General features: G+C 52.2%; 9 protein-coding genes across 22 annotated transcripts in view; 4 read left to right on the top strand and 5 right to left on the bottom strand.

The window, feature by feature from the left end:
• The window catches only part of PALM3 (paralemmin 3), a 9,170-nt gene extending 5,580 nt beyond the window's left edge, over nucleotides 1–3,590 (top strand). Inside the window, exons 6-7 of the mRNA XM_084757505.1 lie at nucleotides 716–761; nucleotides 898–3,590. Of these exons, the coding sequence (XP_084613631.1) occupies nucleotides 716–761; nucleotides 898–2,900 (2,049 nt within the window). The 3' untranslated portion in view covers nucleotides 2,901–3,590. The remainder of the gene's footprint in view (nucleotides 1–715; nucleotides 762–897) is intronic.
• Nucleotides 3,591–3,695: 105 nt separating this feature from the next.
• IL27RA (interleukin 27 receptor subunit alpha) lies at nucleotides 3,696–18,558 on the bottom strand. The gene is made up of 14 exons (XM_084757506.1): nucleotides 18,412–18,558; nucleotides 17,994–18,111; nucleotides 16,449–16,606; nucleotides 16,187–16,344; nucleotides 14,307–14,463; nucleotides 14,130–14,203; nucleotides 12,409–12,589; nucleotides 12,123–12,311; nucleotides 7,632–7,733; nucleotides 7,395–7,547; nucleotides 4,818–4,943; nucleotides 4,371–4,461; nucleotides 4,154–4,247; nucleotides 3,696–4,065 (listed from the first exon to the last, which is right to left on the bottom strand). Exons 1-14 carry the CDS (start codon nucleotides 18,497–18,499, stop codon nucleotides 3,886–3,888), a joined length of 1,869 nt encoding a protein of 622 aa, XP_084613632.1. The 5' UTR covers nucleotides 18,500–18,558; the 3' UTR covers nucleotides 3,696–3,885.
• Nucleotides 18,559–18,769: 211 nt separating this feature from the next.
• Nucleotides 18,770–20,321, bottom strand: RLN3 (relaxin 3; the record flags this gene model as incomplete). Its single annotated transcript, XM_084756431.1, has 3 exons — nucleotides 18,770–18,817; nucleotides 19,072–19,235; nucleotides 20,120–20,321. 3 exons carry the CDS (start codon nucleotides 20,319–20,321, stop codon nucleotides 18,770–18,772), a joined length of 414 nt encoding a protein of 137 aa, XP_084612557.1.
• Nucleotides 20,322–39,971: 19,650 nt separating this feature from the next.
• On the top strand, nucleotides 39,972–69,989 carry RFX1 (regulatory factor X1). Of its 7 annotated transcripts, none has more exons than XM_084757007.1 (23): nucleotides 39,972–41,725; nucleotides 41,913–42,297; nucleotides 49,112–49,450; nucleotides 54,960–55,069; nucleotides 55,198–55,281; nucleotides 56,038–56,127; nucleotides 56,513–56,626; nucleotides 58,486–58,578; nucleotides 58,964–59,287; nucleotides 59,982–60,076; nucleotides 61,162–61,528; nucleotides 63,039–63,220; nucleotides 63,991–64,110; nucleotides 64,428–64,540; nucleotides 65,627–65,745; nucleotides 65,876–65,985; nucleotides 66,071–66,222; nucleotides 66,296–66,393; nucleotides 67,730–67,879; nucleotides 67,953–68,161; nucleotides 68,389–68,542; nucleotides 68,622–68,667; nucleotides 68,772–69,989. In XM_084757007.1, the coding sequence occupies exons 3-23, from the start codon at nucleotides 49,153–49,155 to the stop codon at nucleotides 68,939–68,941; spliced, it is 3,198 nt and encodes a 1,065-aa protein (XP_084613133.1). In that variant the 5' UTR covers nucleotides 39,972–41,725; nucleotides 41,913–42,297; nucleotides 49,112–49,152; the 3' UTR covers nucleotides 68,942–69,989. The 7 variants fall into 7 exon arrangements, with proteins under 7 accessions (XP_084613133.1, XP_084613132.1, XP_084613134.1 ...); XM_084757006.1 differs by having other exon boundaries at nucleotides 41,871–42,297; XM_084757008.1 differs by adding an exon at nucleotides 48,803–48,846 and having other exon boundaries at nucleotides 39,972–42,297.
• Nucleotides 69,990–70,063: 74 nt separating this feature from the next.
• DCAF15 (DDB1 and CUL4 associated factor 15) lies at nucleotides 70,064–77,692 on the bottom strand. 2 transcript variants are annotated; one of them, XM_084757013.1, is made up of 13 exons: nucleotides 77,414–77,692; nucleotides 75,705–75,802; nucleotides 75,491–75,626; nucleotides 74,879–74,985; nucleotides 74,649–74,785; nucleotides 74,393–74,563; nucleotides 71,669–72,103; nucleotides 71,491–71,582; nucleotides 71,275–71,403; nucleotides 71,113–71,198; nucleotides 70,862–70,966; nucleotides 70,671–70,786; nucleotides 70,064–70,497 (listed from the first exon to the last, which is right to left on the bottom strand). In XM_084757013.1, the coding sequence occupies exons 1-13, from the start codon at nucleotides 77,543–77,545 to the stop codon at nucleotides 70,442–70,444; spliced, it is 1,800 nt and encodes a 599-aa protein (XP_084613139.1). In that variant the 5' UTR covers nucleotides 77,546–77,692; the 3' UTR covers nucleotides 70,064–70,441. The 2 variants fall into 2 exon arrangements, with proteins under 2 accessions (XP_084613139.1, XP_084613140.1); XM_084757014.1 differs by lacking the exon at nucleotides 77,414–77,692 and adding an exon at nucleotides 76,243–76,371.
• A 10,314-nt stretch (nucleotides 77,693–88,006) lies between these two features.
• PODNL1 (podocan like 1) lies at nucleotides 88,007–94,970 on the top strand. 4 transcript variants are annotated; one of them, XM_084757016.1, is made up of 10 exons: nucleotides 88,007–88,114; nucleotides 88,224–88,476; nucleotides 89,290–89,383; nucleotides 89,707–89,771; nucleotides 89,890–89,999; nucleotides 90,762–90,918; nucleotides 91,347–91,462; nucleotides 93,093–93,750; nucleotides 94,423–94,571; nucleotides 94,647–94,970. In XM_084757016.1, exons 2-10 carry the CDS (start codon nucleotides 88,399–88,401, stop codon nucleotides 94,777–94,779), a joined length of 1,560 nt encoding a protein of 519 aa, XP_084613142.1. In that variant the 5' UTR covers nucleotides 88,007–88,114; nucleotides 88,224–88,398; the 3' UTR covers nucleotides 94,780–94,970. The 4 variants fall into 4 exon arrangements, with proteins under 4 accessions (XP_084613142.1, XP_084613141.1, XP_084613143.1 ...); XM_084757015.1 differs by having other exon boundaries at nucleotides 88,008–88,114; nucleotides 88,228–88,476; XM_084757017.1 differs by having other exon boundaries at nucleotides 88,014–88,119; nucleotides 88,255–88,476.
• A 366-nt stretch (nucleotides 94,971–95,336) lies between these two features.
• On the bottom strand, nucleotides 95,337–110,523 carry CC2D1A (coiled-coil and C2 domain containing 1A). 3 transcript variants are annotated; one of them, XM_084756323.1, is made up of 29 exons: nucleotides 110,268–110,523; nucleotides 108,725–108,860; nucleotides 106,544–106,656; nucleotides 106,387–106,452; nucleotides 106,035–106,169; nucleotides 105,721–105,943; nucleotides 103,340–103,458; nucleotides 103,072–103,144; nucleotides 102,897–102,968; nucleotides 102,675–102,805; nucleotides 102,534–102,606; nucleotides 101,746–101,879; nucleotides 101,256–101,367; nucleotides 100,998–101,170; nucleotides 99,518–99,640; nucleotides 99,374–99,432; nucleotides 99,183–99,299; nucleotides 98,382–98,455; nucleotides 98,253–98,311; nucleotides 98,115–98,166; nucleotides 97,567–97,666; nucleotides 97,402–97,492; nucleotides 97,137–97,274; nucleotides 96,988–97,049; nucleotides 96,435–96,525; nucleotides 96,226–96,352; nucleotides 95,956–96,032; nucleotides 95,828–95,875; nucleotides 95,337–95,755 (listed from the first exon to the last, which is right to left on the bottom strand). In XM_084756323.1, exons 1-29 carry the CDS (start codon nucleotides 110,325–110,327, stop codon nucleotides 95,735–95,737), a joined length of 2,859 nt encoding a protein of 952 aa, XP_084612449.1. In that variant the 5' UTR covers nucleotides 110,328–110,523; the 3' UTR covers nucleotides 95,337–95,734. The 3 variants fall into 3 exon arrangements, with proteins under 3 accessions (XP_084612449.1, XP_084612451.1, XP_084612450.1); XM_084756325.1 differs by having other exon boundaries at nucleotides 96,435–96,498; nucleotides 110,268–110,522; XM_084756324.1 differs by lacking the exon at nucleotides 110,268–110,523 and adding an exon at nucleotides 109,822–109,942.
• A 123-nt stretch (nucleotides 110,524–110,646) lies between these two features.
• BRME1 (break repair meiotic recombinase recruitment factor 1) lies at nucleotides 110,647–131,135 on the top strand. Of its 2 annotated transcripts, XM_084756328.1 has the most exons (10): nucleotides 110,647–110,768; nucleotides 110,940–110,999; nucleotides 111,442–111,492; nucleotides 120,799–120,973; nucleotides 122,297–122,375; nucleotides 123,343–123,447; nucleotides 125,369–126,520; nucleotides 129,152–129,249; nucleotides 130,328–130,420; nucleotides 130,721–131,135. In XM_084756328.1, the coding sequence occupies exons 3-10, from the start codon at nucleotides 111,462–111,464 to the stop codon at nucleotides 130,845–130,847; spliced, it is 1,860 nt and encodes a 619-aa protein (XP_084612454.1). In that variant the 5' UTR covers nucleotides 110,647–110,768; nucleotides 110,940–110,999; nucleotides 111,442–111,461; the 3' UTR covers nucleotides 130,848–131,135. The 2 variants fall into 2 exon arrangements, with proteins under 2 accessions (XP_084612454.1, XP_084612455.1); XM_084756329.1 differs by lacking the exon at nucleotides 130,328–130,420 and having other exon boundaries at nucleotides 110,647–110,999.
• A 1,021-nt stretch (nucleotides 131,136–132,156) lies between these two features.
• On the bottom strand, nucleotides 132,157–135,602 carry NANOS3 (nanos C2HC-type zinc finger 3). Its single transcript, XM_084756330.1, has 2 exons — nucleotides 135,003–135,602; nucleotides 132,157–132,360 (listed from the first exon to the last, which is right to left on the bottom strand). Exons 1-2 carry the CDS (start codon nucleotides 135,457–135,459, stop codon nucleotides 132,293–132,295), a joined length of 525 nt encoding a protein of 174 aa, XP_084612456.1. The 5' UTR covers nucleotides 135,460–135,602; the 3' UTR covers nucleotides 132,157–132,292.
• Between the last annotated feature and the right edge of the window lie 829 nt (nucleotides 135,603–136,431).

The raw sequence follows: 136,431 nt of genomic DNA, 5'->3' as shown, positions 1-136,431 counted from the left end.
TTGTTTTGTCTAGACCCTAGTTTTCCCCTCCCTAAAATGAGAATACCAACTCAGAAGTGCCATTGGGCGGGGGGAGGGGTGGGGGATGGGGGGAACAGGGCAGTGAAATTATCATTTGAAACTACTAGCCGGGTCTGACCTTGAACTGATGAGCTTCCCGGCTTCCGCTTTCCCAAGTGGTAGGATTGTACAGGCTTCTGCCGCCATGCCTTGAGCACAAGGGAATCTGTGCGTGTGCAGGTGTGTGCCGCTGCCCGCCTTCTTTTCCTTCATACCTCTCCTTCGCTCCACGCTGGTCGCACAGCCTCTTGACCGTCTAGCTCACCTGGGCCGTGAGGTTTCCTTAGCCTGTACAACCTACCCCACCTCAGCACTCTGGACAGGGCACACCCACGCTGCTCACCCCCCAGAAGCCCCGCCCAGAGACCTCTCCCGACTTATTTGTGGCTATGCTTATTACTTTCCGTCTTCCCATTGGAACTTGGGGTCTGATTGTATGCAGTCTTGTGTTCAGCCTTGGAGATGTAGCTCAGCAGTACTGCGCTGGCCTAGTGTTCCAGCTCAGCCCTTCCTCCCTCCCTGTAACTCGTTTGTTTATAGTGACCTCAGAAGCTGGCCAATGATAGTGACATGATATTGATTAAGCAGGTGGGGCACAAACATACCTGAGAGGTAGAAACAAGGGCCAATTGGTCCTTGCCTCTTCTCCTTGTAGGGTCCTCGTCCTCTCTCTCAGCCCACCATGGAGGCAGGCCCTGCAGGTAAGTATTGGAGTGCTGATGTCTAGGGTACAGTCCCCACTAGATTACTTGACCCAAAAGAATTGGGGGTGAGGGTCCTCTTTGTCCCCCATCGTCCTGACCTCCCTGTCCCTTCCTCCCCCCCTTGACTCCTCAGGCCTCATGGATGCGGACAAGAGAACTTCCCTGCCAGCTGGTCCAGTGGGCATGTCCCCTGAGTCCCCCTCTGATCCCAGGGAGGAGTCCATTGGGGTTCCACCAGCCTTGAGGCCATCCCCTGAGGCCATAGGAGACTCTTCAGAAGCCAACGGCCCTTGCTCTGGCCACAGCCCTGTTCCTGAGCAGCTGAGCCCAGGGGCGTCAAGTGTCACTAAGGCCAAAGGAGATGGTGTGGTGGAGGTGGTTTGGGCTGGCCTTAGAGCCACCGAGAACAGTGCCACAGGCCCCACGGACGTGGAGCTGGAGGCTAAGGTGGAAGAAGTGGTGCTGGAGGCCATTGGGGCTAGGCAGGACACCAGCAGCCCTGAGCTCCCCGCTTGGGTGAAGGAGGGCAGGGGTGTGGTGGAGGTGGTCTGGGAAGGGCTGGGAGGCAGTGATCCGGATATCACAGGGGAGTCAGGCAGGGGTCCAGAGGCCACACACAGCAGGTCTCCAAAGCTCCAGGAGCAATCTGAGGCTGAAACGTCCAGAAAAGAGGAAGATGCTTCCAGAGATAGTCCTGAGGGTGTTGGTCAGGGGGGCCCTGGAGGAGAGGAAGGGTCCTTCATTTGGGTGGAGAGAGTGGCCCTCAGTGAAGACTGGGAGGAGCTCTTGATGGAGGGCTTAGAAGCGCCCCCAGGGGCGGAATGTGCAGGAGGACCTGCGGCTCTGATGGGAGCACAGTCCAGAGAGGGTGGAGCATCCTGGGAGGAGGAGAGGAGAGAAGTGGAAAAATCAGAGGACATAGAAGAGAGGGGAAAGATGGAAAAGCTAAGAGCAGAGAAGGACGGGGCAGCTGTGCTGCCAGATGCAACCCAGGGAAGAGAGGAAAGCCAGGCAGAAAAGGAAGAGAGAAAAGACGGTGGGGACCTCCTTCCCGCAGAGGTAGCAACAGACGAAGAAAAGTGGGAGGTGAAAAGGAAGGAAGAGGAAGAGCCGCTGGAAGTAGAAAAGGGAGGTGAGGAAGAGCCAGCCACCACAGAGAAGGTCTTGGTGGTAGAAAAAAAACCAGAGGGCTCACCAGAGCCAGAGAGAAAAGGAAGTGAGAAGCCATTGGACCAGGAGAGAGATGGTGAAAGCTCATTGGACAGAGAGCCAAAAACAACTGAGATACTATTGGATGGAGAGACAGGAGGTGAGGGCTCATTGGATGAAGAAACTAAAGGAAGTAAACTATTGGACGAGAGGACAGGGGGTGAGGGCTCATTGGATGAAGAAACTAAAGGAAGTAAGAAACTATTGGACGAGGGGACAGGAGGTGAGGGTTCATTGGATGAAGAAACTAAAGGAAGTAAGAAACTATTGGACGAGGGGACAGGAGGTGAGGGCTCATTGGATGAAGAAACTAAAGGAAGTAAACTATTGGACGAGGGGACAGAAGGTGAGGGCTCATTGGATGAAGAAACTAAAGGAAGTAAGAAACTATTGGACGAGGGGACAGGAAGTGAGAGCTCATTGGATGAAGAAACTAAAGGAAGTAAACTATTGGCTAAGGAGGCAGGGGGTACTGAGCCATCATCAGAGGTGGAGAAAACCTCAGGCTCCAAGGAGGAGGCGAGTCCAGAAGAGCCAGGGAAATCCAACAAGGGGGCAGAACTTCCGGTGGAGGATTCCAGCCAGCCAGGAGCTGCTCTTCGGGTCCAGGAGGAGCCCACAACAGAGAAGGAAGGACTGCAAGGCCCGGAAGAGCAAGAAGGACCGACGGAAGAGGCAGCCAGGAAACCTCAGCCCACCGCTGAGAGTGAGGAACCTCCAGGGGATGCCACGCCCCTCCTGGCAGCGACCCCAGCCCCGGAGCAGCCAGCGGAGGGCCAGCCACTGCTCCGTGAGGAGGTGTCCGGCACCAACCTTGGTGACCACCCTGCCCCGACCTATGCACCTGCCAGGCAGCTTGAGCTAGCTGAGGCCAAAGAAGACGGTGGCCCTAAACAAAAGACGTGCCAGTGTTGTGTGGTCATGTGAGCCTACGCCTGCCGCCAGCACCCTACTCTTCCTCTTACAGCTACCTCGCTGCCTGGCATCGAGCAGAAGGTCCCAGGCACAGACAGGGTACCATAGGACTGGTGGTTGCACCCAGGAGCTGCTAGGCCCCTGTGTTTACTTTCACCTGGGCTTTTAGAATCCCTGCCCACTGCCTGTGGCCCTGAATCCCTTCTGCAATGAAGCCTTTATACTTGAAAATTAAATGATAAGGCACTCTGGCTTTAAAAAAAAAAAAGATGTATTATTTGTTTATTATTTTCCTTGTTTTATGTGTGTTTGTTTTTGTTTGTGCGGAACCATGGGCATGCAGTGCTCTTGGCAGCCAGAAGAGGGCGTTGGATCACCTGACTATGGTGGTTCTGAGCTGCCCTTTGGATGCCGGAAACTGTGAACCTGGCTCCTCTGCAAGGGCAGGAAACCAAATCTGGTCTTAAGCAAGCAAACAAGGCCTCGGAACTGCTTCAGACCCTTGACCATGTCTTTTGACATGGAATCACCCTCCTCAGATCCTGCTTGGAATTTGACCTTACTAGAATCGAAAGGTTGTGACTGGGTGAGGTGACACACGTGTAATCCAAGCACTAGGCGTGCAGCAGGAGGGTCACCAGTTTGAGACCAGCCTTGGTCGCACATCAAGACTCTGACACAATAAAGAAAACAACAACAAAAGGATTGGGCTAGCGAGAGCATTGATTCTGTAGTCACAAAAAGATGTCAAAGATACAGATTTTTAAAAAAAACCCAAAAGTTGGTTGGGCATGGTGGCACACGTTTTTAATTTTTTAATTTCAGTCCTTGGGAGGCAGAACCAGGTAATCTGTGTGAAGTCCAGACCAGCCTGGTTTATATATTGAGTTTTAGCCATAATGAGATCCTGTCTCAAAAAACTAAAAAACAAACAAACAAACAAACAAAAAGTCTAATCCAAGATGGTGATACAGCCTCTAGCCTGAGGCAGAGCAGGCTAGAACCTGGGGGCCGGAGGCCTCAGAAGGCCCAGCTCCTCTGGTGTGGGCAGGAAGTGTTTCTCATACCCAGAGTGAAATGGGGCCGAGGCTCTCGGGGACTCTGTAACCCTCTGTAGCTCCATTTCCTCCACTTCCAGAATGGGCCCATCCTTGGGTGGCTGGGGCAGGCTGACCTCCTTGAGAGATAGAAACTTGAAACGCTGGTCCTCCCTTCCCACTTGCCCCAGTTGGAGGTTGGTGCTCCCACAGTTGGCATTTTCTCACCTTTATGTAAGGTTGCCCAGACTTGCTGTTGGCAGGGTCAGGGACCCTCTCCCAGAGCCATTGAGGAAGCAGCTTGCGTCCCTGCTGGAAGCACCTGGCCAGCGGGGACCCGGTGGCAAACATGTTGCTAGAATCCGTGAACTTCCTGATGCTACCCAGTCAAGCCTTAGCTGCTGAACCCCTACCAGGGCAGAGTCCCAGGTCTTGACAGCCTTACCTGGTAATGGCCAGGCTCAGGCCACCGCCCATCAGGAGCAAGCCCCACAGGGACAGGACCCAGGGCAGAACTTTCCACCTGATCCCACTATCTGTGGATGAGGAGAATAGATGACACTAAGTGGGTGGAGCTAAGAGTGGCTTTTCAGTGGGTGGGGCCAAGGGTGCAGGTATCAGGAAGAAGGGGTGAGATTTAGGGGTACAGGGGTGTGCTGACAGGTAAAGTCAGGGCTGGGAGTGCTGCTGGATAACACAACAGCATTTACAGGAGCAAAATGCCCTGAGGCAGACTTGGGGTGTGGTCCTCCATTCCATCCTCACCCCCTCTTCTACACGGAATTCCCTCCTTCATCAGGAGGCTACCCATCCACCACATGAAAGTCAAGTTATGACTTCAAGACAGCCCTAGCCAGAAATGGGTAGACACCTCCCCAACCCCACCTCATACCTTGTAGATGAAGCCAAAGGCTGGGACCAGGTGGGCCCTGTCCTGCAGTGGTGGACACTGTCACCCACAGCTTGAAGGAACCCGAGTGAAGGTTAGGCAGAGTGACAGTCTGGGTGTTACTGCTCACTGAAGGACACAACCGGAAAAAAAAAAAAAAAAAAAGATAGGGAAAGTAGTGAAACCATGTCCCGGGGCCTTGGCACTATTCTATGTTCTTTCCTCTGTTTGCAACTTTGCACACAGCTCTCCCCTAATTGTCTTTATTTACTTATATGGCATTTTTCGGGGGGGGGGGGACTTTCCCCATAGGCATGCCATGGCACACATGCAGACGTCAGAGGACATCAGTCTTTGCCACTTGGGGAGTCATCCAATATCCCCTGATCCCCAGTAAATTTTGTTCAGTGTCACTTCCTTAACAAATCATCTTCTGACCACCCCCACCCCACCCCCCAATTTAAAACACACCCCTGATTTGTACAGGGCTCTAAGCAGCATGTGGCAATGCCAATTTGAAGTTATCTCCTTCGTCTGCATCTGTGAAGCCTCCATTGGGAAGGCTGAGTCTGACCCCCACCCCTGAAGAGGGAAGATGACTCAGAGGAAGGCAACAGGCAAGGGCACAGGAGCAAGTGCCTGTCCTTCCAGCTCCTCAGAAGGCAATTTCCAGGTCCGGTTGAGATACTGTGAGACCCTGTGTGGGGAATTTAGTAAGCTGTGAGAGGAGGACGCTGGAGTTCCTGAAATGTCTCTCCATGGTGAATCACTTTTTGTTACTTTATTACTGTTTCACTGTGAGTCAGTAATAAACAGTTACTTTATTACCGTTTACTTTCTCTGCCTGTGTGTTGGCGTAAGTGTGGAGGACGACTTGTGGGTTTCAGGGATTCACTTCAGGCCTTCAGGCTCAAGGGCACACATGGGTTAATCTGGTGAGCCGTTTCACAGGCCAGTGAGTCAGCTGGGTAGCATGGTCAGATAACTGTTATCGTTAGGAAGACAAGAATACTGATTTTGGGGGGCTGGAGAGATGGCTCAGCGGTTAAGAGCACTGTCTGCTCTTCCAGAGTTCAATTCCCAGCAACCACATGGTGGCTCCCGACCATCTATAATGAGATCTGATGCCCTCTTCTGGTGTGCAGACATACATGCAGGCAGAACATTGTATACATAATAAATAAATAAATAAATCTTTTTTAAAAAGAATGATTTTGTTTCTTAAGTGGTGGGCATGAAACCCAAGGCCTAGTACACCCTGGACACTTGCTCTCCTGCCGAGCCACGCCCAGCCCCTCCCTGGGGGATTCTAGACAGGAAGTCATTGCTGAGGGGCCATCCAAACACTTTTTTAAAATTCTGTTCTTTTTTTTTTTTTTTTTTTTTTTTTGGTCTTTTGAGACAGGGTTTCTCTGTGTAGCCTTGGCTGTCCTGGACTCGCTTTGCAGACCAGGCTGGCCTCAAACTCACAACGATCCGCCTGCCTCTGCCTCCCGAGTGCGGAGATTAAAGGCATGCGCCACCACGCCCGGCTAAAATTCTGTTCTTTTAGAGTGTTTTTTATGGGTGTGGGTGTCTTGACTGACTGTGTCAGTCACATGGTGCCTGTGGCGACCTGAAGACACTGACAGGTACCAGAACTGAAAGTACTGGTGGCTGTGTTGCTGCCATGTGGGTGCTGGGAACTGAACCCAGGGCCTCTGGAAGAGCAGTCAGTGCTCTTAACTGCTGGCCCTCTCTCCAGCCCCAGGGTTTTTTGTGTTTTTTGTGTTTTGTTTTGTTTTGTTTTTTTTTTTGTGGAGGGGGTTGAGACAGGGTTTCTCTGTGTAGCCTTGGCTGGTGGCCTGGACTCACTTTGTAGACCAGCCTGGCCTCGAACTCACAGCAATCCGCCTGCCTCTGCCTCCCAAGTACTGGGATTAAAGGCGTGCGCCACCACGCCCGGCCGGGGATTTGATCTTTTAGTAAAACATCAGCCTATCTCAAGGCTAACAGAAGGAAATAAAAATCATATGTAAGCCAGGCAGTGGTGGTGCGCACCTGTAATCCCAGCACTCGGGAGGCAGAGGCAGGTGGGGCTCTGTGAGTTCGAGGCCAGCCTGGTCTACAAAGCGAGTCCAGGACAGCCAAGTCTACACAGAGAAACCCTGTCTCGAAATCACGGCTCTCCCCCCACCCCCCCAAAAAAAATCGCATGTAATCCTACAACCTGTGTGAACAGCGAGAGACGTTTCCTTTCATGTCTGAGCCTTACCCAATATGGAGACAGCTCAATACTGAGGGTTGGGGGGGGGGGGATTCTTTTTATGAAAAACAAGGCCATCTAAGAAGCTTTAATCCTTTTTATATTTTTCCCTTGTGAAGTGTCACAGGGGTTTCTCACTGTCAACGCGTATAGAGTATAGACTCTCGCTTTCGTCTTTGCTTTATCAGGAGGCCCATTTCAGTGGTAGCCAAGGCTGTCATTGCCCTCTGAGGACTTGGTAACACAGAATTCCCTGGCGCTGGGAATGTAGGGGCAGGGCTGATGATAGGTGGGCCTTTGGCGAGGGGGGAGGGGCCAGGAGGCCAGGAGCTCACCATTCACGCAGACCTTGCCTCTGCCCTCCATGCACAGGGTGTAGTGAGTAGCGTGGCCCCGGAGCTGGTGTCTTGGTACCTCTCCCCAGGCTACAGCCGGTGTCCCTGGGGGGTCATCGTGGAGTCTCCAAACCGCTGGCCCGGCAAGGGGTACTGTGAAGAAACCATGAGCATCAGTACCCACTGCAGTTCCATGGGGTTCCCCCCCCCACTTCATGCTCCAAGCCCAGTACTCACCTGATTCCTCTATGAATCCCCAAACTGAGGGTGCAGCTGCTAGTCCCCCTGAGTAGACTGCAGTCACTGTAATTCGATAGGGGACCCCTCCTTCAAAATCCCCTGGGAGGAATAGGGAGAAAGGAGCATTTACAGCTGGTTCTCCCTGCCCAGTGCAGTGCAGTGCAGTGCAGTGCAGTGCAGTGCAGTGCCTACTTGTAGGAACTGACATTTGGGCCCCTCGGGGAGGCTACTCCACACAGCGACAATGAGACCTGAAACTGCAGGGAAAGATCAGCAAGCTGTAAACAGTGCAGGAAGGGACAAGTCCCAGTCATGTGCAGTGACTTGTGCCTGTGGAGGCTGAGGCTAGGCCACACAGAGAGACCCTGGCTCCTCAAACTAAAGCCAAGGCTAAGGCTGTAGCTCAGGTGGTGGAGTGTGTGCCTAGCATGCAGGAAGCCCTAGTTAGGTCCCCAAGCAATGTGTTCTTTTGATCACTGAGACATTTCTCTAGACATTTGTTTTATTTTATTTTTTTTAAAGATTTATTTATTAATTATGTATCCAGTGCTCTGCCTGCATGACAGAAGAGGGCATTAGATCACATTACAGATGGTTCTGAGCTACCATGTGGTTGCTGGGAATTGAACTCAGGACCTTTGGAAGAACAGCTAGTGCTCTTAACCTTTGAGCCATCTCTCCAGCCCCCTATTTATTTTATTTTTGAGACTGGGTTTATCTGTGTTACTTTGGCTGTCCTGGACTCTCTTTGTAGACCAGGCTGGCCTCTAACTCACATTGATCCACCTGCCTCTGCCTCCCGAGTGCTGGGATTAAAGGCGTGTGCCACCAAGCCTGCCACCTGTCCAGAGTGCTGAGACTAAAGGAAATTGTAGAAAAAAACTAACTGGAAAACAAAACACAGTTGTAACAGTGGGGTTGGTGACACATGTGTGTAATCCAGTGCCACCACTCCCGGCCATTTATTTTATCTCTGATACAGGGTCTTGAACTTACAGATCTCTCTCTCTCTCTCTCTCTCTCTCTCTCTCTCTCTCTCTCTGCCTCCTGAGTGCTAGGATTAAAAGCACAAGGCGGCACATGCTAGGAATCCCATTATTTGAAGGGTGGAGGCAGAAGGATTAGAAGTTTAAAGTCATCCTTGGCAGGTGGATTCAAAGCCAGCTGGAATACATAAGACCACGGTGGGGGTAGATAGGGTAACCAAACAGTATCTGGGCTATCTGGGGCTGGCAGTTTACACCTTTAACCCAAGTCAGCCTGCTCTGCACAGGAAATTCCAGCCAGGCGGAACTGTCCTCTTTCTTTCTCTCTTTTCCCTCAGTGCTGAGATTACAGGTGTGTGCCACTGCACCTGGCTCAGGACTGTACTGTTTTAAAGGTGGGGGGGGGGGGAGGATTAAGGGGCTGGAGAGATGGCTCTGTGGCTAAGAGCACCGGCTGCTCAGTTCCCAGCACCCACATGGCAGCTCACAACTGTCTGTAACTCCAGTTCCAGAAGATCTAGAACCCTGTCTGGTTTCACGGGTACTGTATGCACTGGGCACACATACATACATTCAAGCAAATCACACACACACACACACACACACACACACACACACACACCACACATGAGCTCCTGGTAGCTCATGAGTGAGTTCCAGGACAGTCAGAAATACACAGTGAGACCCTGTCTCAAAAATAAAACAGAATAAGGGGCCAGCTGTGGTGGCACACACCTTTGATCCCAGCACTCAGGAGGCAGAGGCAGACGGGTCACTAAGTTCGAGGCCAGCCTGGTCTACAGAGTGAGTTCCAGGGCAGCCAGGGCTACATGGAGAAACTCTGTCTTGAAAAACCAGAAAGGAAGGCTGGAGAGATGGCTCAGAGGTTAAGAGCACTGGCTGCTCTTCCAAAGGTCCTGAGTTCAATTCCCAGCAACCACATGGTGGCTCACAACCATCTATAATGACATCTGGTGCCCTCTTCTGGCACGCAGGCACAAATGTAAGCAAGACGCTATATAATAAATAAATAGATCTTTTAAAAAAAAAGAAAGAAAGAAAAAGAAAAAACAGAAAGGAAAAAAAAAAAAAGAAAATGAAGCTGGGTGTAGTGGCACATACCTTTAATCCCAGCACTTAGGAGGCAGAGGCAAGCTGTGAGTCTAAGGCCAGCCTGGTCTACAAAGTGAGTCCTGGACAGCCAGGATTGTTACACAGAGAAACCCTGTCTTGAAAAACCAAAATAATAATGATAATAATAATGATGATGATGATGATGATGATAATAATAATAATAATAATAATAATAATAATAAAAACAAGGGTCTGAAAAAATGGCTCAGTGGTTAAGAGTGTATTGCTTTTACAGAAGGCACCATGTATGGAACTCTGGCTCCAGGGGCTACTTCAGCCATGCAATTAGAATATTTAAAAATCTTAAAATCACCAGGCGTGGTGGCACAGGCCTTTAATCCCAGCAGTCGGGAGACAGAGGCAGGTGGATCGCTGTGAGTTTGAGGCCAGCACGGTCTACAAAGCAAGTCTAGGACAGCCAAGGCTACACAGAGACACCCCGTCTCGAAAAACAAACAAACAAACACAAATCTTAAAATCAGACAAAATGTGGAGATGTGGAGTTCTAAATGGATGCATCTACAAAACACTCCTGGCCATCGGGCTCAGGGAACATCGAGGAAGAGGAGGCAGAAAGACGGTAAGAGCCAGAGGACCAGGAGTTTGCTGTGAGACTGTGTCTTCCAGCACAGCCAAAAGCTGCCCCTGTGAAGTGTCCCCAGTATGACTACCTAAACGTGAGTCGAACAAGGATGCCACCAACAGGCATGCCACCAAAGCACATGGGGAGAAGTGCATGGGGACCCAGTCCTACGCAAAGAGCTCCAGGCCACCAAGGCACGCTCAGCGCCGGAGAAAGTCTTCCTCAGGGAAGAGCAAAGCGTTACTGTTGTCCAATAGCTCATGGTCATCTCTGAGAACATTCAAGTAACATTGTTCAGGCTGAGCAAGTCGTATTTAGGACTGTATGTGTATACATATATATATGTATGTATGTGTGTGTATATATATGTATACACATACATGCGTGCAATAGCAATTAATGAAAAAGAAGAGGTCATGAAGGCAGAGGCAGGCGGATCGCTGTGAGTTCGAGGCCAGCCTGGTCTACAAAGTGAGTCCAGGATGGCCAAAGCTACACAGAGAAACCCTGTCTCAAAAAACCAAAAAAAAAAAAAAAAAAAAAAAAAAAAAAGAAGAGGTCATGAGTTTCAAGGACAGGAAGGAGGAATATGTGGGAAGGTTTCAGGGGGAGGGACAGGAAAGAAGTGCAATTATATTATAATCTCAAAAAAAATTAAAAATAAAATAAGTAGGCCTCCAAAGCAGGGAAGTGAGGCTCCGCAGCTCAGTCTGGGGAAGCAGGGAGCACAGTTTGCCAGCCTTCCTCATCGCTGTACCGGGGGCTGGTCCTCAAACGGCCTTTATTCGCCAGCAATTCTGCTCAGGGAGGCACTAGTCAGTGACCTTAGTGTAATTTTCCCCCAAGGCCAGGAAATAAAAGTGCAGGCCGCTGAGAGGCTTGGACACAGACCTGCCTGTGAGCGCATGCTCCTCTCAAAGGAGGCAGGCTTCGGAAAGCCCGCTTCTAAGCCTACTCTGCCAATGACATGGGCCAAGGGAGGATGCTCCAGAGTCACTAGTTTTCTATCTGTGTCTGCCTGCCTGCCTGCCTGCCTGCCTGTCTGTCAGTCTGTCTGCTTGCCTGCCTGCCTGCCTGTCAGTCTGTCTGCCAGCCTGCCTGCCTGTCTGTCTGCTTGTCTGCTTGCCTGCCTGTCTCTCTCTGCCTCTGTCCCTCCCTCCTCTCCCCCCTCCCCTCCTGTCCTCCCTGCCCCTCCTGTCCTCCCTCTCCCCTCTTTCCCTCCTTCTATTCCTTCTCCCTCCCACTCTTTTCCTTCCCCCGTCTCCCCCTCTACCAAACTCCCCCACTCCTCCTCTCCACCCTCCTTCTTTCTCGCTCTCTCTCACTCTCACCTTCTCTCCCCTCACCCAGGCTGTGATCCTCCTGCCTCAGCCTCCTGAGTCCAGGTGTAGCCACAACAAGCTTTTCATTCAGTGCACGAGTAAAGCCTCGGTCCTACATTCTCCCAGCACCTCACTGCCCTCCTCTGTACCCGAGGCAGACATGCAAACATCAAGCCTCAGCCTTGAAGCCTGGGATGGCCTCTGCTGCAGCCTTTTCCTCATCAAGTTCCTGTGTCAACAGGCGAGCTGCCTCTGGCCCAGACTCCCACCACAACACAACAACCAGCAATCGCCAGAAAGCAGCCGCGATGATAGTCAGCAGATGCAGACACTATGTGCTCTTGGTCCTCCAAAACTGTGAGCAAAACCAACTCTCTTTGTAACTGTCCAGCCCAGGGTATTTTGTTATAGCGACGGCACAGGTCGCAGTGAAGATGAGATCCCAGGTGTCCCAGGGCCTAACCTGGTAACAAGGTGCTGAGGTTGTCAGCGGGGAGACGGGTCCAGTTGACCTTGTCCAGGCTGTCACCATCTGGAGCCCAGTCCACCACGTACTCCCACGGTTTCCTGGTCCCTTCTTTCCAAGTCACCCTTAGCCCTGGCCTTCCATCAGTGTTACCGACTACCACGTCACGGGGGGCAGATTCTGGGCCTGGAAGTGGGAAGAAACAGCCTTGATTGTTCATTCGGAAAGCCTCTTGTCCCCCCCCCCCCAAGTTACAGGACAGAAGAACTCCACGTTGTTTTACCCAAGCACACCAAAGACATGTTGGTGAGAGGCGCCCGGCTGCTGCTGTTGCCAGTGGACACCGCAGCCCACTCCATCAGCGCAGGGATGGGGGACTTGCAGCACGGGACCTCTTGAGTCCTGGTGGTATTTCCATCCCCAAACCAGATTCTGTAAGTCACCTGCACGAAGGGTCCTGGGTCCTGAAGGGGAGGAGATGTTGTGGTTAGTGCACCCCCCACCCCGTTTTGTTGGGTGCCCACTAGTTATGATGGCAAGGCTCCTCCTGTTAAGTTGGGCAGCGTGCAAGGCCCAGCTGATGGATGTTAGACGCTGAGTCTCAGAGGAGGAGGAGGAGGAGGAGGAAGAGGAGTTTACAGAGCAGGGCTAGAGAGAGTGAGAGTGAACTTTAAGAAGAGCCTGGCTCAGATCCTATCATCTCAGTACTAGATTATACTCCTACAGAGGAGGGAGGGCTTGCCACTCATTTAAGGCCAGCGCGGGCTACATGTGACCCTGTCTTGGGGGGGCGGCGGGAAGTAAATCTAAAGCATGCCGATGACCAACTTTATATAGACAGCTTTGACCCTGCACCTCTAATCCCAGCCTAAGGAAACAGCCAATGGGGAATCAGACTCCCCATTGCTGGAACGACAGATGCACGCAGTCACATCTGGCTCAGGCAGGGCTGTGGATAGACTCCACGACCTCGGGCATCCTAGGGAGGTTCTGCTTCTGGGCTGCGTTCCAGCAGGACCTAAGAGCTCTGAAACAGTCATTAAAGGCTCCCGGCCTGCCGCACACCTCCGGCTCCCTCCCTTGTGGCTTTGTAACTTCCTCCCCAGTGGAAACTTACAAGGATGAGAATGTGTGATCACTTAAGTGACTCCAGCAAACTCTAGCAGGGCACCGTGTTTAACACCTTCAATACCACCACTTAGGAGACAGAGGCAGGTGGATCTCTGTGAGTTACAGAGCATAAATGTACACACACGTATGCTTTTTTCTTGCATACATACACACATCCACACATGCAGGTATGTATGTATGTATGTATGTACACATACATACATTCACATGCACGCATCCACACACGCATGTATACATACATAAACACTTGTGGAACTAAGTGGGTGACGTGTAATTGTGTGGCTCAAGGGTGTTGTATTCCTTGCAGAGCTCAGCCATGCCCAGCATGTGGTAAATGGTTAACAGGATTTTCTTTTTTTTCAGTGCTGAGCATAGAGCCTGGGACCTCACACACTCCTATCAAGTATTCTGTCACTGAGCCCGTCTTTAAAATTTTTTGTTTCTTAGGCTAAGATGCCATAACCTTGAACTCACTCTAGCTGGTCTCGAACATGCAATATTTCTGCCTTGACCTCTTGAGCAGTGGAGATCACAGGTGTGGGGTCACCCTGAGTCAGAAGGACCAGGGCACCGGTTTGATGACAGCACGGGAGCTTCCAGCACATGTGTTCCATCTTGCCAAGCTGCACCGATTCCTGCCTGAGCCTAGAGCTTCATCTCTGCTGTCTCCTGCCCGGGGCACTGGATCGCACTCAACACACCTCGATCTCTCACAGGTAGGTGGGAGACACACACCTCCTCCCCACTCTCACCAAGCGCTGCAAGAGAGCGTTGCAATCCAGAAAAAAACCTCCAGGGGGCAGCAGAGGAAGCCATTGCCTCCTTGGGCGTTCCCGGGCCCTGCAGAGAACTTGCTTTGGATTTGCTGCTCACCTTCCAGTGAAGCAGGGCTGTCCGGTTGGCAGACGTGTCACAGACGGCCCCCGATACCCACACGTCTTCAGGAGCTGATGAGGACGAGGAAAGGCAGGTTCGGTTAGATGGACAAGACTGTCCGGCCCATGGTGGGGCCGAGGTCCAGAAATGCAAGACAAATAGAGCCGCTCTCACCCAAGAGTGGTGTCTGGAAGGACAGGTCCCGGCTCCACTCTCCCCATGGATAGCCGTTCTCCACTCGGCAGCGGCCGGACACCTGGTAGCTGGTGCCAGGTGCCAGGTTCTGCATCTCAACAGGAGTCAGCAGGTCTGTCTTCAGCTGTGGCTCCAGCTGGGGAAAGCGATGGGGGTCACCCTATGTGTTAAGGAGACTTTCTTTTTCCAGCGCTGTGGCCCTGAGTCTGAGACAGGCTAGACAAGCCCTCTAGCACCGAGTTACACTAAGCCTTCAGGGGTGTGTGTGCCTGTGTGTTCACGCTTGCATGCGTGTATGTGTGTGTACCCAGGTGTTGGTGTCAAGAGCCTGCCTCTGTTGCTAACATCTTATTATACTTTTGTAAAAAAATATTTATTATTATGAATACAATGCTCTGCCTGCATGTACACCTGCAGTCCAGAAGAGGGCACCAGATCTCATTATAGATGGTTGTGAACCACCATGTGGTTGCTGGGAATTGAACTCAGGACCTCTGGAAGAGCAGACAGTGCTCTTAACCCCTGAGCCATCTCTCCAGCCCCATCTTATTATACTTAAGCTTTACTTATTATTGTGTGTACGAGTGTGTACATCGTGCCTGTCTTATTGACATGGGTCATACTCAGGACCTCATGCCCGTGCGTCAAATACTTTGATTGCTGAGTGATCTTCCAAGCCCCAGTCTGTGGTTTGTTTGCTTGTTTTATTTATTTATTTATTTATTTATTTATTTAGCTGGGGTTATAGACAGTTGTGAGCTGCCATGTGGGTGCTAGGAATTGAACCTGGGTCCTTTGGAAGAACAGCCAGTGCTCTTAACCTCTGAGCCATCTCTCCAGCCCCCTATTTGGTTTTTTTTTTTTTTAAGAATTTATTTTATTTTATTTTATGTGCATTGCTGTGAGGATGTCAGGTCCTCTAGGAATGGAGCCACAGACAATTGTGAGCTGCCATGTAGGTGCTGTGGATTGAACCTGGGTCCATCTGGAAGAGCGGCCAGGGCTCTAATCACTGAGCCATCTCTCCAGCCTCCCCCCTTCCCTTTTTTGAGATAAATTTTAACTGGTTAAGAGGCCCACACAAGCCAGGTATGGTGGTACACACTTTGTTTTGTTTTGTTTTGTTTTGTTTTCTGAGACAGGGTTTCTCTGTGTTATCTTGGCTGTCCTGGAGTCGCTTTGTAGACCAGGCTGGCCTAGAACTCACAGTGATCCACCTGCCTCTGCCTCCCAAGTGCTGGGATTACAGGCATGCGCCACCACAGCCGGCTCCTGGTACACACTTTTAATCAAAGCAGGAGAGGCAGAGTTTCAGGCCAACCAGGATCACACAGAGAAACATTGTTTCACGGCCTCCACACCAAGATACCCAGGGCACATCTATGGACAGCGATGCAACCCTGCTGTCCCAGCGCTCAGGTGACTGGCTGAAGCCAGAGGACCATGGATTTGGGGCCAGCCTGGCTCCATAGGCACACTCTATCTCAAAAACCAAGAAACAAGGGCTGGAGAGATGGCTCAGAGGTTAAGAACACTATCTTTTCTTCCAAAGGTCACAAGTTCAATTCCCAGCTACCACATGGTGGCTCCCAAGCATCTATAGTGAGATCTGGTGTCCCCTTCTGGTGTGAAGGCTCACATGTGGGCAGAAAACTGTATAAATAACAAATAAATATTATTTTTTAAAAAAACAAGAAACAAATTAACAAAGTTGCTTGTGAGGCCTTCTACCTGGGATTTGGGGTGGCTCCATGACCGGTGTCAGGTGAGCCTGTGCTCTCTAGGATTTGGGGTGCTATCCCATCTCCTGGAGATAACGTGAGAAGGAGCCCCCCCCCCCCCCCCCCCCCGGCACTCACCTGGGTCCACTCCTGGCCCTGGCGTCTTTTGTACCGGAATTGACAGATGAGAACCTTGTGAGGTGGCCACAAGGGCGGAGCCCAGGGCACAGTGGCTTCCAGAGGCATTTCCTCAGAAAAGTCCACATCAGGAAAGAGCTGCGGGCTGTCTGGCTTCACTGCAAATAGGAGGCCAGAGGGCACTCAGCTAGGGCCTCCAGCCGCCCCACCCTTTCTATGGAGCACTATGCCTCACCCCCCCCCCCCACCACCACTGTGTTACTTTGGGTCTCCAGGTTCACAAAGATAGGGGACCAGAGAGGTTTTCCTCCTTGTGTTCCCCAGATGAGGAGTTGGTCGGCCATGGTGAACTGTTCCCGGGGAATGGTCACCCAGCTCTGCCTGGAAGGCACCTTCACCTCATGGGTTCTATCGGAATGGCTGTGAGGAGAGAAGAGATGGAGGCTGTCGCAGCCTGAGCCACAGGCCAAGCTGAGATCCTTGCGTGGACTTCTTGTCCTCAGCCTGCTCTGCTGGGGTCTGAAGGCCTGCTCTTAGGTCAAAACTGTGTGGCCTCAGGCCAGCGACTCAGCCTCTCTACTCTATTACTCTTCTTCAAGTGTATGCAATTTCTGTACATTCTGGCCAGGCGGTGGTGGTGCACGCCTGTAATCCCAGCACTCAGGAGGCAGAGGCAGGAGAATCTCTGAGTTTGAGCCAGCCTGGTCAACTCAGTGAGTTCCAGGACAGCCCGGATTACACAGAGAAACCCTGTCTCCAAATATCAAGAAAACAAAACAAATACATATACATTATTTTTGTTGCTGTTTTTTCCGAGACCGAGTTTCTCTGTGTAACAGCCCTGGCTATTCTGGACTCACTTTGTAAACCAGGCTGGCCTCAGTCTAACCCACAGAGATTGCTACATTGTTTTATTCTGTGAGTTCGAGGCCATCCTGGCCTACAAAGGGAATCTAGGACAGCCAAGGCTACACAGAGAAACCCTGTCTGGAAAAAAACCAAAACAGCTCCACATAAACATTCTGAAAGAGCTCAGCAGTGGGCCGGGGGACAGATAGTTCACACCTGTCATCCCAGCACAGGAGAGACAGAGACAGAAACAGGAGGACCATTAGAGGCCAGCTTCACACAGAAAGAGCCTGTCTCAAAACACGTCCTCCTCTACCCCTCTTTCCAAAGTCCTTTCCGCTGCCCTTTACTTAGCCCAGTTGAAATGAAGTGTCCATACCCTGCATTCTAAAACCCCACCAGGACCAGCTTTCAATGTTGTGATTCCAAGCTAGACAGGTTTTGGCTTTTGTTTTTGTTCTGAGACAGTTCATGGATTGAGGCCCACATTGGCCTCAAACTGGTTCTGAAGCTTCGGGTAGCTTTGAACTCCTGATCTTACCTCCATCTACCAGTTGCTGTGGTTGCAGGTGTCTGTCACCATGCTGGCTTAGACTGGTGTGTTCATAGAGTGAACTTAAACTGCTCAAAAAAGTCAAGTTATCTGCCTGATGGCATATAGAGCGATTTAAACCTGCTTCCCTAGTGCTACGTGTTTTCTTTGCCATGTGCCTACCGCATTGATGGGCTGCATCAACCCTGGGAGGCACGTGCAGTCATTACAGCCACGGAGGGGGGTGGGGTGCGGGGTGCGGTACTTAGGGAAAGTGACTGCGTTACGCAGTAAGGAAAGGAATGGGTTGGTTTGAGGGTCTTGTGAGTGTGGAAGGGATTCCCCAGTAGCTGGACTCGTCGTCCTCTTAACCCGTTGAAATCCGAGTGGCCACTTCCCGTGCCCAGACCATTCCAGAGTACTCACTATTTCTCACTCTGGTGATACAGCACAGGCGGAGTCTCTAAGTTGCCCAGAGGTTCCCAGGAGCAGTTCAGGATTCCCAAGGGACCGACGCTGTAGCACTGCAGTGGGCTGGGACTGCCTGCAGGGGCGCAGAGAGCCGGGAGGACCATTATCAAGTTCCTCCGACCTGAACTTGCTGGGTTGTGGATGTGTCCATCCTCCGGTAGCGCGGGGGGGGGGGGGGGGGGGGGCCGGAGAGGGGAGGAGAGGGGGGGATTGCGGAGTGGGGATGGTGCAGTAAGGTAACCCAGGGCCAGGCACGTGTTGGGACGGTGTAGAGGTAGTCCGAGCCCCTCTCTGTCCTGTTATATCCTGTTGCCGCCCAATCCCCGCCGCCATACTTGTGACCCCCGAGCAGGCCATTTCAGAAGCCGCTCACCTTGGGGCTGCGTCCCGAGGAGCAGCGGCAGCAGCAGCGGCAGCAGCACTTCCAACGGCATAAGGCGCACAACCCAGGGGCCGCTCATGGTTCACAGGGACAAGTGACATCGCCTGCGGGAAGGAAACCACCCCGCCCCTGGCGGGAAGTCCCCAAATCCGCCCACCCCCAGCAATAACACGCAAATGCTCAGAAGTCAACCTTTATTTTGGGGTGGGAAAGTCGGCTCCTGCCGTCAGCCCCTCAGGTGCAGTGGTTTGGGCACTGAAGGAAGAAGAGCAGGGGGCAGGTTACACTGGCGTGGCCAGGGGACAGGGGCTGCAATTAGGCTCGGATAGGAGACAGGAGTTCAGTGTGGCTAGTTTTGGCAGGTGAGTGTCTGGTTGCAGCTGGGCTCGGTGAAGGCCTGAGGGGAAAACTCAGCCACAAAGATCAAGTTTCAGTTTTTGCTTAATGAAGAGTATGGCCCGGAGCAAGGTGGGAATAGGTTGCACCTAGTGTCGTGAGAGGCAGAGTGACGAAACAGTGGAGCCCTCAGTGCCTTGCCGGTAGGAATGCTCATGAACTTCACGCAGCCAACAGCAGACAGGACGGACAGGTCCGCTTCACCCAACTGAGCGCCTAGCAGAAACGGGCGATTTGACTATCCGTACATCCCACCCTGCAGCAGAATCTGGAAATGCTGCCTGGCAAATCCCTTCTGCGCCGAATCACTCCAGGTTGACCACTGTAGAAGGCCTGGGGGGATGTGGTCAGGGCCATCTGCTCGCTGGAGCCCAGAACTTTGTCCAGTTCGGGGGCTTCTCCATCACTGAAGAAGTCTCCTGCAAAAGCAACGAGGAAGAAATCAGGGCTCAGAGCTCAGCCACTGTCACCTCAGACTCCTCCTGTCTGGCCCAGTTACATCTCTGGTCTGGAGGATCAAAGTCGCTGTTCTAAGTTTGATTTTATTCAGTTATGGGTTCAAATGCTGGCTCTGCTGTCAATTTCAATGCTAAGCCTGATTTTCCTGTCATGGCTTTTATGCCATTTTTTATTTAATGTGGACCAGGTAGATGAAAGTATGCATTTGGGAGGTAGGCTCCCTAAGTTAAAATTGTGAATGAAATTACTTACACCTCTGATGATCAGGGTTTTTTTTTTGTTTTCTTTTCCACAAAGTAGTAGCGGTGGTGGTGGTGGAGAATAACTTCTATTTTATTTGGTTTTGCCGGGAGTGGGAAACTGAATAACAGTAAAAGCACAGTAATATTTGGAACACCATGAGCACTCAGGTGAACACTGACGTTTCTTGACTGCCTTGATTGCTTTACTACATTCATTTCTTCTGCCCTCTAAAGGGATAGCTACTGAAGTGCCCCTATTGCTGCCCGCGGTCTAAATGAGACAGTCGCTCCTCAGCAAGCTTGCATGAGGACACAGCCATTCGGCCACAGAGGCAACCCCAGGATGCCTGGCTTCCAGCCACCTCAACTCTACCTCCTGGTCCTAGGGAAGCTTAGAGGGCAGGCAGAGGTGTTCCCACTTCCCATGGATAGACAGGCATCCTACACCCCCCCCCCCACACCACCACCACCACCTTCTTTTTAATTTTTAAGACTAGGTCTTCCCCTATAGCTCTGGCCTGGACTATACAATCCCTCTTCTGTTCTGGCTGTGTCCGACCTGGCCACCTGTTCCAGGTGGATTGCCTTCCCTCAGCACTCACCCAGAGAGTTGTCGGCGGCCGAGCTGTGCTGTTCTTTCCAGGGCCTTTTAGGACTCCCACAGACGTAGATGGCCCTACGGACAAATGAGCGACCACAGGTCTTCGTTGGTTTGTCTTCATATGTCTTGTCCGGCAGATACCCGTGGACTGCCCAAGAAGCCAGCTGCAGTAGCAGCAGAAGCAGCAGCCCGTGAGTTGCCATGCTCAGCTGAGATGCCTGCGACCCAGGTGGCTCTGTCTGCACCAACGCCGCACATCATTTATAACAGGCTGGCTCCCACCCAGTGACCTTGGGTTATCTTCCAAGCAGAGGGAAGTCAGTGGCAATTTGACCCTTACCATTTCTTGGCCAAAAGATAACCTTTCACGAAGACAGGGTGACAAGGCTCATCTCTCTGTCATCTTCCACAGCTGAGCAATTCTCTTGCTTCAGGCTCATCATATTAAGTGCCGGGATTATAGGAGTAAACCGCTGCCCCTCTTTCTTTCTTTTTTTCAGACAGATTCTCCTAGCTAGCCTGGCTAGCCTCAAACTCTTCACTGGAGCTGGAAAGAAGCCATCTTCCAGATGGCCTGAGTTTGGTTCCCAGCACCCAAAACAGACAGCTCACAATTGTCAGTAACTCCAGCTCCAGGGGATTCATTGCCCCCATCTGGAACCTGCATGCACATGCACACACATATGTGCACATATACAGACATAGATAACAGTTCGAAAAAGCCATATCTTTTCAATTAATTAATTATTTATTTTACATCCCAAGCACAGGTTCCCCCTCCTTCCTCTTCTCCCAGTCCTGAGTTCTAGGCCAGCCAGAGCTATATTGTGAGATCCTGTCTCAAAAAGCCCAATTTAGGGGTTGGAGAGATGGCTCAGAGGTTAAGAGCACTGGCTGCTCTTCCAGAGGTCCTGAGTTCAATTCCCAGCACCCACATGGTGACTCACAACCATCTATAATGTGATCTGGTGCCCTCTTCTGGTGTGCATAAAGTCAGTGTACTCATATACATAAAAATAAATAAATCGGGGCTGGAGAGATGGCTCAGCGGTTAAGAGCACTGACTGTTCTTCCAGAGGTCCTGAGTTCAATTCCCAGCAACCACATGGTCGCTCACAGCCATCTATAACATGATCTGATGCCCTCTTCTGGCCTGCAGGTGTACATGCAGGCAGAGCTCTGTATACATAATAAATAATAAATCTTTAAAAATAAATAAATAAGTAAATAAATAAATAAATAAATCTTTTTTTAAAAGCCCAATTTAAATATGTATATATTTTTATTTGTCTTTGTGTGTGTGTATGTGCCACATTTATGTGGGTTCTTTTTTTTTTTTTAAGATTTATTTATTTATTATTTATACAATGTTCTGCCTTCACATACACCTGTATGTGCCAGAAAAGGTACTAGCTCTCATTACAGATGGCTGTGAGCCACTACATGGTTGCTGGGAATTGAACTCAGGACCTTTGGAAGAGCAGTCAGTGCTTCTAACCTCTGAGCCATCTCTCCAGCCCTTATGGGTTCTTTTTTCTTTCTTTCTTTCTTTCTTTCTTTCTTTCTTTCTTTTTTTTGAGACAGGATTTCTCTGTGTAACAGCCCTGGCTATCCTGGAACTCTCTTTGTAGATCAGGCTGGCCTCGAACTCAGAGATCCGTCTGCCTCTGCCTCCTGAGTGCTGGGATTAAAGGTGTAAGCCACCACACCTGGCCTTTTTTTGTTTTCAAGTCAGGGTTTTTCTTTATAATAGGCTTGGCTGTCCTGGACTAGCTTTGTAGACCAGGCTGACCTTGAACTCACAGAAATCCTCCTGCCTTTGGCCCACCCCACCCAGCACAGTCCTACCCCCACCTCCCCCCCCCAGTATTAGGATTAAGGCAATGCACCACCACATCTGGGCCTTTCTGTGAGTTCTTGTAGAGGTCAGAGAGTTCCTCAAACCCCTGGAGCCGGTGTTAAAGGTTGTGCTGCTGGGAACAAAACTTGGATCCTTCTCACAAAAAGAAAATGCTCTTAGCCACCAAGCTTTCAGCCTTTGTGCAGTTCCGGTGGCCTGGAATCTGACACATGCGCAGGAAAGGCCTTAGGGCTGCATGGACGTCTCCGTCTGTATCATCATGACTAAGCATGTGGATTCTAGGGCTAAAGAAACGTTTTATGTCACTTTCACCTTAACCTAAAAACTAAGAACAAGGTTGCTAGGGTAGAGTGCTTGCTGAGTTCTATTCAGGAAACCTTTTGATTTCTTACTTTATTTGTGTTGATCTTTTACCTGCATGTATGTATGTGAGAGGGTGTCAGATACTCTGGAACTGGAGTTTCTTCAGACAGTTGTGAGCTGCCATGTGAGTTCTGGGAATTGAACTCAGGACCTCTGGAATTGCAGCTCTTACCCACCGAGCCATCCAGGAAGCCTTTTATATATTTTTTTAAATTTATTTTTGTTGTTGTTGTTGTTGTTGTTGTTTGAGACAGGGTTTCTCTGTGTAGCACTGACTGTCCTGAACTTGCTTTGTGGACCAAGCTGGCCTTGAACTCATAGTGTTCCGCCTGCCTCAGCCTCCCAAATGCTGGGATTAAAGGCGTGTGCCACCACTGCCCAGCTTCAGGAAGCCTTTTAAAAGCCAGGTTTGTAGTATTGTCTGATTCCTAGCAATGTGGGGCAGGGGTGGGTGAGGGATAAACAGGCAGAATCCTGGAGCACATGAGCTGGCTAAAAGGATGTGATCCAGCTCAGTGAAAGGGCCCAGCATGGTGGTGCATGCCTATAATCCCAGCACTTGGGAGGCAGAGGCAGATGGATCATTGAGAGTTCAAGGCCGGCCTGGTCTACAAAGCGAGTCCAGGACAGCCAAGGCTATACAGAGAAACCCTGTCTCAAAAAGATTAAAATTAAGTTAAAAAAAATAATTAAAAGTATGAGTAGTGGTCACCTCCCTAATTCCAGCACTCAGGGAACTGAGACAGGAGGATTGCCGTCACTTCCAATCAGCCCAGGCTCCATAGTGAGTTCCCAGCCAGTCTGGGACACAGAGTGAAACTCTCTCTAAAAAGTAAAATAAGCGTGTTGACCAGGCCTCTGATGGTGGGCAGGTCTAGGTTTGCATCTCCTCTCTGCCACCTTTCTAGCTGTGTGATCTCTCTGTGCCCCAGTTTCTCATGCACATAACAGGGAGGCTTGGATGAGTGTATCAAATTTTTTCATTTTCACTCTCCTCGGTCAGCACTGTGCACCTTTGTCCTTTCCCCCATGAAGGTCTCAAGGTCCAAATTGCTCAGGTGGGTGGTCCAGGAGTCACATCCTGAAACGCTCTCTGGAAAGGGTCTGGTCCTTTGCATAGAGCACAGCCTTTGCCCTTTTCTCTCCCACATCCTGACGCCTGGTTAGGAGCCTGTTGCCAGACAGGAACAGGTCACAGGTCCCTTGGGGCCTGACTGACTGGCTGATGCAGCCAAGACACTCTTTTGTGCTTTAGACAGAATCTGAAATCTGAGCCCACCCAGCTAAGATAAAATCCTGGCCCTTGCATGCTGAAAAGGTACAGGCAGAGCGTGTGTGTGTGTGTGTGTGTGTGTGTGTGTGTGTGTGTTTGTGTGTGTGTGTTTGTGTGTGTGTTTATGTGTGTGTATGTTTGTGTGTGTGTGTGTGTGTTTATGTGTGTGTATGTTTGTGTGTGTGTGTGTGTGTGTTTATGTGTGTGTATGTTTGTGTGTGTGTGTGTGTGTGTGTTTGTGTGTGTGTGTATGTTTGTGTGTGTGTGTGTGTGTTTATGTGTGTGTATGTTTGTGTGTGTGTGTGTGTGTGTGTGTGTGTGTGTGTGTGTGTGTGTGTTTGCTTTACAGGCCGCTGGGGGCGTGAGGGTGTATGTGATGAAGTGCTCAGCATCCAGAAAGAAACATGCTTGGTCCTGGTGCCTGGGACCAGGGATGGGATCTTATTTGGGAATAAACTTTGTAGATGTTTCAAGGACCTTGAAGTGACTTCAGGGCCAGGAGTCCAAGGTCATCTTCAGCTACCCAGTGAGTTTAAGGGCCAACCTGGGCTGTATGAGACCAAAAAGCTAGGGGCTGTGGAGAGGGCTCTGTGGGCAAAGCCAAGTGCAGAGCATCACTCTGCAGATTCATAAAAACAGTGGTGTTCACCTGTAATCCCAACACTAGGGAAACAGAGACCGAAGAACCCATGTGGCCCATGGATAGCCAGTCTAGCCAATCAGGAGCTATGGCTTCAGTCAGCGTCCCTTTAAAAGAAAAAAGATGGAGGGCTGGGCCCTGGGTTGTTCTTGTTAATTTACCAGTATGGCCTAATAATGTTTATTATCAGGCCTATAATTATTATTATGGCAGTATAACCCGATATCAATCAATCAAGACACAGACACTTGTTATGTTTTAGTATAGCTTTAAGTTAACCTGGAGCAGGGCAGATACTAATCCCCTAGACTACTTCCTAATCTCATGCCATCTGCTTCTAATAATTTCTATCAAGCTACCTCCCTCCCATCCATTGATGGGGGCGCTTTCAGCAAATATGGTCATTTGGACCCCTTGTGTTCTACTTCACAAAAAAAAAACCTCTCCTGTTCCCTCCCTTTCGGTGACCTCTCGGAGAACTCTCCAGGAAACCTCCTGTCTTTAGCTTCCTCAATAACCAGATATAGATCCGTTTCACCTAGGTTAGCTCCAGTCCGTTTGCGCAGGGCTACCTGACTATGAAGGGAACATTGCAGTGTGCAGCAGCAGGGCGCTGACCTCGCTCTCACCCTAGCTCCCCCTCTGCCCCCCACCCCACATCCTGCCTTGTGCTTATAAGCAGCCTGAGAAAAATAAAATTCTGTCAGCTTGATCAGACTCTTTGACTTGCTTCCGTTCCTTGAGTCTCTTGTCCCCCCATTCTCTCCCTAGGGGGTCCATGGGTCTCAGTGGACTGTCCGGCGGGTCTGGACAATCCAGAATCCCAAATACTTGCTAATGTTCTTCATCTGGGCCAAGTCTCTACTCAGGCCATGTGCTTCTCCTCCACTTAACCTATGATGGCACAACCTTCTCCTCCTCTCCTCTGGTCTCTCTCCTTCCAAAGATTCTCTCTGTCTCCCCAAGCCTGGGACCCTTAGCCACACCTGTCCCATTTGCCCTGCCCAGATGTGAAGGCCTTTTATTGGTTAGGTGCTCAGGCAAAATAGAGGTGGAGCAGAGAGACAGCAAGCAGCAATTAGCATCAAAATACACCAGACCAACGCTGGGTCAGTGACGAAAGTGCTTGTCATTCAACTGGGTCTTCAGGAACTATGTAAAAGTTGGGTGTAGAAGTGCACCTGTAACCCCAGTGATCTCACAGCAAGATGGAAAGTAGGTCCAGGAGCATCCCTGGAATCTTGGGAAGCTAGCCTGCCTCAAGCACTAGGGAAAGGGAAAACCCACACCCAAGCCTGGTTTCTGACCCAGAGACCTGTAGTCACACAGACATATGAATACACAGACACAAAGAGACGCACAAATGGGGCTGGAGGTTAAGAGCCGTGACTGCTCTTCCAGAGGTCCTGAGTTCAATTCTCAGCCACCACGTGATGGCTTACAGCCATCTATAATGTGATCCGATGCCCTCTTCTGCAGATGTACACGCAGGCAGAGAACTGTATACATAATAATAAATAAATAAATCTTTTAAAAAGTCACACAGACACAGAGACACATAAAGCCACACAGATATACACACAGAGACACATATGTAGCTAGCCATACACACACACACACACAAATTCACAGACACACATACATAGACACTGAAACATGAAAAATACGCATACACAAAATTTAAAAATATATCTCTAGCTGGGTGTGGTGGCACACACACCTTTAATCCCAGAACTTGGGAGGCAGAGGCAGGATAGCTGTGAGTTCGAGGCCAGCCAGGTCTACAAAGGGAGTCTAGGACAGCCAAGGCTACAATAAACACTGTCTTTAAAAAAACAAAACAAACAAGCAAACAAAACATACATACATACATACATATATTTATGTATATACATACATACATAAATATATATATATATATATATATATTTAAAGCAAAATTTTTGGTTTGGTTGTTTTTTTGGTTTTTGGTTTTTGGTTTTCAAGACAGGGTCTCTCTGTGTACCCTTAGCTGTCATGGACGTGCTTTGTAAACCAGGCTGGCCTCAAACTCACAGCGATCCACCAGCCTCTGCCTCCCGAGTGCTGGGATTAAAGGCGTGCACCACCATGTCCAGCTAAAACAAAAAAAAAATTTAACAATACCTTTTAAAAAGATTATTTAATTATTTAATTAATGTGAGTGCTCTGAATGTTCACTTGCATGTGAACCACCATGTGGTTGCTGGGAATTGAACTCAGGACTTCTGGAAGAGCAGCCAGTGCTTTTAACCTCTGAGCCACCTCCCCAGCACCTCTCCCTAGGCCCCTTAAAACAAAACATTTTTTACAGTAAAGATGGCTGGGGTCAGGGCTGGGTGGCAGAGCGGCAGCCTGGCGTGATACAGTTGTAGTATCCACGCCTATGGCTTCGGAAATGCACAACCGAAGGGAGCGCCCGGAGCAGCTCGATCTGTCTCTGCACTTGCTTCCTTTATTTGCCTCTCATTGTTCAGGGCTGTAGCGTGTTTCCACATGGAGGATTTCAGTTAAAAATCAGTCCCAGAAACTGGGCATGGTGGCACACACCTTTAATCCCAGTACTTGGAAGGCAGTGGCAGGCAGAGCTATGTAAGTTTGATGCCAGCCTGGTCTACAAAGTGAATCCAAGACAGCCAAGGCTACACAGAGAAATTGAAAGACCAGAGGAATTAAAAATTGTATTTCAGGGTCACTGGAGCAAAGTGTAAGAGACAGGCCTCTAGGCCTGAGCAAAAAACAGACAAGATGAGGCAGGTATATCTGGCCAGTTGTGGGGAGGAAACCAGCCTGGAGGGCCCCTAGCTTGTTACTGAAGTCACATGGCTGTGTTCCTTTCTGCCCCAGGAGATAGGGTTGCTAGGAAACCAGGAGAAGGGGGGAGGGGGGAGAGAGGGGGGAGTAGGGAGGAAGGGAGAAGACAACAAAAACAAAATAAACAAACAACCCAGAATCGTTTGTGACTTTGGCGCCCTCTCATGACCATTTTAAAGCACAATATCCCCTTTCGTTTCTCAACCAATAGGCGCTTGCCAGCCTGGGCGTGCTGGGAGGGAAGGGGACCTATAAATTACCCTCAGCCCAGAGCTCAAGGTTCTTCTACGGATACCACTGCATTGGTGGCAGTTGGGGGCCCAGCTCAAGCCGCAAATAAAGATCCTCTCACGTTTGCATCGGTTTTGTCTCCTGGTGGTCTTTTGGGGGAAGGTCTCGAGAAATGGGTACAGCGAAACCCTGTCTCGAAAAAACAAAATGTGATTCCCAGAGAGAGCTGTGTCCATCCATTTTCTGCTCATAAAGTTTTGCTGAAATCATCCTGTTACACAACCCTTGTGCGGTGCTTTGAATACGTTTGGCCGCCATAGATTCATGTGTTTGAATGCCTGGCCATAGGGAGTGGCGCCGTTAGGAGGTGTGGCCTTGTTGGAGGAAGTGAGTCACTGTGTAGGTGGGCTTTGAGGTTTCCTGTGCTCACGCTCCTCCCTGTGTGGAATGAGAGGCTCCCCATGACTGCCTTTGGATCAAGAGGTAGCACTCTTGGCTCCTCCAGCACCATGTCTGCCTGCACCCTGCCATGCTTCCTGCCATGATGATAATGGACTAAACCTCTGAAGCTGTGAGGCAGCACCAATGAGATGTGTCCTTTAGTAAGAGTTGTCTTGGAGCCAGGCGTGGTGGCGCAGGCCTTTAATGCCAGCATTGGGGCAAGCAGAGGCAGGCAGATCGCTGTGAGTTCAAGGCCAGCCCTGTGTACAACATGCGCCCAGGACAGCCAATGCTACACGGAGAAACCCTGTCTCGAATAACCAGAAAGGAAGAAAGAAGAGAAAAAAGAAAAGATGGTGTCTCTTCACACCTACGACACCATGTAACACCATTTTACACAAACACAAACACATCTGTGCATGAGTTTCCCAGAGGTTTCTGGCATCCATAATTTGGACTGTCAGATCTTCTTCTTTCAGAGCTAAATAACCACACACGCACACACATGGATTAAAATTGTTTGCTTATAGGCTTATCAGAGGAGCGCGTATAAAATGTTGGGGGTTGGCCAGCGTGAGAGGTCCCATGGGCCCTGAGGAGAGAGCTTGGGCTACCGTGAGCCACATCCAGGCGGCGCAGCGCTGCTCACCGGGTCTCTCCTCACTACCCACCTCCCCTCTGATCTTTTCTTTCTTGGTTTCCTGGCATTTGTGTTCACAAGGCTTGCCATCTGCCTAGGAAACGAGTTACAGATATTTCCTTTCAGTTTGTGATTTCTCCAAATTCCCTATGATGTTTTGTCCTAGTCTTGCTGTGACTCCCAGAGTGACCCAAAATTCATCCTCCTCCTTGCCCAGAGTCTATTGTTCTTGGATTATGTGTGCATGCCACCAAGCCTGGTTCATTTTTTTTTTCATGATTTGTTTTTTGTTTGTTTTTCGAGACAGTGTTTCTCTGTGTAGCTTTGGCTGTCCTGGATTCGCTTTGTAGACCAGGCTGGCCTCGAACTCACAGCGATCCACCTGCCTCTGCCTCCCAAATGCTGAGACTAAAGGCGTGCGCCACCACGCCCCGGCCTTCATGATTTTAAAAAAATATATGTATAGCTGTTTTGCCCGAATGTATTTTTGGTTGTGAGCCTACCTTTTTATGACTGAGGTCATTTTGAGGTCATTTCACCAGGGCTTGCATGTATCTATGTCTGTGCACATGTGTGTGCAGTACCTGAAGAGGCCAGAAAATACCATCAAGTCCCCTGGAAGTTACAGAACGTTGTTAGTCACCATCTGGGTGCTGGGAGCCAAACCCACGTCCTCTGCAAAAGCAACAAATGCTCATAACCTCTCAGCCATTTCTTGGACTCCATAAATATTTATTTTGAGATAGGGTCTCACTATGTAGCCCTGGCTGGTTCTTGAACTCAAAGCATCCGGCCCACCTCCTCTCCTAGATATTGAGATTAAAAGCACATAGCCTGGGCGTGGTGGCGCACGCCTTTGATCCTGGCACTCGGGAGGAAGAGGCAGGGAGATTGCTGTTAGTTCAAGGCCAGCCTGGTCTACAAAGCAAGTCCAGGACAGCCAACAGCCAAGGCTAACACAGAGAGACCCTGTCTCAAAAAACAAAAAACAAACAAAAAAAAAGAAAGAAAGAAAGAAAGAAGAGAATAAAAGCATACATCATCAATGCAGGCTCTAAAGAGTTTTGATTTTTTATTTATTTTTTTAAAGAAATTATTTATTTAATTTTAGTTTATTTGCATTGGTGTAAGGATGTCAGATCTCTTGGAACTGTAGTTACAGACAGTTGTGAGCTGCCATGTAGGCACTGGGAATTGAACCTGGGTCCCTTGGAAGAGCAGACAGTGCTCTTAACCACTGAGCCATCTCTCCAGCCCTGAGTTTTGATTTTTTAAAAAAGATTCATTTTACGTTTTACTTATGTGTATGTATGTGTAGGGGGTTGTTGTACAAGTGAGTGCCCTTAGAAGCCAAAAGAATGTTAGATTCCCCGGAGCTGGAGTTCTGGGTGGCTGTGACTCACCTGATGCAGGAACTGAGAACTGAGCTCTTCACTCTCTTTTTCACTTTTTTTTTTTAAAGATTTATTTATTTATTTATTTTTTATACAGTGCTTTGGCTGCATGTACACCTGCAGGCCAGAAGAAAGCATCAGATCACATTATAGATGGTTGTGAGCCATCATGTGGGTGCTGGGAATTGAACTCATGACCTCTGGATGAGCAGTCAGTGCCCTTAACCTCTGAGCCATCTCTCTAGCTCCCTCTCTTTCACTTTTTTTTTTTTTGGAACAGCTTTTTACCCTGTAACCCATAGTAGCCTGGAGGCAGGCTGCTTCAGCTTCCCAGGTGCTGGGAGGGGAGGGAGTTTGAGCTCCTTTCTTTCTTTCTTTCTTTCTTTCTTTCAAGATTAATTTATTATGTATACAGTGATCTGGCTACATATACACCTGCAGGCCAGAAGAGGGCATCAGCTCTCATTATAGATGGTTATGAGCCACCATGTGGTTGCTGGGAATTGAACTCAGGACCTTTGGAAGAGCAGTCAGCACCCTTAACCTCTGAGCCATCTCTCCAGCCCCCTCATTTCTTTTTTTTTACAGGTGTCTCGTCGTGTTGGACAGAAACAGAGCCTGCACTGAGCTGGCCTGGGCACTGGGCTTGCTTCTGTCGGCCATGTGCTGTCAACCTACTAAACCACAAGGCACAGCTTCAGAAGCTGGCTTCGCCCCTGCGCCCAGGGTCTTTCGTGGCCCAGGCTGGCCTAGAACTCACTACGTAGCTGAGGATGAGCTGGAACCCCTGATCCTCCCGACCCAGACTGCAGGTGTGCCCTACTCCTCCCAGACGGAATCTTGTTTTCTGACCCATAGACCTCTCATCAAAGCTGTCTCTGCTCGTCAGTTCCCACTTGGTCTCCAGGCTCTCCCAGTCTTTTTCCCTAACAGTAGGAGAGCTTTGTTCTTTGTTCCAAAGATGCAAATGCCCCCCTGCACCCAGCACCAGTGCAGATGCATGACTTTGTAGGTCCCCATGTCTACTTGTAGATACATGTTGTAACTTGGACCAAGCATTGTATGATTAAATACTGTCTGTATCCTTTTAGGTTGGTGCTATGCCGTTTCTTTGTTTGCTCGTTTGTTTGTTTGTTTGTTTCCGAGACAGGGTTTCTTTGTGTAGCCTTTGCTGTCTGGACGCACTTTGGAGACCAGTCTGGTCTCGAACTCACATCAATCTGCCTGCCTCTGGTCTCTGGAGTGCTGGGATTAAAGGCGTGCACCACCACTGCCCGGCTCTGTTTCTTTCGTTCTTTCTTTTTTTTTTTTTTTTAAGAGAGAGCAACACTAGTTCACTTTCTTGTTCTCTCCCAGCATAGGCTGGCCTTTCTGCAATGAAAGCAGACATAGCTGACACATAGCTGCACCTCCCACTGTCCAAACCTAGCTTTGCCTTTGTTTGTTTGGAGTTCTGATGATTGGGTTTTTTTATTTTTTATTTTTTGAGAGTCTTTCTGTATAGCTCAGGCTAGCCTTAAACCTTTGATCCCTCTGCCTCAGCCTTCCAACTGCTAAAAGTTCAGGCCTAGCACACTCTTAGAGGTCAGAGGAAGGCGCCAGGGGTCCTAGTACACTCTAAGAGGTGAGAGCAAGGCGCCAGGGGCCCTGCTCTTTAACATGTTACCTTGTCCCCTTATAATAAGGTCTCTCACTGAACCTGGAGCTAGGCTGGCTGTTTTCAAACTTCTGCAATCCTTCATTCTCTGTCCCTAACGGTGCTGAAGTTACAGGCCTGCACATATGATATATTTCTATTACATGTGTGGGGTGTGTGTGGGGTGCATGCGTGTAGAGGCATCTCATATGTGGATGCACATGTGGGGGCACAAGCCTGTGAAGGCCTAAGGTTGGCCTGAGGGGTCTTCCACAATTGCTCTCCATCTCACCATCTTATTCCTTGGTGAAGGATCTCTCAGTATTTTTTTTTTTAAGATTTATTTATTATTATGTTCACAGTGCTCTGCCTGCATGTTCACCTGCAGGCCAGAAGAGGGCATCAGATTACATTATAGACGGTTGTGAGCCACCATGTGGGTGCTGGGAATTGAACTCTGGACCTCTGGAAGGGCAGTCAGTGTCCTTAACCTCTGTGCCAGCCTGAGCTCACCAGTATTACTAGTCTTGCTAGCCAGCTCACTCTGACAATCGGGGCTCCAGTTCCTCAGTACTGGTATCATAGGTGGCCATCATGCCCCCTGGTGTTTCCATGGGTTCAGGAGACCAGAACTCTGGTCCTTATGCTTGCACAGTTTTACCTGCCAAGCCAACATCCTAGTCTTCTGTTGGGTTTAATTCTAGCTCGCCCTCTCTTTGCAACCCCTCCTGTGAGGTGATGATAGTCATGTAGTGCTTCTCACTGTATGGTCCATGCGCCTTCCTAACTCCTCAGCTCCGGGGATAGTGTCGTGTCCCTGCCCCCCCCACCCCCACCCCCACCCCCCGGCTCAGCTCCCATGTGCTACAAGCGTAGGTACTGGGACAGTCTTGTCATTCAGCTTTTGTGACAAGATCTTAACCCTGGACTATCTTGAGTCTACACAAAGAACACATTTGCAGTGATGGGATGTAACCCAGGTTGAACAGGTGCTGAGCCAAACTCACCCCCAGCCCCAATCCTTGTTTTGTCCCAGTCTGTGATATTTGTTTTAGGAACCAGCCTGTCCATCAGTCTTGGGCCAGAAGCTCTGACTTCTGTGATGGATTATCATGTGGAAAGACTGTCTTGTTTACATTCCTTGCCTCTTTATAGGGCCTCACATAAGCCCAGGCTGGTCTTGAACTGCTAATCTTTCTTCCTGCACCTCCCCAAGGCTGGATCACAGGATGTACCTCTAGGCCTGGTTTCTCAGATGCTGACACTAGAACCTTTGGGTTCATGTGAGGCCCGAACCTTACCCCCTAAGCCATGCCACTGAGCCTCAGTGCACCAGGAGCTGCCCTTGCCCCCAGAACTCCATGACTTATCTGCACAGGAGGGGATGGGTTTTAAACTCTTTCCAGAGCAAGTGTGAAGATGCATGCTTGTTACATAGTAGTCAGGAGCCTGAATTGTGAGTTCCATGGCCACCTAGGGCTACATAATATGAAACCTTGTTGCTCAATCCTCAATCAGTTTCTTTTTGTCTCAATTTCAGTGGAGCCCAGCTCCCTCTTCTACTTACCTCAGGGAATACAGTTGCCTTTCGTGAAGGGCTGCAAGCTTTCCCTAACCAGGAGGCTTAATCACTTGCTACTTTGTAGCTTCCACCAACAGCTTGGTGTTGTCAAGAGGACTTCATATTTCCTCTTTTAAAAAGTTTTTAAGTTTGGAGAGATGGCTCAGTGGTTAAGAGCGCCCCCCTGCTCTTCCAAAGGTCCTGAGTTCAATTTCCAGCAACCACATGGTGGCTCATAACCATCTGTAATGTAATAGGGCGCCCTCTTCTGGCTTGCAGGAGTACATGCAAGCAGAGCACTGTATACATAATAATAAATAAATTTTTAAAAAAGTTTTTAAAAGTTTGTATGGAGCTGGGCATGGTGGCACACACCTTTAATCCCAGCACTCAGGAGGCAGAGGCAGGCAGATCTCTGTGAGTTCCAGGCCAGCCTGGTCTACAAAGTGAGTCCAGGACAGCCAAGGCTACACAGAGAAACCCTGTCTTGAAAAACCAACGAAACAAACAAAAGATTTGTGTACAAAAGGGTGTACTGTGGGACACACTGTGACACATTACAGTGTCCACAACAAGATTTTTTTATATTAATTTATATTTGTAATTAAAATTTTTTTCATTTGTGAGGGAGGTTGCAAGAGAGGAAAGCAGGCCGGGCGTGGTGGCGCACGCCTTTAATCCCAGCACTCGGGAGGCAGAGGCGGGCGGATCGCTGTGAGTTCGAGGCCAGCCTGGTCTACAAAGTGAGTCCAGGGCAGCCAAGGCTACACAGAGAGACCCTGTCTCAAAAAAAACCAAAAAAAAAAAAAAAAGAGAGGAAAGCAGATATAAAGAAACAGGGAGATGAGAGGAATTGGGGCACATGAGGTGAAAATCACAAAGAATGAACAAAAAGTTGAAAAAAAAATCATGATACAATGGATTAAGGTACTTGCTGCCGAGCCTGTCAACCTCAGTTCACTCCCTGTGGCAGGTGTGTGCCTGTACCTACACAAACAATAAATGTAACAAACATTTTCTTTTCTTGGAGAGTGGGTGCAAACGTGCACATGTGTGGAGGTCAAAGGCAACTTGTTAGTCCCTCTTCTGCTGTATGGATCCAGGGAATTGAACTCAGGGAGTCAGGCTTGGCGGAAAGTACCCTCACCCACTGAGCCACCTCCTTAGCCCCATACAATTTTGTTGTGGTGGTTGTTTCAAGACAGGGTTTCTCTGTGTAACCTTGGATGTCCTGGACTCACCCTATTTGTTTATGGAGGTTTTTTTTTTGTTTTTTTTTTTTGTTGTTTGGCGGATTGCTGTGAGTTCAAGGCCAGCCTCTGCCTCTCGGGTGCTGGGATTAAAGGCATGTGCCCAAGGCCGGCAAAGGCCGGCAAATCTTTACTTGCAAATTTTCATCTCAATTAGTCAATGGTCTGGTTCGAAGCCTTTGCCTTCTGCTATATTGTTGGCATAAAGTTACTACATAATTCAAATGTTGAGTTTTGTACCCACCCCCATATCTATTTATAAGACTTGCTCTGAGAATCTCCTGTATCAATGTTGTGTAAACACTGCTCCCCAATTGTCCCCCGTATATATATTAAATAAAGCAGTTTACAGCCAGTTGCTGAGCAGGGGAGAGAACAGGGCTGGACTTCCTGCCAGGTTAGAGGAGGAGGAGTTAGGAGAGGAAGGAGGGGGGTGCAGGGTGGGGGTGGGGCATGGATGGGATTAGGACTCCGCCACAGGAGAGATGAAGATTCAGCTGGAGCAAAGACAGAACTACAAAGCAAGTGTAGTGGATGTAAACATGTTTTTGTTTTAATTCCAAGTCTGGGATATGAAACAGACTTGCGTGAGGGTGTGCGGTGTTTGTCCGATGAAAACACACACCACACACACAGACAGGAACCGAAAACAGGAGGCTTGGCTTTTTTGGTCTTGGCTGTTCACCGCTCCACTATGAGATGCTCCTAGAGAGAAACGCTCCAGAAAACGCTTCGAGGTTCCAGGTTCTGGCTGCTGCTCTGGATTCTGGCTGCTGCACTTGCAGCCACATTTGCTGAATTGCTGGTTTGCTGTTTAACGGGTCTGCTGAAATCCTGATTACGAAGAGTGGAATCGCTCCAAGAAACTGAGTCTAAAAAGGTCTACTTCTCCTGTTCCTATTAACCTGTTTTCTCTTCTATCTAGGGTAGGTGGGTTGGAAGGGAGGTATAAGCATTAAGGAGCTTATGCTCCTTAAAGTAGGTTTAAGAACGTTCAAAGCCTGCAAGCAAGTAATTTGGAGATTGCGCCAAAGATGGAGTCAGGACAGCACAGAGGGATAAGAACAGACTTAAACTGCTCAAGATTGTGTTGTGAAGCTTATTTTTATTTTTATTTTATTTTTTGGTTTTTTGAGACATGGTTTCTCAGTATAGCCTTGGCTATTCTGGACTTTGTAGACCAGGCTGGCCTCGAACTCACAGCGATCCGCCTGCCTCTGCCTCAAGAGTGCTGGGATTAAAGGCGTGCGCCACCACGCTCGGCGTGAAGCTTATTTTTAAACAAATATAAAAGAGTCTCAATTATTTGTATGATAGCTGGGTTAAGAGAGAAACTAAGAGAAACAAACACTTTTTATAAAAATAACGTCAACACTACATCATCAATACTGGATCTTTGCCTGGGGCTCCTTCCACATATCCTGTTATTGCCTGTTGTCATGGAGACCCTGCAGCTTTGGATCTGCAGGACCAGCCTCTTCACATGCTCCACCAGTTCATATATGGGGTAGGCCAACTAGGTGGTAGCTGAGTTGGTCAGCCTGCCAGCTCTCCTGCACCTGCACATCAAGGGAGCTCTCTAGTATTGCCCAGGCTAGCTCATCCAACCTTTCAGCCTCCAAGGGGCAGGGCCCTTATGCCCTCGGGCCACCCTCCCCTTCCTCCTGAGCCTTGAGGGCCATGAGGGCCAGTTTCACTGTGCCACCCAGACAAGGTGCAGGACCTGCTCTTTTGAGTGCTGCCACCAGCTCTCTGGAGTGACCCAGGTAGTGAGGGACAGGGCTAGCTCTGCACAACCCATGGACATCAACATGGTCCAGGGCAGTATTCCAGATCAGGGCCAGGCCTAGGCTTCACCATGGCCGCAGGCAGCAGGGCAGACTGCTCACATTAGCTTGTTTCCCTCCACTTAACCTCTCTGGCTCTGCCTCTCTTCAAAGGCTTTAAACCATTCCGTTTCTCTCTCTCTTTCTCTCTCTCTCTCTCCCTCCCTCTCCCAACCCCCATTGCATATCTGCACATCATAGCGGCTCCCACTTTGGGTGGGGCACAAGGCAGACCACCTCCGTTGTATCATGGTAATGGCCTCTGTCTGTCTGTCTTGCTCTTGAGATTTTTGTTTTGTTTAGTTTTGTTTACAGCCAGACCCATACCTTTAGTCGCAGCACTCAAGCAGAGGCAGGTGGATCTATGATTTTAAGGCCAGCCTGGTCTATAGAAAGTGTTTTCCAAAATGGCCAGGGCTACAGAGAGAAATCCTGTCTCGAAAAAAAATGTTTTAAAAGAAGAAAAAAGAGAGTCGTTAGTCTTTGATGGCCTAAAATTTACTATGTAGATAAGGCTAGCCTCAAATTCAGAGAGATCTGACTGGCTCTACCTCCCGAGGATAAAACCTGTGCCCCATGACCAGCCTTTTGTTTTGTCTTAGTTATTGTCCCAAGAGCCTCTTACTCTAGAAGTGAGCTCACTCTTTTAAATAAATTATTTTTTTCTGTGTGTAGTGTGTATGTATATGTACGGCTGTGGGTAAATACCATGGGTATGACTCTAGGCCTTAAGAGGGTGCTGGATCCCCAGGAGCTGGAGCCACAGGTCATCATGGGTCATCTTGCACCAAGTTCCAATACACTGGGGTTACTCACAGAAGCAGAAATCACTTGAGGGTGCTGCATCATCGAATGCCCATCCCAGCATGAATTACAGCTCACAAAAGCTGGGAACCTGGAGCGCGCTGCAGTCTGTAGAAGTTGCAGTCCGTTGGAGAGCATCCTTTCCAGACAGGGTTTCTCTGTGTAGCCCTGGCTATTCTGGGCTACGTACAACAGGCTAGCCTGGAACCCAGAGACCCTCCTGCCTCTGAATCCCAAGTGCTGGGACTAAGGGTGTGCGCCACCCTGCCCAGCTGATAGTCTTTAATTTTGTGTGTGTCTAAGTGCATGCATAGGCACTGTTGGTTGCAGGAGCTCATGGAAGTTACAGGCCTTCTGTAAGCTGCCATGTAATGCTAGGAACCAAAAGCATGTCCTCTTAGCTGCTGAGCCATCTTCCCAGCTCCTTTAGCCTGGTAGTATCTCTTAGCTGTTCTTATATATAAGTTTGGGGACGGGAGAATCTGGTCAGTTTCAGGGACTTCCTGAAGCCTTTGAGTTGCTTACTTCCTAAAAGATGGAATGTTTCTTTTTCTTTTTCTTTTTTTCCTTTCAAGACAGTTTCTCTGTCCTGGACTCACTTTGTAGACCTGGCTGGCCTCGAACTCACAGTGATCTGCCTGCCTCTGCTTCCCGAGTGCTGGGATTAAAGGCGTGTGCCACCATGCCTAGCTCTAAGATGACCCACTTTTAATCCAATATTCTGAGGTGGGAATATACATTTAAAAAATATTCATAACATATATAGCCTTCTGCCTACATGTAGGCCTGTACACCAGAAGAGGGCACCAGATCTCATTATAGTTGGTCATGAGCCACCATGTGGTTGCTGGGAAATGAACTCAGGACCTCTGGAAGAGCAGACAGTGCTATTAACAGCTGAGCCATCTCTCCAGCCCCTGGGAATATACACCTTTAATCCAGATCTTTTAAGGTGGAAAGATCCACCTGGGCCACACCTTCTGGTGGCAACCTATAATGAAGGACATGGAAGGAAGCTCTTGCTCTGCCTGTTTGCTTCCCCTCACACTGGCAAGTCTATTCCTTCATTGGCAGTGTCTCCACCTCAGGAACCTGATGTATACTGACAACTAGTAGATTCTTGGACCTTTCATTGGCAGACAGACATTGTTGGTCTATTTGGACCACAGCCTGTAAACCATTCTAAAAAACCCCATTTATTATAATATATTATATATGCATTGTATATGTTAATTCTACAAATTCTGTTCCACTAGAGAATCCTAATACAGACAGGGTCTCACTATCCTGTAACTCCCTAATTAGACCAGGCTGGCCTCAAACTCACAGAGATCTGCCTGCCTCTGACTCTCAAGTGCTGGGATTATAGGCATGCATCACCATACCAGACTAGAACACTTCTCTCTCTCTTTTTTTTAATGTTTTAGATTTATTATGATGATGGTGATGATGATGTATAGTGCTCTGCTTACATGTGCACCTGCAGGCCAGAAGAGGGCATCAGATCACATTATAGATGGTTGTGAGCGACCATGTGGTTGCTGGGAATTGAACTCAGGACCTCTGGAGGAGCAGTCAGTGCCTTTAACCTCTGAGCCATCTCTCCAGCCCCCGGACACTTCTCTTTTAACATCTGTGTCTTAAAAAGATTTCCTCTAGGCTGGGCATGGTAGCGCACACCTGTAATCCCAGCTCTTGGGAGGCAGGGGCAGGCAGATCGATATGAGTTCGAGGCCAGCCTGGTCTACAAAGTGAGACCAGGACAGCCAAGATAACACAGAGAGACCCTGTCTCGAAGAAAAGAAACAACAAAAAAAAAAAAACCTAAAAAAGATTTCCTCCAAGATGCAAGGTTGTAATTGGCTACACAACAGCTTGCAGGTGCAGGAGCACGTGTGCGTGCAAATGGAGGGCAGAGGGCAACCCTGGCTGTCAGTCCCCAGGCATGCCTGTCAGTGGTATGGAGCTCACTGGCTGGCCATCAACCCTTGCGAACCCCCTCTCCGCCTTCCTAGTGCTGGGGTTACAGTTATGCAACCTTATGCCGAGTTTTATGTAGGTTCTGGGAGCCACACACAGCAAGCAGCATACCCACTGTGACTTCCCCCAAGACCCCCCCCTTTTTTTTAAGCTGGAGATAAACCCAGGCCTTGAGTGTGCCAAGCAAGCACTCTGCCTCTGAGTCAAGCTCCAGCTCTGTGGCTTCTTGTTGATCTGTAATTTGTGCCTCCGCCCCTTCCACATCCTGTGAAGTGGTACACCAGCTGCGTGGGCGAGAGACTTGAACGAGGCCGGTGTCCTGGCCAGGTGTGTCCCCAGAAAGCGGCTGTGAACTTCCTTTTTCAGTTGAAGACATTCTTTCTGGCTTTGGCTCTGCTGACAGTGCAGGGTCCTCTGGGAGTTGGGGAATGGTGGGAAGTGCAAGTGAGGTTTCTGGTGCCTCCACACAAGGGGTGCTCTTCCTCTAGTGTGGAAACGTCATCTTCACAGGAATGGCAGTGGGGGCACGGGTGATGCTCCTCTGCCAGCTGGAGTTTGCTTCTGTGCCCTCCGGCCTGGATGCCCTTCAGTCTTGGAGGGGGGCGGGGCTCTCAGGGCTGGGTACAGCTGTTGTTTGTAGGTAGGCTGGAGGAGCCGTGTTTCTTTCTACTGAAGTTCACACTTGGGACATGGGAGAGCCCTGAGCAGGGATGTGGGCAGCTGGCTGCTGCATCTGTAGGCGCAGGGGGAGCAACCCTATTCCTTGGAGCCACTATGTATTGATCTGTCACCAGGGATGCCTGGGATGTCGCATCTCTGTAAAATCACGTGGCAGCCAGGTGCATCAGCCAGGTGTGTGCATCCTCTTTTGTCTCTGCAATTCCATCTCTTCTTGTTTTGTGGTATGAGATGGAACTCGTGGCCTCAGTTACGCCTTTGGCAGCTCCAGCCCCTCAGTGGGGTATTTGGAGAGAGCTACAGCTGAACCACAGCTAGACTCGTTACTGGTGGACTTCAGGCAGGTGCTCTATTGGTGAGCTACATGTGCTCTCACCTCTTTTTTAACTTTTAAAAACACTTGAAGAGCAATTAGTTTTGTTTTTTATTTTATTTTTATTTATTTATTTATTTATTTGTTTGTTTGTTTTTCGAGACAGGGTCTCTCTGTGTAGCCTTGGCTGTCCTGGACTCACTTTGTAGACCAGACTGGCCTCGAACTCACATTGATCCACCAGCCTCTGCCTCCCAAGTGCTGAGATTAAAGGCATCCGCCACCATGCAACAATTACACTTTTTTATGTGTATGGGAACTCTGCACTTCTGTCTGTGCAATATGTCTATGTCTGGTGCCCACAGAGGCCAGAAGAGGGCGTCAGAGTCCCTGAAACTGAAGCTACAGGTGGTTGTGAGGCCACATTGCCTTGCCGGGGCTGGAAGAGAAGCCAGCGCTCTCAACTGTTTGAGATATCGCTCCAGCCCTTCTTTTATTTTGTCACCTGGTCTCACAGAGTTGCTTAGGCTGGCCTCATACGCTTGATCGTCCTGCCTTAGACTGCAGAACGGCCCAGGCCTCCCCTCTACTAGGTTTTGTGGTGCTTGTCCCACACCCCCTCAGGCGGAGGGATTCTTCTCAGAGAATGCCGCCACGGAAGCCTGCTCTCCTCCCTTCCACAGCTGGAGCAACCACAGGGCCTGCCGTATATGAGCGACTGTTTATTGAGGGTCTGCTGTTACAAACAAGACAAGAGACTTGTTTCCACACTTAGAATTCAGGACCTCGCATAGGAGAAGCACGGGAAACAGAGGCTGGAATGAAAGCCCCGAGCTCTGAGCCTTCCCCCCACCCCAAGTCCATGGGCACGAGGTAGCAAAACGTAAGGTGCGGTGGTGCACCCCTATAATCTCAGCATTAGGAGGTTGGGGGAGGAGAGGGAAGGCAGGAGGATCAGTTCAAGGTCACTCTTGCTTCAGAGGTGATTCTGAAGCCGGCCCTAAACTTGAGACCCTGTCAAAAGCAAAGCAAAGTCAAGCAAAACAGAAACATTTTTTGAGCTGGGACTTGCTTTATAGCTCAGCTCAAGCAATCTAACTGCCTCAGCCTGTAAAGTAGCTGTGTCTACTACAAGGCCACGCTACCCAATTTGGACAATACTATAAAAGAACTAATTAACATATTCATCATTTCTCTCACGGTCCCCTGTGTAAAGAGCAGCTAGAATCTCATTTAGAAAAGAATCCTGACTCAATAAACAAAAACATTTGAGCACAAGATCTAACTCTGAGCTTGCAAGACTCGCGTCACCCTATTCTCAGTGCCAGCAGAGTGACTGCATTTAGCATTTGACATTTTGTTCATCGTGGATCTACTTTTTCCCATTAATTGATATTTTGAAATACTGCATTAGAATATTATCTTGATGATTAATTTCTGAGCTCAAGGCACTCACTCCCGTCGGGGCTGTTTCTGTTTCACCTTTTCTGGCTGCAGCTGACCTATCTCTTGGGGGAAACTGAGGCCCGGAGCGGCGGGGAGCTCTGGGGGACAGAACGCCGCTGACCTTTGCTTATTGTCCTCTCATTAGGTCCCCGCCTGCCAGAGACCTTTTCGGTGACTGAGTGGCCGAGATAGCGGCGCGGCCAGGCTGTGACCTTTCCAGGGATCCGACCAGCACCGTTAAAGCCGATGCCTCGCCACCCTCTTGGACCGAGAGAACGCGCCTATGAAGTCACCGAACTCCGAGTCCGGCCTCCGCCGCTGACGTCACAGAGGGTAGCATTGAGTCGCAGCGTTCCCTGCGGGGGTGGGGGGACGGAATCTGAACGCGAGAGGCCAGAAAGTGGCCCTGCAAGGGAGGAGGTCTTGAGGTTCCCTTCGGTACGTAGGGGCGAACTACAACTCCCGACGCTCCGTGCACCTGGGCAAGAGAGAGCGCGACAAACTTTTGGACGAGACTGACATCTCGTCAGTCCAACCAGAAAGCCGACTTTAGGGCGGCGTCCCACCCTTTTGTAATTCTCAGGGCTGCTTCCTCGCGCGAGTGACGGGCTTCGCTGCCTTCTAGGGTTCAGCTTCCTCTGACGGACGTCCGAACCGAGGAATCGGAGCTCGGAGAAGTCGAGAGGGCGCTGAAAAGCGTGGACGGCACCCAATAGCATGCTGGAAGCATCCGGCGCCGTCCAATCGCTGCCCCGGAGCCCCGCCCTGGAGTGTGACGTAGCAGGGTGGGTAGCAACAGTTGCCCCGGTGAGGGAAACGGAGGCGCCATAGCCACGGTAGTCGTGGCGACCAAGCAACCCAGCAACGCCAGTCAACAACAACAACCGCGGCCGCCCCCCGCCCCCACGCCCCCGGCCCGGCTTGGGGACCCCGGCGCGCTCGGTCCCCTCTGCACAGCGCCCACGCACCTCCTCAAAGCCTTCCGCGGACACGAGCGCGGAGAAGCCGAGGTAACCGGGGCAGCGCCCGGAGAGCTGGGCGGCGCGCCGGGGAGGGCGGCGGGGCCCGCGCGGTGCCAGTCGCTTGAGTACAGTCCTGAGGGAAGGGGCGGGCGGTCAAGATGGCGGCGGCGACTGTCGGGACTGTGGGGGAGGGGGGCCGAGGTTCGGCCGGGGCGACACCACCCGCCCCCGGACCCGCAGCCCGGCCCCCGCGAGGGGCGGGTGCTCGCAAGCCGCGGGCTAGTGGAGGTCGGGCGGCTGGGGCGGGGGGCGCTTTTATGTGCCGGGAGGTGCGGCGGGGCGGGCCTGCGGAGGCTGGACCAATGACGGCGCGCGGAGGCGGGGCGTGCCGGGAGGTGGGCGTGGCCTGGCGTCTCGCCGCCCTGGGAGTCGGGTGCGGTCTCCGCCGACACTGGGACTGTCCGGGTATTCCGGACGAGGAGTAGCAGCTTGGGGTGCATACCTGCCTGAGATTTAGAACTTGAACGTGCTGCGACTATTCTATTTCGGGCCTTTGTTTTCCTTCCTATAAAATGGGGAGAATTGTCGCCACCTCTTCAGTACAGTAACTCTTAATTCCTTCCGGGAACTTCCCAAGGGCTCATCCTTGCATCTTTCACACCGCACACGCACGCGCGCGCGCGCGCGCACACACACACACACACACACACACACACAAACGCACGCGCGCACACACACACACACACACACACACACACACACACACACACGAGATTTGATACACTGTTAGTATTGATTGCAAAGTGATTCCCCGAAGAGATGGCCAAGTTTCCGTCAGACCTGGCTTCATCCTGGGGGATTTAGTTGTTAGAAGTTGAAGCTCCTGTTGGAGTGATCCAAAAATTTAGAGGATCCGAAATTGTTGTCTGGGGTGCTGTCTCAGACCTAGGGTGGTGCCGGTGTGGGGCGCTTGTTCCTGGAGATTGGGCGTGTCCCTGTAGCCACTAAGGTCTCCACTTGTGGAAGCGGCAAGCTACTGGAGTTGGAAGAGCGGTCTTAGCTTCCTTAAACTACATTTCTTGGTCTGCGACATGTTTATGTGAAGTCAGTATCAAGAGGGTCACGTGTCTTAAGGTGGTACCAGCTCCACGTGGGCAGGCACGGGTGTTAGCATCAGAGGCCAGGAGAGACACTTTTGTTAGTGCCAAGACCTTTGTGACTGCTTTTGGGGGAAGCAGAGAACTCAGCCAGCCATGGCAAGTTCTTATTGGTTGCGGCCAGCCGGGCCAAGACATTGGCACACTGGCATACACTGCAGCCCTCCTAAGAGGAGTTTTCTATCGGAAATTAAACAGGGAATTTGGGGGGGGGGGCTCCCATTTGTAGGGACTTTTCCTTTTCTCTTCAAAGGGTCTTCAAAGTTAGGACTGTGGAGACTAACTTTTAGGAGGATGCTGGAGTAAGCTAGGTTGCTTTAAAAAAAAAAAGTTTCCGGCTTCTATCAGGGAAGGCTGACTTTGAGCAGAAAGTGATGGTGTTGATTCTCCGGTTTAACTGTCCACTTCAAGGTCCTCCTTCCGGGTGATTCTCACAGCTGAAGGGCCCGCCAGGGTTATTTGGCTGGGGCAGCTTGGTACTGCTTCAGTTTCTTTTTACCTAAAACCAGAACTCTCTCTGTTCTTGGGTGAACTGCGTCACTCTTTCGGGCCTCCGTGTGTACACACCTAGGGGCACAAATCATTTTAACTTGAGATTATTACTGTGTATGGATCCCATAAATGATATCATATGGGGCATCGAATACACAGTAGTGCTCAAGCGGTGCCAGCTGCCGTTATTAAGATGACTGTCACTTCCTGTCCAGCCCTCGGAATTAGCTTGGGTGTTTTATTTTTATCATTTTGTAAGAGAGAGGAGCCTGTTGCAGGCAGGAAGCTGGATACTAAGGAGTAGCACTTCTTTTTTCTCTTTTCTCTTCTGGGGATTGAACGTAAGACACCCCAGACTAGGCAAGTGCTCTGCACTGACCTATGCACCTAGCCTCTTTTTTACTTTTTAAAAAGTTTATAAGGTGTTTATATTTTATTTCACGTGTGTACATGATCACCCATGTGTGCCACAGCAGGCATGTGGAAGTCAGAGGACAATTAGTGGGGGTTGGTTCTGTCCCACTACCGTGTAGGGCCATAGGTTTTAACTTGAGTCTTACTCAGTAGCAGGTGCCTTTGCATGCTAAGTCACCTTAATGGCTCCTTATGCTTTTTGTTTAGAGACTCGGTCCTGTTAAGTTGTCCGGGCAGGCCTTGGGGCTTGTGAGCCCCCTTGCTTCGCTTCCCAAGTAGCCAGACTTAGAGCTATACTTTCTATGGAGAAGTGTCGGCCACTCTGCTTGCCCCTGAGTGGCCTTTGTTTCCTGACGGTAGCCAGAAAGAAAAGCGCCATCTGGGTAGAGACCTTGAGTGGGGTGCCAGCCCTGGAGGACTGACTGAACAGCGCTGTGGGGAAGTGTTTGTCGAACAAGGACTTCCCTCTTCCTTGACAGCCCTGCACTAGGCAGGGTCGCTTGTGCACAGGTCCTGTTGTACACCAAGAGGATGACAGTCCCCCCAGGGCCAGCAAGCACCAGCTCCTGCCTGCAGAGGCTGTGGTCTGCTCCTGCAGCCTGAGCAGTCAGATTCCAACCAGCCTTCCTCCCGCGCTCGCTGGCATGCGTCTTTCTTCAGCTGTGTGCCCAATGCACTGAGAGAGTTGAGTGCCGGGGGGGGGGGGGGGGGGGCAGGGGAGAGTTTTGGAGTTCAATGTAAAACACCTGCCTAGTGTGTGAAAGTCCCAGGGTTCTGTCCCTAGCCCTGCAAAAAAAAGAAAAAACAAAGGGTTGAACTTCCAGTGTATGACCCTCATTGTTCTGGGGGCGGGGATAAAGAGGACCCTTATGGTAGCCTCCAGTTCAGGAGGAAAGAGAAACAGCAAGGGCTAAATGATCCCGTGGCAAGGACATTAGAGTGTGCTCCAGGGGCGAGGCTGGGCACAGGGCTAGAAGCAATCAGTAGTCAGGGGGGAGAAAGAAGGTACAAAGGCCCCGAGGCAGGGGGATGGAGTATTATTAGACTGAGAGCCAGTGTGGCTAAACCATCCAGAGCAAGAAACACAGGGTCTGAAGGGACAGGTCCTGCAGGCCCTCCAGTCAAGAGAAGAAGTATTGTGAGTGTCATGTGTCCTCCGATGGGACATAAGACAGTCCAGGCACTCAAGGGACCCTATAGGCTGTGGCGGCATCTCAGAGGGCACGTGCTTCAGGGCCCAAGTGAAGATGGAGAAGCAAATGCCTTAAGGAGTAGTCAGCCCAGAATATGTGTCTGAATGACTGACAAAAATGAGTCAGACCAGGGCAGGGCAGGGTGCACCACTGCACCAACTTCCCGTTTCCCTCGGCATCCATTTCCAACGCTGTCCTACAGATGAGCCGGGTAGATTTCCTCTTTCTTCCTGGAACTATTTGGTTCTAGAATCTGACCTCTGTGGTGTGTGGGTCTGCCAGCTGTAGCCTGCTGCCTGTGTTTGGTGATAGGACCGACCTCACCTTTACATAGGCTGGCCGGGACTCTGCTGCCTGCCACCTCTAGCCCTGCTGTCTGGGCATGGAAGAGAGCTAAGCATGCTTTTGTACAGTTTGAGATGATTGGAAAAGATCGAAAGAATATTTTATAACATGCATATTTTACAGATTTCATGTCATGTAGAAAAAAATCATAAAATTCACAATCGGTGTGGCGTTGGCTTTCTCACCCCGTCTCCACGCCTGCTTGTCTGTTGCTCTGTCACACTGCAGTGGCAGGGTCAGGTGGGTACCAACAGATACTGTCTGCCTGTAGACCCACAGTTGCTCTCATCTCAAACCTTCCCCAGAAACAAGGAGACCATGTCACCTTGGTTGTGGGTTCAGCAGATGTTGACAGAGAGCTCGCAGGCTGCCTGCGGGGTTCTTTCTCCTTGTACTTCCTACTATGAAACGGGGGTCTCATGCCCAAGTGCACGGGAAGTATTCGGGCCACCTCTCCATGTACGGTTCATTCCCCTGCAGAGAGCCCCAGCTTGACCTTGCTTGTTTTGGGGGGTGGGTGAGAAGGCACCCATGGGCAGAGGGCCTTTGCTGCCCTTTCCCGCCAAAGAGCAGCTGGCTCTAAGGCAGCCCAGGCTAGGGCAGGTGCTCCTGGGACTTCTGGGGGTGTTACAGAGGCGTAGCTAAAATGTATCTGGAGCCACTGCAGACTTGAGCCGCAGAATGCAGGGACCTGGATGTTAGCCGCCTCCCCGGGGCTGCCTATAAAGGTCGTCAGAGTTGTGACTGAAGGGTCCTAACAGTCCCAATATCCATGGTAACTCACTGGCTGCCAAGGTGATCACATTGGATTTTACAGTAGTTCTGTGGATCCAGGTCACAGATGGGTAAACTGAGGCACGGAAGATAGTAACATATGCAGATGCTGCTAGACACAAACCCTGAGCCAGGTTGGCTCAGATGCAGCCCCTTAACACTGGCAGGGGTCAGTGGAAGATGTGTGCCCTTGGTGTGGTGGACTGTGGCCTCTTACCTCTCTGATCCCAAGTCCTTGGCAGGCATGGCATGGGGTGGCATTGAGGCTAGCTGCTGCTTCGTGTGCTACTTGGGCCCTGTAGTCTGAATCTCCGCTCATCCTCTGGGCTCTCAGTTGGCCTAGCCCCATGTGATTCTATGGCTGCGGTCTCCCCCCACCCCTCTCTCTCTCTCACTCATACACACATGCTCACACACACTCTTACACATAGGAACACACACATACACACTCACATACATACACTCACACACGTGCATGCATACACAGCACAGACGCATGCACACACACAGTACATGTGTACACACAGAGGTGCAGAAGTGTTCCTCACTGCTTTGGCCAGCTTACCTTTCTTTCCTTCCCTTTTTCTGTGGGGGCAGGGATGCTGTTAAGGGTGGGTCCCAGGGCCTTGTACATGCTGGGCAAACAGCTCCACAGGTCAGCATGGGTGTGTGTGTGGGGGCGGCCGCTGCTCGCCACTCAGCTGGGGGGTGGTTAAATTCAAGCTGTGCATCTGCTCCGTACAGGGCTTGTACCATCCAAGGGTGAAGCCTAGCTTCCTGGAGAGGCAGGGAAGCGGGGAGCATGTTGAGGCAGCGCTGTCAATGCGTCCCTCGTGGCTGCTTGGGTTGACATCCTGGCCTGCTGCCCTAATTAAGGTAGTAGGACCTCTGGTGGGAAGGACAGGAAGGTGTTGCCTACTGTTACATGTAATTACAGTCCAGGCTGGTGTTCCAGCCTCACCGGTGCTGAGAGCACCCGGGGTCAGCCATGGGGTCAGCCAGGTCTCGGGGCTTAGTCAAGCTCATGATGGATGGGACTCAAGGGTGAAAAGGCTGGGCCGCCAGGTGATGCTGCAGTGTCTGCTGAGCAGTAGCCATTGCTTGGCTCCCAGCCTTCCCTGGGAGATCTCACTCTAGGTTGCCCTGCACTAGAGGTCAGCCTACTGACATGGTGTGGCCGTGGTGCCAGAGGGTCAGCGCCGAAGAGCCTCCCAGTTGCTAGGCTCCCAGCCTGGGTGCCGTGCGGCTCAGGATGACAGCCACTCAACCTCTAGGGGACAGGACGGGACAAAGACAGAAGCTTGAGGTGCTGGGAATGGGCACCCTTCAAAGCTATCACCATCTCATGCTAAGATAGGCTGAGTCCCAATCAGACAAGCCACCCCTAGCCTCAGGAGCACCCCACATGCTAAGCTGGCAGACCCACTGCTGCCTCAGCGTGTGTGAGTGGCGCCCTGCCGTGAGGACAGGGAGATAACACTTGCATGGAGCTCTGAGAGACAGCTTTCTCTGTAACTTGCCTCAGGATGTCCGGGGCCCAGACAGGTCTGTCGCTTCCTGGCTGTGTAGCCTGGGGCCAGCCCCTTACCCTCTCTGAGCCTCGGTGTCTCATCTGCCAAAGTCAATCGAGATCCACCATGGTGTCGCAAAGTCTTAAAATGGAGTAGTGTGCAATGGTTGGTCTTGGTTATCTGCTTGGCTGGATCTGGAACGTGCATGTCCCACAGCAGGAGGCCTAAGAGATGCCCACTTGAAGGTAGCATAGTGGCATATGCCATTCCAGAGGCAGGGGCAGAAGGATCACAATTCATGGTTGGCTTGGACTGTTCAGGGAGGCCCTGCTTTAGAAGATCAAGTGCTAAGGATCTCAGTGGTAGTGTGCTTGCTAGCATGTGCATGGCTCCGAGTCCCACCCCCAGAGCACCAAAAGAACAGAGAGCCCAGCACTCGGGAGGCAGAGACGGGGGGGGGGGGCCGGGGGGGGAGGCTCAGTGAGTTCCAGGACAGCCTGGTCTACAGAGTAAGTTCCAGGACAGCCAGGGCCACACAGTGAGACCCTGTCTCAGCGGGGAGGAGGTATTCATGGGGCTAGTTGGTGAGAGGAATGACTCAGGTGCTCTAGAGGCCTCTGTCATTCCTAAACCTGTCCCAAGTGATAACCATACCATTTGTGGATAGGAACGCAGAGCCACGTGCAGTCGAGTTGTCCCAGACATAACGAGGCACTGTGGGCATGTTCAGGGGCTGGGGTGGGGTCCAGAGCAGCTCAGGATGAGGGTGGGGAATCTACTCCCAGATACCGGGTCCATTGTATCCAGCCTAGAATTTAATCAAGTTAGCCATGCCCAAAGACATCTCCAGGGAGCTGGGAGCTGGCCCTGTTTTCTTCTGCTGGTAGATTAATTCTTCTTCTTCTTCTTCTTCTTCTTTTTTCTTCTTCTTCTTCTTTGTTTTTTTGTTTCTCTCTCCCCCGCTTTTCTTCTCAAGGAAGAGGAAAACCGCCTTATTTATTATCATTCACTGTTGGCATGGCAACACAGTCCTATGTTACTGAGCTACAGGCAGCCCCACAAGCATCCCAGCCACCACAGGCCCCGCCCCAGGCCCTGCCCCAGCCACCACCCCCAGCAGCACCCCAGCCTCCTGCTGCAGCGACCCCCCAGCCCCAGTATGTCACCGAGCTTCAGAGCCCCCAGCCCCAGACGCAGCCTCCAGGCAGCCAGAAGCAGTATGTGGCAGAGCTCCCAGCTGCCCCTGCGCCCTCACAGCCTGCCACGCCTGCTCCATCCCCCGTGGCTCAGCAGTATATCGTGGTCACCGTCTCAGGTAAGTTCACACCTACACTTGTGGCCAAAATGCTTGGAGCATCTCTGGGAGGGTTTTGGGGGAGCTTAGCACCCAAGGATCTTGTCCAGGGCTACCTGTGGATTTTGGGGCATCTTTGGTGTAAAGGGAGTCAGACCAAGCAGAAAAGCTTCTGTATTTCCCAGGATGCTCCTGTTTTTGTCTGTTCCCAAGTAAAATGTTCCCAGAAAAGAGGATGGGATGGTAAAATTCAGTTTGCACACACCTGCAAGAGTCCCAGCTCTGGGTGTCTCTGCATAGGTCTGATAGGGACCATTGTGGCTTTTCTATATGGGGACATGTGAGACACACTTAGAGTAGGCTGGCCTGGAGGGGTCCTTGGGAGAGACTGCTTAGATGGCTGGGATGTGTCCCCTCCCCTCCTGGTCCTTAAGCAGGCTCCTGAGCCCATGGCTACCCTTGTACCTGGAGAAAGTCAGGGCTTACTGTCACAGCCTGACAGTGGGGAAAGGGAAGGTCAGAGCCAAGAGATAAACCCAGCCACAGCTGGTGGCGGCGGGTTCTGACTCAGAGCCCTAGATCTGCATTGTCCCCTTCCTGTCCCTCTTCCCCCTCCCCTTCTTGGGAAGCAGCAGGGAGGAGGCAGATACTGCACACACCACACCCAGTGTGACACCTCCTCCTTGCCCTGCGCTCTCTTCCTGCGCCACCTGAGCCTGCAGCTGACCTTAGTGGGACTCGGGATTCGCCTGGCTGCACCTACCACTCCTCAGAGGTGGAGTAGGCGTACCTGCCCCAGCCTCTTCTGTGGGGTCCTGCAGCTCCTGGCAGACCCGGTCCCCCTGAGCCTGGCCCTCTGCCTACCTCTGCAGCCCCTGATGTCTTGGTTTCTTTTAAAGTCAGATAGTCTCAACCTCCTGGCCTTTTCATTACTGTTTGCTCCTGCCACCTTGCTCCTGCCAGCTCCCATCAGGGTCCCCTTCATCTCTTCATGTCAGACTCATCGGTTGCTCTGGAGCATTGTTATCCTTGGCCTGGCAGTTTCCCTCCTACCTCAGCTCTGCACCCCCGCCCAGATTTCACCCACTTCTGCCAGCTCTTTAATCGCCTCCTGCCTCTCTCCTGCCTCACCTGTCTGACCCATGGCAGCAAAGGGCAAGTCTCAGGCTCCCGCTGGGCCCTTCTCTGCTTCAGGAATCATCTCCCCATGGGGGTCTCCTGAAGTGTCATGACTCCGATCCCCACCTTTCTTCCCAGTACTGGGGTTCAAACCCAGAGCCTCACACACTCTCGGCCAGTGCTCTGCTACACCCCTAGCCCCCTTTGTATTTGGGACAGGGGCTCACTAAGTGGCCCACAGTGGTCCTGAGCTTACTCTGTAGCCCTGCTGGCCTTCCGCCTCCTCAGAAGCTGATGACACCAGAGTCAACAGTGTCAAAGCTTAGCGTGCTTCTGTTACAGAGGTGACCCCAGCATCCTGTGACTAGTCCTTCTAGGTAAGGCTACCGAAAGTCAAGCTGCTCTTGAAGCCAGCTTCACAGTTTTCAGAATCCTACCTTCTCCCTACAGCCCGCTCCTGAGATGTCTCCTTCCACCCAGGCCCCGCTCAGCCTCTGCTCCTGTCCTGCTCATCCGGGCATTGCTGTTCCAGCCCACCCTCTGCTTCCTAAGCCCATCCAGGTCTTCCCCCTTTACAGTGTCCATGGTCAGCCCTGATTAGCCTCCGATGCCTTGCTCTCACAGTAGCCACAAGCCGCCTTTCTGTCCCTAGCTGTCACTTAGGCCCCTTCACATCCTGTCTCAACCCAGGTTCTAGAGAGGGGTACGAGGGCATGGGAGTTTGCAGTATTGGAAGGCTGGCCCCTACCCCCTCAGAAAAGGGCTTTAAAAGTAGCGCGTAAGCCAGGAGGGGTAGTAAGCACCTCTAATCGTATCGGGGAGGTTGCAGCCAGAGGACTCAGAGTTCCAGGCTAGCCTGAGCTGTAGGTCAGGATCCTGCCTCATGGTTTTCTTTTCTATGTCACGGGCTTCCTGATAAACACTGAGTGTCTGTCTGGCCCAGCAACTTTCAGCCCTGTGCCCTGGCATGACTGCCCCAGCCTCCTGCACCCATGCCAGCTCACCAGCTTAGCCTGCTCCCTCCCCTTTTTACTCTGGCACCTGTTACCTCAGGCATACCCAGCCTAGCCCTCCTGCCACTTGTCATCATCTCCAGATCTCCCCCAGAGCCACTTCCCCTGCCCAGCGTTCCCAGTCGTCGGCTTCACATTTCTTGACTTATTATCATTGATGTTTCTGATGACGGGTTATGTCTCTGGGTCTTTGTGCAGTGACCGGTGGATACAGCACTGGCCAAGCACAGCTAGTTGAGGCCATCTAGCCTAACATCCCATTGCCCTTGGGTGACCCACCGCAGGCTCCCACTGCAGGCATCTGGTGTAGGCACACTGAGCAGGGTCTGGAATAGGCACACCGCCTCAGGCCTGAGAACACCTTACATCCTTCCTGTCTGCCTCAGCTTCTCCTGGCTCTTCATGGCATCCTGGGGGAGACCCTGGTATTCAAAGGCCGGGGCTGCTTTTAGGTTAGACAGAGCTAGGCCAGCCTCACTAGCTGCCGGGCGGGTGGGGGAAAAAAAAATAGCACATCCTGCAGCTCTTGTCTGCAGTGTCTCTCTGCCAGGCTCACACACAGCTCTGGCTGGACAGTAACTTGTTGCCTGCTGCTCCTCACAGTGGCCCTGGGGAACTTAATCCCATTGGTTCAGTTCTGGCAGGAGTGAGCCCATCCCTGCTAGAGTCCCTGTTGCCCCATGAGTCCTGAAGGAAGAGGAGGGAGGCTGCTACCCTCCCAGCTTCTGTGTCGGTGTCTTCCTCCTTCCTCTCCCAAGCTGCCCATGTGAGCCAGTCCTTTGAGGAAGGAGAGGCTGACACCAGAGAGAGTGAACAGGGAGCCGCCTAGGCCAGCTCCTGAGCAATCTGAGCTCACCAGGAACCCTTTAAGATCACTGCAGGGGGAGGGCTGCCCCTGGGCCCTGGAGGCCAGACAGCAGAAGTAAGCTGAGACCTCCAGCCTGGGAAAGGCAGGTTTCCCTGTCAGACAGTACAGAGCCATAATCCCTGCTCCCCTGAGAGGCCTCAGGGACTCAAGGTGGAAGGAAGTAGGCATAGGCTGGGAGGGTGAAGCCTAAAGCAGACAGGGAACCTGCAGGAGACGCCTCAGCCACATAGGCTTCCCTGCTTCCTGTCAGCTTGTGGTGCTCCAGAGTTCAAGAGGGCTGTGCCCACAAGAGGAAAGTGGGAGCTGCTTGTCAGCATCTCCAATGGTGATGGGGAAATTGAAGTCCAAGAAGACATAAGTCCTTGGGACAGCAGGGGCCCAGAGCCTTGTCCTGAACTTTCTCTTTCCTACCCTCCCCGGGAGCAAGTAGAGAGGGGCAGTTAGATCTCTATCTACCCTTGGAGAAGAGGGGCCTGCCTGGTGAAGATGCCACAATTCAGCCTCTTGAAGCTGAGGGGTGAACAGGTGTATGTGGGAGAGCCAGGTACCTGAAGGAAGTGGTGGCCACATGGAGAGCCGCTGGCTCCCCAGGAAATTGGCTGTTTCCTAAGTAGCTTCAGGGGCCTCCTGCTCACGAGCATGCCCAGAGGAGAGATTGCCAACAGACACAGCGCCCCTAGACTCCACACTCCCCCCCCCCCCCCCCCCCCCGCTTTCCTTCCAGTTCCCCTTCTAAAACACAGCTAGGAAGCTCTTGGCCCATTCACCTTGCTGGCTGTGCTGGGTAGGGAAGAGCCCAGCCTTAAGGGCCACCCCTAGGCAGCTGATGGCAGGATTGCTTCTGGGATGCCTGATTGGAACTGATCCCCAGACCCTCCAGCTGCAGGGATCTGCCTCAAGTTCTTACCCCTGGATATTGTAGGTGTCTAGGGCCTATGCCTTGTGTGGCCTCCCGTCCTGAGCCACAGCAAGTGCCCCGTGAGTCTCCTCAGTCTAGCACCTGACCTTGGGCCCAGCCTGACTCCCTGTATTCCAGAGCCCAGGTGTGGGTGTGTTGGGGAGGGGGGCGTGGAGACCAAGACCTGTGACTCCAGGCCAGCTTGGACCTTCTCGGGACCCACAGAAGCCTAAGGCAGTTTTGAGGGAGGATTCCAGCAAAACCTATCACTGCTTAGAATTGGTGTAACTCCCCAAACGGCCTGGGAAGGGCCCTAGGAAGTGTCACCTGATAACTCTGCCACATCTATCCATTTCTGGGGCATATACATGCCTCCAGGTAGACTGGACCGGCCTCCTGGCCTACCCGGGTCCCTCTCCTGTGTCTCTTTTGGAAGCTGAACCCTGTAGTGGAAACCTCAACCATGAAGTGTCACTGTGTGACCCTGCCTACTGAGACCAGAACCTTGAGAATGGTGTGTGGGGATGGGCAATGTGGGTATGCTGGGATACCTGGGACCGAGGCCAGGCTCCCTAGCTAGATGACACAAGGGCTCTGTCACCTGAAAATGACCGAGAAAGGCAAATACTGGCTCCAGAGGCCCAGAACCCACTAAAGTAGCACTCGGTATGATGCGGTAAACAGTGTCAGTGTCCACTGTCCCCTTCCCCCTTTGATGGCCCTTGTCTCCATGTGGCCCTTCAGCCCTTTGGGAGATCAGACAACCCCTCCTGATCCCGAGGCCCTGAGGAACAAGTTAGGCTACATGGGCCAGATGACATCCCACCTTGGGCAAGAATCTCCTGGCCAGTGTGGCTCCCAGTCCCTGTCCCCCTCCACTTCCCTCCTGCCCCATGAATCACTTAGCAGTATGTGTATGAAATGTGACCTGCCTCTGACTGATAGCATCTCTGGGTGCCAGCCTTCCTCCTGTCCTGGCCCCAACCCCCTCAGCAGCCCACATGAAGCCGGTTGTTTACCTAAGGGCATGGAGGAGTTCTGAGCCCATGGCAGGGATTAGCTCCCCAAGGTTGTGGCTATAAAGCCACCTGCACACGCTGCTGCTCCCATATGCTAGGCACCTGGGACAGCTGGGCAGCAGGGGTGGGAGCAGGCAGGGCCACCATGTTCTATGACTGTCTCTTCTTGGCTGCCTGCCAACGTAAGTACCTGCACCCTGGGCTCTGAGCCCCTTTGCTGCCTCCACTCAGGTAGGGGAGGAAGGCTCAAGAACTTTTGAGCAGCTGTGTTTCCTAAGAAGCCAGGAGAAGCTCAGTGCCTTTGGCCCCCTTGAGCTGCCAGGACTTGAGTGGGTCCAGTATACTGTCTGTCATATTCATAATTCTGCTTTCGTGGGAAAGAGGCTCCTCTGACATACAGTTTCAGAACAAAGACGGATGGGGGTGGGGTGTAATGCCAGGTGCCAGGGATCCTGGGTCATTGCCCCATCCTGCCATGGACCACTGATGGATGCTAGAAAAGGCCAGGTCTCATTGAGGGTGAACTGTAGGCTGCATGCCCCCTGCTGATGGGCTCTCTTGGAACAGAGGCAGAGGCAGCAGGTGGAGCTGACCTGCCACCCTCTTCCCACAGAAGGTGCCATGCGGGCTAGTGAGACGGTGTCAGAGGCCAGCCCCAGTTCCACAGCAAGCCAGACCGGCGTCCCTACGCAGGTTGTGCAGCAGGTGCAGGGCACCCAGCAGGTAGGACATGGCCTTCACTGGGGGGGGGGGCAGGGAGGCTCTCCCCACCTTTGCCAGGAACATCTGTTTGTCTTATTAAGATATGCCAGCAGCCACCTCCACTCACCCCTTTCTTCTTGCCTCCACAGCGGCTGCTGGTCCAGGCAAGCGTGCAGGCCAAGCCAGGCCATGTGTCCCCCCTGCAGCTTACCAACATCCAGGTGCCGCAGCAGGTAAGGCTCCTGGCTCAAGCCTCCCAAGGGACAGAGAACCACTTCCCTATTGCTTGCTTGTCTCTGTCCTTGCCAGGGTTTCAGGTGAAGGTCTCATCCGCAGGCTGTGCCCGCTCTTGGCTTTGGGCAGTGGCCTCTACAGGCATGACCAAAGTCTAGGGGCGGATGGCCAAGCAGCCTTAGCATTCATTCCTTGTACTGATTGATGGCTGGGGAGGAGCAATATCTGGAAGCCTGTGGGCCCAGCCTTACCATCTTATGGTGGAGTCCAAGAAGGCCACAGTCTGGTACAAGGACTCTTGACCATTTCTAGTTTGTCAGTTTATATTTGGACTGTGCTGAAATGCTGGGGCTGCAATCCAGCACTGCGGATATTAAACGTGTTCTACCACTAAGCCACATCCCAACCTAGTACTAGTACTAGCAGACTGGAAGGATGTTTGAGGTTGGGTTTCATATGGCCTGTGACTCCATACATAGTGGAGTATGACCTTGAACTCCTGATCTTAGGATTACAGGCATGCACCCACACTGGGCTCTCCTTTTGAGTCAGGAGCCACCTCTTGCTTTGCTACTTCTTGGCTTTGGGGCTTAGCAAGCCCTTCATCAACCTGGAGCTTTGGCGCTACCTGCTATGGAGTAAAGCCATGACTGTGCCGTGTTGGGGCGTAGGGCAGTCCCTGAGCTGACAGGCATGGAGTGCATGGCTGTGGCTGGTGATGCTGGTGACCACTGTCCTTTTCCTTTTGACTCCAGGCTCTCCCCACACAGCACCTGGTGGTGCAGAGCACAGCGCCGGGCACTAAGGGTGGCCAGGTCTCCCTTACAGTGCACTCTGCCCCCGAGGTAAGTGGCACCTCACGACACCCTCCCAGCTTCCCTCCCTGCTCCAGGCATGGGCCCCAACATCAGGTTTGCCCACCCCGTATCATCTTTTTTTTGAATACAGGGTCTCACAGTGTCATTCGGGCTAGCACCAAACTCCTATGTAGAGTAGGCTGGTCCAAACATGCAATCCTCCTGTCTGGGTGGCAGGTGTGTACCACTATGTATGGCTTCACCTGACGCTGTCATGCCCTGCAGCTCCTCTGGGTAAAGGCCTGCCAGGCAGCGCCTGTGACTGCTGTGGGCTAGTACACTCTCTCCGCAGTCCTTCTGAGTTGTTAGGACCTAGCTGCCCCATATACAATCACAGCTGGCTCTGACATTGTCCCTATTTGTTCTCTTATAGAGGTCACCAGTGCAGGCCACCAGCGCCACCAGCAAGACAGCTGGGGCTCCTGCAAGCACTGTGCAGCAACTACAGGTTCACAGCGTCCAGCAGAATGTCCCTGTCACCCAAGAGGTGCCTGGCCAGGGCGGGTAGTAGCTAGGGTCAGGGGTCACCCATGTCTGGGTTCTTGGCCTGTTAGAGCCAAGCTGATAGGGTCCAGCTCCAGCCTGCCACATGGGCATTTAACAAACGCCTCTACCTTTATCTACAGTCAGTGTCCCTGATTATGACACTTGCAAAGGTACCTCATAGTGCACATTCTGGGTTTGAAAACCCACGCTGGTGCTGGGCATGGTGGCACATTCCTGAAAGCACAGCACTTGGGAGGCAGAGGCAGACAGATCTCTGTGAGTTCAAGGCCAGCCTGGTCTACAAAGCAAGTCCAGGACAACCAAGGCTACACAGAGAAACCTTGTCTCAACCCCACCCCCCACCCCAAAAAAGGAAAAGAAGGGCTGAAGAGATGGCTCAGAGGTTAAGAGCACTGGCTGTTCTTCCAGAGGTCCTGAGTTCAATTCCCAGCAACCACATGGTGGCTCACAACCATCTATAATGTGATCTGGTGCCGTGTTCTGATGTCCAGGCATACATGTCGTTAGGACAATATATACATAGTAAATAAATAAATCTTAAAAGAGAAAAGAAAAGAAAACCCACCTTGGTAGGGCAGGAAGATTGCTCAGTGGGTAAAAGACACTTGCCACCAAGCCTGATAACCTGAGCTCTGTCCTGAGCCCTGCATGACAGCCAACTCCTACAAGTTGTGCTCTGACTTCTACACGGATGCCACACACAGAGTAAAGGAAAAGAAAGAAAGAAAGCCCACGTTGGGAAGGCTGGGGTGTGTTGAGTGGAGCACTTGCATCATGCACAGGCCCTGGGTTCCATCTTGGTTCTGCAAAACCAAAAACGTAAGAATACACATTGGCCTTTTGGGCCAGTTTACTGGGGAGAGGAAGTACCAAGGCCGAGTCATTGCTTAGTCCCGAAGTGTCAGGGAGAGGCCTCCAGTTTTTTGGTTTTTTTTGTTGTTGTTGTTTGTTTGTTTTTTGGGGGGGTTCTTTCTTTCTTTCTATTCTTTGTTTTGTTCTCTCTGTGTAGCCCTGGCTGTCCTGAGCTCACTTTGTAGACCAGGCTGGCCTCGAACTCACAGCGAGCCTCCCAAGTGCTGGGATCACCACGCCTGGCTTATGCTTTTTTTTTTTAATGAGCAAATTTGCTTGCATGTATGTCTGTGCATCATGTGTGTGCCTAGAAGTGGAGTTACAGACAGTTGTGAGCTGCCATGTGGGTGCTAGGAATTGAACCCAGGTCATCTGGAAGAGCAGCCAGTTAACCACTGAGCCATCTCCTAAGTCTTTCATTCTCAGGATGTGTTTAACCTTCTGGAGGAGGCCAAGTGCCCCAGTGCCAGCCACAGTGGCCTGAGCAGGCCAAGAGGCAAGGGTGATCTTGTATCTCCTTATTTTGTTAACTGCTTAACTTTTGGGGCTCAGGATGAGTCAGGCTTTGTGTGCCCTCATAGTCTCAGCTACTTGAGAGGCTCGGCCCAGGAGATCTCAACTTCAAGGCCAGCCTGAGCAACGTAGTGAGACCCTGATTCAGAGTAAAAATTGAAAAAATACTGGCAGCGTAGCTTAGTGGTAGAGAGCTTGCCTAACATGGCCCAAAGCAGGTGAGTCTAACCTGGGGCAAACAGAAACCATCCAATCCACGGGGTTCACAGGTATTTCCCATCTTGGGCTGGAATCACTCTGAACGGCCAGAGGGACAGCAGTCAGGCAGTAAGAAACCTGTGTTGCTGGACCCCACATGGAAAAGATGCCCTTTATCTGGGGAAAGGCAGCTGTGCTGAGCATGCATGGGACTTGGTACCCTAGTTGCCATGGTTACCATAACAGGACTTGCCTCTCCCTTCCCATCTTTCCCAGAGGTCAGTAGTCCAGGCCACTCCACAGACCAAAGCTGGCCCGGTGCAGCAGCTGACCGTGCAGGGACTACAGCCAGTTCACGTTGCTCAAGAGGTGCGAGTCTTCTCTGTGTTGGGGGCAGTCATCCTGGTCCTGGGCTGTGTGCTGGGGTACAGGCACCTAATCCTGAGGGAGGAATGGAGCCACCTGGGGCCCCTCAAGGGTGGAGACAGTGGGAGCCCTTGAGGTTTGAAGCCCTGCGTAAGTCAAGCTTCACTCTGGCCCTGGGCTGTAGACGCCATCCTGAATCCTCCCACATCCCGGCACCTGAGCACTCAGGACACGGGTCTTGTTGAGGGGGCTGGATTCGAGTCCTGCTTTCGGATAGGGCTGGGTCTGTTCCTCTCATCCCTAACGAGACACCAGGTGGGAAGTCTTCATCCGGGTAGCCGTGTGTGCACAGCCCGGTGACCCCCCAGTGTCTCTGTTTGTCCTCCAGAGATCAGGCAGTCAGTTTCCCGCTAGGAAGGCAGAGCAGCGAGAAACCCGGCCCACGCCGCCGCCGGAGCCGCCGCCCCGGCCTCCCGGGCCCGGGCCAGCGTGCTGTGGCGAGGCCTCGCAGCTAGGCAGCGAGCAGCAGCATTACGAACCCGGTGTGGAGCAGTGGGTGGAGCTGGTGGGCGTGCTGCCCCCACACCTGCTCCTGCCGCAGCAGAGGGTAGTCTTCGAGCCACTGCCAGGGCTCTCGGCCCGTGCCAGCCCCGACCTGAGGGTCAGGATCCACAGAATTCCCCAGGTGCTAGTGTTCGGCACCGCCCTCAAAGTAGGTGGCGGTGGACAGCGGACGCTCGGCGGCGGGCGGGGGGCGGGCGGGGGCGGGGCGTCCAGCGCGCCGGGCCGCTTCGGCCCCACCCACAAGCCAAGTCCCGGCCCCTCCAGGCTCCGCCCCTGCAGCCCAAGGTGGGTGGGGTGAGATTTCTATGCCCTGTCCCCGCCAAGTGCTGCAGATCTTTCAAGATTCTGCCTCAGGAGCTGAGTCCCAGTCTCAGCCCCTGCAAACCAGAGTTAGGGGTGGAGGTGGGCCATCCAGTACCCGCCCCTAAGGTGGTGTCAGTCATTTCTGGTTCTGTTCTATCAACTGACCCTTCTTCAGGCTCCACCCCTAACTTCCTGCTTGGGAAACCGATCAGGTTTCTGGATGCCCCTCATGCCCGGTTCTTTAATTACAAACCAGGTGCGCTGGCACCTGTGTTTCCCACCCTCCACGCCCACTGTAGAAGTCTGTTTGCTGTCCCCTCCTTTGCCCAGCAGCATCCACAATCTTTTTTCTGTTCCCAGCCAAAGCAGAGAATCCCAGCACCTGTTTCTCAGCCCCTGCAGAGGCTTCCGCCTTCAATCTTCCAATCTCTGGCCTGTGTTGCGCAGAGAGCCCCGATGTGTACCGTTCCAGCGGGGGATTTACCTAGGCGTCAGGGAGACCGTGGCCAGCTCTGACTCTGCGTTCTCTCCTGTTTCAGGTCCAGCAGCTCCAGCAGGTGCCTGTCTCACATGTGTACTCCAGCCAGGTGCAGTACGTGGAGGGCGGCGACGCCAGCTACACGGCCAGCGCCATGTAAGTGAGCACAAGGGTGGAGGGAGGGCTCAGGTCTGTTTAGGGCACCGCGCCGCCCTTCTGCCTCCCAAGTGACCTCCTGTGGGAACTTCGCAGAGCCAGCCACCAGGAATATAGGCAGCTGGTAGCAGAAGAGACAGAAGGCACCTCCACAAATTAGGGGGTGTGCAGTTAGTTAGATCTCGGTTTTTAGGGGGGAAAAGAGAAAGGAAAAAAACATATGTGTGTGTTCATGTGATATATACATACACGTATGTATTCATACATACATTTTTGCAACAAAATTTTCTTTTTAAACATTTTTTTATTTTTTACATATCCATTTATATTATTACACATATATGCAATAAACTACCTATAGCAAGAAGAACCATGACACAATCAGGAATTATATAAATGTTACATTCTTAGTGTTTTGGCTCTGTGTATTTCTTGTTTCTGGTTTTTTCAAGACAGGGTGTCTCTGTGTAGCCCTGGCTGTCCTGGAGCTCACTCTGTAGACCCGGCTGGCTTTGAACTCAGAGATCTGCCTGCCTCTGCCTCCCGAGTGCTGGGATTACAGGTGTGCGCCACCACACGCAGCCATTTATTCTATCTTCCCTTCTGGATTTTCCTTCCCTGGACCCAGAACTTATTTTTTGTTGCTGAGGGGGTGTGTCTCATACATACATTGAGTTCTGCGCCCCTCCCTTGTTCCCTCCTCTCCTGCAGTAAGGAAAGTGATTCCTGTGCCAGAGCGCTACACACTTCAGTGAAGGTTCCCTGGCAAAGGCCAGGAAGAGGGCTCAGCAGCAGCTCTGCTGCCAAACTTTACAGCCTGAGTTCAGTCTCCGGGACCTGCATAGTAGAAGGGAGAGATCCAACCCCCACAGGTTACCTCTGACCTCTCCTCGTATGCCATGGCACATGTGTGCCCCCCCTAAAAAAAGACCAAGAAAGTGGTTTGCCCACCCAGTGCTTAGGCCACCCCACTGCCCCTTATGTGTGAAGGGTGGGCCACACTGGTGTTTCTGTAGCGTCTCTGGTTCTCTCCAGGACCCCTGTCTCCTTGCACTGACCATTGCCCCGCGTCTGTGTCTCGGCAGCCGCTCTAGCGCCTACCCCTACCCAGAGACGCCAATCTACACACAGCCAGCAGGCACCAGCTACTATGAGGCTTCAGGCACAGCCGCCCAGGTCAGCACGCCAGCGACGTCCCAGACTGTGGCCAGCAGCGGCTCAGTGCCCATGTATGTGTCCGGCAGCCCAATTGTCGCCAGCTCCTCCAGCAGCGAGGCTGGGGCCAGCAACAGCAGCGTGGGTGCAGGGGGCAACGGGGGAGGTGGCAGCAGTGGCGGCGGCAGCGGCAACGGCAGCAGCAGCGGAGCAGGCACCTACGTGATCCAAGGTGGCTACATGCTAGGCAACGCCAGCCAATCTTACTCGCACACCACCCGTGCCTCACCAGCCACAGTAAGTGTGCCAGCCTTTTCCAGAGGAGATGGGAGGTGAGGACAAGTTTTCAGGGGAGAACATAATCAGGGACCAGAAGTTTGGCCCAAGGTATAGCTCAGTGGTACAGCGCTCACCCTGCCCAGGGCCTGTGCTGTGAGCTTAGGCGTTGCTCAGCTGCTCTGCACCTCAGCTGCTGTGGGAAGTTCTGAGGACAGTTGCACAAATGTCCTTAATCAGAACTGGTGGTGGTCTGAGAAGACGTGAGAGATGTGAACTCGGGGAGTCATGATGGTGGTGCTGAGTTCCAGCCCCTTATTAATAGAGACTGTGGGTTTGGTCAGAACACCTTGTTCCCCCTGCAGCCTCCCCATATACCAGTGCACCCCGGTTGCTGGTCTTCACTAATTTATTTAGTCTATTTTTTTAAAAAAAAGTGTGATTGAAAAAACAAAACAAACAAACAAAAAAACTATGTGATTTCGCAACCTGGGGGTCCTCAGATGCTGCTTAAAAACACACACACCATGCCAGGAGAATGAGGCGGTCTGTTGAGAGGGTCTGATGAGGGTGTGGAAGTCCTTTGTGCATGGAGCAGACGGCTCTTGGCCGGGGTTGCTTGCGAGCCAAGGTGGCTGCAGTCCTTGAGGAACAGTGTTGTGTGGTTTTTTTTCTTTTTCAATTATCTGAAAGATGCTATAAAGATGGTACCAAGCCCCGACTGGGTGGCACATGCCTGTGATCCCAGCATGGGAGGCTGTGAATGTGAGGCCAGTCTGGGCTACATAGTTCCCAGTTGGCCAGGGAAACGCAGTGTGGACTTGTTTCAGAAATAGACCACCCAGGCTGCTGAGGTGGCTCAGCTGGTTAAAGGCTCTTGCCACTAATCCTGACTACATGAAATCGATCCCTGGCACCTACACGGTAGGACAGAACCAGCTCCTCTGACCCTCACATGCACACCCTCCTCACAAAAAATAAACAAACAAGGTAATAAGAACAGTTAACAGAAAGCGGCTAAGGAAATGGCCCAGTTAATAAGTGCTTGCTATGAAAACAAGAGGGTCTGAGTTTGGGTCCCAGCAGCGGAGACAGGTGAGCTTGAAGTTCACTTACAGCCAGCCAGACTGAGCTCTGGGGTCAGTGAGAGAGCCTGCCTCAAAGGAACAAGATGGAGGTGAGCTGGGTGAGAGAGGCTGCTCAGTGGTTAGGAACACTGGCTGTTTTTCTAGAGGACCCAGGTTCAATTCCCGGCACCCACATGGCAGCTCACAACTGTCTGTAACTCCAGATCTAGGGACTCTGACATCCTCTTCTGGCCTTTGTGGGGACTAGCATGCAGGTGGCTAGTAGCAAGTGTGTTGGTCAGTGCTGTTCTAGGACCTTTGAAGGACTGTAGTTCCCAGGAATACTGTGACAGGATGTGTGCCTTCCAGCTGGCCAGGGTGGCTGTCAGAACCGCAGTGGAAAGCAGTTGCAGAGCACGCAGCCAGGGACTGTCAGCACTGCCCAGACCTCTCATGTGCTCCAGGTCCAGTGGCTCCTGGATAATTATGAGACCGCCGAGGGCGTGAGCCTGCCACGGAGCACCCTCTACTGCCACTACTTGCTGCACTGCCAGGAGCAGAAGCTGGAGCCGGTTAATGCCGCCTCTTTCGGCAAGCTCATCCGCTCGGTATTCATGGGTCTGCGCACGCGTCGCCTGGGCACCAGGTTTGCCCCGCCCCCTCCGCCTTCAGACGCCCGGGGCCCCAAAGGGCGTCTGCTCTCTGCCCACATGACCCACCTCAAATCCAGTAGTCTCAAACCATCGGACAAGAACCCTCTTGTCCCTTGCTCACCCCACTCAGCCCTTCTTCCTGTGCCAACCCCTGAGCCACGCTCAGCTTGTGCCCCACCCCCCTTTCCTGGACTTTACCCCATCTCCTTACTCATCTCTTGGTCGATGCTCATCTCTTTTTCAGATAGCAGCTCAGGCATCGTTGCATGCATTTGTTCATTCATGCATTCATATTACCTTTGGGTGATGTACTTGCTCTGCGTGTCTCCTGTTCTCATATCTGAGACGCTCAGGAGCTCTCCTCATGGGGTGGAGATAAAGTGGAGTGGGGTTAAACGGTCAGTGTAGGCACAGCTGACGACCACCAGTGCTACCAGGCCTAGCAGGTACTGTGGACAACAAGCTGGACATTTGCCCAGTGGTTAGAACACCACACCAGCCAAGTGCCTGCCTGGAATCAGAGCTAGCAGTGACTCATCCTGCCCTGTCCTCACTCCTGGCACCTATCGTCCTGTTGTTCCGCTCAGCTGGGTGGTTTTCTCTGTCCAGAGACCCTAAGTATCCTGCCCAGCTGGTAAAGCACCTCACCCCTCCTTCTGCCCAGCTGGTAAAGCACCTCACCCTTCCTTCTGCCCAGCTGGTAAAGCACCTCACCCCTCCTTCTGCCCAGCTGGTAAAGCACCTCTCCCCTCCTTCTTCCCAGGGGCAACTCTAAGTACCACTATTATGGCCTGCGGATCAAAGCTAGCTCACCCCTGCTTCGCCTGATGGAGGACCAGCAGCACATGGCCATGCGAGGCCAGCCCTTCTCCCAGAAACAGAGGTAGGGGGCCCTGCCTCCTGCTCTGGAACTGAGCAGGGACTGCAGAGTTGGCTGTACCACTTGGCCATGCCCTAGGCATTTCTCATCAGCCTGCCATCCCCCAGCAGGTGGCTTATCCCTTCCAAGGGACCCATCATCACTTCTACCCAACCACCCTCCATCAGTCCTCACCCCTACCCGTCTCCCATCCCCTCAGCAACCTAATCCCCACACAGCTGGGTTATTTCCCGCCCCCCCCCAACCTGGCATCTTCCCCCCATCCCCACCGCAGCTGGCCCATTTCCCCACCAGCCACCCCACTACCCCTTCCCCTCCAGGCTCAAGCCCATCCAGAAGATGGAGGGCGTGGCCAACGGTGTTGCCGTGGGGCAGCAGAGCACAGGGCTGTCAGACATCAGCGCCCAGGTGCAGCAGTACCAGCAGTTCCTGGGTGAGAGCCGAGGGACTCAGGAGGGGACTCAGGAGGGCCCATAGGGGGAGTCTGGTGGACATTCAGGCTTGGTGGCCTCTGTCTTTATGGGATTGGTCCATGCCCAGAAACCTTCTCCAAGATCTCCCAACCTCATTTTGGTTTTTTGGTTGTTTTGGTTTTTTTTGGTTTTTTGTTTTTTAAAGATAGGGTCTCACTATGTATCCCTGGCTAATCTGGAACTCACTGTGTAGACCATGCTGGCCTCCAGCACAGAGACCCACCTGCCTCTGCTCCCTAAGAGCTTGTGCTGCCACGCCTGGCTCATCCCATACTTTGGAGACCTGGTCTCACTGTATAATCAGGGATGACCCTTCTACCTGAGCCTCCACAGTGCTGAGATCTCAGGCCATGCACCATCCCATTCCTTTCAGTGGCCAGTGCTCCTGTGTTTGTGCAGCCTGGTGATGCTGACTCCCACACCAATAGGTAATGCGTTGGATGGTCAAATAGTGGTCCACCAACATGACAGGTGACCCCACCCTTGCTGGCCTGCAGCTCTGTGTCTGTGTGACTAAGATTAGTAACTGAGAGGGCAAGTGTCTATCCAGGGTGTGTGTTCAGTTTCTACACACACTAAGGATGAAAAACGGGGGGGAAGGGGGAGAGGGAGATGGACAGCAAGGTCTGATGGTGATGCTGACAGCTGCCAAGAACAGCCTCATAGTGACGCTGTGGCTGGGGAGTAGAAGAGGAGGTGGAAGATGATGCTCAGAGTTGTATGGCCCTGGTGATGCATGCTAATGAGGAATAGCATCCCTGTGGTACTGACAGGGCCTCTACTCTCTTGTCAGGGAGGCTCTCTGTACCAGGTGTCTAAGGACCAGTCAGCGCCAGCCCTCATTAGCACACCAGGGCAGTCAAAAAACACTTCATGTGCTCTGTACAAGGGGCCATGGGACCCTGGGCCAGTAGCTCATACTGCGTGAGCCCACCCTTCACTCCATATATGGGGGTCACCACATGCTGGGAAGATGACTAGAACCCCAGAAGCAGCGAGAGAGGTGGGCAGGTGGACACGGGGTCTGACTCTGCTCTCGCTCCTAGACGCCTCCAGGAGCCTCCCAGATTTTGCTGAGCTGGACCTTCAGGGAAAGGTGTTGCCCGAGGGCATCGGCCCTGGGGATGTCAAGGCCTTCCAGGTCCTATACCGGGAGCACTGTGAGGTAGGGCAGTCAGACGGTGGGTGAGAGGGTAAGTGGGCAGCCGTGAATGCAGCTGGCCTTCTGCCTTGAGCAGGAAGCCCCGTGCTGGCCTTGCACCTTTCTTGTTCACTGTGAAGTCCTGTCCCTGCAGGCCATCGTGGATGTCATGGTAAACCTCCAGTTCACACTGGTGGAAACCCTGTGGAAGACCTTCTGGAGATACAACCTTAGCCAGCCTAATGAGGCACCACCGCTGGCCGTGTGAGTCCCCAGGGTTTTGGAGGGGGTGGCTCCTGCATGTGGGGCTACGCATGCCCTTGACTGGGGGCTGGGTGGGTTTCTACAGGCACGACGAGGCAGAGAAACGGCTGCCCAGGGCCAGTCTGGTGCTCCTGTCTAAGTTCCAGCCCGTGCTGCAGTGGACCAAGCACTGTGACAACGTGCTGTACCAGGGTCTGGTGGACATCCTCATCCCTGATGTGCTGCGGCCCATCCCCAGTGAGTCTGGTGGCTGCGCCCTTCCCTGGAAGGCGCCCCTGCCTACCCTGACCAGCATCCCCATCCTCCACAGGTGCCTTGACCCAAGCAATCCGGAACTTTGCCAAGAGCCTGGAGAGCTGGCTCACCCATGCCATGGTGAACATCCCTGAGGAGATGCTGCGGGTGAAGGTGAGGGGTGGGCTGGGCAGCCAGGCTGCAGCATGGCAGGTTTGTGTGACACCTGCTTGTGCCTATGAAGACTGTTCCCTTCAAGGGCCTCTGTGGCTCCCAGCAGTCTTAAGCCTTATATCCCCTGGGGCCCATATCTGAAAGGCTCCCACCTACCTACCTATCTACTTATATGTTGACTTACGATGTAGTCCTGGTTGGCCTAGAACTCCGTAGGTCACTGTGGCCTCAGCCTTCTGAGCACTGGAATTAAAGGTGTGTCTCACCATGCCCACGAACACTGTATCCAAGCCTGCTGATTGAAACTGTAATTTACATTTGCATTCAGAGCACAGTGGTACACTCTGTCTAGTTTGTGCTGGGCCTTGGGTTCCAGCCTGGGGGGTGGGAGCAGGGCTTTTGTTGCTGTGTCTTCCACTCAAAATGGCGTGAGTTAGGCTTGAAGATGCATACTGTTAATCCCAGCACGAAGGATGAGACGAGGATCACCAAGAGTCTCAGCCTAGCCTGCACTACATAGCAAGACCCTGCCAAAAGGAGAAAAACCCAAACACACCCCCATGATTTTGTGCTGGGGTATGTGTGTGTGTGCTCACTGGTGAGCGCTGGATGAACGTGATGTGCGTTTCATCACCATCACACACACAGTAAAAAACAGCGCCACTCCGGGCCAGGCAAGTGGCACAAGCGTATAAAGGTACCAGCCTTTCGTGCCTGGTATCTTGAATTTCATCCTGGGACCCACATGATGGATGGAGAAAACTGAGTGCCACACGTTGTCCTCTGACTCTCATGAGTGGGCCATCACACAAGTACACAAAGCAAGCAGGGCGTGGTGGCGCACACCTGTAATCCCAGCACTAGAGGCCGAGGCAGGCGGATTGCTGAGTTTGAGACCAGCCTGGTCTACAGAGTGAGTTCGAGGACAGCTGGGGCTGTTACAGAGTCACTCTATCTCAAAGGGGAGAGGGGGGAGAGAAAGAAGGGGAAAAAAAGACAGACAGATAGCTGGCAGTGGTAGCACATAACGTTTAATCCCAGCACTCGGGAGGCAGAGCAGGTAAATCACTGAGTTGGAGGCCAGCATGGTCCAGGATGGCCAGGGCTACATGGAGAAACCATATCTTGAAAAACTAAAATAAATAAATGGATAAAAATAAATAAATAGTGCCAGTCAGTACACCAACACAGCAGGTTGGATGTTGGACCCGCACCAGTAGTGGAGCTCCACCCTTGGTCTCCGAACAGAAGCAGGAGTGCACACCCTATCAGTTCTTAAGAAAAGGGGTTGGGTAGCATTTGTGTGAAATCCGTAAGCCTCCTGGCTCCCACACAGGTGGCAGCCGCGGGCGCCTTCGCACAGACACTGCGACGGTACACCTCGCTCAACCACTTGGCACAGGCTGCGCGGGCAGTGCTGCAGAACACTGCGCAGATCAACCAGATGCTGAGCGACCTCAATCGCGTGGACTTCGCAAATGTGCAGGTGAGCACCAGTGGGGCTGGGATAGGGGGGGCTATAGGGAGAGACTGCTGAGTGGCTGCCTGCTGCACCTCAGGAGCAGGCCTCGTGGGTGTGCCGCTGCGAGGACCGTGTGGTGCAGCGTTTGGAGCAGGACTTCAAGGTGACGCTGCAGCAGCAGAACTCGCTGGAGCAGTGGGCAGTCTGGCTGGATGGTGTCGTGAGCCAGGTGCTCAAGCCCTACCAGGGCAGTTCTGGCTTCCCCAAGGCGGCCAAGCTCTTCCTCCTCAAGTGGTCCTTCTACAGGTGCGCACCAGTGCAGCTGGGCCCTGGCTGGGAGGGGTGTGACCAGGGGCATCCCAGTGTGTGTTGGAGAAGACCTCCTTTCAAAGGTGGGCCCGTGAGAAGTAGTGGGTAGGGCTAGGGAAAGCCCAGTAGCTCATGAAAGACAGCAGGGACCCTGGACACCTGTCAGTAGCAGAGTAGGGTGAACAGCCCTGTGGCCCTGACAGTCTCTTGGTCACTGCCCCCAGCTCCATGGTGATCCGGGACCTGACCCTGCGCAGTGCTGCTAGCTTCGGCTCCTTCCACCTCATCCGGCTGCTCTACGACGAGTACATGTACTACCTGATCGAACACCGCGTGGCCCAGGCCAAGGGCGAGACCCCAATCGCCGTCATGGGAGAGGTGTGCATGGTTAAGCACTGGGGACAGGGGTGGGTGCCAGGTAGTGGAACCCTAACTGTTTCCTGTTTCCTCTTCCCAGTTTGCAAACCTGACCACTTCGCTGAACCCCCTGGACCCTGACAAAGGTAACAATTCTTGGGTTCCAGGGGTGGGGGCAGCTGATGGCAAAGCTGGGTATCCTTGGAAATTTCAGTCTGTCACTGAGCTGGGCCTGGTCCCTGTGCCCCAGATGAGGAAGAGGAGGAGGAGGAGGAGAGTGAGGACGAGTTGCCCCAAGATATCTCACTGACGGCTGGCAGTGAATCCCCTGCGCTGGGCCCTGAAGCTATGGAGCCACCTGCAAAGCTGGCACGGACTGACACGCGTGGCCTCTTCGTGCAGGCCCTGCCCTCCAGCTAAACCCACGACCTCCCTGCCACCCTCCGCCTGCCCAACCTGCCGCTGCTGCCCCTCCAGCCCTCCAGCCCCTCAGCTTTTGTGGCTTCACTGTCACCCTTCCAGCCCATGCCAGAGCTGGAGAGGGTCTACCTGACAGAGAAGGCTAGGGGAGTCCCCTTGTCACACGGGGCTGCTACAATCATGGGCCAGGCTGAGCAGAACTGAAGCTGCAAACCCTGACACAAAAGACGTGCCTTAAGGAACCTGCCCAGTTGTCCCTCTTTCCTGCCCCAACTCATAGCCCTGCCCCTCACCCCAACCCCGAGGGCAGCAGGCCGGCTCCTCCCCTGTGTAACTGTTAACTTATTCTGCTCTCTGGCTTTGCACAGCCTGCCTGGGCAGCCCCCAGAGCCTGGGCAGGCCTAGGTGGGTGGCACCTTGGGACCCCCCCACTGTCAGCAGCAGCAGCAGCCCCACTGCTCCCCTTTCTTGGTATAAGTGCAATTAAAGCTGTGGGTGTTGCACCTTCTCCAGAGCTGGGTTCTCCTGGCCCCACAGCCCAGAGAGGGGCTTATTGTGAAGGGCCCCCAGCCTCCAGCTTCCAAAGAGGAACACCGGGCTGGCTGCAGGGCCAGGTGCTCCAGACCTGAGGCCGCGCCCTGCGCCTTCCACCCCACCAGCTTGTGACCGAAACCTGCTCCCAGAGATGCTTCTCCTCCGTGCCGTGCCCCCTTAACCCCCGTAACTATTGTGATTAGTGAGTGCCGCTTGAGCGGAGTCAGTAACTTGTTGGGTTTTTTTCCAACCATCATGGCCTTATCCGTTCCCGTTTTCTCAGTGTCTTCAATCTGTGATAGATGTTTATGGAAAAAAAAAAAAGGAAAATCTGGCCTATTGTATAGAAATCACTATTTTGTGTGCTCCGCGTGCTAAAGCTTTTGGGGTGGTCCTGCACACTCCCCATGGGGCCTCCCTTCCCAGTGGTGAAAGTATCCACGCGCGTGGTAGTTTAGTGTGCTGTTTTCTACCTTTTTGTAGTCTTTCTTAAAACAATAAATACTGCTGTGATCTCCGTCTACTGATGACTAGGGCAGGGTTGGTGGGGGGTGTGCGCTGAGGACAGAAAGGGGACACCAGCCAAGATCAGAAATAAAGCATTTAGTACATGAAGAACAAGGCAAGGTGGCCACAAGGTCCCCCCACCGCAGGTGAGGGAGGCTGGAACCACTGGGCCTCCCTGGAGGGCTACACCTGCAGCCCAGGAAAGGGCCGGAGCGCAGGAAGCAGGCGGGGCTTCGCGGGGCAGGCCTGGCTGGAGGGCTCCTCTCTGCCCTTTCCCAACTTAAATAGGCATAAATAAAGACGCATCCAGACTTTGGGCCACCAGAGGCTGCTGCACCAGTCCCATCCCGCAACCTAACACTAGTGCCGACTGTGGCCCCTGGAGGGCCAGCCCAGGAAGGCAGTCCTCTCCTGAGCCCGCAGAGGTAGTTGGAGTCAGGGTCCAGGGCGGTGCAGCCCTCACAGCACAATCCAAGTGTACCGCTCACTGTCTGCCAAAACCTTCAATGAGCACCCTGCAGAGGACGATATGCAGAACCATGAGCCATTTGTCCAGTCCTGCAGCCAATTCCTGTGGCCTGACACAGAAAGTTCTTGAAACAAGTCCCTGATGGTTCCCCACCTGCCCCCCATCCATGCAGCATGCCTAGGATCCAGGACCCAGCCAGGACACTTGGGCAGCTCCTACCTTTGTGCAGTGCCTCGTTGGTCATTCTGTTCACATAGCGGCCACTGCTCTCTGGTACCAGCCATTTCATGACCATGTCCACACAGCTCTTCCGGTAGGAGCTCCAGACACTGCCACTGGGGCCCAGGGAAAGGAGTGAAGAGGAGGCTTTCCTGCCAACTCCCTGGCAACCCACTCTAGCCTTGCCTTACCTGGTCTGTCCTTTGACCTCCGTTAAGTCCCCCACGCTGACTGTCTCAAAGATGCCTGTGTTGAGGTCCCAGGCCACCTTGAGACTGGTGTGATACGTCTTTGGTCTGCGGTGGTGGAGGACAAGAAGGTGGGCCAGTGAGTCCCTGCACTGGCTAGTCACTACACCAGTGACAGCATGGGCACTCCAGGTTTTGTCTGTTCACCCTTTACACCATGCACAGAAGGGTCTGTGTATGGCCCTGCCACTCACCGGAGCTGGCCCTCCTCAGTGGGGGCTGGGAAGGCCAGGAGCAGCAGACCAATGTTGATCAGGACCTGGTTGGTTTCTGGGCAGACCTGGGAACAGGCAGTTGACAGTTACAGAGAGCCTACAGTGGGAAGGCTCCAGCCTCCCGCTGTGCCCTAGCCTCACCTCCAGGATGACTATGTCATAGTCACTGAAAGAGCAAAACTGGTGACCCCAGGTGGCATCGTGGCGGATGACCTCATTGATGACATACTCGAAGTCCAGTGTGAGCTGCTCCACTGTCAGGTACTGGCCCTGGGACAGATGGCAGAGAGCTAACGGTAGGTGTTGCTAACCACTCCATATCCTGGGTCACCTAGGACTTGCACTAGGGCTACCCACCTGCATGTCTGTCCGCTCTCGCATGGGCCGTAAGTTGCGACCACGGAGGTCAGTCACCACAAAAGGCAGGGAGATCTTGTCATCTTCAAACTCTGGGAAGGAAGGCAGAAGGTAGAACAGGCTAAAGGTTGTCTTGGGACTGCCCCATCCCAGAGTCTGTCCCAGGAAGACCTCTCACCATCCTCAGGCTCTGTCCCTTCCCCAGACCGCAACACATAGTGCAACTTGGTGTAGTTGACGTAGCCAGGCTCCGGGGCAGAAGCCTCTGCAGCAGGAGGGCTGTCCCTGGGCACCACTTCCCCACTCGGGGCTACTGGCTCTGAGGATGGGCGGCAGCGGCTGCTTGAGGGCCCCAGGCCAGAGGGCAGCCGAGTTTCCTCCAAGGTACTTCCCTTGGCCTCTTTGGCCCTGCGGAAGATGTCAGCCACAAACTCCTTGGCCTTGGCAATGGCTGGGGAGGGCTCCGGGGCACCAGAGGGCCTGGCTGAGACCACCTCAAGGCCAAGGCTGGAGAAGGCAGGGACTGCTTCAGGGCTCCAAGGTCCTGGCGAGCTGGGCGGGGCCGGGGGCAAAGCTGTGTGGTCATATAGGATTTGGCAGAAACTGCTGTCCTCTGCAAAAAGCATTAAGGTTGCATATGTTACCACAAGTCACAGCTACTGTGACCTCCCTCAGAGCCTGGATTAGAAAGCCACTCTAAGGAGTCCCCAGGAGCCATTTCTGTGCTCAAGTCAGTGTGAAACTTTTGGAAGGGTATAGGTTCAGAAACCACATATAGTCCAGACATGTATTCATTTAAGACTTCCTTTAAAAGGATCCTGGGGCCTAGCATGGTAGCACATGCCTTTAATCCCAGCACTGAGGCAGAGGCAGGTGGATCTTTGTGAGTTCAAGGCCAGCCTGGTTACAGAGTGAGTTCTAGAACAGCCAGAGCTACCGATACACAAAGAAATCCTATCTTAAAAAGGATGCTCATGGGGGGAGGGGTATTAGAGATATGGCTCAGGGGTTAAGAGCAATGGCTGCTCTTCTAGAGGACCCAGGTTCAATTCCCAGCACCCACACGGCAGCTCACAGCCAAATGTACATAAAATTAAAATTAAAAAAAAATTTTTTTCTTTTTAAAGAAAAAAGCTGGGAGTAGAACCCAGGGCTTTCATGTGCCAGGCTAGTTCTCAGACCTCATCTTTGAACATTCGTAATGCTACTAGAAAGGACACAGCAAACGCAATGCACACAGCTTTGCCCTTAAAGTACAGTCTGCAGTGACAACAGGTAAGAGCCACCAAGTGAATCTGCACAACTGGACCAGCATAGGCACACAGGCTGTATTTATTAGAGGAAGTAGGGAGTAGCAGCAGAGCCTAGCAAGCCAAGGAGGGACACACCCCTCCCTGTAACAGCACTATGCCCCTCAGAGAGGCTACTGTCCAAAGAGCCATCGTGGGCACTTTTAGGAAAGAGGGAAAAGGACACCAGGCTGGGGACAAAGCTCACACAGGTCCCAGGCCTGGAGTCCTCAGTCCTTTTGGGCCCCTTGTGGGAGACTCGTGGTCCACAGGCAGGTGGCACAGCCTTGGTAAAGGCTAGGGACTACTCTCACAGTGACCCAGGTATCCGGGCAGGGCTGGGGAGAACTCCAGCTGAGTGTGGGAACTAGGTTCCCTGTCCTTTGCTGGGCAGCTTGGCCACATGCACTTCACCTTGCCTCTTCCTTCTCCTACCCCAGAGCAGCCATTTTAATGGGTATAGTTTTGAGCTCTCTTAAAACCAAAACATGTTATTAGCTTATCCCAAAAGTAGTGCACAGCTATAGCTCACTCTCCTGTGTCTGTGTCCAGATGTAATATGTATGTCACCTCTCCCTGGTGTTCCACAGGACACTGACCTGGACCTCTTCTACCTCAGGACAGGGCACCGGCATGCCCCTGGCTCACCGCTGAACACACACCTGATGAGCCCAGGCTTCTCAGAGGGAGAGGGCCGGCAGGGCAGAGGTGCAGGCTCAGACTCACAGGACCCCACTCTGATCCTGCCAACCAGTGACATCACCCTACTTACTAACATGTGACTCTATCAAGACACGGAGAAATGGCTTAGCAGGTAAAAGTGCCAGTCATTAGGTGTTCCAGACCTGGGTTCAAAATTCCTGGAATCCACATGCTATAAGAGAATAAACTCCTGAAAGCTGTCCTGACTTCCCTGGCACATGCATGTGCACACACATACAAATGCACAGACATACAAAAAATTTTGAGTAATAAAAATTAAAATGTACCAACAACAAAAAAAGGACACCATAAGAGACAGGTGTTAATTTTAGCACTCAGGAGGCACAGGCAGGGATCTTTGTAAGCTTGAGGCCAACCTGGTCTACATGGTGAGTTCTAGGCTAGCCTGGGCTACCTAGGCATTATCTAACAAAAGAGACACTGTGGAATTTGTTACTGGTATTCCCTGACACCAAGGATGCGAGACAGCTGAGTGTCCTAATTATGCTCTAAGGTGTGATGGGTGACACTTGCCATGGACAGGTCACAGCAGGGTTGCTGTCACACCATCAGCACCGTAGGAACACGGTCTCTCATTTTCACACAACAACAAGAACCACACTGCATTACATCCTTTTCTTTTTGCCGTGCTGTGAAGGAAATAGTCTGCATGTGTTCAGTAGGGCACTGCGCTGCGCAGTCCCAGCATCTGCCCAGTGCAGAACCTCTAGCCTCACCACTGCTAAAGCAGCTCGTGGGCTGACAAGCTACACTTCAAGTAGCTAGAAGGAAGTCATTGAACAGCCCCGCCATCCCTCGCGGCTATGTAACCTTGAGAGACTGGACCCGTCTCAGTCAGGTCTCCTGGTCTGACCTCTGGTTAGAAATGGGACCACCTGGGCTGGGCCTACCTGCCGAGTGGACGGAGACAGCGCAGGCCACCAGAGAGTAGCTGGTGTTGAGCAGCACCACCTGGTCTTTCTTGAGCTGGAAGGCGGGCTGGAAGGTGGGGAAGGGGTACACCACCTGGTATTTGGTGTGCAGCATGAAGCCGTGCCGCAGGCACTGTGCGCTTGGGTCCCCTGCAGCAAGACACACTACAGCTCACCTGATGCCCTGGCAGTGGTCCAGCAGCCCCATACCCCCGTAGGACCCCTGGGGCCTCACCTGGGTGGGCACGACTGGCATCCTGGCAGGCAGCACAGCGGCCCCGAGGTGGCACGGCTACGGTGCTGATGTAGATGTCACGATGGTTCTCGTCACTCATCATCATGTTCATTAGCATGCCGTTGGCTGAGCGGGTGCTGGGAGAAGCACACCCTCAGCCTGCAGCCCACCTAGGAGCCACCAGCCCACCCTGGCCGCCCCACGGCCACCCTGCCTGCCCCTAGTCTCACTTGAAACCAAACACGATGACCTTGGACGCGTCGCTAGGCCACTCACACACAGTCAGGTACAGGTCACTGTAGATCTCCTCATCCTGGAAGAGGCGCACCTGCCGGACCTGCGCAGCATGCTCAATCAGTGCGTGACCGGAGGATAGAAGCGCTGCGCCAGAACCAGGCTCTAACGAAGCTCCCCTCACAAGCAGCCCAGGAAGGCCTGAGCAAAGACAGCCCTCCCTGCAAGCGGGAAGGAACCTGACGGACCGTATTACCTCCCTGCTTTCTGGCTGACAAGCCCATGCGCAACAGAAACTGAAACGGCACCCACCTTGGGGCAGGGGTCAAGGACGAATGCTAAAGCCACTGTGACTACCTGTACAAATCTAGAAACCTGCCTGCATCCTGGCCTAAAACAAGGATGTCAGACAGGCTGTGCCTGCCACCTGAGCCAAACAAAGTTACTGGCTTGAACTAAAAAGCCAGCAACTCCACGAGGGTCACCGCACTGGCCCATCATGCCATTTTACACAGGACACAGGCTGAGGGGTGCAAGAGCAGCTGACTCCTGCTGGCCAAAGGGTCAGCCCAGTGCGGAGCCTCCCGGAAGGGAAGGCGTAGGCCTACCAGCTTGAGCTTGCTGTGGACGTTGAACTCCCACCAGTAGAGGTGATACATGTAGAAGGAAAAGTCGTCGTCCCCGCTGCTGCTGGTGTAGGAGAGCACATAGCGGCCACACTTGGAGAATCCCAGGAAGATATGGCTGTGGGGCAGAACGGGCCAGATGAGGACAAGCTCACGGCCCTGACCCGCTTGCCACCCCGCCTCGCCTCAGCCTCACCCTGCATACAGAAAATCCTCGTCTACGATGCTCTTGAGGGACACGCACACCCTGGGGGGCAGCTTCCGAAAAAGACGAGGCGAGAGCTGCCCGCTGATCTGGGGAGGAGACAGCCAGTGCTCTTCAGCCAAGTGGGCGCCCCCCCACTCCCCCTCGGCCCAGCCAGAGGCTGAGCAGCCTGCACAGGCCCACTGTGGAGACACCAAGGCCAAGCGGCCTTACAAAGCACCCCACCCCACCAAGGACCCATATTACATCCCAGCCATGCCCCTCTCTGGACCCAGAGTCCTCCCAGCCTAAGGCTCACGTCATCGCCCCGTGGAAGGGCCCCCTCACTAGGCTGCTCGGCTCCTTCCTCAGAGCTGACCATGAGACAGTAGGAGTAAACGATGTGGGGGGCTGTGTATCTATTTGCCTGTTCCCATGAACCCACAGAGGCTCCCATTTCTCTTTTTAGAATGTATTTACTGTGTAGACTACAGCCCACATATAGAGGTGAAAACAATTTGCTATGTGGGTTCTGGGGAATCACACTCACATTATTAGGTTTGGTGACAAATGCCAGTGCCTATGGAGCCATCCCATTGGCCCCAGAGCCTAAAGAACCACTATTCCCAAGTTGCCTCCAATCCATTATTAACCAAACCCCCGTCTTAATTAACTGCTACCTGCCAACCAACTGTCATACCCTAAAACATCACCAAGGAAGGATCTCAGGAAACTGACAGGCATAAAGCTGACCACTGGGGAGCTATTTTGGCCCGCCTTCAAGAGATAGCCATCTAGTTGGGAAAAGAGCTGCACGGAAAAGGGCTGGCACCTCGCCCTCAGTTCATCGCAATCCATAAAGAGAATGGTTCTGTCAGCCAAGCCTTCCTGAGAGGATATAACCCTTGCCCAGGGAGCGTCTAGGCTAGAGCCACAGCCTTGCCTCGGGAGCACCGGTTAAAAGGTGGAGGCACAGCGCTGCCCTCACCCACTTCCCAACTGGCAGTGCGCGTAGGCATTCTCCTTCCGCGGGCGCCCACCTAACAAATCATTCACGTTCCCGCTCTTGCAGGGGCCCTCTGACAAGGGAGACAGAGCCTTGATCAGTGGCTTCCACTCTGAGAAGACCCTGCCCGCCCTGCTCTGGAAACACTCCTCCATTCAATGAGTGAGGCAGACCCCAGGGATCCCAACTCCGGAGATGGTCAGAGCTGATACAGAGAGAGGAAGCACCAAACAGAAGATGCCCAGAGCCAGTAGCAGGGGCTCTGAGCGGGGTGGGGTGGGGAGCTCCAATAAAAGGCAGTGCTTTGAAAAATGGGTCTAAGCCAAGGTCTCCCCCTTCCTCCAGATTCCCCGGACGGCCACTACAGTAGCGCGCCCAGCTGAGCTGCCTCCATCCCGGTTGCTTCCTCCATGATTTCTCCCCGGTCTCCTCCACCCAAGCCCCTTCTTCGCCGATCTCGCCCAGGCGCCTTCGATCCAAGGGCCCCTTGCAGGTGACCTGCCTAGCTCGCTTCATCCAAGTCACCAACCATCGCCATCCCAACCCCGCGCCTCTGCATCAGCCCCGCCAGCCCCAGCCCCATCCCCACCGCCCGGCCCGCCCAGCCCCCTCCCGGCCCCGCCCCCCACCTCGCCGCGCCGCCCTCCCTCGGCCGCCTCCCGGGTCCCCTCCTCCTCACAACCGGGGCGCGCTCGCCTCAGGCTCCAGGCCTCACCTTGACCCGCTCCAGCTGCTTGAGGACGTGTTCCCGCCGCCTCCCCACCGTCCGCTTCCCCCCGGCTCCCCCAGGCCCGCCGCCGCCGCTCCCGTTCCCGCTGTTCCGCTCCGATTTCGAGCTGGGCGCCATTTTCACCCCCTCCCTCCACTTCCGGAGCAACCGGTCCCTTAGCCCCGCCCTCGCCGCTTTCTGATTGGCCTTTTCTTCTCACAGCGGCCGGCCGGTTGGGTGACAGCCGGCATTCCCGGTCTCTTCCCGCTACACCCGTCCATCAAAGCTAACTCGGATTTTGGTTGGTAGATATGGTAACAGCTCCCGCCTTATTCCCGCCCTTCATTAAGGATAAACCATTCAGGAACCATTCTGGCGCTCCTCTGCCAGAAAACTTTAACAGAATAGGCGAAGATTCCTGTCAGGCGGGACGTTGACACGCCCCTGAGTGGGTTTCCGTGGAGACCACTGGCCGTCCAGAGGCCTGTGGGCGGGGCGATGGGAACCTGTGGTCCACAAGGGCCAGAATCCTCAGCCCTGACTCTGGCTCAGGCTGGGAGTGCAGAGGCCTGAGGAAGGCCTGAGGAGCATCCCTAGCCTGTGGGGAAAGAAGAATAGTTCATATTCAAACATCTTCCAAGCTGGGCGTGGTGGCACACACCTTTAATCCCAGCACCCGGGAGGCAGAGGCAGGGGGATCTCTGAGTTCGAGGCTAGCCTGGTCTAAAAATAGAATTCTAGGACAGCCAGGGATGCACAGAGAAACCCTGTCTCGAAAAACAAAAACAACAACAACAACAAACCATCTTCCAGACGATGAAGACAGTGATAGCATCGGTCAAATAGCATGCTGTTTTTAAAAATTGCTTTTCAGGGGTCAGGCATGGTTCTGGGTTTGCACCATCTTGTGGAAGGCCTGTTAAGCCCACCACACTAATGATGCTAATAAACTGCACAGGTCTGCTTCCTTCACCAGTTTCGCGTGCATTCACTCAACCTCCTCAACGGTCTTAGAGTAAAGCCTTTGTTTTACACGTGGCACAGGCATTAAAGTGAGCCCACTTGAAGACACTGGTGTACCAAGGCTTCTGGTGGCTCTTGCTACAGTCACAGAGGAGGCAGGATACTCCATTCGGCTTATGGAGAACTCAGCTAACAGCACAGGGCGTAAAGAAGCAAATAGTTACCTGTTCTTGACTTCCAAGTATGAGTAGAACGGCAGCTGGGAAGCAGCTCGTGACGGGAAGATGCAAGACCATTGCAGCAAAGACAAAGGTTTCCAGAGAGTTTCAACAAGGCCAGCCTGGTCTACAAAGTGAGTCCAGGACATCCAAGGCTACACAGAGGGACCCTATCTCGAAAAACCAAAAACAAAACAAAACAAAAAAAAGAGAGAGAGAGAGAGAGAGAGTTTCAAGACTGCTACTATAAGCCCGGCATGGTGGCACAGGCCTTTAATCCCAGCACTCAGGAGGCAGAGGCGGGGGCAGGGGTAGGGGCAGACATGGATCGCTGAGAGTTCAAGGCCAGCTCGGTCTACAAAGTGAGTCTAGGTCAGTCAAGGCTACACAGAGAAACCCTGTCTCAAAAAACAAAAAAGACTACTACTACACAGCAGGCAGTGATGTATAGTGACGGGGACTTGTGCTGAGATACTCTGACTAGGTGCTTTCATCTTAAAGACCAGCGTGCACATTTTACATCCATAATCTGATCTGTATTTAGCTTCCTCCGTTCTTCATAGAAAGATTTAAGGGCATAGAAAGATTTAATCCCAGCACTAGGGAGGCAGAGGCAGGCGGATCGCTGTGAGTTCAAAGCCAGCCTGGTCTACAAAGTGAGTCCAGGATGGCCAAGGCTACACAGAGAAACCCTGTCTCGAAAAACCAAAAAAAAAAAAAAAACTTAGATAAATATGAACTGCTTTCCAAATAAAAACTTAGGGGCCTCTTGGGCATGGTGATGCACACCCTTAATTCCAGCATAGGAGGTAGAGACAGGAAGAGCCTAGCCTGGTCTACATAGTGAGTTCAAAGGCAGACCAAAAACAAACAAACAAACAAACAAAAAAACCATTCGACCTCTGAAATCCAAATAATAGGAAGCAAGTCCTACCTAGAGGTTGGCTTAGATGGCAGCTCTGGCATCCAAGAGCATCTGGCTCCAGCCTTTGTATCAGTGAGTTCGCTAAGTCATAGTGAAGTAATAACCAGCAAGTGAGCCGGGCGTGGTGGCGCACGCCTTTAATCCCAGCACTCGGGAGGCAGAGGCAGGCGGATCGCTGTGAGTTTGAGGCCAGCCTGGTCTACAAAGCGAGTCCAGGACAGCCAAGGCTACACAGAGAAACCCTGCCTCAAAAAAACAAAAAACAAAAAACCAAAAAAAAAAAAAAATAACCAGCAAGTGGTGTTAATCTGATAATAGACAGATGATAGATAAGTAGGAAGATGGATGGACAGATGGTGGATGGGTGGGTGGATGGATGGATGGATGGATGGGTGGATGGATGGATGGGTGGGTGGATGGATGGGTGGGTGGGTGGATGGGTGGGTGGGTGGATGGATAAATGGGTAGATGGATGGATGGATGAGTGGATGGATGGATGATGGGTTGGTGGGTGGGTGGATGGATGGGTGGGTGAGTGGGTGGAGGGATGTGCTGTGAGAATCTTTCTGGAATAGGCATCCTGACACTGGTGGACCAAAGCCAGGCCAGCTCCTGAAAGGCTTTGTCCTCGGTCCAGTTTGCGTTCCCAATTTATACTCTAAAATCACGAGTTGGGGCGAGCAAGCAAGAGAGATTTTTATGGAATCATATGTGACAGTCTGCTTTTTCTCTTTAAAGGCATTTGTCACAAGCTTTTTAAATTTATTGTTAATTTATTTTTATTTTTATGTACATTGGTGCCTTGACTGCACGTTGTCTCAGTGAGGGTGTCGGGTCTTCTATAGCAAGAGTTACAGACAGTTATGAGCTGCCATGTGGGTGCTGGGAATCCAACCCAAGTCCTCTTGAAGAGCAGCCCTTGTGACAATCTTCTGTGTAAGCTTTTAAGATGTATGGTTTGGCGGTCAGGTGGTTAACAGCAAAGGCCTACAGTTTCAGCTATTGCCTCAGGTCATTCTGTTTCATGGAGGAAGCAAAGCCATGCTTGGAAAGGAGCGGTACAAGCAGTGCTCTAAGTAAATCTAATGATGGGTTTGCTTGACCGTGTGCTACTACGGATGGGCAGGTGGGTGGGGTCTCTGAGCAAGCCTTCTCCCCATGGCTGTGCTTCCTGTGGCTGAGCTCGCAGCTTCTTTCCCCACTCAGGCACTTTTGTATTATGGGGTGAACAGTATGAGCAGTCGTTGCCACTGTTGGGAATGGTTCATCTTCCAGATGTTCTCACGAACATTGAACTCCTGGGCTCGTTTCTTGTTCTTTCCTTGCAGCTGCAGAGTTGGGGCAAGAGGGCAGCCCATTCCCAAAGAAGTGGCCATTGAGAATGCTTCACATAGAAATGTTTTGGGTCTGAGTTAGGAGTGGCAGCCTTGAGAGCAGAAACAGCTCAAGCAGCAGGTAACAATTTACAGATACAGTGTGCAATGTGGCCCAGGGCTATCAAATTGGGCTTCTTTTGTTTGTTTCATTTTTTGTTTTTTGTTGTTGGCTACTGAGTTTCTCTGTGTGGCCCTGGCAGTCCCAGAACTCACTCTGTAGACCAGGCTGACAAACTCACAGAGATCTGCCTGCCTCAGCCTCCTGAGTGCCACCAAGCCTGGCTAAGGTTGAAAGAATTTTTAGCACATGAGATCTTAAAGCATAAATTCTACCTGTATCTGATGCAGAGTGCACACTAAGATATTAGGTTCCTTATAATTCAAGTTCTTATCTATAACCTACTTATAACACAATCTGCTTGGAGTCAGTACCGTGTGTCACCACCTGAAGGCTTAGTCTTATAAGACTGCCATAGTTCTCAATGCTAGGTACAAGAATATGTATTTTCTTCCTTCCTTCCTTTCTTCCTTCCTTCCTTTCTTCCTTCCTTTCTTCCTTCCTTCCTTCCTTTCTTCCTTTTTTTTTTTTAAAGACAAGGTTTCTCTGTGTAGCCTTGGCTGTTGTCCTGGACTCGCTTTTGTAGACCAGACTGGCCTCGAACTCACAGCGATCCTCCTGCCTCTGCCTCCCGAGTGCTGGGATTGAAGGTGTGCACCACCACGCCCATTGTTACATGTACTCTGAGCAGTCATTGTCTCCAGGTTTCTGTTGCTGTGATAAACACCAATGCCAAAAGCAGCGCGGGGAGGAAAGGGTTATTTCACCTTACAACTCTTAGGTAGGTCACACCCAGCCATCACTGTGAGAAGTCAGGGCAGGAACACAAGGAACTGCACCAGAAGCCACTCCCTGGCTGGCTTAGCCGGCTTTTTTTTTTTTTTTTTAAATATCCCCCAGGACCATTGGTGTGTAACAACCCAAGTGCAGTACAAAACAGCCTCACTGGGATAGGGTGCATCTCAGTGGTAGAGCACTTGCCTGTACTGCATGAGACTGGTGGGGTCGCCAGAGCCACCATCGATGTATGTGTGCGTGAGTAGTTTGCCTTGCTTTAGGATTGTGTCCAGACAAATCTGTCATAAACTGAGTTCAGTCTTCAAACCATGAAAAAAAGCCAGGTGTGATGGTTCAAATCTGTCAGCCTAGCGCTGAAAGGCAGAGACACATGGATCCCTGGGGCTCACTGGCTGCCCACTCTTGCTTAGTCAGTGAGCTCCAGGCTAATGATGAGCCCTTGTTACCTGAGAAATGACAGTTGAAGTTGACATTTAGCTCCCACATGCATGTGTACACACACTCAACTTGTACACATGTGTGCACACACAGACATTTGTGCATGTATGCCCCTAGATATATACCTACATACATGCATAACCACACGCATGCATACCCATATGTATAACAGATATATGTTGGGGGATGGCCTGGTGTTTTTGTTTTTGTTTTTTAATTTATTCTTGTTACATCTCAATGGTTATCCCATCCCTTGTATCCTCCCATTCTTCCCTCCCTCCCATTTTCCCCTTCTTCCCCTCCCCTATGACTGTTCCTGAGGGGGATTACCTCCCCCTGTATATGCTCATAGGGTATCAAGTCTCTCCTTGGTGGCCTGGTATATTTTGATGCTAATTACTGCTTGCTGTCTGTGTGACCCAACTTTTGCTTAATAAAAAGCCATCCCACCTGGGCAGGGCAGGAGATAGGTGAGGCTTAGAGAGAGAGGAATCCTGGGAAGAAGAAAAGAGAGACTGCCACAAGGAGAAAGGAGAGAGACCTGAAGGGAAGAGAGGAAGGCCGCCATGGGTTAGCTGGAGGAGAAGCACATGCCGCTGGCATGGGTGGAGAATCCAGCCCAGATGAAGAACATGAGCAAGTATTTGGGATTACGGATGGGAGGCAACTTGATAGAAGTTATTGGAAGCAGCTGGCATGGGATTGAGGCAGGGATCCCATGCCTGCCACACTATGGAAAGTAGTTTAGAGAATTGACATCTGCCCTGCCCCAGGTTAACTAAGGCTATTTTAACATATAACAAGTGTCTGTGTCTTGATTGCTAGCCGGGCCTACAGGTAATACAGATAATTTTATAAAACAATATATATACATATATATATATATGTACACACACACACACACACACACACACACACACACACACACACACACACACGCCATGACCTCTGGGTGGCAATGGAGCGAAGACAGAGACACAGACATGGAGAAGCTGATGTCAAAAGGTCCACGCTCTCGGATGGCTGAACAAGGAGGCTCAGTCAGCAATCTCCTTAGGAACAGGCTCTGTCGGGGAGCAGCCTTCAGGCTGCCAAGATCGAGGAGAAAATAACAGTGGACACTTTCTGCACAAACTGTCAGCATTTGCACTTGGACTGCAGGAAGTCTCTGCCATCCCTCTCCCCATTGCCTGGGAAAGGGGTTGCCCCTCCCCTGGCTGAGGCGCCGAGGTCCCTAACATTGCTGTACCCCTGTCAAATAATACACATTCACTCAGGGCCTCACTTTTTTCCTACCCCCAACTCTTGCATACTCCCCCACACATGTGCACACACACACACACACACACACACACGAGTACACACATGCTTACTATCACATATACACATTTCTACACACATGAACACACATACACATCCCCCCCTACAATACATACATGCATTCCTACAGGGTCTCTCTGTGTAGCCTTGGCTGTCTCGGACTCACTTTGTAGACCAGGCTGGCCTCGAACTCACAGAGATCTTCCTGCCTCTGCCTCCCCGAGTGCTGGGATTAAAAGTGCGTACACCAGTTTCAGTTTATTTTCTATTACTGTGATAAGACACTATGACCAACTCATAAAGAGTTTTTGGTTTTGTGCTTATGGTTTCAGGGTGTTAGAGTCTAAGTTGGCAGAGCAAAGACATGGTAGCAGGCAGCTGGAGCAGGAGTTGAGGGCTCACATCTTGACCTATAAACAGGAGGCACAGAGGACTGAGTATTTTAGAATCTCAGAGTCCACCCCCAGTGACACACTTCCTCCATCACAGCCACACCTCCTAATCCTTCCCAGACAGTTCCACCAACTGAGGTCCAAATATTCAAACATATGAGCCTAAGGGGACCATTCTCATCCAAACTACACACGTACCCGTACACGTGTATTCCCATGTGTGTGCGCATGGACGCAGGCTTGGTTTCTAGTGCCAATGTTGAGAGTTGTTGGGAATTTTAAGAGGCCTCTAGGAAACGGGGTTATTTTCCCTGGTGGCCATGAATGTTTTATTCACAAGAACGGATCAGCTACCCTGGGATTCCAGACTCCCTTTTCTCTTGTCTTTCTACCATCCATTAGGACTTAGTGTGGCACACGGCTCTCAATCAAAGCTCAGCAGAAGCACGAGGATCTCAGGGAATTCAAGGCCAGTACGGTGTAAAAAGGAAGTTTCAGGACAGCCAAGGCTACACAGAGAAACCCTGTTTTGAAAAACCAAATGTTGGTTTGTTGTTGGTTTTTTGTTTGGTTTTTCGAGACAGGGTTTCTCTGTGTAGCCTTGGTTGTCCTGGACTCACTTTGTAGACCAGGCTGGCCTCGAACTCACAGCGATCTGCCTGCCTCTGCTCCCCAAGTGCTAGGATTTAAAGGAGTGCGCCACCACGCCCAAATGTTGTTTTATTTATTTTACTACTACTACTACTACATGTATATAAGTATATGTGCTTATGTTCCATTGTGCTCATGTGGAGGAGGTTAAAGGCCAACTTGTAGAAGTTGGTTGTCTCTTTCACTATGTGTGGGCCTAGGATTGAACTCAAATTGTCAGGCTTGACAGTAAGTGCCTTTGCCTACTGAACCATGTTGCCAACCTGTTTTTGTTGTTGAGTTCTTGTATTTGTTTTGGGTTTTGTTTGGTTTGGTTTGGTTTGGTTTTTTGAGATAGAGTTTCTCTGTGTAGCCTTGGCTGACCTGGACTCTTTATAAACCAGGGCTGGCCTTGATCACAGAGATCAGCCTGCCTCTGCCCCCAAGTGCTGGGGTTAAAGGCATGAGCTACCATGGCCTAGGGCTGTTTTTATTTGTTTGTTTTGAGTTAGGGTCTCTGAAATCGCTTTGTAGACCAGGCTGGCCTCCAACTCACGGTGATCTTCCTGCCTCTGCCTCCCGAGTGCTGGAATGAAAGGCGTGCGCCCCCTTAGGCTCGTGATCCCCCCCCCCACCTTCTTCTGCTGGGCTCACAGGTGTTCTTATCACAGAGGGCTCCCCACATTTCTGATCACAAGACACATTCCAGAATAGAGTTGTCAGCACATCCCAATTACACGTCAGAAATTACAGCAGGGTACACTATGGCAGACCACACTTTCTGTCCTCTGAATCACCAACCCAACATGGAAAACAGGCCTAGGGCACAAGAAAAAAAACCACATGGAATTAGAGGTTATAACCCTCTCCACACCCAGCTTGCACGCCCCTGGCTTTTTGTTTTGTTTTTTCTTTCTTTCTTTTTTTCTTTCTTTTGTTTTTCGAGACAGGGTTTCTCTGTGTAGCCCTGGCTGTCCTGGACCTGCTTTGTAGACCAGGCTGGCCTCGAACTCACAGAGATCCGCCTGCCTCTGCCTTCCGAGTTCTGGGATTACAGATGTATGCCACTGTGCCCAGCTCTTTTTCTTTTCTTTTCTTTTTTTTTTTTTTTTTTTTTTTTTTTTGAGATAGAGTAAAATGTAGCCAATGTCTTAGTTAAGGTCTCTATTTCTGTGATAAAATACCGTCATCAAAACACCTTGGGGACCCAGGCGTGGTGGTGCACAGCTTTAATCTCAGGACTCGGGAGGCAGAGGCAGGCGGATCGCTGTGAGTTCGAGGCCAGCCTGGTCTACAAAGTGAGTCCAGGACAGCCAAGGCTACACAGAGAAACTCTGTCTCAAAACAAACAAACAAACAAACAAAAAACCAAAACCAAAAACAAAAACAAAAAAAACCCAAACATCTTGGGGAGGAAAGGGTTTCTTGCCTCTTACAACTCTCAGGTCACACTCCATCCCTGAGAGAAGTCAGGGCAAGAACCCAAGGCAGAAACCTGGAGGCAGGAACCCATGGAGGATCCGTGGAGGAATGCTGCTTCTTGGCTTGATCTTCACGGCTTGCTTAGCCTGCTTTCTTTCTTTCTTTCTTTCTTTCTTTCTTTCTTTCTTCCTTTCTTTCTTTTTTTAATTTTTTTTTGTTTATTTGTTATGTATACTGTGCACATCAGATCACATTACAAATGGTTGTGAGCCACCATGTGGTTGCTGGGAATTGAACTCAGGACCTCTGGAAGAGCAGTCGGTGCTCTTAACTGCTGAGCCGCTCCAGCCCAGCCTGTTTACTTTCTTTCTTTCTTTCTTTTTTCTTTTCTGTTTTCTTATAGAACCCACGGCCACCTGCCCAGGGTTGGAGCTGCCTAACCCTACAAGCTCATCTGATAAAGGTGTTTTATCAATTGAGAGTCCTTCTTGCCAACTGACTCTAGCTTACATCATAAAATTAGCCAGCACACCCGGGCTGCCTTGGGGCTCAGTATCTAGCTGAGGATTTTTATTTATGTGCATTGGTGTTCTGTCTGCATGTGTGTTTGTGTAAGGTGTCAGATCTGCCCTGACACTGGAGTTACAGACAAGTATGAGCTGCCGTGTGTGTGTGCTGGAATTGAACCCAGGTCCTCTGGAAAAGCAGCCAGTGCTCTAACCACTGAGCCATCTCTCTAGACCGTCCACTTTCTGAGCCTCCTTTAGAATCTTGGGAGTTCTAGTTTTTTTTCTGTCTTGGTGATTAAAAAAAAAATGGTGACTAAAGCAATTTAAGGTAGAATAAGGTTCATATCTTCTAACACTTACTGTTTATTTTTTAAAAATATTTATTTATTTACTATGTATATATTATCCGGACTACAATATATGCCTGGACATCAGAAGAAGGCACCAGATCACATCATAGATGGTTGTGAGCCACCATGTGGTTGCTGGGAATTGAACTCAGGACCTCTGGAGGAGCAGCCAGTGCTCTTAACCTCTGAGCCACCTCTCCAACCCGACACTTGCTGTTTAGAATCTGCTGCTGGGGGTAACTGGAGCAGGACCTGAGCAGGAACTTTGTGCAGAAGCCGTGGAAGAAGGCTGCCTGCTAGCCTGCTCTCTGGCTGGCTCCAGCTTGGCTATCTTTCCTACTGCTGAGGACCGACCGCCCAGCTGTCCTGGAGCTGGAGTTCCAGGAGCACTGGGAACCGAACTCAGATCCTTTGGGGAGAGTAGTCAGTGCTCTTAACCACCACCTCTCCAGCGTCGGAGCTTTTATTTGACAGCCCTTTGAGGAAGGGGTCTGTCTTTCATATACATTTAACACACTGCTTGTTTCCGAGACAGGATCTTATATAGCTGGCACTGGCTGCCTTAGTCTCCCCAGCTGGGCTTGAAAACCTGTGCCATATGGTGCCCACCAACCTGCATTAACTTATTAAAGTCTGCAATGTTTCTGGAAGGTGAGGTAGCCATGACCAGTTACTAAGAGGGAAGCTGAGGCACAGAGCCCAGGTTCAAGTGGGCAGGCCAGGACCCAGCTCCCAAGGCTGGCCACCAGCCTCTGCCTCTCACATGAATTGCTTTCCAAGAGCCGTGACTATTTGGAGGAGTGGGCTGTGGCTACCAGGCAGGCATGAAAACAGAAGCCCAGTACTCCTTCATTTGAGCCCTTCTGGCTGGCTTCATCTCCTTAGGGACTGTCTAGTGCCTCCCCCCCTATCCACTGGCACCCCCCTGTTCCTGTCTGTGGTCAGAGCAAATACCAGATAGAGTGGATGTCAGCTTTTCCTCAAACATTCCTCTTCGTTGTGGCTGAGGTTATGAAAGTAGGGATGGGGTGATTGGAGAAGGCAGGGGGTGAGGGATGGGTTAGACGGATCTGCCACCCTATCCAGCCTCTGCCTGCCCTCTTCAGGGAGGGGAAGAGGATGGTATAACCCCCCCTCCAGGCCCTGTGGTCTAGCTCTGTGTGCGTGTGTGTGTGTGTGTGTGTGTGTGTGTGTGTGTGTCCCTCTGTCCTATGCCGAGAGATGGAGGGCAGCTGTAGTCCCAGCAGACACTGGAGGAAGTGACTGCTGGAAGGAGGCTCGGGGACAGGCACAGCAGGGCTGACTATGGTAAGGTGGGCAGGGAGGGACTGAGGGTGGGGGGTCTGCCCACCCCCTGCCTGGTTCTGCCACAGGCTAGGTGGCCAAGCCTGCCCTGCAGAAGGGTACTCCTCACCAGGTAGCCGGCTGACCTCCTGGCTATACTCCAGAGGCCTCAAGAGCCGTTGCTACTGCTGCTGCTGCTGAGGTGGACGACAGCCTTCACCGAGGACCCGGCCTTCCCACACTTGGGTGACAGCTCACAGCCCCCACTGAGGCCCTGTCCTTGGCGCTGCTCCTGTCCCCGAGATGACATGGTAGACTGTGCTGGCCTGGACCTGAGGGTATTCCCAGACAATATCACCAGAGCTGCTAGGCACCTCTCCTTGCAGGTGAGGGCTGAGGGGTCAGAGATCCAGGGAGGCATAGGGCCCAGGCAAGGTTCATGGGGGAGGTCCCCGTGCCAGGGTTGAACATGGCCTTGCTCTGGGTCTACTAAGCCAAGCCAGTGCTAGAGGTATAAGTGTCAGGAGAGCTGAGTTTGGGGTCAGCATCTTAGAAGGAGTAAAATTACTTTGTCAAAACACAGCTGGGTGGCTGCAGGCAGCGCATGTCTTTAATCTCAGTACTTGAAAGGCAGAGGCAGGTGGATCTCTATGTGTTCGAGGCCAGCCTGGTCTACAGAGCTATAGCTGGGGCTACACAGAGAACCCCTGTCTTGAAAAATCAACAAACAAACCAACAAACAGGCAGAGTCCTGGGGCGGTTGTTGTGTTGTTGGAGGTCACTGGGAGCACTCTGGGGTAACTTGGGACAAGAGGGTGTTGGGGGCTGAGGTCGGAGTCTGTTGTGGTGACCCAGCACTAAGGATGCTGAGAGGCAAGAGGATGGACACAAGTTCGAGGCCACCCTTTACTGCATAGAGAAAGCCCGTGTTGGGGGAGACCAGATTTCAAATTAGCAGCCTGCATAGCCTGGGAGCTCAGGGTAATTGTGTTAATTGTTGGAGCCCAGTGCCTTGCAAGTCTCAAGGTTGTTTGTGGTCAAGGAATGGGATGTTTTCTTTTCTCCCTCTCTTCCTCTTCTCTCTGGAGATATTAATTAGGGCCTTAGTTAAGCAAGGGCTCTGCCACTGGGCTACCCCTCCAGGTTACAAGTTGAGGAGCAAGAGACAGGCCTTGGCGCGAATGTCTTTCCTTCCTCAGAATAACCAGCTGCGGGAGCTGCCCTACAACGAGCTATCTCGCCTCAGTGGCTTGCGCACCTTGGACCTGCACAGCAACCTCATCTCCTCGGAGGGTGAGAGCCTCAAGCTGGGAGCAACCAGGTCCCCGCCTCTCTCCACATCCGCCGTTTTTTTGCCAGTTGTGGCCAGCTCTTCGGGGGTTTCCACAACTGCTGAGCACGGTGGAATTTTGAGGGTTGGGGGCGGCGGGGAGATGGAGGTGGCTGTGGGTTTTGAGTAAGGACAGGATGTGTGTGTGTGTGTGTGTGTGTGTGTGTGTGTGTGTGTGTGTGTGTGTGTGTGTTATGCTTAGGAACCTATGCTAGTCCCTAGCCTTCAGAGTGGGGTTGCTAGTATCCTGGTTCCTTCATCCATTGCCCACTGTGCTCCCACCCAGGCCTGCCTGATGAGGCATTTGAGTCCCTCACCCAGCTAGAGAACTTCTATGTGGCCCACAACAAGGTGAGCCTGTATCCTTGAGGGCACAGTCTGGCTGAGGTCACCCAGCAGGCGGGACCTGGGGGTGAGGGCTGAGGAGCAGGAAACTGGGCACCAGGACCAGACGCTGTTGCTGTTGCAGCTTTCTGTTGCGCCCCAGTTCCTGCCACGCTCCCTGCGTGTCGCCGATCTGGCTGCCAATGAAGTGGTGGAGATCTTTCCTCTCACCTTTGGGGAGAAGCCTGCACTCCGGTAGCCTTAGCACCTGGCTCCGCGCCCCTCGTCCTTTGATTCCAGCATCCTGCCCCCAGAGGCCAAGGGGAAACAGGCCTGTCCTGGGGAGCGTGGACATGGCCCAGCATAAGGAGAAGCAGAGGGCAGTCCAGTTTTGGAGGCTCTGAGGCATAGCTTTGCACTGGGGGTGGGGAGTAAGAAAAGGCTGGAGGGCTCTGTTCTGGGGATCCTGGGGCATGGCCCTGTGCTGGGAGGTGGGGTGTCAGAGAGGGATCAGATCTGAGGGGGGATCTGAGGCACTCAGCTCAGTTTGGGGCTATGTTCCTAAGACACGGACGGCTTCAGCTCTGTGTGTGGAGTCTAGGGTTAAGGCCCTGGACTCGTGGGAGCTTGGGTGGTAAGACAAAGCCCCATACGCTAGACTAGGACCGATGTCATCTACCTCAACACACACACACACACACACACACACACACACACACACACATACACACACACACACACACACGAACATACACACACATGAACATACACACACATACACGATCATGCACACACAAGCGATATACCCACATGCATGCACACATATACATGAACATGCATAATATGCATGCATGTGCATGTGTGTGCACACAGTCATGTGTTCGAGTGCACGCACACATGCTGACCCTTCACTCTCAAACAGGCAACCCCAGCTGGAGTTTAGGGGTCAGGGGCAACAGCTTGGGGAGGGTGGTGTGCACAGGCAGAGGCTGATGGCCGCAGCATGGCTCTCCTCAGGTCTGTGTACCTCCACAACAACAGACTGAGCAACACCGGCTTGCCATCTAACGCCTTCCGTGGTTCAGAGGCCATTACCACCCTAAGTCTCTCCAGCAACCAGCTCAGCTACCTACCACCCAGCTTGCCAGCCTCCCTGGAGCGGCTGCACCTGCAGGTACACACATGTCTGGGCCTGTGGGCCCTCCCTACTCCTCTGTGGGACTACTCCTCTTTCATCCTTTCAACTGCTGTCTGGAATTCCAAATGTTAGAACAATCACCATAGAACAACAACAACAACAACAACAACAACAACAACAACAACAACAGTAGCCAGGAGTGGTGGCTCATGCCTGTAATCCCAGCACTCAGGAGACAGAGAGGCAGGCGGATCCCTGTGAGTTTAAGGCCAGCCTGGTCTACAAAGCAAGTTCCAGAACAGCCAGGGCTGCACAGAAAAACCCTGTCTCAAAAAACCGAAACAACAACAAAAACCCTTCCACTGCCTTGCACAGGCAACTCCTGGCCACTCTAGAACCTTCCGTGGCTTCCACAGCCACCCACCACTGACCTTCTCTCTTCTTTTCTCTTCTCCTTTATGTAGCACAACCTCATCTCCAAGGTGCCTAGAGACGCACTGAGCCTCCAGACTCAACTCCGTGAGCTGTATCTGCAGCATAATCAGTTGACAGATCGCGGCCTGGATGTGACTACCTTCAGGTAGGTGCAAGGCAGCAGTCCCTTCCTTTGTAAGACTCTCGATCCAGGACTTCATTTAGTGACTACTTAGTGAACACCCAGCTGTCCTGCTGACATAAGGGGTATTATTGTATGCTGTGGTGTCCTTGTCCCCTGCCACCTTTGCTTGAGGTTCTCTTACCCAATAGTTATGGGTTGTTTTTTGTTGTTGTTGTTGTTGTTGTTGTTGTTATTGTTGTTGTTCTCACACATGCTAGGAAAGAAAACCACCTGGCCACAGCCAGTCCCTGCCTCCAGGACTCTAGACAGGTAGACGGGAGCACTGAGTGGAACCTCAGCTCTTGTGTTCTTGTTTTGTTTTGAAGACAGGGTTTCTCTGTGTGGCCCTGGATGTCCTGGAACTCACTCTGTAGGTCAGGCTGGCCTCAAACTCAGAAAGCCACCTGTCTATGCCTTCAGAGTGACGGGATTAAAGGGATGCACACCTGATTCCCCCACCCACTTTTTTTGGTATAGAAAGATTTATTGTAGAAAGGAGGAGGGGAGAGAAAGAAGGGAGAAAGGGGGACCCCAGGGGGGACAAAGAGAGGGAAAGAGGCTGAGGAAGTGACAAGAGAGAGCCACTGTTTTTGTTGTTGCTGTTGTTGTTTGTTTGTTTGTTTTTTCAGACAGGCACTCTCTAGCTATGTGAGGCGATACACACCTGTAATCCCAGAACTCTGGGAGGCAGAGGCAGGCGGATCACTGTGAGTTCAAGGTCAGCCTGGTCTACAAAGCAAGTCGAGGGCAGCCAAGGCTACACAGAGAAACCCAGTCATGAAAAACAAAAACAAAGAAAAAGGCAGGCTCTCTCTATGTAGCCATGGTTGTCCTGGCTCTTGCTGTGTAGACCAGACTGCCCTCCACTGCATCCAGCTCCACCTGTCTCTACCTCTTGATTGCTGGGACTCGGGATGTATTGCCACAATGTATTATTTATTTTTCATGTTTATGGTTGTTTTCCCTGTGTGGACGTCTGTGCAGTACTTGAAGATGGAGGCTGTAAGAGGACAGTGGATCTCCTGGCACTGGGGTTAGGACAGCTGCGAGCTGCCATGGGGGTGCTGGGAACTGAACCCTGGTCCTCTGGAGGAGTAGCCAGTGCTCTTAACTGCGGGGTCATCTCTCCAGTCCCACCCTACGTTTTTTGGTTTTTGTTTTTGTATTGGTTTTTTGAGACAGGGTTTCTCTGTGTCGCCTTGGCTGTCCTGAACTCACTTTGTAGACCAGGCTGGCCTCAAACTCACAGCAATCCACCTGCCTCTGCCTCCGGAGTGCTAGATTAAAGGCGTGGCCCCTGTTCTTTGTTTTTTTTTTTTTTTTTAACTCTGGCTATATGTAGTGCAGGCTGGCATGGAACTCACAATCCTCGTGGCTCAGCTCATGAATGCTGGGCTTCAATACCTATGTCCATGGCCACTCTGGGCTGCCACATGCATTTCTTCTATATCGTATCATCCTAGCGTCGTTGCTCCATCGCTTTCAACTTGATGTTTAAAGGAGTTTAAAGGAGTCCTTAAAACCATTTCTTTTCCTTTCTGGTAAGAGCTATGGTCTTGAAAGTGACCATTCCATCACACACACACCCCTCGCCCCCCCCCCCCCCCATCAGCAAGCTGAGCAGCCTTGAGTACCTGGACCTGTCCCACAACCAGCTGACCACAGTGCCTGAGGGTCTACCAGGATCCCTGACCATACTGAACCTGGGTCGCAACTGTATCCAGCAAGTGGAAGCAGTGAGGCTGCGCAGAGCAAGGGGCCTGCGCTACCTGCTGCTGCAGCACAACCGCCTGGAGGCCTCGGCGCTGCCCGCTGGGACGCTGAGGCCTCTGCGAGCCCTGCACACGCTGCACCTCTACGGCAACAGGCTGGAGCGCGTGCCCCCGGCATTGCCCCGCCACTTGCAGGCCCTAGTGATGCCCCACAACCGCGTGGCTGCCCTAGGCGCGCGGGATCTTGTCTCCGCGAGAGGCCTGGCCGAGCTCAACCTGGCCTACAACCGCCTGGCCAGCGCACGCGTGCATCCCGGCGCCTTCCGCCGCCTGCGTGCCCTGCGCAGCTTGGACCTGACTGGTAACCAGCTGAGCCGGCTCCCGGAGGGCCTGCCCGCCAGTTTGCGCACACTGAGACTGCAACGCAACCAACTGCGGGCCCTGGAGCCGGAGCAGCTGGTCGGCCTGAATAAGCTCCGGGAGCTGAGCCTGGCGCACAACCGGCTCCGCGTGGGTGACATTGGGCCCGGCACCTGGCACGAGCTGCAGGCGCTGCAGGTCAGGGGTTAACTGCAATGTGGTTATCTCTACCCCACCTTTGCGCCAGCTCTGAGCCTAAGCGAACCACAGAGCCCCATGTGTGCAGCCTGAGCTGGCTAAAACAGACCATGTCAGGCTGTTGCTAAGTTCACCTCATGGTGAAAGACTTCTGAGCACTCTTCCATTCTACCCAGAGACTGTGGCCTCTACTTTCGGGCCATTCAGCTGGGCACAAGACAGGGTCCTTCCTTATGTCTCTCTGACCCCAAACATCCTAGTTAGAGTAAGAGGCCCGATGGGTAATCACAGAAGTTAACAGTGTGACAGACGGTGAGGAGGAGCGGAGCCAGGTGTGGGGACTGCGCCTGGCTCCACAAGTGGAGGGAGGCTGAGGGAGGCTTGAGTTTGAAGCCAGCTGAGGAAAGAAGAAAGGGAGGGGGGTAGGAAGGGGGATGGAGGAAGAGAAAGGAATCAGGCAGGTGGAGACATCTACCCTCCCATGGCTAAGACAGAAACAGATGAGGCGCAGTGGGTGTCTGAAGTGAAGGGATTTGGCAGCCATCAACGAACAGGGGTCTGGAGGAGGCCTGAGCTGGGCATGGAAGAGAGGACTGGGGAGGGGAGGGGCTGGAAGCCCTTGGGGTGCGAGGCCAAGGCCCTGAGCCTGCCATGGTGCTATGTGCCTGTCAGGTGCTGGACCTGAGCCACAATGAGCTATCTTTTGTGCCCCCTGATCTGCCTGAGGCCTTGGAGGAGCTACACCTGCAAGCTAACCGGATCAGCCATGTGGGCCCAGAGGCCTTCCTCAGCACACCCCATCTGCGCGCCCTCTTTCTCAGGTGAGGGGCAGGGGAGTCGGGTGATGACCAGTAGCTCTCCTGTCACTGCCCTAACAGTCCCGCCTTTCTGCACAGGGCCAACAAGCTACATATGACAAGCATCGCAGCCGAGGCCTTCCTGGGCCTTTCACACCTACGTGTGGTCGACACTGCAGAAAACCCGGAACAGGTCCTGGTCCAGCTGCCACCCAAGGGCAAGGGGCCCTGAGTCCTGAAGGGCTAGCCAAGTAGCCTGGCCTGTGCTCCGATGGACTGTGGACTGTGAAGGTTCTCATCTGGGGCCTTGGAGGCTGGGCCTAGTCTGCCCAGAGCTGGCCAGAGCACTAACAACAGGCGGCTAGGGGCTGAAGCAGGAAGCATGCTGACTTGAACATTCTGGGGTGCAGACCACACCCTCCACCACAGATGGTGATGGGGAAAATAAAGTAGACCCCCCTCTCATGTTCACATGGGACTCAGTGCCCAGTGGGATCCATCTCTCCCCCGCATCTCTAAGGAGTGTCTTTTTCCATTCCTGAGTCCAAGTGGGGAGACACGGCTTTAGGATAGTCAGTCAGTTTGGTCCCATGGCCTATGACTGATGTGGAAGGCCTCAAACAGACACTCAGGACACACAGGACACACAGGTTACCTTACTGTGTAAGCCCAAAAGGCTCAAGCCACAGGCTCACCCAGTCCTTTCCAGGGCACTAGGCTGAGTGGGGAGGCCTGGGCCAGGCACTATGAGGGGCCACATCAAGGCAAAAAGACAAAGCTGAGGCAGTGTGGCCTTGGCTGTTTATTCTGTGTTGGCCCTGGGGGTGTGGGGCCAACAGGGTCGGCACAGTCCCTAGAGAGCCAGCTGAGCTTGACAGCTCAGAGGCATCTTTGGAGAGGGCTGTGGGTCAAGACTGGGGAGGGAAGGACATAAAGTGCTCGCAGGGGCCCTCTGGGCTGTGTCCCAGCTGCCCTCCCAGCTCCAGATGCTCCTGGATGTGCAACAGGACTCTGCAAGGCTCAACCAGCCAGGCCGGGGTGAGGGTGCTGTCCCGATGCCCCTGTGGCCGGGGGCCTGGACAGGGTGAGTCCAGAACCAACTGTCCGCTGATTGTCTGCTTGTCTGCTCGGTGACCCTGGAGCTCTGCCTGCACTGGGCTGTGGGGCCTGTGGTCCAGGGATGGGCCTCACCTGCGGAGTCGCTGCAGCTGAGGGAGACACAGGGGGTCAGGGGACCACCACCACCACACGCAGGGGGCCCCACCTCTGTGGCCACTTACCTCGCTCTCCACCAGGTTCCGCCGGTACAATGCCTCCTTTGCAGCCTCCTGGGGAGAGGGGTGATTGGCTGACAGTCCAGGATGACCCCGACCCTGTAACCCAGCACGCACCCCCAGGTCCAGCTTACCCTGCTTCCGTCATAGCCCAGGCGCCGGGCGGCTTCTGTGTAGAAGTGCAGCTGGCGCTCCAGATGGGTTGCATACTCTTGAGAAGTGGCAGTGGGGGTCAGGGCTAGGCAGCTGCTTCTCCCCACTTTTGTCTCTGTCCCATTCCATGGGATTCTCAGTTCCCTACCCACTGCACACACCTCTCTCCTAGAAAACAGGCCTCTCTCCAGCCCCTTCCTGGATCCTCCCTCTCCAGACCCACCCCTCCCTAGACCCACTCCTGCCCCTACCCCTGCGGAGGCCAGCACCCCCCTGCTCCAGCTGTGCCCTCTGCCACTGGCTACGTTGTACTACATCCTGGTACTGCTGGGCCACTTCTGGGGGCACAGGCCGGCGTGCCTGCCTCAGAGCCAGGATCTGGAGGGTACAAAAAGGGCTGTGAGCCAATCTGGGGCCCGTCCCTAGGCCCACCCCCTGAGTGCAGCAGGACGGCACCTACCTTCCTCTCCAGCCGTTCCTGGTCAAAGGCCAGCACACTGAGGCTATGCAGGGGCCGTGTGGACCTGCGGGGTAGGGAGGGCGATGAGGGCCTACAGGGGAAGTGGTGGGGACCCAGAGGAGTCAGCTGGGCAGAGGCACAGGGAGGATGGGAGGGGCTAGGGGGTCTCAAAGGGCCTCAGCAAGTCCAGAGCCCAGGAAAGAGTAGACCTGATGCTGGAGGTTCTGGGGTATGCCTGTCATCCCAGCACTCAGGAAGGTGAGGCGGGGGCCATGAATGAGTTTGAGGCCTGCTTGAGGGAAAGAGAGACAAAGAGAGACAGAGACAGAAGAAAAGTAGAAGACTGAAGAAAGAGGAGGCTAAATATGTTCATAATGGTCAGATCATAAAAGGTCTTAAAGGTCAAGCGGAAGCTTTTAAAGTAAATTCCCCCAGAGAAGGGGTGTCAAGAATGGGTTTAAGTCACACGGGTTATGGTCTGATGGGCCTGATGGGAACTACAGAGGAACTGAGGCAAGTGAGGAGCCCTTCACTGTGGCCTAGCCAGGCTTACCTAGTGCCTGGCTCCCTGGAAGAGGCAGGTATGGGAGGCACCTTTACTTTGGGCCCAGTGACCTGTTTCGGTAGAGAGGCAGTCCTGTGAGTCCTGAGTCCCTGGCCCCAGCTCTGCCCACAGAGGTGACTGATAGGCAGGGGACTCACTGTGGCCACAGCTGCTGGGAGCTGATCGATGACCAGCCACCTCTCAGTTGTCGTCTCCAACTGCTGGGCTGTCAGTGGCTCCCGGATCCGGACCATCACTTCAAGCCGTCCACCTGTGGGCCGGCGACCATCTAAAACCTAGGTAGGAGTAAGAAGTGGGGCTGTGGTCAAAAGCAGCAGTTTCCAACAGGAGCCGTCGGGAGTGTCAGGGATGGCCCTGGTAACAGCAACCAGGCTGCTGAGAGGCTGCAAGCGCCTGCCTTACCTCCAGAATCTCATGGACTTCGCAAGCCGTCTCCAACGTATCCAACTTCAGCTGGGCTGTACCAAGCACCCGGTCAGTCTTGAACAGCCCCCTGTGAGGAGAAGGTGTGATGCTTGTCATGCTGCTCCAAGCACTGGGGGCCCAGAACCTGTGACCCCGGCTCACCCCTTGTGGACCACTTCGAACTTGATGCCCTTGGTTTGGATGGCCCTTCGGAAGCCACGGTGACCGCGGTTAATGCAGAGTTTGAACTGCTCCTTGAATTCTATGCAGGGAAGGAGGGAAGAAAAGAGGCTGGCTGTGTGGAAGTGTACACGGCCCTTTTGTGTGTGCACGCTGTGTACGTAGGTTCAACTGGAGGAGAGTGCAGCCTCAGGAGTCAGTCTTCACTGTTCACCGTATGAGACAGTGTCTCACTCACTGCCGTGCACTCCAGTGCGGCCCACAAGCCCTGTCGTCTCCGCCTCACTGGAGGAGTGTGGGGTTAGAGGCACGCTGTCCTGCCTCACCCGGGGATCAAACTCACACCCTTCTGCTTGCACTGCAATGGCTTCACCTGCTGAGGCAGCTCTCTCTTCAGTCATTGCTGTTTTGGTGTTTAGGCAGCTGGGGTGGAGGCCCGCGGCCTGTACATGCTCGGGTGTACCTCTGGGGTGCAGTTCTACTCTGGCCCTACTTTTAGGTTATCTTCCGCAGAAGGCAAGGCGACTCACCAGGGGAGTCGGTATTTTTGACCACACTAGTCTTGTCTTTCTGAGCTTCTTCCTGTATCAGGGAGGAGACAGGAATGACCGCGGCCCAGGCCAGACCTGAACTTCCCGGTCCCCGAGCTGCTTAAAGGTTGAACCTACCACATTAGGGTAAGGGAAGTCGAACCGGACAAAGGCATCCAGGTCCCCGGGGGACAGCCCTGCAGGGAGACAAGGGTCAGACCAAGGCAGAGAGCCCAGCCCACCCTTGCCTGGGCGCTGTCCCCTCACCTGTGGGTGTGGGCAGGTTGATGCCCTTCACGATGAACAGGAGCATGTCGTTGTTGCTCAAATCCGGAAAGATCCTGTCAGTAGGCAGGGAAACAGAGGTAGGCACCCCAGCCCCGACCTGCCGCTCTCATTTCCCTCAGTGGAGCAGGGAGCCCTCCAGACTGTGGGGAGCCATTCCTGGGTTCAGGCTGTGGAGGTGGGCCTCCCCATGCCTGGCTACCCGGGTCTCTGTTGAGTGCTCATGTATTTGCCTGGCGCCATGCACATGCCCCTCTCCCTGCTCACCTGCCTCACTGGCCCTCATCTGCCAGTTTTATTTGAGCACCTACTATGTACCTGGCAGCATCTTATCTGTGCTCTTTATTCTATATTCCTGGAGTCCCTCTAAGTGCCAGCCAGAACTTTAGAGGCTTGAGGATCTTTTTGAGATAAAGTCCTGTGTAGCACAGGCTGGCCTCAAACTCACCATGTAGCCAAGGCTGGCCTTGAATTTCTGATCCTCCTGCCTCTGCCTCCTCAGGGATGGGGTCACAGGCTTGTACATCGGGTTTATTAGGCCCCGAAGCCCAGGATCTCTCGCATGCTGGCCGTGGAGTCTACCAGCTAAGCTACACACCTACTGTCTTCCTTTCATTTAACACTTACTTCCTGAGTGTCTGCCCCATGTCAGCCAGAGCCTTTGGATGTCTGTCTCATCTCCCACCATCCACTCACTGTTGACCAGGATCAAGTGCCACAACAGCTTCCAGAAGCGTCCATCCCTCCCCAGCCATACCCCAGCCAGGGGGCTTCGGGCCCTACTTGATGACACTGAAGGTCCTTTGCTCAAAGCGGGCTGAAGGTGTGGGCAGACTGCGGGCAAAGGCTTGCTTTAAGGTGTCCATGCTCCGCTTACAGTCTTCAGCCAGTTTCTCGAACCTGCAGGAGAAGGTATTGCGTAGGCCCTGGCCAGCTGGACTGCCGGCACAGGCACTGGTGAGGCAGGCACTTACTTAATCGTTTCAGCAATGTTGCCCAGGTGGGTGAATTGCGTGGAGTGGTTCAGACACATCTGCAGGGCAAAGAAGAGAGGGTGGGTGGGAGGCCAGGAGGAACAGTACAAGGGGACAAGGACAGGGCGACTGTTGGGGCCTTACTTCATGCTGCTGTCTCAGGAGTTTGGTAAGCTCCCCATAGCGCCGCACAGCCTCCTGAGACAGGCCCGGGCCAGGCCGCTGCACCAGTACAAAATCGTCCTTGTTGACCGGGGCAGGTGGCACCTGTGGAGGATGAAACTGGTAGGCAAGCATCTACTGGCTGACTAGGAGCAGCCCGTCTGGTTCTGTGTCATCTTCCCTGCCTGTTGCTCTGGGGCTCTGTCACCATCCCTGGCCATTATTCTATCTCCTGTGTGGGGTTTTCCCTCGGTTCTTATACTGCCTACCATAATAAAACCATCCTTTGGGCACCCTGGCTGTGCAGCCCTGTAGTGCACACGTGCAGGCCCTGCTTTGCAGCTGGGGACTGGGGATGCAGCAGTGAGCAGACAGCCAAGCACTACAGCACACATGGTGATCTTGGCATATAAGAGTCAAACGTCTGGGGACAGCACAGGACACACAGTGAGTTCAAGGCTTGCCTGTGTACAGAGACCCTATATGGAAAAAATAGAACCAAAAATCTAAGAGGAGGGAGTGAGCCAACAGGTACCTGGGGGAGCATTTGGGGATGAAAGATCACGTGCAAAGACCCTATGGCTAGATTGTGGCTGGTGTCTGAGGAGGGAGGGAGGGAGGGAGGGAACAAGGAAAGGAGGGAGGGAGGGATCAAGGCAGATCATGCAAGGCCACGGGCCACAGTAAAGCTCTAGATTTCCCTGTGTGTTGCTGTGGCCTCCCTAGCTAGACTGTATGGCCCATGTGCCCCATAAGGGTGGAGATATTTGTCTATTTTGCTCAACATTTGTTCCCAGGACCCAGTGTGTGCTCCACACAGATTTTCTGTCATTGATGTTGCTATCATACAAGGGATCCTAGGATTCTGCCTGATTTTGAGGTGGGAACGACGGCAAGTCCCCAAGACAAAAATAATGCTCAGAGAGAACAGTCCTACCCAAAGGACAGAATCTGTTAACCGTCTCCAGAGCATAGTGTCTCTTTCCTAGTAATGGCACGCAGCATTGCTCCCCACAGGAAACTACAAGCCCCAGAATCCTTTGGCACTAGGTGTGACCACGTGGCTAGCTTGGGCTAATCAGAGACAAGCAAAATGACAGGTTCTGGAGGCAGCAGGGGGCAGAGGACTAGAAAGAGGTCAGTGTGTTCCCAGCGCCTGCGTGACTCCTTTAAGCCACTCTGCCCTTTCTGTTCCACCCCGTCCATAGGCGTGGGGCAGTGGGGCAGTGATCCATTAACAGGACAAGACCCTAAGACGATGAAAAGCCAACCTGGGCCCCACAGGCATCCTGTTGTAGAGCCCAGGCTGTCCTAAGTGACATGCAAGAAATAACTGCCTCATTTCAACTGCTGTCTTCCAAGGGCCTATCTGTCACAGTAGCTTAATTGATGACCGACACATTCTAGATCACATGGCTGCTAAGGGGCCCACAGGCGGCACGCATGGGTGTAGAGGCCTCACCTTGGCAATGTCCACAGGCAGCCCATTGCGAGAGGCCTCCAGCATGGGCTCCAGCCCTTTGGCCTGGCGCAGGTGCATCTTGGCGCCCTCTACATCGTTCCTCTGCTTGGCGCGCAGTGCGGCCTGCAGGAGCTGCTTCCTCCGGCCCTCCAGGAAGGCCAGCTGCTGCTGGGCTGAAGGTGGGGAGGCCTTAGCGGGGGCTGCTCAGCCCACTGCTGTCCAGTTGGCCTGGGTAGCCAGGGCAGGTGCGGCACTTACCCCTGGTGGATGTGCCCTTGGGGGCAGCTTTGCCTGCTGGGGCTGGTCCTGAAGGGGGCGCCCTGGAGGGCGAGGACTTCAGCTGGGTTGTGGGGGCAGCAGGAGTGTTTTGCTACAGAGGAATTGAGAGAGGTCAGGGTGTTCCCAACGTCTACAATCACTCACTCCCAGGTGTCAGAACCTACTCCTGTGGTCCAGGCTGGCCTCAAGCTCACTATGTAGCTGAAGCTGACTTTGAACTTCTGATCCTCCTGCCTCAACCTCCCCAGGGCTGGCTCATGCTCAGCACTGAACATACCTCCCCTCTGCAACAGCTCTGCACAAGGAAGCTGTTCTGTGCCCTAAGGTCCAGGGAGCAAAAAGGCTTGTCAAGTGCCCTACGCCATAAAGTGGCAGGCCTAGGCTATGAGGCTGCCTCGCTCCTCCTTAGGCCACACCTCCCAGGGCTTTGCCATGTTGTCACTCTCCACCTCAGCCCTGACCCTTGCACCTTCTTAGGCGCTTCATCCTCTTCCTCATCCGAGCCTTCATCGTGGTTGGCAAGCTTCATGGCAGTTTCCAGGACCCCCACCAGGCTCTGCTGGGGGGGCTCTGCAGACTCTAAGCCCTGAATTGGGGGGAAACCTGGGCGGCAGAGTGGCCTGGTCAGTGGCCCCCACTGTTGGAGGCCATCGACCCCTCCTCCCACTAAGGAATTCGCTTCTTTTTGTTGATTTTCTGAAACAGAGTGGCCTGGTGCCTACAGTCCTTCTGCCTCAGGCTCTCGGCTTCTGGGGTTAGTGGTGTGTTACCAAGCCGTCTTACTGCTCTCTGCACACCAGAGATGGGCCCTGCGGCTTTACGCGTGCTAGGCAAGTGCTCTGCACCTTCCTGCCCACCGAGTCTGACCTGCACCCTCCACTTTCCACAGAAGACCCTGTAGGCAGCTGAGAACTCAGGTTTCGACTCTGCAGAAGACTCAGCAGAACCGAGTGAGGTAGGGAGGGAGGGGGACAGCTGGAAGACAGAACAAGCCCCAGAACAACCTCCTGATTTCGAGAGCTTTCCAGTTTCCCTGATGCAAACATTTCTGTCATGACTTACTTCACTATGGTTAAGAGGCTTGCAAAGCTCCTGAGTGCACAGCCATGGCTGTATCAGGCAGTTGTAAGCAGGAACAGACCAGCAAAGGCCCAGAGGAAGGAGTGGGACGGGGGCCTACCCTGGGAGGAGACACATTTGGGGTGGGGCCTACCCTGGGAGGAGACACATTTGGGGTGGGGTCTACCTAGGGCCTACCTGGGGGCACTGGCAGCTCAGCCACATCCACAGCTCGGCCTGCCTTGTGGGCTCGAATGGCGTCTTGGTATTGCTGCAGGGCACAGGGGTGTTAGGGGGCCAAGAGACGTCCTGAGAGCATGCATCCAGCCCCCTACACACCTTGACAATGCGCTCATGCATGCGTGCCTTCCGCTGGTCACCCTTGGCCTTGGCCTGGGCTGCAGCCACATGGTACCGTTCCATTCGCTGCTCCAGCGCCTCCAGGAGGCTCCTTGGGGCTTGGGGAACCTCTGGGCCAGAAGACGTGGGAAGCAGGTTAAGGGTCAAGGACAGTGAGGCCCTGGCCCAGTCTGCCCACCTCAAAGGATCGTAGCAGCCTACCTGGCCTGGTGGGTGCTGAGGCAGGAGCCAAAGGTTGGGCTGCTGGCAGGGAAGGCTCTGGGGACAGCTGGTCTGGAGACAGAGAAGGCCAGTGCAGTGAGGTGCTTGCTTGGTGATCTTGGGCAGCACTGAAGTGAACAGTAGGAGCAGGAAGAAGCATAGGATAGGTACTCACCAGGTGGAGGGGGCAGGCGGGACAGGTCCACCAGTTCCCCACGGCTCAGGGCCTCCAAGACAGGGTCGAAACTCTAGGAGAAAAAAAATAAGATGGGTAGGGAGGGGTAGACCAGGACCCCAGGGGTGTTCCATACCCTGCCCTGTGGCAGAAGGTTCCCCTCCCCCTTGGACCACCCAACCCATGCTCTACCAATACTGAGCTATTGATACAGGCAGAGAGCAGCGGCTCCCTCCATTGCTAGGCCCTGTTGTGGACCAAAACACACCTTGGCTACTCTCAAGTGTCTGGTGGCCGTAGCAGTGTCGCCCTGATGCTTGGCATGGAGTGCAGCCAGTTTGTATTCACGCTGGAGGCTCTGCAACCGGGCTAGGGGGCTGCAGGGATCTAGAAGGAAGAGTAACACACAAGGAGCCTGGGCCGAGCCCACCACACAAACTAAATGAGTCTCACAACTAAGTTTTGAGCCCATTTTATAGATGGAAACCTGAGGTTCAAAGATAAAGCCCTCTGCCAAGATCACTCAGCTTTCAAGTGGCACGAGGGAGACTCAACCCTGGGCCTGGAGGCTCGGAGCCACTCGAGTGTCTCCCCCAGAATTCTTTTTTTTTTTTTTTCAATATAGGGTTTCTCTGTGTAGCCTTGGCTGTCCTAGACTCGCTTTGTAGACCAGGCTGGCCTCGAACTCACAGCGATCCGCCTGCCTCTGCCTCCTGAGTGCTGGGATTAAAGGCGTGCGCCACCACCACCCAGCCCCTCCAGAATTCTTGAAACCCTGATGGTTTTCATCTTAAATTTAAAAAGTAGCCAAGATTACCACTCACAGTACCTTACAACTATAAGCATTACAAAGAGACCATGCAAGCCTTTTTCTGGGTACTTGTGGGCTAATGGTGGAACTGAGGGCCTCATACAAGCAGGCAACTGCATGGCCACCAAATTACTTCTAACTTCCACACTAGTCTTCCCACCAGAAGGGGCAGCAGGTAAAGCACCACAGGTGGCCTGAGTTTGGTTTCTGGGGCCCACACAGTAGAAGGTGAGAACCGACTCCCATGGTTACCCTCCGAACTTGCCATACATTCCATAGCATGTACAGTCCCCCAACCCCAATTTTAAAAAGTGATTGGAGGGCTGGAGAGACGGTTCAGCAGATAAGAGCACTGTCTGCTTTTCCAGCGGTCCTGAGTTCAATTCCCAGCAACCACATGGTGGCTCACAACCATCTATAATGTGACCTGGTGCCCTCTTCTGGCCTGCAGGGGTACATGCAGGTGGAGCATTCATACATAAAATAAACAAAATATTTTAAAAAAGTGATTGGAAACTCATCAACATTTACTTTAATAAACATTTCTTAGATTTATTTTATGTGTATGAGTGTTTTGCCTGTAGGTATATATGGATGCCACATGCATGCGTGGTGCCCTTAGGGGCCAGAGAGGATATCAGTTCCTTGAAACCGGAATTACAGACAGTTGTAAGTCACCATGTGGGAGCTGAGAACCAAACCTGGGTCCTTTTCAAGAGCAATAAATGCTCTTCACTGCTGAGCCATCTCTTTTTTTTCTTCTTCCTCTTCCTCTTTTCTTCCTTTTCCTCTTCCTCTTCTTCCTCTTTTCTTTTCCTTTTCTTTCTCTTCCTCCTCCTCTTTTTTTTTTCTCTTGAGACACAGTCTTATATAGTCCTGTTTGGCCTAGACTTGCTATATAGACCAGGCTAGCCTTGAAACTCAAAGTGATCTGCTTGCAAGTCCTGGGATTAAAGGCTGCCATGTATGTGCCAGCGTGCCTGACTCACTGTAACGACAGTTTTGTGTATGTGCTGTTATATGTGAGGATATGTGAACTTGTAGAGGTCAGAGGTCAACATCAAGTATCTTCTTCAATTTTGAGGACTTTTTGAGACAGTTTCTCATTGAACTCACTATGTAGACCAGGCTAGCCTTGAACTCAAGAGCTCTGCCTGCCTCTGCATCCCAAGTGCTGGGATTAAGGGAATGTGCCACTACGGCCAGCTCTATTAACCACCTTTAAGTGCACAGTTCGGGGCATTTATACACATCCATAAAGTGGTACAGCCGTCTGTACCATCTCTGTAATTATTTCTCCAAACTGAAGCTCCACCTCCGTTAAACATTCCCTCCTGTTTTCTCCCCAGCATGCCACCTGCCACTTCGTTCCCTGTCCTCGTGATGTGACAGCCCCGGGCCTCCCATGAACGAGTTAGTGTCTCTGTCTTCTATAGCTTCTTCACGTAACATTATGTCCTCATGAATAAGAAAACACAAACAAAGCCAGGCGTGGTGGCACACACGCCTTTAATCCCAGCGCCCGGGAGGCAGAGGCAGGCGGATCGTTGTGAGTTCGAAGCCAGCCTGGTCTACAAAGAGAGTTCAGGACAGCCAGAGCTACACAGACTATCCCTGTCTCAAAATAACAACAATAAAAAAACCCCAAAAACAAAAAACCAAAACCAACCAAACAAAAATAATGTCCACATGGTTCCTCCATATTAAGAGCATATGCTAAAAATAAATTCATTCTTTTTATGGCTAAATAATATCCCATTGTATGCACAGCCCATACTTTGATGTCTCTGAAGAGCCCACTGAGACCCCAAATCACCCTGGCGATACCCACCATTTACCTGGGGGGAGCTGGGGCTTGGCAGAGGTTTGCACGGTGGTAGATGGAGCCTCTGAGGTAGTGCTGGGCTCTGGGACGGACAGATTTACAGAAGCCAGGTGGGGAGTAGCATGGGTGTTGCTGTGCCCAGCCGCTGGTCCCTTCCCTGAGGCCACAGGGGGTGGGATGTCTGCTTCATTGATGATGTTGCCCTTCCTGGCAGACACCAGCAGGTTTTCCAGCGTCTGAAACAGGATACGATGTGAGTCTGAGAGGCGCGCTCGGTATTCTCAGGGTCCAGGTGGGGTCCCAGTACCCAGCCCTTGTCCTGCTCACCTTGAGGCCCCGTTCATAGCGTCGCATCTTGGCACTGTCCCCAGCTTGCCTGGCACTCTCCACTGCAGACTGGTAGAGGGCTAGCCTCTCCTGCAGTGTGGCCTCTACTCCTGGGTTGGGGCCTGAAGGCTTTGGCTACAGGAGGGTTGGGGATACAAACTGGGTGTTGACCCCACTTAGGCTACCCTGGCCAACCCCTGGACCAATCTTCCCTGACCCCAGTGATGGAGATATCACAGTCCAGAGTTCAGAAGTAGCATGTCACCTGTGCCCAAGGTCACATGTGCAATGAAGGAAAGGTGAGCCTTGAACCCCGGGCTGTGAATATCTGTGTGACCTATGGGAGGTATACCTGGGCCACAGGCATCAGGGGCTCCTCGGCCTTCTGCTCTTCTCCAAGGACCTCGTTTAGCTCTGCCTGCAGGGACACACGGCCAGGGTAGGAGGCAGAGGCTGCTGGACAGGGCACTGGGATGATACGCTGCCACCCATCCTGGCCCTGTGCTCACCAGCAGGTCCTCATCAGCTTCCACATCGTCCTCATCAGTCCCCTCCTCGTCCTCATCCAGGTCTCTCATGCAGAGCTGGGCCATCTTCTCAATGGCCTCCATTGGCAGGGGACCTGGAGGCGGGAAGAAGCCCCAGCTAGGGCGGGATCCAGAGCCCTGCCCACCCAACCTCACACTCACGGCCCCCAAGAAGAGCCACGGCAAACAGCAGAACAGCAGACGCCCTTCCCTGAGCTCTGTAGCATATCCCACTGTCCTGGAGCTCTGTTAGTCTGATGCTATCTACCATCCACCATCCGCCAACACAACCCCCGAGCACCCATTTCTCCCTCTGTTGCCGGGCACCCTGAGTTTGAACCTCGGCTCTGCTGTGTTCTCCCTGGGTGACCCTGAGCAAGCTCCTTCGCCTCCCTGGCTTCAGCACAGGGCTAGCTTAACAGCTATCTAAAGGTGAATTAAATTCTTGGAGCGGCAAAGCATACAGCTGGGCCTGCCTCATCCGCAGATAACAGCATCCCTGGGCCTGTGCACTGGCACCTTTACTGCATTCCCACTCTTGTGCTTGGGGTTATAACTAAGTCCTGCGGGGTGAGGGGTGGGGGTGGGGGAGGCTACTACGTAAAGCTTTCATCAGATAAGCTGGATAGCCAAGATCACTCCCAGAACTCCCCTGTAGCAGATCCAGCATGGCTACACTGGACAGGAGGGATGACTCACATCCTAGGAAGGGTGGCCGAGATGTTATCCTGGCACTCAGAACATCCTGCAATTTGGCTTATCAATGATTCTGGAATCTGACCATTTAATCACCTCCACGCTGGATGTGGGTAGGTGAAAACACAGCCAACAAAACCATGAGTCAAATGGGGGGCTGTATCTATGGCATCTTGTTGCCATGGCGCTTACGTTTTAAGGAGATGGCGGTCTGTAAAGTTCTACAAGAGTTGAATTGTCAAATGCTGGGAAATACAACTAAAGTAGCATTTTACATTTACTTAGTGTTTGTGTGTGCATGTGCGCAGTGCACATTTGTGTGCTACAGCACATGTGTAGAGGTCAGAAGACAACTTTCTTTTTCTTTTTTTTTTCTTTTTTCTGAGATAGGGTTTCTCTGTGTAGCTTTGGCTGTCCTAGACTCACTTTTCACTTTGTGGATGAGGCTGGCCTCGGACTCAAAGCAATCCACCTGCCTCTGCCTCTCAAGTGCTGGGATTAAAGGCGGGGTTTTTTTTGTTTGTTTGTTTGTTTTGTTTTCTTAAACAGGGTTTCTCCTGTAGTCCTGGCTGGCCTGGACTCTTGTTTGCAGACCAGGCTGGCCTCAAACTCAGAGATCCGCCTGCCTCTGCCTCCCGAGTGCTGGGATCAAAGGTGGGCGCCACCACAGCCAGCTAGAGGACAACTTTCAAGGGAACATTCTTTCCTTCTACCATGTGGGTCCTGCGGACTGAACTGCAAGGATCAAACCCAGAGTTGGAGTTGTCAGGTTTGAGGTAAGATTCTTTACCCACTGAGCCACCTCAGTGGCCCTCTGGCCATGGTTTTAGTAATGACATACAGCCTTGCCTTCTGTGTGCATCTGTGGAGAGAGTTCCTGCACGCTGACTACTGCACAACGAACCGGTGACCAAATAGACCTGTGGCTCCCACCTGACGCACACGTTACTTTCCAGAGGCACAGATTTACTCTCTATGCTCTGAAACACCGAGCAATCCTTTACTTAGGGCCACTGTGAACAGTGAGATCACTCACATTAAAGCACACAAGCGAGGGGCTGGGAAGATGGCAGTGAAGAGTGCAAACTGCTCTTGCCGAGGAGCTGAGTTTGGTTCCCAGCACCCACGTGCGGTGGGTCACAACCACTTGTAACTTCAGCTCTGGGGAATCTCACACCCTCTGCTGGCTTCCATGTGTGTCTGTACACATGTGGCATGTACACACAGACATATACACACAAAAAAACAATTTCTTTAAAAAAAAAAAAGCAGAAAAATGAGGCAGGAAACACACTGAAAAAAGCCCAGCTGACCCTGTCACCCAGACCCTAGGCTTCAGGAAGGTGGTGGTGGTGGGGGGTGTGTGTCCTGTTTTCCTGCCCTACATCCAGCCCAGTGCTCACTCCAAGTACTGCTCAAAGCGGAAGTTCCACAAATGCTCCCAAGCGTGTTGAGCATCATTCTCACCTTTGCCTTTGAGTTTCTCCAGGGCCTGGGGCTGACCCCCCACCAAAGCCAAGAATTCCGCCTCCAGTTCCTCATCGTTCACTCCGTCCTCGGGGATCATCAGGCCGTCGGGGGAGAAGTCAACCAGCAAACCAAGCTGTGGGAACAATCATGGTCCGGTCACACCTTCGTAAACATACCACTCAGCCCCAGGTGGCCAGGGCGGATCCAGAGAGTTTGCGTGGGACGCCGGAACCAAATCTCTAAGACTAAGCCATTTCATGGGGGGACCAGGAGACAAGGACGGATATATCATGCAGCAACACGGCTCAGCAGCAGAGACCCTGCCTAGAATGTACCAGTGTGGGCAGGAAGATGCACACTCAACAAAAAAGTGCTAACCGGAACCCTAGCATGTGCAAAGCCCCGGGTTCCACCTCCAGCATGCCCAAGGGAAAGAATTTAAAAATGAAAGCCCTGGGCTGGAGACATGGCTCAGGGGTTAAGAGCATTGGCTGCTCTTCCAAAGGTCTTGAGTTCAATTCCCAGCAACTACGTGGTGGTTCACAACCATCTACCATGTGATATGATGCCCTCTTCTGACATGCAGGCAGAGCACTGTATACATAATAAATAAATAAATGTTTTTTTTTAAAGTAAAAATAAAAATGAAAGCCCTGATGACAAGTTGAAACTGGGTCTTGCCTGTAGACCTGCCCTCTCGTTTTGGCTAAGGACCAACAGAAAATGATAAGTTACATGCAATTACCCTTTCAGTAAGTCTAAACTGGCCAAATACTGGCAATTATGCATGGCTCCACCTACTGGGCATAATAATTAAGTACTATATTCTAGCATTTTCCATAAATAATTTCAATAAGTTTCTACAAATGTCCTTTGATTTAAGGACTCTTGTTGGTCTCCATTCCACAGGTGGGCAAACTGAGGCTGAGAGCTACAAATACATCTTTCAAATGTATCAAGGACAGGAGCGCGCCTGTGGTCAGATAGACTCGTAACCTGGCCACTGAGCTAGGCCCTGGGTGCTTGGTTCAAAGCTGGGACAAATCAAACTCCCATAGGCTCTGGATCTGGGAGTACGGCGCTGGGCTACGGACCTGCAGGTTTTCCTGTTCTCCTGCCTGGACTGACATTTCTGTCTAGCCAGGCTGTTCATCCTTATGACCTTGGTTAGATGCCTGCCTCTCGGATACTCAGTGTCCTGCTCTGTGCAAAGGGAGTGAAGAGCGTGGCCTGACACGGCCGATGCAAAGGCTTGAAAAGCCGGTCTGATCGCTTCCCCTTCCCGCCTGGAACTGCTGCAGCAACAGGTGTTCCCCGAAACCAGGGAGGGGAGCCAGAAGCTGAATGGCCCAAGCCTGTAGGCCTTACAGTCGGGAGCGAGCCTCACCTCCGGAGGGGCGGGGACCAGGGTTCACCTGATGGCGAGGTTCAGGCTTTTCTGGGGGGTGGGGCACTCCCCGTGAGTGTGACGAAGGGTGGGGAGAGGCTCTGAGGAAGGGTGGGAAGGGACCCCTTGGTGGGCAGAGAGGCGCACACTCACCTGGCGGGCGGTGACAGCGCCTCGGCCCGGGGGTGCTGGGGGTCCATTCCTCTTGTGCATCTTCCAGGCTCGAAGCCCGTACTACTGGCCCCGGCACCTTGGCCTTGCCCTTCCTCTTTGGCAAAGCTGGGTCTCGGAGCTCACGCTGCTCCTGAGCTCCGAGTCCCTTCTCTGCGCCCGGCCCCTGAGATTCTCGAGTTTTGGCCGCCCTGCTTCCGCCTTGGCCTTCAGGAGCCCGGCCAGTAGATTCGTGGGAATCTCTGTGACTAAACTACAATTCCCGGCAGCCAGTGCGTGAGCGCGCATGCGCATGACGTGAAGTGGCGCAGAGAGGAGGCGGAGCGTGCGTAAGGCGCGGTGCCGGTGCTGCGCAGGCGGAGGGCGGGGCCTCGAGGGCGGGAAAGAGGCGAAGCGCTGCAGGTGTGAGGGCGCCGTGGCGTGACGTCCTATAAAGGCTGTAGCTTCTCACCGCTGCACCCTGCTCTGTCTGACTTTGTGGGTGTGAGTGTCCCTGCTGTTGGTCACTGTGGGGCAGGTCGCCGCCGGGAAGCTGGGTTCACGGTGCAAGGCCTCAGGCCTTCGCATCCCTCAGCGCCTGTTTGCCACGCGGTCCTCGCGACGGCATTTCCCCAAAAGGTCACACAAATGATTTAGGCGATTTATTCCCCATCGATCCAAGCTGACCTCATCCCTACTAAGGACAGCGCGACTTCCATAACTGCTGTGGCCCAGGTTGGTTCTGGCTTGCCGTAGGTCCCACAGCCCGAAGACATGGACCAGAAGTGACTCTTGCCCTGGGATGGCCTTCCTAAAGCATTTCTTGACTTTGATGGGTCTCCAGTGGCCTCTCAAAAGCTCCTAAGTACCCCCACATCCTAGATAATTAAGTTCTGGGCGGGGGGGGGGGGGGGAGGGTGAAACAAAGTTGTCTCCAACCCAGAGACTTAAGCAGGGATCCGGAAGAGGGCAAAAGATAGCGCCTTCACACAGGGAAAGGGTGTGAATTTCCACCTGGCCATGGTCCAAGATGGCTGTATGATCTGGCGTCCCACCCAGTGGCCTGGAGTCCGGCTGACTCCCCTTATCCAGCTGCCAGATGGGCTCAGTGGAGGAGGGAAACTGTAGGGGCATATAGTGCTGGCAACAGCTGGAGAGTTTTGTTTGTTGTTTTCAGATTTCTCAGGAAAAGATAAAATGAATAATAAGAAGAAGCCGCGGAACTCAGGTATTTGGCTTATTCAACATGTTTTTTAAATTTTATTATTAATGAATTAGTTAATTTTGATTTTTTTTTTTCAGGCAGGGTTTTTCTGTGTAGCCCCAGCTGTCCTGGAACTAGCTCTCTATATAGACCAGGCTGGCCTCAAACTCACAGAGATCCACCTGCCTCTGCTTCCTAAGTGCTGGGATTAAAGGCGTGCGGCACCACCGCCCAGCCTCAAATTGGCTTTTTAATATGAACACGGGGCCTCCTACATGATAAAACACTCTACCGTGAAACTACATCTCTGTCCCAAGTTGACCTTTCTGTTTTTGTTTTTGATATGTTGGTTTTGAGATGGAGGGTGGGATTCTTGCCATGTGTTCTAACTAGTTTAATGTCAGTTTGACACAAGCTAGAGTCATTTGAGAAAGGGAACTCTAAATTGAGAAAATGCCTCCAAGAGATTTGCCTATAGGCAAGCCTGTAAAATGTTTTCTTGATTAACGATTGACGTAGGTCCAGTCAATCTGGGTGGGTCCAGTTTACTGGGGATTCTGCCTGGGAGCAAGAAGAGTCCTAAGTTATTGAAGAAAGCAGGCTGAGTTAGCCATGGGGTGAAAGCCAGCAAGCAGCGTCCCTCCGTAGGCAGTGCGTCAGCTCCTGAGACCCCACCCTGACTTCCTTTGATGACTGGCGATGATGTAAGGGAAGTAAACCCTTTCTTCCTTGACTTGCTTTTGGCCATAGCGTTTTATCACAGCAATAGAAATCCTAACTAAGACTTCATGTAGGTCAGGCTGGCTTTGAGATTGTGATCCTCCTGCCTCAGCTTTCCAAGGGCAGGTGTTTTGATGTTGTGTAAATACATAGGACCTTACTATGGGGCTGCAGAGGTGGCTCAGCGAAGTGCTCGCCAGACAAGCATGAGGACCTGCACTCAGACGCCACAACAGTTTTTAATAATTTATTTATTTTTTTATTTATCTGCCTTGGTGTTTGCCTGCTTCACAAACGTATGTCTGCGTGAAGGTGTCAGATCTTGGAGTTACAGACAGTTGTGAGCGGCCATGTAGGTGCTGGGAATTGAACTCAGGTCCTCTGGAGGAGCATTCAGTGCTCCTAACTGCTGAGCCATCTCCCCAGCTCCAACTAGAATCATTTTTAAAAGAAAGATTTCTTTATTATGTGTAGAATGTTCCACCTGCATGTACCCCTGCATACCAGAAGAGGGCACCAGATCTCAGTATGGATGATTCTGAGCCACCATGTGGTTGTTGGGAACTGAGCTTGGGACCTTTGGAAGAGTAGGCAGTGCTCTTAACCTCTGAGCCATCTCTCCAGCCTCAGAACCATTTTTAAAAAGCTAGGCATGGTGGCCCTGACTTGTAATCCCAGTGACTTGGGCCAACTAGTCTAGCCTATTAGGTTAAGTTCCAGGTGAGCGAGGGACCCTCTTAAAACAAGTTGGGGGCTGGGGAGACAGCTCAGTGAGTAAAGTGCTTGCTGCGTGAACAAGGACTTGAGTTTGGATTCCTAACACACAACAGTTGGGTGTAATAGTGTGCATCTGCAACCCTGGGGAGTGCAGACAGCTAGTCTAGACACTGCAGGGAACTTGAGGTGCAGTGAAAGAACTTACCTCAGAAAATAAGATGTGGGGCTGGAGAGGTGGCTCAGAGGTTAGGCGCACTGTTATTCCAGAGAGCCCAAGTTCAATTCCCAGAACCCACAATGGAAGCCCACAACCATTTTGTAACTTCAGTTCCACCCTATCTTCCAGCCTCAAGTGGACATGCATATGGTGCATAAACATACATGCAGAGAAAAGACCCATATAAATAAAATTTTTTAAATGTAGAGGATACAGATAGAGGAAGGAAAATGCCTGATATTGACCTCTGACTCCACACGCTCACTTAAATTCAGGCAAGAGCACTGGCGCGCCCATGCAGGCGCGCGCACACACCAAGGAGGGATGGTCCTAAAGACTGACGGAAGGCTTTGGGTTCTGGCCTGCGCACATGTGCTCCCTTCAACACACTACCTTCTCAGTCTGGCGTTGAACTTCTGGCCTCAGGTGACTCCTTAGCTTTCTAGGAGGCCGAGACCACAATTACCACCACCACACCCAGCTCTCGCTAGTACCTTAAAAGATAATGAATAGGCTAGTAAGAATAATAGAAATTATGGAGCAGGACCTATAATAAAAAATGGACATTTTCTAGTACTTCCCCTAGCCTCTGGTCCCAAGGCTAGAGACCTAGAGGTTTTGTCTCACTTTAGGTTTCAGGGTCGAAGTGTAACTATCGAAGAGATGGTTCCTGCAGAGGGCTGATGCCAGATCATCTGATGTGTGACTATTTCTAACCCAGATCCAAAAGTCTGCTTGGTTGGGCTCTGTTCACTGTGCTTGTGGATAACTCAGTCCATGTCACAGTTCCCAGTTAAATAACTGAGCCATAGTAATGGACCTACCGTGAGTTATTTTATATTTTGCAGTGCTGGGGATGAACTCAGGGCCCACACTCTACCACTATGCTGTACCCCTAGCATAAAAGCCAGATAAAGAGCTGGGTGTGGTACGCCACCACGCCTTTAATCCCAGCACTCGGGAGACAGAGGCAAGCAGATTCCTGTGAGTTCAAGGCCAGCCTGGTCTACAAAGCGAGTCCAGGACAACCAAGGCCACACATAGAAACCCTGTCTCCAAAACAACAACAAAAACAACAACAACAACAAACAAAAAAAGGCAGATAACAATGCCTCTTGGCCCATTTCTGACTGAGCCTGGTATGTCCATGAGTGCCACTGTGGCTAATGCAAACTGACTGACAGTGTATCCAAGGGTAGCCATCTGTTGACTTTGCTCTAGCTAAATAATAACAACAACAAAATCGGCTATCATCTAGGAGGCCTGTCTGTACAGAGTGTGGCTCCTGGTGATGGTGGCCATCAGTCACTACCTGGCTTCACTCTCTGTGCGCCCTCTCACGGGGAAGGAGATGCTCTGGGTTTCTGATGTCCTAAACTATTTATCACACGTGTGTACGTATGTAGGTGAAGTTTGTGCATCCGAAGATTTTTGTTTGGAAATACTGTGCATGGTTTTGAGAGAAAGCTGATTTTTTTTTCCCCCTTAAAACTAAAAACTTGAGTCTACCATTTCTGGGTTGCACTGAAAATACTGCCTAGCCTATGGTTTTCCCACTGAAAGCCCCTCCCCCACCAAGTCCCTGTCTTGTACACCTCACTCCTCTGCTCCTCTCCCTGGATTCTGAGTAAGTTTAGAGAGCCTAGGATCTGTGTCTCCTTTCCCCTTCCCAGGAGAGGCCACTGTTCCCCACACCGGCTGGCTTAGCCAAGTTCCAGTAGGACCCTGATGCCTGAGAGGCGGGGACGTGAGGACTTTGAGAGGATTTGCCACAAATAAATCTCATAACATTTATAATAGAACATACGATTTTAACATTTTAAGCCGAAAATTAAAATAAAACTCAGTTTTTAGGGACCCAGGGATTGCTCAGTTGATAAAGTGCTTGCCTTGAAACCATAAAGGTCCTCACAGCCCATGTAAACGCTGGGCGTGGTCACACGTGCTTGTAGTCCCAGCACTGGGCAGAGGAGCAGACAGGCGGATCCCTGGAGCCTGATGGGCAGCCGCCCTGCCTACTTGACAAGCTTCAGGTGAGTGAGAGACCCTGCCTCTAAAGACAGGCTGACAAAGCCTGTCTTAGTTACTGCTCTATTGCTGTGAGGAGGCACCATGGCCAAAGCAACTTAGAAAGGATTTGATGGGGGCTTGCTTACAGTTTCAGAGGCTGAGGCCATGACCACATGGCGGGGAACACAGCAGCAGGTAGGCACTGTGCTGGAGCAGTAGCTGAGAACTTACCGTCTTATCCACAGGCAGCAGGCCCAGGGGAGGTGGCAAGAGCAGGGGGGGAGAGAGAGAGACTGAGACTAGGTCTGGTGTGACATTTTGAAACCTCCAGTAAGTTCACATCTCCTAATCCTTCTCAAAACTTCTGTCAGCTAAAGACCAAGCATTCAAACACATGAGCCTGTGGCGGGCATTCTCATCTGAAACCCCACAGCAGCTGAGGAAGCCACTGCCCTCCACACAGGTGCACCCTGCCCCCCCCACACATTTTTTTTAACTTAAATTTTTTTTTCATCTTAGGCTGGCAAGATGACGCATTGAGTAAAAGTGCTTGCCTCTAAGCCAGTCTACCTGTGTTTGATCCCAGGAGCCTCAAAGGACAGAACTGACTCCTACACATGTCTCCCTGCTACACAAATAAATAAATGTAATAAAAAAAAATCAAAGCCAAGGGTGGTGACACGCCTTTAATCCTAGCACTCAGGAGGCAGAGGCAGGTGGATCACTGTGAGTTTGAGGCCAGCCTGGTCTACAAAGTGAGTCCAGGACAGCCAAGGCTACACAGAGAGACCCTGTCTTTAAAAAAAGAAAAAGAAAAAGAAAGAAAGAAAACAAACAAAAATTTCTCTGTGTATCCCTGGCTGTCCTGGAACATACTCTGTAGACAAGACTGGCCCAAACTCACCGAGATCCTCCTGTCTCTGCCTCCCAAGTGCTGGGATTAAAGTCATGCACTACCACCACCCAGCATGAAATAAAATGATTCCATTTATTTAAAACTCAAGTTTCTTCGTTTTGAAGTACTGGGTATGAACCTGGCCTGGACATGCTAGTCAAGCAGGCCACTTTCACAATCTTGGTTCTTGTTTGCCCGGGAGGAGCTCCTTAGGGGGTAATCAGCAATGGTTGTAAATATTTTTTTATTTTCATACTGGGGCGGAGGATATGAGGGAAGATGCTTCTGGCACCTAATAGGTGGCAGCCAGAACAGGGGCTTCTAACCTACAGTCCCAGGACAGCCCTCAGAACACAGGGTCTCTATGAGGACAGCTGTGCACACTGCTGCTCACTGCCCTGCCCAGCAGACTGACTTGTTTGCAGTTACTGCAGTTACTGGACTGAATAAGGTGTCATGGCTCAGGAGCAGAATGCTCAAGTGCCTTGAGAGTTGAAAATCCGTTGTGCCAGTTGTGGTGTCTCACACATGTAATGCCAGCACTTGGGAGTTTGAAGCAATCTGAGACTAGCCTGGATCTCTCAGTTGAAAAAACAAACTTTTCATTTTGAAATAATTTGGGGCCTAAATGATAAGTCTCAGAAATGGTTTGCGGAATTCTATCTTTTCTTCCCTAGCTTCCCCTGTCATTAATATCTAGCCGGGCGCGGTGGCACACGCCTATAATCCCAGCACTCGGGAGGCAGAAGCAGGTGGATCTCTGTGAGTTCGCGGCCAGCTTGGCCTACAAAGCGGGTCCAGGACAGCCAAGGCTACACAGAGAAACCCTGTCTCGAAAAACAAAACAAAACAAACAATATATTCCTGAAGAACAGGAAACCATGGGCTGGAGAGATGGCTCAGAGGTTAAGAGCAATGACTGCTCCTCCAGAGGTCCTGAGGTCATTTCCCAGCAATCACATGGTGGCTCACAACCATCTATAGTGTGATCTGATGCCCTCTTCTGGTGTGCAGGTGTACATGCAGCTAGAGCACTCATACATACACATCAATAAATATTAAAAATAAACCAGGCCGAGCATGGTGGCACATGCCTTTAATCCCAGCACTCAGGAGGCAGAAGCAGGAGGATTGCTGTGAGTTCAAGGCCAGCCTGGTCTGCGAAGTGAATCTAGGACAGTCAAGGCTATACAGAGAAACCCCATCTCAAAAAACCAAAATAAATAAATAAATAAATAAAAAACCAAGAGTATGGTGGTGCACACCTTTAATCTCAGCACTCAGGAGGCAGAGGTAGGCAGATCACTGTGAGTTCAAGGCCAGCCTGGTCAACAAAGCAAGTTCAGGACAGCCAGGGTTACATAGAGAAACCGTATCTGGAAATGTGCCCCCCCCCCCCCAAAAAAGAAAAGGACAGGAAACCAACCTCATGTTAGTACTTTTTTAAAAAACATTTTATTACTCCTTTCCTACTCTTCTGTGTACAGCTGGACTCATTCAGGACTCCCACTCCCTACCAGAATCCGCAGTGTCCGAGTGCCTCATACAGAGCACCGCAGTGTCCGAGTGCCTCATACAGCACCGCAGTGTTCGCACAGCGTCTACATGGACCCAATCCCTGACGACTAAGAATGCGGAGCAGGGTGTAAATGATGTGTAAATCATTACACTGTACTGCTGGGGAGGCAGCTAGGAAATGTCTCCACTCTGTTAGTGTAGATACAGTTTTTCTCCATGATTGGTTAAACCTGTAAATGAGGAACCTATAGCTACAGGAAACTGTCTGCACACTCAAATACTGAGGTCCCGAGCTTGCAGCGCCCGCCCCCCCCCCCCCCCGTGGTGTGTGTGTGTGTGTGTGTGTGTGTGTGTGTGTGTGTGTGTGTGTGTGAGATACATGGCTGTCTTAGTGGGTATGTGCAGGTGTGTATGCATGTTGAGGTCATATGTCAGCATCAGGTGTCTTCCTCGATAACTCTCCGCTTTATTTTTGAGACAGGGTCTCTCTCTGAACCTGAAGCTCATCAGTTCAGCAAGACTGTTTCCATGCCCCACCCTGCCTCTGAGCACTGGGCTTATGGGCAGATACGTGATTGGCTGGCTTTTACAAGGGTACTGGGAATCCAAACTCAAGTCCTTATGTTTGCATGACGGGCCCTTTCCTGACAGCCATTGTGCTAGCCCCTGTGTTGTTACTGAGTACAACCACCACACATCACACATACTGACTTATCAATTCTGGGTTTGTTTGGCTTGTTTTGGTTTTAGATACAGGGTTTCTCTGTGGAGTTCTGGCTGGCCTGGAACTTAACTCTGTAGACCAGGCTGGCCTCAAACTCACAGGTGTGCGCCACCATGCCTGGCCCATAGTGGCTTTAAAATACCCAGTGTTATTTGAGGTATTGCAGCTTCCCTGTTACTAAGGTATCTGTCTTTCCTTGGGTAGAGGTGAACCATGTATTTGCTCATTTCTTTCTGAGACAAGGTATTACTGTGTAGCTTGTTAGTATGTAGCCTAGGCTGACTTAAAGGTGTCATCACACCTGGCCAGGAGGGAGGAATTTAAAGAATGGTACACATTTTTCCCTCATAATGAGACAAAAATAATCAACAGCTTGTACCTGTTTTGTGCAAGTGTCTAGGCCACTTAAGAGGCACAGGGATTTCTCTGGCCTTTGAGGAGAAAACTGAGGATAATTGGGTCCACCCATGGCAGGTCACTTGTCTTGGCCTTGGACTGCACAGCCCTATGGACCTTTTTCTGTGTGTCTATAGATGGGGTAGAAAACTAGGAAGAAGGCCCTCGCAGGTGATGAAAACAGACCCTTTACTTCCTGCATTTTCAGTTTTTGGTGTGAAACATGAGGTTCTGCCTTATTTGATTTGAATTAGTCCTGTGGGGATTAATCATAGGAAGTACTGTTCATGGCTGTTGATATTTTTGCCTTTTATTTTGGTACAAATGTCCATTGAGTCAGCCAAGCAAGCTGGTGTTTAGGATCAGTCTCAGGCAACCAACCAAACAAAGAAATTTATTTTTGCCTTTTGTGGCAGAATGAGAGGTGGAAACCTAAGACACATCCTCAGGAACTTCCTGGGCTCACAGTGCTGGCTGGAGCAGGCACCCGTGGGATGACAGCCTGGACAGCTGCAGGGCCTTAGGGAGGACAGTGTGTGCCATGGAGGCTGCTCAGCAAATGCACAGCAACAGAACAACAGAAAAAGAAAGTACTGGAGGGCTGGGGCATGGCTTAGTACTGGAATACTTGCCTGATATGACCAAGGTCTTCAGTTCTATTGTAGCCCTGTTGTATGTTTATGTGTTCATGTCTGTGCATGTAGGTACAGTGCATGTGCATTTGTGTCGGCCTATGTCTGGTAGAGGTCAGGTGTCTTCCTCAGTCACTCCCCCCTTTGTTGAGTCAGGGTCTCTCACAGGCCTGTAGCTCACCAATTGGTTCCCATGCTGTGCTTCAAGCACTTTGCAGCTAAAGTCATCTCCCCAGCTCCCTGGATTTTAATTTTTATTTATTTATTTATTTAGGTTTTTCGAGACAGGGTTTCTCTGTGTAGCCTTGACTGTCCTGGACTCGCAGTGTAGACCAGGCTGGCCTCAAACTCACAGCAATCCACCTGCCTCTGCCTCCCGAGTGCTGGAATTAAAGGCTTATTATTTATTTTTAACCTGAGCTGAGCCTAGAAGGAGTTTGACTGAACTCCAAAAAAGGCAGTATTCAGGTTTGGCTTTTCTATTTTTTTCTACTTATCTGGGAAGAAGCCCATTATACAGCAGGTGCTCTATAAATGTACAGAGGAGTCGTGAATGTGTGGGCTCTAGAGATGGACCAGATCTTGCTCTTGGTTGCTGGGCCACAACTGGCTCCTTTGGTGAAGCATATGTGAGGTGGCACACTTGTAATCCCAGTACTGGGGAGGCAGGGACAGAATGTTCCCTGGGGCTTGCTGCCACCCAGCCAGCCTAGCCTGCTTGATGAGTTCCAGGTCCCTGTGAGAATGCCTGTCACAAACAATAAGCTGAGTGATTCCTCAGAAATTACACTACATGTTCACTCCTGACCTCCACACGCATGCACATGCACAAACAGGTACACTTGCATGTACACATACAAAGTCCTGGAATCAGCTTCCGAAATGTAGGTCACCTGTCATTCCTGCACTTTGGAAGCTGAGGCAGCAGGATGGAGAGTTCATAGACAGCATGGGCTACACAGTAAGATGCCACGTCACCATTAAAGAAAAAATCTAAATGTATGGCTTTTATTATTAATAATAACATATGATAATAAAATGTAAAATACCAGGCAGCAGATACTAGGTTATATAAGGTTTATTAAATGAGCATGGGGAGAGAAGGAAAGGGGGGAGGGGTGCCCCAGAGAGAGACAGAGACAGAGGAAGAGACAAAGAGGTAGCGGGAAAGGGAGTAAGGAGGTAAGAGAGGGTAAGAGAGAGAGGTGGGTCTGTCCTTTTATATACTGGGCAAGGCCACGCCCCTGTGGCGCGTAGGCAATGACATCACAGGTAGGCCGACTTAAGCAGAATACTAACATTGGCCACAAAGGGAATGGGTCCCCCATCTTGAATGGGGCTCCCTCCCATCTCCCCCTCACCCAGTAAGCGTCAGAACTAGCCTTCTGCCCTCATCACAGACCCACTCACCTACAGACCAGCTGTGGTCCTGCTGTGCTAAGCTGACAACTCTACTGAACCTGATCTGCATCCCTGCCCCTCACTTCCCTCTCTAAACCAGGGACTGGCCTCCATCCCCCAAAGCCTTCTAAGAACCCACGGCTGACAGACTCCCAAGGAAGCCCCCAGAGCTCCATGCTGGTTCACTCACAACACTCCAGAGAGCCAGCCGACAGCTCAGAACCTGCTGCCTCTGCAGAGCCAGCTGGGGAGGGACCACTGCCCGACGCTTCCAGGTAGGTGGCTCAGACTTTGCGGCAGCCTTCTCCCGCTTCAGTCCCTCACAGCAAGCCCATGGGAGAGGCAGACTGGAGTGGGCCAGGATGGCCTGCCGGCACTGCAACCCTTTCTGAGCCTCTGGCTCAAGCCTTGCTTCTCAGAGCTTTCTTCCTGAGAGAAAGGTCACAGGTGACACAGATTCAGTCTCAACCCCATCACACTATAGAACAGAGCTGGGAGAAGCTCAGGTGGTACGGAACTTCTGTGACAACCTGGCTTTCATCTCTAGAACCCATGTGGAAAAGTCTCATCATGGTGCTGAGTCCTGTAACCAGTGCTGGGGAGACTCGGTGTCCTGAGGATGACAGCTGACATTTCCCTTTGGACTCCACATGCATGCATGTACATGCACACATGCATGCATGCACATGCACACATGTTTATGAAAAACAGTTCAGTCAGGGTAACATACGCCTTTAGCCCCAGCATGTGGAAGCTGAGGCAGGTAGACTTCTGTGAGCTTGAGGCCAGCTTGGTTACATGGCGAGATCCTATCTCCAAAAGGAAGGAAAGAACGTGGAATTAGGAGGAGCAAGTGACTGGTGACTGAAGTCTTTGGGGAAGACACTGGCCTAGGTGACTACACTTGATGAATTTAAAATGTTGAGGCATGTGTTCAGCCCGCCACAGCTGTTCTGTATGTGGGTCTGTCTGACTTCAGTCACAGCAGTCTTGTTCACAGTGGCACCATGAAGCCACAAATGTTCACGCTGCAGACTTGTGTCAGGCCTGTGGGGGAGGAAAATGGAATTGATGTATCTTTTAAACTCTAAAAAGGACTTTCAGGGCCTCCCTGGAGGATTCAGAATGACTTTTTCTTTTTTTAAAGGTTGTATTTATTTTATGTGTTAAGTGCTCTGTCTGCATGTGTAACTGCAGGCCAGAAGAGGGCGCCAGATCACATTATAGATGGCTGTGAGCCACCATGTGGTTGCGGGGAATTGAACTCATGACTTATGAAAGAACAGACAGTGCTCTTAACCTCTGAGCCGTCTCTCCAGCCCAGAATGACTTTTCATTTAGGTTCTCATTTACTTTTGTACATTGAGTATGTGTGTGTGGAGGGGTGGGTGCTGCGGGTGGTGTGCTATATATTTCTGTGTGTGTGTGTGTGTGTGTGTGTGTGTGTGTGTGTGTGTGTGTGTGTGTGTTGGGGATAGAACCCATAACCTCACATACTAGGCTCCACTGCGAGAGCTGGACCTTCCTTTGTGTCTTGGTATGTAAATGACATCGGGAAGGACTTGGGGTCCTTGTCTGTTTTGCTTCTCTCCACTCAGCTGCCCTGTGGAGGATGCAGGAGCTGCCTCTGATCTCTCAGGGTCCCCAGAAGAGCTGAGCCCCCTGCCTCCTTCCCAGGTGAGCCTCCTGTTGTAAGTTCTACATGCCCACAGGGCTGCAGGGACAGAAGACAACTGCTGTGTGTGAGAGCACAAGAACAGAAATCAAGGCCAGATGTGGTGGTATACACCTTTAATCTCACAATTTGACAACCAAAAACAGGTGAATTTGAGTTCAAGGCCTGCCTGGACTAGCCTGGGCTATAAAGTAAGACTTCGTCTTGAGAAACAGGCCCAGTGTATGTCTTTAATCACAGCACTTAGGAGGCAGAGGCAGGGAGATCTCTGTGAGTTTGAGGCCAGCCTGGTCTACTGAGCTAGTTTTAGGACAGCCAGGGCTACACAGAAAAACCCTGTTTCAAAAAACCAAAAAATAAAAATAGAGGAAACAAGGTAAGGGGGTGAAAGGTTAGGGATGTTGGGTAAGAGAGGCATGGCTGGAGTGTAGCTCAGTTGGAATGCTTGCCCTAGCATGCATGAGGCCCTGGGTTTTACCCCCAAGGCTATATAACCAGGCATGACACGACAGACCTATAATTCTAGTACTCCAGAGAAGAGGACAGGAGGACCAGGAATTGAAGGAAGTCAAAGTCAAAGTCAGCTATATATCAAGATCTAGGCAAATCTCATCTCAAAAAATCAAAAATCCAGAAAACAAACAAACAAACAAAACAAATAAAAACCACCTTAAAGTAAGGAAGAGTTTGGCATAGTGACACACACCTTTGGTCCCAGCACTCAGGAGACAAGAGCCAGGCCTGGTCTACTTAGTGAATTCCAAGACAGCCAGGGCTACACAGAGAGACCTTATCTCAAGAAAAAGAAAAAAAGAAAAGGTTGCACAGTAAGGGCTCGTCTGCACCTGAGCACAGTGCTCTAGCAAGCATGAAGCTCAGTCCCAGCACTGCACAAAGAGAAGGGAAAGGAAGGGATGTGCTAGGGCTGCTCTTCTGAGACCCTGCTTTGTTCTGGTGCTGCTCTTACAGAACTCGGTCGGGAGGTTTGTCCCTCAGTTTTCCAAACCAAAGAGGACAAGAGTAAGAAAAGCCACGGCATGGGAAGAAGACCCAGAGAGCTGCGGTGCAAGCCAGGTAAGCGCCTGCCTTAGTCGGCGGCTCCTGCTGCTTAGCCGTGCTCTTCCTTGACTTCTGCAGCTCTGTGCCCCCTAAGCACTGCATGCTAAGCATTGTCTCTGAGACCACAGCGTGTACCATGATACAGAAATCATCAAATTCAGAAAGGTAGTGTGCTTTTCCTGAACCTCCTCTGTTTCTTTGGGCTTCTTTAGCAGCCTTTTTTAAAATGTAGGGGCTGGAGAGATGGCTCAGCAGTTAAAAGCTCTGCCTGCTCTACAGAGAATCTAGGTTCAATTCCCAGCACCAACATGGCAGCTCATAATGATCTGTAACTCTGGTTCCAAAGGATAAGATGCTCTCCTCTGGTCTTCAAGGGCACATGCAGTGGTACAGGCAAAAATGCCCGTTATCATGCACATACATATCAAGTCAGAATGTGTGTGTGTGCATGTGAGTGCCAATGCCATCAGAGGCCGAAAAGGGCACCAGTGTCTCTAGAGCTGGAGTTGTAGTAGTTGTAAGCACCCAAAAGTGTGCCAGGAATCAAATTTGGTCCTCGGCAAGAATAGTATACTCTGGTAACTGCTGGGCCGTGTCTCCAGCCCTCGAGGGCTCTTGCCATCATGAACCCTGGGGTTGACAATGCCACTTAGGACACATGCCCTGATCCTTCTACCTCTCCCTGAAGTGCTGGCAGGTGGGTCTTCACAAACTCATGTCCAGGTCAGGATGGCATGCTTGAGCAACACAGGTGTCCGCACTGGAAGATGTGAGTAATAGGAAATGCTCTGTACCGTTTGTTACAATATGACTACAGTGACCTACCTCACAATTTTTTACACTATGACTACAGTGAGCTCACAATAGAAGACCTATTTTCACCATTATCATTGGGTTTTTGAGACAAAATCTCACTTTGTGGTCTAGACCAGACTCAAAGTCTGATTCCCTCCTCAATTTCTAAATGTGATACACATGTGTCACCAATTCTAGCTCTACCCCTGCTGTTTTTGTAATGATGTATTTTTCATTACCTAGATGCATGTATGTGGGTGTGTGTACATGTGCCACAGTGTGGGTGTGGGAGAAAGCAACTCTGTAGTCTGTTCTCTTCACCTTGTGGATTCCAGGATCAAACTCAGGTCATCAGGCTTGATGGAAAGTGCCACCGCTACCCACTGAGCCATCTCACTGGCTCTGGTATATCTTATTTAACAGGTAAAGAATCTTGTCACAAGATCTGACAACCTGAGGACCCTCATTGTGGAAGAGAGACTCCCACAAGTTGTCCTATGGCCTCCATATGTATATCATGGCAAGTGTGTGTACACACACACACACACACACACACACACACACACACACACACACACACACAAAATCTGATGAGTCCTAACATTGGACCAACTGGTAGCAGAGCCTTTTTTTTTTTTCTTCCATTTTTCAAGACAGGATTTCTCTGTGTAGCTTTGGCTATCCTAGACTTCCTTTATAGATCAGGCCGGTCTCAAACTCACAGCAGTCTGCCTGCCTTTGCCTCCTGAGTGCTGGGATTAATGGCATGTGCCACCGCCTGGCTTTGGTAGCAGAGCCTTTAAACCCTTCACTGATGTGGAGATAGGACTCAGGGCCTTGTGCAGCTAGCAAGCGCTCTCTTATGGAGCCACCCTACAGCCTACCACCTGGGTTTTTATGTTTTGACCTCCTGAGTACTTGGTGCTGGCTGGAAAGGAACCATAAAAAGAGGGGCTTTTGTGCTTCTTGTCGTCCTCCTGCCTCAGCACAAAGCTCTGCCTGGAGCAGCCCCTGGTATCTAGTGATGGGTGTAACCATCTGGTCTTGAAGACAGGGTCCTCAACTAGAGGACTTAGAACTAGGAAAGTTCCTCAGAGTGCTTCATTATCTAAGGCCAGGGTTGAATCTTCTATTTCCACAGGGAACAGAGCCAGAGCTGGGTGCCCTCCAGGCAGGCAGCCAGCCACAGGAAAAGACCCCAGGGTTCCCTCTCCAAGACGCCAAAACACCAGAAGACCAGACATGGGCAGATGCTACTTGCTCAAAGGCGAGGACTATCTCACCAGACATCGGAAGCCTGGAGAACAATAGTTTTGAGATGCAGAGGACCACAGTTCAAGACAATAGTAGCCAGGAAAGGCACCTATCAGATGCTGATGCTGAAGGGAGGGAGGCAGATAGAAGAGTCCCACAGGAAGGAGGTGCCCAAGGAGAGGGAGCAGGGGACCAGCAGTCTGAGGAGCCCCAGGAAGGAGAGGACATCCTCTACACTGCAGCATCAGTCTCTGCTTCAGACCCTACCATACCATGCCTAAAGACCTGGTCTGTGACCCAAGACCTCCCTGTCCCCACACACGTTCTCAGCAGCCCAGCAGATGCCTCTCTTATGGACAGTGTCACCACAGATGAGAGCTTAGATCCCTCTGTGCTGCAACGGAGGGCTCCAGAGGTGGCTGGGCTGCTCGGCTCTCCGGATGGGCAGACCCCTGGTGGAGGCAGCTGTGGGACTCTGCTGGGCTACACGCCTCTTGCTGAGGAGACCACAGCAGGCAGAGAGGAAGCCAGCTGGGAGGAGAGGTCCCCTGGAAACATCCTAGGGAGCTTCACTGAGGCTGCAGTTCTTGAGAAACAAGAGCTCCTGGTGGAAACTGGAGAGTCAGGCCATATAGCCCAGGAAATGGGTCCAGGGATCAAGGCCAAGGACCCTGGCTCTGATGGACTGTTGCCAGGAGTGACAGAAATGCTGCCTTTACAGGCACAGCCCACAAGCCAAAAGGAAGTGGAGTTAAGTAGCCTCGACTGCCCTCAAGACTGTGAGGGGCTCAGTCTGTCCCCTCATACCTCCTCTCAGCTAGAGCATACTTGTTCAGCTAGCGACCTTCCCCAGGAGACCAAAGCCTGTCACAGCAGCCCAGACATTCCCTCAGACCTGGCAGGGCAGCAGCAGACAGATCCCAGTTCCAGAGACCAGGCTGCATGGCAGGATTCCTCAACAATGGAACTAGACTTCCTGCCTGACAGCCAGATACAGGGTGCCCTGGATGCCCCCAATGTGGAGGCCCGACCTGACCAGGTAAGAGCTTTCCTGTACTCAGCAGACTCCCACCTCCTCCTAGGTGACAAGATGGGGCTAATGTACCTGACACCTCATTTACACCACACCGGTGTCTGGGAGTGGGGGCTCACAGCAGCTTTGGGTAAGGTGGTTTTCTGCAAAGGTAGACCTATTGGCTATCTGTGTGGGCCTGGCCTGTATGGCTGCTAAGGAGCCCTAGGTAGAGACAGACAGGGCCTTTGTCAGTCTGGGACCTCCCTCCCATAACTAGAGCCCGCAGGTGTGCCACCCATGCCCAGCATCTGCCCCTGGCTCTCAGGGGGGGTGGAAGACCATTACCAGCCACACAGCTCAGGAAGCCAGTGTCCTCACAGCAGAGAACTGAAAAGAGTCCGCGCACCTCTGAGCCTCACTGCACATCTTCATTGATCTTCCTATACTTGCACGTGTAACTGTGCCTTGTGTTGTAGTTCACACCACACTAAGGGTCTTGTCTATCCACAGCTGCTCCGATGTAACCTTCCGTGCCTCTGAGCAGAGGTCAGCCATTCGAGGCTACCTGTCAACCCCACCCCTGGGAAAAAGCACTTGGTCTAACATAGGGATAATACTGCCACATGCCGAGACCAGGTAGCTCTCTCCCACACCGAGTGTGGTACAGGGGCTGAAGGAGGCCAGGCAGCTGCTGGAGAGGAGCCGCCTGTGGTGCACCCATGTCTCCTGGAGTCTAAAGCTGCTCTGCCTTGGAACATCAGGCTGGGTGGCCTCCAGAAAGCTATGGGAGTGTCCTCCCAAAGAGCCAGGGTGTCACACTGACCCACAATCTTCTGTTGAGACACTTAAGACTGTCCATTTTGCCACTTTGAGGGAAGCTTTTCATTAGACAACCTCTCAATGCAAACAAAGTTTTACCTCGCGCTCCATCAGAGAAACAGGCAGCCATGCTTCAAGGAGGGAGCCTGCTCTTCCATCCTTCTTGGGGATCTTGTTGGGCTGTAGGCGTATCCCAGTGTGGCTTGTCTTAGCACAGGGAGAGCTCTGGGGTCCATCCCACTTCTGTAAATAAAACCTATCAGGACTACAGGAACCTGACACAGCCTATGCCAAAGTCAACAGGCAGCACCGGCCTGGGAACAGTTAGCTTTGACACTGGGCATTCCTAGAAGGCAGAGGCTAGCTCTCCCAACATAGGGACACTTGGGAACAGAACAGGGACGGTCTCCTGCTGACCTTACACACAGCCACAGAGCCATCCCAGAGGAAGGAGTGCCTGTAGGTCACCCTACAGTGACAGAGTCTTTGCCCTCTGTACAGTGCTCTCCTCTCAAGAATGTGGTTTTCCCTCAGCTCTGGGCGTTGCTTCAGTGTGTTGGTCTGAACCTGGTGGAGCTGGCATGGCTGAGTGACAGGAATGGAGCCCTGGGCTCTATCCCTCGTACTTGAGGGAAAACCAGATTTTTTTGGTCCCTCCTAGGGTTTGGGCACCAGCTGGTCGTATCTGGCTGGGGATTCTGGGCTTTCCAGGGCCCCTTCTGTCAAAGGCAACATCCCACAGGCCTGGTGGGATGTGCTCCTTTTAGGGGAGATCGCAGTGTAGTAAGGTGGGCAAAGTGAACATCAGAGTTCATTTCATTCTAGATGGGTCTCGTTGCCAGGCGTGGTGGCACACACCTTTAATCCCACCACTCGGGAGGCAGAGGCAGGCAGATCTCTGTGAGTTTGAGGCCAGCCTGGTCTACAATGCGAGTTCAGGACAGCCAGGGTAACAGAGAAACCCTGTCTCAAAAAACAAAACAAAAAAGAACTTAGACGGGACTTGCAGGGTCGCCCTGGCTGGGCTCACATGATCCTCCCAGGTGTGTACAGCCCAGCCACTGTCTGCTCATGAGCCATGCCAGCCTAGACACAGATTCTTTCCCGTATGGGACACTTACGCCTGAGGCAGGTAACACCACCTCCTTTCAATGGCTGCCACTTGGGTCCTGAGACAGTGTCTCATTTGCAGGCCACACTGACCTCAACCCTTCCCCCACCCCATGCTTTCCTGTCTCAGTCTCCCAATTGCCAGTGTTACATGTGCCCTGGCTCCAGGGTGTCTGTCTGTTTCTTTTCTTTTCCTTTTTAAAGAGGCAGGATCTCAGACTCACACTGACACTCACACAGGGTAGCCTGAAAACCAAGAGGCTAGCCCCAGACTCATAAGCACTAATCCTGCCCCAGCCCCTCAAGTTGCTAGGATTATAGGTGTGTACCATTTTGCCTGGATGTGTTTTTTTGTTTTTTCAAGATCATCTATGTCCTTACTCCTGGCTGTCTTGGAACTCTGTGTGTAGACCAGGCTGGCCTTGAACTCACAGATCTGCTTGCCTCCGCCCCGAAAGTGGTGGGATTAAAGGCGTGCCCCATTGCACCCAGGATCTTTAAGATACTTTGGGACACTTCCACTGTGATCGGGATAGAGCTCGTCAGTGTGTCCCACAATGCACAGCAGCCTGTTGTGAGGACACTAAAGGGGACAGCATAACAGTTGTGTCTGGAGCCCCTTGCTGGCATCCTGCTGCTTCTGTGGGAACTCAGCTAAAGTGAAATCTTAGGTGCTGTGGCTGCTTCCCTGCTGGTGACTCACACGCTGTCCCCTACTCCTTCCAGGATTTTGCTGCAGGGGATGTGCCAGGCCTTGGCTGCCCTGCCCCTAACCCAGATGCTGTCGGAGGATCCCCAAAGGCGGTGGCCAAACCTCAGCCCAGGTAGGCTTCCCAGTCAGTCTCCAACTCCGAATGGGAGCCCATGTTCCACACCCAAAGGGCCTGCCTTAGGAGCTGGGTCCCTTGGGGCAGTTGCTCCAGCATGTTCAACTGTTGGAGCCCGCTTGTATATGGGTGTCCTAAGAGGAGGACTCGCCTAGGTGTTCCTGAGTCCTATGAACTGGTGTCTAAGCAAGGCTAGGAACTGTGGGTAGAAACAGTCTTGAGGCTGCCCTCAACTCTGGCTCTGGGCAATACTCTGGTTACTAGCCCATCCTTTCCCCTTCCTACCCTGTCTGGCCTGGGGATGCCTTCCCTCCGCGAGCCTGTGTCTGCAGACTTATCAATGATTTACTGCCAAGTTTGTTTCCATCAGGCAATCATCAAACAGGGCTAGGTTGCCAACCTGACCTCCTTTGTCCCTTTTCCACCCCCAGCCTCCCTTCTGCCACCTGTCAGCACACTTCCTCCTTCAGCGTACCACAAATAGGATAGCCCTGTTACCCACTGTTACTGAGATAGATCACCAGTGAGGTGAACAGGAGCCCCCATATTGAGTCCTAGAATCCAGTTGATGGTCTGAGTGGCAGGCGCTCAGAGCAAGCTAGCTGTTAACCTGAGCTGACAGAGCCCTTACTGTGCACATACGTAGAGGCTGCATTTCCAAAAGAGATATGCATGTCGTCGTCAGACTATCTTGTGTGCTGGTGATCATGGGGAACAAATCAGTGTTGAGAGAGGGCAGTCCAAGGAGTTAGTCTAACCATCAAGACAAACTAGGGAAGAATAATATTCCAGAGTCCTTAGAGGCCCTGGAAAAATGGTCAGGAAGGAATTCGGTGCGCTTTGAGCAGACAGTGGAGGGGCCAGGGTGCTTTTTAGGTGGTGCCTGTTAGTGGGAAGGGTCAAGGAATGGCAGGGGCCCAGGCATGGCAGTACATGGTGGCAGGGGCTAGAGCCCAGGATGTTGGGTAGGGGTAGGAAAACGGGCAAGACATTACAGAGAAGCCCTTCTCACCCAATGACTCACTGATCATTTTGAGTCCTCAGGCCAGTCCTTCCTTTCTCCCCTTCCTGACAGACCTGCTATAGGGACCTGGGCCCAGGAGGCCTGCAGGATGCAAGATGCCACAGAAACAGTGCGAGGCCTCGTGGTGGAGCTTTCCAGTCTCAAGTAAGGGCAACTCAAGTCACTAGAGGGATAAGGAACAGAGTAGACACTGAGGTGGGACTACAGGTGGTGAGGGAATCAGGTGGCCCCAGCCCTGGCTGTCTCTGCCTCAGCATTGTGCAGTGGAATCCAGATTGTTGGCTCTAACCTGCATGTCCCAGGCTGTTATGTTCATAAAGCAGGTTGTGCTTGCACCGGCCATCTGTGCACCTGTGAGGAGCCACTGGCAGGTGTGGCTGAGGCAGGGACCTGCGCAATGGGGAGGCCACAGCTCGTTCTGCCGTGTTTCTGCTTCTTCTACAGCCGGCTGATTATGAGCACCCACCGGGACCTGGAGGCCTTCAAGCGCAGGAAGACCAAACCTCTGCCTTACCTGACAAAGGGGTTGGGGAGCCTTGCTAGAGGGGATCAGGGCTGGAGGGACCTGTAGCCTATGGGGGTCAGCTTACCATGGGCTCTGTATGCAGCAGGCTGAGGGTAACCTCTTGGCCAGGGTCAGTATCACTCCAATGGGAGAGGGTGCCTGAGCTTAAGTCATTTGACAAGAGCATGGCCCCACCCGGTTGCTCATCCCGGTTTGCGAGACCAGGCTCAGGAGCTGAGAGCTGCAGTGGTCCTTGTTTATGGAGAGGCTGGTGTCCTTTCCTCTTGTGCCTGTCTTTCCCCCGTGCTTTCCATGTGACTTTTGGGAAGGCAGAAATAAACGATGCGGTAGGAGCCCATGATGTAGCTGTGGTGAAGAGGATCCTGGCCCCTATTCTAACCTCAGCTTTCCTGCCACTGCCTTCTCCACCCTCTGAAGGCTGGGTGGAGGCCGCCCAAGACACACGTCAGGGGCTCTCTAGGAGAAGGGCTATGTGTGCATGGGCAACACATCCACACACAGGTTGGAGGGCACCGAGCCTCCCTGAGGTATTACATACAGCCAAGGTCCCCATCTACTGAGCTCTGATCACCATCTCACCCCACATGCCTCTGGACCTGACGGTAGGGGCTGTGCCAGGGGCAGCCATCCTATTTACAGAAATCTGTGCCTGGGACGGCTTAGGTCTCAACTCTCACACCCTCCTTATAGGGGAAAGTCCATGTAGGAGGCTGAGGCGCAGCCGCCCCGTGTCTCATCCAGCCCCTCTCCTCTCCTTGCTCCTGGGCTCACTCTGGTTGGTGCTGTCTTACACAAGGAGCTGCTGCTCCTGAGCCACTCACAGACCCTGGACTACTAAGGACTCCCCTCCTGTCACCTTCCTCCTTTCTGGCTCCCAACTCACCCCAGGCCAGGAGCAAGGGGTTCCCTGGAAATCTTAATTCCCATCCCCACCTCAGCCCCAGAAAAATATGGGCTGAGGGTAAAGCCTCAGGAAGTGTCCTCAGCTTTCCCCACAAGACAACATGGCGCTGAAGAAGGCACACAAAGCTGTGAGGAGCTCCTCACGCCATCAAGCCACTGCCCTTTGTGCTAGCCTGAGGCACTGGGGAGGCAGCGACAGTTCTTGAGGGACTCTAATTTGATTCTCAGTCCCCTCAAGTCCTGTGTACCTTCAGGGCAAGGGGAGGCCCTCATTTTGCATAGCAGTATGCAGGGAGTGTCCTAATGCAGTCCACTCCTGCTTCAGCTCCCCAAGGTGACCCTGAGACTGAAAGAGCAGTTTGTCAGGTGGGAGGTGACAGAGTGAGGGTGTGATCTATAGAGTAAGGTGTCCCTGCCAGCCAGATTCACACCCGCTGTCCCAAGACCAGGCTCCACTCCCCAACGTTTATTGGGCGCTGATGCAACAACACAAGCAGGAACAGGGTAGGGGAAGGCCTAGCGATCTGACAAGACTGTGTCCAGACCCCTGGCATGGGTGCCACCACGGTCCTCCCTACTCCAAGCTCCTAGGCCTTCGTGGAGGGACAGCAGGCCGAGGGTGAAGGTCCAGAGGGCTTCCTGCCACTTTTGGAACCTAGAGGTTGAAAGCAGAGAAGACAAAAACTGAGTGGCTCAGATGGCCAAGTGAGGTACCCACAGTGGCACCTAGGGCCTCACGTGTTGCTGCGCCACCTGGCGGCCATACCTGGGGTTGTCAGTCTGGGACCCAAAGCTGAGTCAAAAGCACAGAAATGGTACCCAAGTGAAGGTGGCTGCAAGGAACCTTGCATCTCTTCCCCCAGAAGGCAACGCGTAGCTTGCTGGACAGTATGCTAGTGAGGCCACTCTCCAATACCAGGGAGGTTCCTGTCACTCCGCCATCTATGACTCCTCATTGCCTGCTTCTCCAGGCTGGATCCCTTTCAGGCCTCAGTGGGAGGGACAGGGCTGTGGTATAACAGGCAGAAGGTCCTGGCTTCCAGCCCCAGGATCAGACAACTAAGACTCTAAAAGGAAGGCATGGTAGCTCATGTCTATCCCAGCAATAGGGAGGGTGAGGCAGATTCAGGTCTGCCCGGAGCTGCGTGCAGGGACTGACTGAACAAGAGAAACCGCTGCACACAGCTATGGCCCAGCAGCCAGCTGACTGCCTGCATCAGCTTCAACGTCCCACCCACGAACTTTCATTTTCCTCCTGTGGCCTCACACATGAGGCCTGCAGAGCTATTAGACATACAAGCACCTGACATTCTGCATTTTGCAGGCGGATGCAGGGCAGCCTGAGCTACAAAATAACATGCTGTCTCAAGAAACAACAATTTGCTGGGTATGGTGGGACACGCCTTTAATCCCAGCACTGGGGAGGCAGAGGCAGGTGGATCCCTGTGAGTTCAAGGCCAGCCTGGTCTACAAAGCAAGTCTGGGACAGCCAAGGCTACACAGAGAAACCCTGACTCAGGAAAAAGAAATCTAGGCAGTAAGACCACTTGCAGTTCTGCAGAGGACCCCCCATTTGGTTCCCAGGACCCATATGGCCACTCAACCAGCTGTGACTCAAGTTCCTGGATTTCCTCTATCTTCTGGATTGCTCACAGCTGATGCACATACATGCATAAAGGCAAAACATCTACACACATGAAATAAAACTGTCTACATCTCTTGAGAGCTGGTGAAGTGGGTCAGTGGGTGTAGGGGGCTTGTAGTCAAGCCTGACCACCTGAATTCTGTCCCTAGGACTCCCATGGTGGAAGAGAAAAACTGACTCCTGCAAGGTGTAGGGGTGTGTGTGTGTGTGTGTGTGTGTGTGTGTGTGTGTGTGTGTGTTCGTGTGTGCATGCACACGGGCATCTATGCATATACAACCACAAATGAAACCGCCAGGATACCCTTACCCTGGGGTGCTATTGTCCCATCTGTAGACACTTGGCTCTGAGATACTGACTTAAGGGTTCATCACCATGGAAAACCATTCAACTTAATAGGGCTGGAAAGGTGACTCAGTGGTTAAAAGTACTGGCTGCTCTTCTAGAGGACCAGGGTTCAATTCTTAGCACCCACATGGTGACTCTTAGCCGTCTATAACCGGTTCCAGGGGATGCCAGACCATCTTCTCAAGTGTATGGGCAGAACATTACATGCAGGCAAACCACTACCATACATAAAATCTTTTAAAAAACCTTTTAGTTTCGGGCACCCAGGACAGGCCCTGGAGGATGGTGTTCTTCCTTTGTGGGGGAGATGGGGAGGCCCCATACCTTAACCCATCACCCCAGTTCCAGACAGGGTCAAACTGCAGTCTCCTCAAACCACTCCCTACCTGCCCTGCGGGGTAGGCAGGGCTTTGAGACCCATGGCAGCCACTTTCCTGGGGCTCTGGAACCCCTTGGCTCTGGTCGGATGCTCCTGCCAGAATTCTGATGAAGCCTTCCTGCCCGTGCCTGCCCACCCCACCACATGCCATGTGCTGTGCCTGTGGAGGACGGAGGACAACCTGAAGGCAGTCAGTTCTCTCCTTCAACTACATCCCGGGAACAAACTTGGGCCTTCAGGGTTAGAGGCAAAGTCCTCACAAACCACGGGGTCATTTTGCTGGTACCCCAAACTCACTTTTGATGGTACTGACTGGGGCGCAAACTCAGGGTCTCATAAAAATTACGCATCAGTCCTCACTCCCAACTCCCAAAAGTGACACCCTAAGATCCAATGATTCCTAGCCACCCACCCCACGGCACACACCCATCCCCGGTCACTTCCCACCCCCCAAACAAGAAATTAAGACTCCCAGAAGTCACCTTCTCCAGGAGGCCTTTCTGGGACCTCCTCCCCCATCTGAGCCTACTGCTCCCCCACTCAGCACTGTCTTAACCTCCACTCTAATTTCTTCACTGCTGTCCCAGAACCCAGCGAGGGACAGATGTGAATGAACAAATGATTTCAGGGTTCAGAAAAGTTTAGCATCTCCCCCCCCCCAAACTTCACAACTCCTAGCCCCCAAGTAGAAATCAGAGCTCACCACAACACTCAAGAACATCTCTAACTACCACCCGTGCCTGGGTTGCTCATGTGGGTGTGTGAACAACCACACAGCAAGCACAGCCCCCCCCTCCCCCAGCTCTACACTGTAGGTTCCTCAGTTTCTAAGATTCTGGCATCAGACACACTTAAATACCCCCAAAAACCTGAGAGCCTAGAATAAGTCCCCTCTCCACCCAGTCCCTAAGCCACCTGCATAGCCACCTGCTGCTGCTTCTCCTCCAGAGCGGTGGCCAGCATCCTGTGTCTTTGCCTTGTCAGGCCGGGGCAGCTTTTTGCCTGCAGAATTCCGGGTGGTGTAGCAGTAGACGGAAGTGTAGCCCTGGACGGTGAGGGGGCAGAAGCGTCGGGTGTGGGCGTGTTCCTGAGTGGCCCCACACTGGGGACATACGTAATCCCGCAAGATGGGACACAGCACCCGGCCTGCCTCATCTTTCAGGACATGGGACTGATAAATGGCCCGGGATTCGCCATTGTGTTTGCAGAATGAGCAGAGCCGTTCAGGAGCTGGTGAGGAGTCTTTGCTGGCTTGCTGGCTTGCTGGGCTTGGTTTGGGCTCTGGCTTAGGATCCAGCCTGACGCTGGCCTCCTCTTCCTCATGCAGGGCCCCAACCAGGCTTGCAAGACCCAGGTAATCTGTCCACAGATTGAAAGTCCCCATGGCTGGGCAGAGGAGCTGAGAAGAAACTCCTGTCTGCTCAGCCTGCCTCCAACTTCCCTTCTTCCCTGAAGCTCTGGTTTATCTGGCTGCTTTCTCTTTTATCTTGAGATGGGGTGTGAAAGGGTGGAGCAGGCAGCTCTGGGGGGGGGTCCCTGATTGTCACTGGGGGTTTCTTACATACCTACCCAGGGGGTATATGGTGTTTGTGTTGGGCAGGAGGTAGCCAGAGGCGGACAGGAGCCACTGAACCCCCAGGCTTCCCCAGGGTCTCCTCCCCCTCCCTGTGGGAGGTCAACCCCTGCTGGCCAGTAGCTGAGGAGGTAGGAAGGCTAAGAATTCTGCCCCCAGGGCCAAACACACTAACCCGGGTGATTTACTAATTTTTTTCCCTCCTCCTCCTCCCCTTCCTCCTCCTCCTCCCCCAAGGCTGAGGAAGGGGCCAGGTGGCCTTGAGCTCATTAGGTCAGGTGAAGCAGCACAGTCTCTCAGGAAGGGGGCCTATGGACGAGTGGGGGTGGGCGTGGGACCAATCACAGGGGGTCCCGAAGCTCTGGCCTCTCTAAGGGACTTTCATGCCCACTCCACAGGCCAAGTGTGAACTTAAAATAAGAAAAAAAAAAAACAACCAAGAAATAAAAGGAAGACATGACTGCTCCTAATTAGCAGAGAAGGGCTGGCTTCTTTGTAGATTAAAGGACAATTGCAGGCAGAAGTAGAGACATCTGATAAACCCCAGAGTGGACATGGCCAGCGACTGCGCCCAGGCCACGTAAGGGACCGAGGGGAGCCTGGAGCAGAGGCCAAAAATAAATAAATAAATAAAAGGTAAGGAGGCGCATGACCAAAATGGCTGCGCTAATCAGAGAAGGTGGGGAAGGGGAAGCCTGGCCTAATTCCTTGGCCGGAGAAGTTCAGGGTAGGGGAGGTATGCCAGCCAGGAGGACCTGGTAACAGGCAGGGCCTGAGGGATGC

This window comes from Acomys minous (genome assembly GCF_964271855.1).
Source record: "Acomys minous genome assembly, chromosome: 14".
Lineage (NCBI taxonomy): Eukaryota > Metazoa > Chordata > Mammalia > Rodentia > Muridae > Acomys > Acomys minous.
The sequence above is the reverse complement of the archived record's forward strand: the minus strand, read 5'-3'. Positions and strand labels throughout refer to the sequence as shown.

Coding starts and splice junctions, on each gene's coding strand:
- IL27RA (XM_084757506.1), bottom strand. CDS start 18,499: ATGAGCGGCCCCTGGGTTGTGCGCCTTATGCCGTTGGAAGTGCTGCTG. Junction 7,548..7,631: donor GGGATTCATAGAGGAATCAG/GTGAGTACTGGG, acceptor GTTTCTTCACAG/TACCCCTTGCCGGGCCAGCG. Junction 4,066..4,153: donor CTGGGCAACCTTACATAAAG/GTGAGAAAATGC, acceptor CTATCTCTCAAG/GAGGTCAGCCTGCCCCAGCC.
- CC2D1A (XM_084756323.1), bottom strand. CDS start 110,327: ATGCACAAGAGGAATGGACCCCCAGCACCCCCGGGCCGAGGCGCTGTC. Junction 106,170..106,386: donor CCCTGATGCCTGTGGCCCAG/GTATACCTCCCA, acceptor ACCCTCCTGTAG/CCAAAGCCTTCAGGCCCCAA. Junction 95,876..95,955: donor TGGGCTATGACGGAAGCAGG/GTAAGCTGGACC, acceptor CCCTCTCCCCAG/GAGGCTGCAAAGGAGGCATT.
- PODNL1 (XM_084757015.1), top strand. Junction 89,384..89,706: donor CAACCTCATCTCCTCGGAGG/GTGAGAGCCTCA, acceptor GCTCCCACCCAG/GCCTGCCTGATGAGGCATTT. Junction 89,772..89,889: donor TCTATGTGGCCCACAACAAG/GTGAGCCTGTAT, acceptor TTGCTGTTGCAG/CTTTCTGTTGCGCCCCAGTT.
- BRME1 (XM_084756328.1), top strand. CDS start 111,462: ATGAATAATAAGAAGAAGCCGCGGAACTCAG. Junction 123,448..125,368: donor AGAGCTGCGGTGCAAGCCAG/GTAAGCGCCTGC, acceptor CTATTTCCACAG/GGAACAGAGCCAGAGCTGGG. Junction 129,250..130,327: donor GTGGCCAAACCTCAGCCCAG/GTAGGCTTCCCA, acceptor CCTTCCTGACAG/ACCTGCTATAGGGACCTGGG.
- NANOS3 (XM_084756330.1), bottom strand. CDS start 135,459: ATGGGGACTTTCAATCTGTGGACAGATTACCTGGGTCTTGCAAGCCTG. Junction 132,361..135,002: donor TGGAGGAGAAGCAGCAGCAG/GTGGCTATGCAG, acceptor TTCAACCTCTAG/GTTCCAAAAGTGGCAGGAAG.
- DCAF15 (XM_084757013.1), bottom strand. CDS start 77,545: ATGGCGCCCAGCTCGAAATCGGAGCGGAACAGCGGGAACGGGAGCGGC. Junction 74,786..74,878: donor GTCATCGTGTTTGGTTTCAA/GTGAGACTAGGG, acceptor TGCTTCTCCCAG/CACCCGCTCAGCCAACGGCA. Junction 72,104..74,392: donor TGTCTCCGTCCACTCGGCAG/GTAGGCCCAGCC, acceptor TGCTTTTTGCAG/AGGACAGCAGTTTCTGCCAA.
- RFX1 (XM_084757007.1), top strand. CDS start 49,153: ATGGCAACACAGTCCTATGTTACTGAGCTACAGGCAGCCCCACAAGCA. Junction 65,746..65,875: donor TATACCGGGAGCACTGTGAG/GTAGGGCAGTCA, acceptor CTGTCCCTGCAG/GCCATCGTGGATGTCATGGT. Junction 68,543..68,621: donor CAATCGCCGTCATGGGAGAG/GTGTGCATGGTT, acceptor TCCTCTTCCCAG/TTTGCAAACCTGACCACTTC.